The 143,696-nt window shown below is 44.0% G+C and overlaps 3 protein-coding genes and 1 non-coding gene across 4 annotated transcripts; 3 read left to right on the forward strand and 1 right to left on the reverse strand.

Moving 5' to 3' along the window:
* The first annotated feature begins 63,553 nt into the window (after positions 1-63,553).
* trnaa-ugc (transfer RNA alanine (anticodon UGC)) lies at positions 63,554-63,629 on the forward strand. Its single transcript has one exon. It is a non-coding gene; the product is annotated as a tRNA-Ala (tRNA).
* Positions 63,630-63,795: 166 nt separating this feature from the next.
* On the forward strand, positions 63,796-89,659 carry LOC106575015 (ADP-ribosylation factor-like protein 6). The gene is made up of 8 exons (XM_082963189.1): positions 63,796-63,993; positions 66,229-66,381; positions 71,371-71,432; positions 73,098-73,166; positions 73,308-73,402; positions 79,190-79,319; positions 79,649-79,704; positions 86,626-89,659. The coding sequence occupies exons 2-8, from the start codon at positions 66,259-66,261 to the stop codon at positions 86,649-86,651; spliced, it is 561 nt and encodes a 186-aa protein (XP_082819315.1). The 5' UTR covers positions 63,796-63,993; positions 66,229-66,258; the 3' UTR covers positions 86,652-89,659.
* A 5,582-nt stretch (positions 89,660-95,241) lies between these two features.
* On the reverse strand, positions 95,242-100,494 carry LOC106575020 (high affinity choline transporter 1). Its single transcript, XM_082963190.1, has 3 exons — positions 100,341-100,494; positions 96,265-96,482; positions 95,242-95,903 (listed from the first exon to the last, which is right to left on the reverse strand). The coding sequence occupies exons 1-3, from the start codon at positions 100,492-100,494 to the stop codon at positions 95,247-95,249; spliced, it is 1,029 nt and encodes a 342-aa protein (XP_082819316.1). The 3' UTR covers positions 95,242-95,246.
* Positions 100,495-118,656: 18,162 nt separating this feature from the next.
* LOC123727920 (BTB/POZ domain-containing protein KCTD12-like) lies at positions 118,657-121,631 on the forward strand. The gene has a single exon (XM_082963191.1). It carries the CDS (start codon positions 118,789-118,791, stop codon positions 119,623-119,625), a length of 837 nt encoding a protein of 278 aa, XP_082819317.1. The 5' UTR covers positions 118,657-118,788; the 3' UTR covers positions 119,626-121,631.
* The last annotated feature ends 22,065 nt before the right edge of the window (positions 121,632-143,696 follow it).

Consider the following 143,696-nt stretch of genomic DNA (forward strand, 5'->3'; position numbering starts at 1 on the left):
TACCAGGAAGAACTGAGAACTACCAGGAAGAACAGGTAACTTCCACCATAATGGATCTACCAGGAAGAACTGAGAACTTCCACCATAATGGATCTACCAGGAAGAACTGAGAACTTCCACCATAATGGATCTACCAGGAAGAACAGAGAACTACCAGGAAGAACAGGTAACTTCCACCATAATGGATCTACCAGGAAGAACAGAGAACTTCCACCATAATGGATCTACCAGGAAGAACAGAGAACTTCCACCATAATGGATCTACCAGGAAGAACAGAGAACTTCCACCATAATGGATCTACCAGGAAGAACAGAGAACTTCCACCATAATGGATCTACCAGGAAGAACAGAGAACTTCCACCATAATGGATCTACCAGGAAGAACAGAGAACTTCCACCATGATGGATCTACCAGGAAGAACAGAGAACTTCCACCATAATGGATCTACCAGGAAGAACAGAGAACTTCCACCATAATGGATCTACCAGGAAGAACAGAGAACTTCCACCATAATGGATCTACCAGGAAGAACTGAGAACTTCCACCATAATGGATCTACCAGGAAGAACTGAGAACTTCCACCATAATGGATCTACCAGGAAGAACTGAGAACTTCCACCATAATGGATCTACCAGGAAGAACAGAGAACTTCCACCATAATGGAAGAACTGAGAACTTCCACCATAATGGATCTACCAGGAAGAACAGAGAACTTCCACCATATTGGATCTACCAGGAAGAACAGAGAACTTCCACCATATTGGATCTACCTGGAAGAACAGAGAACTTCCACCATAATGGATCTACCAGGAAGAACAGAGAACTTCCACCATAATGGATCTACCAGGAAGAACTGAGAACTTCCACCATAATGGATCTACCAGGAAGAACTGAGAACTTCCACCATAATGGATCTACCAGGAAGAACAGAGAACTTCCACCATAATGGATCTACCAGGAAGAACAGAGAACTTCCACCATAATGGATCTACCAGGAAGAACAGAGAACTTCCACCATAATGGATCTACCAGGAAGAACTGAGAACTTCCACCATAATGGATCTACCAGGAAGAACTGAGAACTTCCACCATGATGGATCTACCAGGAAGAACTGAGAACTTCCACCATAATGGATCTACCAGGAAGAACTGAGAACTTCCACCATAATGGATCTACCAGGAAGAACAGAGAACTTCCAGCATAATGGATCTACCAGGAAGAACAGAGAACTTCCACCATAATGGATCTACCAGGAAGAACAGAGAACTACCAGGAAGAACTGAGAACTTCCACCATAATGGATCTACCAGGAAGAACTGAGAACTTCCACCATAATGGATCTACCAGGAAGAACAGAGAACTTCCACCATAATGGATCTACCAGGAAGAACAGAGAACTACCAGGAAGAACTGAGAACTTCCACCATAATGGATCTACCAGGAAGAACAGAGAACTTCCACCATAATGGATCTACCAGGAAGAACTGAGAACTTCCACCATAATGGATCTACCAGGAAGAACAGAGAACTTCCACCATAATGGATCTACCAGGAAGAACAGAGAACTTCCACCATAATGGATCTACCAGGAAGAACAGAGAACTTCCACCATAATGGATCTACCAGGAAGAACAGAGAACTTCCACCATGATGGATCTACCAGGAAGAACAGAGAACTTCCACCATAATGGATCTACCAGGAAGAACAGAGAACTTCCACCATAATGGATCTACCAGGAAGAACAGAGAACTTCCACCATAATGGATCTACCAGGAAGAACTGAGAACTTCCACCATAATGGATCTACCAGGAAGAACTGAGAACTTCCACCATAATGGATCTACCAGGAAGAACTGAGAACTTCCACCATAATGGATCTACCAGGAAGAACAGAGAACTTCCACCATAATGGAAGAACTGAGAACTTCCACCATAATGGATCTACCAGGAAGAACAGAGAACTTCCACCATATTGGATCTACCAGGAAGAACAGAGAACTTCCACCATATTGGATCTACCTGGAAGAACAGAGAACTTCCACCATAATGGATCTACCAGGAAGAACAGAGAACTTCCACCATAATGGATCTACCAGGAAGAACTGAGAACTTCCACCATAATGGATCTACCAGGAAGAACTGAGAACTTCCACCATAATGGATCTACCAGGAAGAACAGAGAACTTCCACCATAATGGATCTACCAGGAAGAACAGAGAACTTCCACCATAATGGATCTACCAGGAAGAACAGAGAACTTCCACCATAATGGATCTACCAGGAAGAACTGAGAACTTCCACCATAATGGATCTACCAGGAAGAACTGAGAACTTCCACCATGATGGATCTACCAGGAAGAACTGAGAACTTCCACCATAATGGATCTACCAGGAAGAACTGAGAACTTCCACCATAATGGATCTACCAGGAAGAACAGAGAACTTCCAGCATAATGGATCTACCAGGAAGAACAGAGAACTTCCACCATAATGGATCTACCAGGAAGAACAGAGAACTACCAGGAAGAACTGAGAACTTCCACCATAATGGATCTACCAGGAAGAACTGAGAACTTCCACCATAATGGATCTACCAGGAAGAACAGAGAACTTCCACCATAATGGATCTACCAGGAAGAACAGAGAACTACCAGGAAGAACTGAGAACTTCCACCATAATGGATCTACCAGGAAGAACAGAGAACTTCCACCATAATGGATCTACCAGGAAGAACTGAGAACTTCCACCATAATGGATCTACCAGGAAGAACAGAGAACTTCCACCATAATGGATCTACCAGGAAGAACAGAGAACTTCCACCATAATGGATCTACCAGGAAGAACTGAGAACTTCCACCATAATGGATCTACCAGGAAGAACAGAGAACTTCCACCATAATGGATCTACCAGGAAGAACAGAGAACTTCCACCATAATGGATCTACCAGGAAGAACTGAGAACTTCCACCATAATGGATCTACCAGGAAGAACAGAGAACTACCAGGAAGATCTGAGAACTTCCACCATAATGGATCTACCAGGAAGAACTGAGAACTTCCACCATAATGGATCTACCAGGAAGAACAGAGAACTTCCACCATAATGGATCTACCAGGAAGAACTGAGAACTTCCACCATAATGGATCTACCAGGAAGAACAGAGAACTACCAGGAAGATCTGAGAACTTCCACCATAATGGATCTACCAGGAAGAACTGAGAACTTCCACCATAATGGATCTACCAGGAAGAACAGAGAACTACCAGGAAGAACTGAGAACTTCCACCATAATGGATCTACCAGGAAGATCTGAGAACTTCCACCATAATGGATCTACCAGGAAGAACTGAGAACTTCCACCATAATGGATCTACCAGGAAGAACTGAGAACTTCCACCATGATGGATCTACCAGGAAGAACAGAGAACTACCAGGAAGATCTGAGAACTTCCACCATAATGGATCTACCAGGAAGATCTGATATGTAGAAAAGTGGATTTGAAGGCCTCTTTCTCTCTGTCCGTTTTTCTTCTCTTCTGCATTGTCCTCCTCCTCTTCCTCCTCCTCTTCCTCCTCTTCCTCCTCCTCCTCTTCCTCCCCTTCCTCCTCTTCCTCCTCTTCCCCTTCCTCCTCCTCCTCCTCTTCTTCCTCTTCCTCTTCCTCCTCCTCCTCTTCCACTTCCTCTTCCTCCTCCTCTTCCTCTTTCTCCTCCTCTTCTTCTTCCTCCTCCTCCTCTTCCTCCTCCTCCTCTTCCTCCTCCTCCTACTCCTCTTCCTCTTCCACCTCCTCTTCCTCTTCTTCCTCCTCCTTTTCTTCCTCCTCCTCCTACTCCCCCTTCCTCCTCTTCCTCTTCCTTCTCCTCTTCCTCTTCCTCTGCCTCCTCCTCCGCCTCCTCTTCCTCCTCCTCCGCTTCCTCCTCTTCCTCCTGCTCCTCCTCCTCCCTCTCTCTCCTCCTCCTCCTCCTACTCCTCTTCCTCCACCTCCTCCTCCTTTTCCTCCTCCTCCTCCTCCTCTTCCTCTTCCACCTCCTCTTCCTCCTCCTTTTCTTCCTCCTCCTCCTCCCCCTCTTCCTCCCCCTCTTCCTCTTCCTCCTCCTCTTCCTCCTCCTCCGCTTCCTCCTCTTCCTCCTCCTCCTCCTCCTCCCTCTTCCTCCTCCTCCTCCTCCTCCTCCTCTTCCTCTTCCACCTCCTCTTCCTCTTCTTCCTCCTCCCCCTCTTCCTCCTCCTCCTCTTCCTCTTCCACCTCCTCTTCCCCTTCTTCCTCCTCCCCCTCTTCCTCCTCCTCTTCTTCCTCCTCCTCCTCCCCCTCTTCCTCCCCCTCTTCCTCTTCCTCCTCCTCTTCCTCCGCTTCCTCCTCTTCCTCCTCCTCCTCCTCCCTCTCTCTCCTCCTCCTCCTCCTCTTCCTCCTCCTCCTCCCCCTCTTCCTCCCCCTCTTCCTCTTCCTCCTCCTCTTCCTCCTCTTCCTCCTCTTCCTCCTCTTCCTCCTTGTCCTCTTCCTCCTCTTCCTCCTCCTCCTCCTCCCTCTCTTCCTGTTAATGTCTCCACTGAAACCCGTCCTCTGCGGTGATGAATGTGACTGATTCCTCTGCCTACTGCTGGATCTGTTGTTATGATGTGCTGTATTTGTAGAGGAGAGAGTGAATATATCACTTTGACTGTTGAGACGGTGTCCCAAATAGCAACATATTCCCTATTTGCTCTGGAAATAAGTAGTGCACTATATAGGGAATAGGGCCCCATAGGGTTCTGGTCAAAAGTAGTGTACTATGTAGGGAATAGGGCCCCATAGGGTTCTGGTCAAAAGTAGTGTACTATGTAGGGAATAGGGCCCCATCGGGCTCTGGTCAAAATTAGTGTACTATGTAGGGAATAGGGCCCCATAGGGCTCTAGTCAAATTGGTGTACTATATAGGGAATAGGGTGCCATTTGGGATGCTGTCCTTGACAGGACGCTGTAAAGTAGAAATACTATCCCTCACTATCCTTTATAATGACTCATCTGAGTCCATCTGTCTATCTGTTACTACTATGACTCTCCTCCATCTCTCCTCTCCTCCATCCCTCCATCCCTCCACCCCTCCTCTCCTCCATCCCTCCTCTCCTCCATCCCTCCATCCCTCCATCCCTCCACCCCTCCTCTCCTCCATCCCTCCTCTCCTCCATCCCTCCATCCCTCCATCCCTCCACCCCTCCTCTCCTCCACCCCTCCTCTCCTCCTCTCCTCCATCCCTCCATCCCTCCTCTCCTCCATCCCTCCTCTCCTCCACCCCTCCTCTCCTCCTCTCCTCCATCCCTCCATCCCTCCTCTCCTCCATCCCTCCTCTCCTCCACCCCTCCTCTCCTCCTCTCCTCCACCCCTCCTCTACTCCATCCCTCCATCCCTGCTCTCCTCCATCCCTCCATCCCTCCTCTACTCCATCCCTCCACCCCTCCTCTCCTCCACCCCTCCTCTCCTCCATGCCTCCTCTAGCATAGCTGACTGCCTGGTGTTTTATCTAACATAGCTGACTGCCTGGTGTTTTATCTGACATAGCTGACTGCCTGGTGTTTTATCTAGCATAGCTGACTGCCTGGTGTTTTATCTAACATAGCTGACTGCCTGGTGTTTTATCTAGCATAGCTGACTGCCTGGTGTTTTATCTAGCATAGCTGACTGCCTGGTGTTTTATCTAACATAGCTGACTGCCTGGTGTTTTATCTAACATAGCTGACTGCCTGGTGTTTTATCTAGCATAGCTGACTGGCTGGTGTTTTATCTAACATAGCTGACTGCCTGGTGTTTTATCTAACATAGCTGACTGCCTGGTGTTTTATCTAACATAGCTGACTGCCTGGTGTTTTATCTAACATAGCTGACTGCCTGGTGTTTTATCTAGCATAGCTGACTGCCTGGTGTTTTATCTAACATAGCTGACTGCCTGGTGTTTTATCTAACATAGCTGACTGCCTGGTGTTTTATCTAACATAGCTGACTGCCTGGTGTTTTATCTAGCATAGCTGACTGCCTGGTGTTTTATCTAACATAGCTGACTGCCTGGTGTTTTATCTAACATAGCTGACTGCCTGGTGTTTTATCTAGCATAGCTGACTGCCTGGTGTTTTATCTAGCATAGCTGACTGCCTGGTGTTTTATCTAACATAGCTGACTGCCTGGTGTTTTATCTAGCATAGCTGACTGCCTGGTGTTTTATCTAACATAGCTGACTGCCTGGTGTTTTATCTAACATAGCTGACTGCCTGGTGTTTTATCTAACATAGCTGACTGCCTGGTGTTTTATCTAGCATAGCTGACTGCCTGGTGTTTTATCTAACATAGCTGACTGCCTGGTGTTTTATCTAGCATAGCTGACTGCCTGGTGTTTTATCTAACATAGCTGACTGCCTGGTGTTTTATCTAGCATAGCTGACTGCCTGGTGTTTTATCTAACATAGCTGACTGCCTGGTGTTTTATCTAGCATAGCTGACTGCCTGGTGTTTTATCTAACATAGCTGACTGCCTGGTGTTTTATCTAGCATAGCTGACTGCCTGGTGTTTTATCTAACATAGCTGACTGCCTGGTGTTTTATCTAACATAGCTGACTGCCTGGTGTTTTATCTAACATAGCTGACTGCCTGGTGTTTTATCTAGCATAGCTGACTGCCTGGTGTTTTATCTAGCATAGCTGACTGCCTGGTGTTTTATCTAACATAGCTGACTGCCTGGTGTTTTATCTAGCATAGCTGACTGCCTGGTGTTTTATCTAGCATAGCTGACTGCCTGGTGTTTTATCTAGCATAGCTGACTGCCTGGTGTTTTATCTAACATAGCTGACTGCCTGGTGTTTTATCTAACATAGCTGACTGCCTGGTGTTTTATCTAGCATAGCTGACTGCCTGGTGTTTTATCTAGCATAGCTGACTGCCTGGTGTTTTATCTAACATAGCTGACTGCCTGGTGTTTTATCTAGCATAGCTGACTGCCTGGTGTTTTATCTAACATAGCTGACTGCCTGGTGTTTTATCTAACATAGCTGACTGCCTGGTGTTTTATCTAACATAGCTGACTGCCTGGTGTTTTATCTAACATAGCTGACTGCCTGGTGTTTTATCTAACATAGCTGACTGCCTGGTGTTTTATCTAACATAGCTGACTGCCTGGTGTTTTATCTAACATAGCTGACTGCCTGGTGTTTTATCTAGCATAGCTGACTGCTTGGTGTTTTATCTAACATAGCTGACTGCCTGGTGTTTTATCTAACATAGCTGACTGCCTGGTGTTTTATCTAGCATAGCTGACTGCCTGGTGTTTTATCTAGCATAGCTGACTGCCTGGTGTTTTATCTAACATAGCTGACTGCCTGGTGTTTTATCTAACATAGCTGACTGCCTGGTGTTTTATCTAACATAGCTGACTGCCTGGTGTTTTATCTAACATAGCTGACTGCCTGGTGTTTTATCTAACATAGCTGACTGCCTGGTGTTTTATCTAGCATAGCTGACTGCCTGGTGTTTTATCTAGCATAGCTGACTGCCTGGTGTTTTATCTAACATAGCTGACTGCCTGGTGTTTTATCTAGCATAGCTGACTGTCTGGTGTTTTATCTAACATAGCTGACTGCCTGGTGTTTTATCTAGCATAGCTGACTGCCTGGTGTTTTATCTAGCATAGCTGACTGTCTGGTGTTTTATCTAGCATAGCTGACTGCCTGGTGTTTTATCTAGCATAGCTGACTGCCTGGTGTTTTATCTAACATAGCTGACTGCCTGGTGTTTTATCTAGCATAGCTGACTGCCTGGTGTTTTATCTAACATAGCTGACTGCCTGGTGTTTTATCTAGCATAGCTGACTGCCTGGTGTTTTATCTAACATAGCTGACTGCCTGGTGTTTTATCTAGCATAGCTGACTGCCTGGTGTTTTATCTAGCATAGCTGACTGCCTGGTGTTTTATCTGACATAGCTGACTGCCTGGTGTTTTATCTAGCATAGCTGACTGTATTCGTTCTGGTAAATCTGCCTCCGTAGGAATGTCTGCACTTCCTTTAATACTGAAATACTAGTCTGAGTTAATACTGAAATACTAATCTTAGTGAATACTGAAGTACTAGTCTGAGTGAATACTGAAGTACTAGTCTGAGTTAATACTGAAGTACTAGTCTGAGTTAATACTGAAGTACTAGTCTGAGTTAATACTGAAATACTAGTCTGAGTGAATACTGAAATACTAGTCTGAGTGAATACTGAAGTACTAGTCTGAGTTAATACTGAAGTACTAGTCTGAATTAATACTGAAGTGCTAGTCTGAGTTAATACTGAAGTACTAGTCTGAGTTAATACTGAAGTACTAGTTAATACTGAAGTACTAGTTAATACTGAAGTACTAGTCTGGGTTAATACTGAAGTACTAGTCTGAGTTAATACTGAAGTACTATTCTGAGTTAATACTGAAGTACTAGTCTGAGTTAATCCTGAAGTATTAAATAGACCTACTCTCTGGGCTGGCTCGTGGGTTATATTAGCCTCTCTAGTGTAGCTAGCCTCCCACCTGGCCAACATCCAGTGAAATTGCAGAGCGCGAAATTCGAAAATACTCAATTCAAATATTTAAAAATATTTAAAAAATATACATCAAAATAAAGCTTAACTTCTTGTTAATCCAGCCGCTGTGTCAGATTTCAAAAAGGCTTTACCGCGAAACCAAACCATGCAAACCAAGCGCCCCGAAAACAAACACATGAAAAACATATTTCAACCAGGCAGGAGCGCCACAAAAGTCAGAAATAGCGATATAATTAATGCCTTACCTTTGAAGATCTTCTTCTGTTGGCACTCCAAAATGTCCCAGAAACATCACAAATGGTCCTTTTGTTCGATAATGTCCTTCTTTACGTCCCAAAAATGTCAATTTATTTGGCGCGTTTGATTCAGAAATACACCGGTTTCAACTCGCCCAACATGCCTACAAAGTTTCTAGTAAGTTACCTGTTGTCACATGTGTCGTAGTGGAGAGAAGACCAAGGCGCAGCAGGAATGTGGATACTCATATTTTTTATCAAAACACGAGAAAAGCATCCACAGGGAAAAAAACTATAAACATTAATCACGACGGCAACAGTGTAGCAGGCTAACAAACGCAGTGCTCACAAACAATTACCCACAAACACACAGACAAACACACCCTACTAATATAGGACTCCCAATCAAAGGCAACTCAACACACCTGCCTTCAATTGGGAGTCCCACCCCAATTAACTATACATAGAAAACCAAAGCTAGACAGAACGTAGACACACATACCAAAACACAAAAACCTCTGCCACGCCCTGACCAAAACTAATACAATTACTCCCTCTGCTGGTCAGGACGTGACAGTACCCCCCCTAAAGGTGCAGACCCTGGAATGCACCTTAAAAAAGAAAACACAAAAAATCCCCAACAAAACCAATAAACAATACCCCCTAAACAATAAGGGAGGGAAGGGAGGGTGGCTGCCGTCACCGACGGCACTGTGCTACACCCTCCCTCCCCAACCCACCTATCCTGGAGGTGGCTCAGGTGCGGGACGTGGACCTCGCTCCACCTTCGGCGTCGCCCACTTCGGTGGCGCCGATGGCTGCACCGGGCAGACGGGCCACTCGGGCTGACCCGGGCAGACGGACCACTCTGGCTGGGCCTGAAGACAGGCGGGCCACTCGGGCTGGGCCGGAGGACAGGCGGGCCACTCGGGCTGGGCCGGAGGACAGGCGGGCCACTCGGGCTGGGCCGGAGGGCAGTCGGGCCACTCGGGCTGGGCCGGAGGGCAGTTGGGCCACTCTGGCAGCTCCGGGCAGTCGGGCCACTCTGGCAGCTCCGGGCAGTCGGGCCACTCTGGCAGCTCCGGGCAGTCGGGCCACTCTGGCAGCTCCGGGCAGTCGGGCCATTCTGGCAGCTCCGGGCAGTCGGGCCATTCTGGCAGCTCCGGGCAGACGGGCCACTCTGGCAGCTCCTGACTAGCGGGCGGCTCTGGCGACTCATGACTGGCGGGCGGCTTTGGCGACTCATGACTAGCGGGCGGCTCTGGCGACTCATGACTGGCGGGCGGCTCTGGCGACTCATGACTGGCGGGCAGTTCTGGCGACACATGACTGGCGGGCAGCTCTGGCGACACATGACTGGCGGGCAGCTCTGGTGACTCTTGACTGGCGGGCAGCTCTGGCGGCTCCTGACTGGCGAGGCTGGGCTGACGCACTAGACGCCTGATGCGTGGGGCTGGTACTGGACGTGCCAGCCTGGAGACACGCACCTCCATGCTAGTGCGTATAGCGGGAAACACCGGACCGTAGAGGCGCACTGGCAGTCTTGAGCGCAGGGTTGGCATCACCACTTCAGGCTCGATGCTTACTTCGCCCTGGCACATGCGGGGCGCTGGTACTGTGCCTACCGGCCTGAAAATCCCAGGCCTCACCACAGCCCCAACCCCAAAGCACGGGACCTGTCCGTCTGTCTCTGCCCTACAAGGGTACGGGGAGCTGGCCTGGGGCTCCAATCTCGCCCCGCCAAACAGCCCTTGTGCCCCCCCAAAAAATTATTGGGGCTGCCTCTCGGGTTCCCTTAGCTCCCTTAACTTGTCCTCCCAGAATCTTCGCTCCTTCTGCCAAGTCCATCCATCCACGCTGTTCTCCTGTGGCTCCCTCCTCCTCCGCTGCTTGGTCCTTTTGTGGTGGGTAATTCTGTCATATGTGTCGTAGTGGAGAGAAGACCAAGGCGCAGCGGGAATGTGGATACTCATCTTTTTAATCAAAACACGAGAAAAGCATCCACAGGGAAAAAAACTATAAACATTAATCATGACGGCAACAGTGTAGCAGGCTAACAAACGCAGTGCTCACAAACAATTACCCACAAACACACAGACAAACACACCCTACTAATATAGGACTCCCAATCAAAGGCAACTCAACACACCTGCCTTCAATTGGGAGTCCCACCCCAATTAACTATACATAGAAATCCAAAGCTAGACAGAACGTAGACACACATACCAAAACACAAAAACCTCTGCCACGCCCTGACCAAAACTAATACAATTACTCCCTCTGCTGGTCAGGACGTGACACCTGTAAACTTGGTCCAAACATTTCAAACAACGTTCCTAATCCAACCTCAGGTACCCTAAAACGTAAATAATCGCTAAAATTTAAGACGGAATAAACTGTTTCTAATACCGGATAAAAACAACGTGAAACGCGCTCCAAAACAGTAGAGTCCACCTGGAGTGACACTTACAAAGAACAGCCCTACTTCTTCATTTCTCAAAAGAAAAACATCAACCAATTTCTAAAGACTGTTGACATCTAGTGGAAGCCATAGGAACTGCAATCAGGTTCCTATTAAATAGGGCTTCCCATAGAAACCTATTGGGAAATCCTATGACCTCAGTGTTTTTTTTCCCCTGGATGGTTTGTCCTCGGGGTTTCGCCTGCCAAATCAGTTCTGTTATACTCACAGACATTATTCTAACAGTTTTAGAAACTTTAGAGTGTTTTCGATACAAATCTACCAACTATATGCATATCCTAGCTTCTGGGCCTGAGTAACAGGCAGTTTACTTTGGGCACGCTTTTCATCCTAATGTCAAAATACTGCCCCCTACCCCAGAGAGGTTAACAGACTAGTATTTCAGTATTCACTCAGACTAGTATTTCAGTATTAACTCAGACTAGTACTTCAGTATTAACTCAGAATAGTACTTCAGTATTAACTCAGACTAGTACTTCAGTATTAACCCAGACTAGTACTTCAGTATTAACTAGTACTTCAGTATTAACTAGTACTTCAGTATTAACTCAGACTAGTACTTCAGTATTAACTCAGACTAGCACTTCAGTATTAACTCAGACTAGTACTTCAGTATTAACTAGTACTTCAGTATTAACTAGTACTTCAGTATTAACTCAGACTAGCACTTCAGTATTAACTCAGACTAGTACTTAATTCTCATAAAAACCTTTAGTAATACCAGCTCACCTTTCTGTTTGTTTATCAGAAAGAAAATGTCATATAGTTTCTATTCCCTATATAGTGTACCTATTCCCTATATAGTGCACCTATTCCCTATATAGTGTACCTATTCCCTATATAGTGTACCTATTCTCTATATAGTGCACCTATTCCCTATATAGTGCACCTATTCTCTATATAGTGTACCTATTCCCTATATAGTGTACCTATTCCCTAGCACCTATTCCCTATATAGTGCACCTATTCCCTATATAGTGTACCTATTCCCTATATAGTGCACCTATTCCCTATATAGTGTACCTATTCCCTATATAGTGCACCTATTCCCTATATAGTGCACCTATTCCCTATATAGTGCACCTATTCCATATATAGTGCACCTATTCCCTATATAGTGTACCTATTCCCTAGCACCTATTCCCTATATAGTGCACCTATTCCTTATATAGTGTACCTATTCCCTATATAGTGCACCTATTCCCTATATAGTGTACCTATTCCATATAGTGCACCTATTCCCTATATAGTGCACCTATTCCCTATATAGTGCACCTATTCCATATAGTGTACCTATTCCCTAGCACCTATTCCCTATATAGTGCACCTATTCCCTATAGAGTGTGCCTATTCCCTATATAGTGTACCTATTCCCTATATAGTGCACCTATTCCCTATATAGTGCACCTATTCCCTATATAGTGCACCTATTCCCTATATAGTGCACCTATTCCATATATAGTGCACCTATTCCCTATATAGTGTACCTATTCCCTATATAGTGCGCCTATTCCCTATATAGTGTACCTATTCCCTATATAGTGCACCTATTCCCTATATAGTGCACCTATTCCCTATATAGTGTACCTATTCCCTATATAGTGTACCTATTCCATATAGTGTACCTATTCCCTAGCACCTATTCCCTATATAGTGCACCTATTCCCTATAGAGTGTGCCTATTCCCTATATAGTGTACCTATTCCCTAGCACCTATTCCCTATATAGTGTACCTATTCCCTATATAGTGTACCTATTCCCTATATAGTGTACCTATTCCCTATATAGTGCACCTATTCCCTATATAGTGCACCTATTCCCTATATAGTGCACCTATTCCCTATATAGTGCACCTATTCCCTATATAGTGTACCTATTCCCTATATAGTGCACCTATTCCCTATATAGTGCACCTATTCCCTATATAGTGCACCTATTCCATATAGTGTACCTATTCCCTAGCACCTATTCCCTATATAGTGCACCTATTCCCTATATAGTGTACCTATTCCATATAGTGTACCTATTCCCTAGCACCTATTCCCTATATAGTGCACCTTTTCCCTATATAGTGTACCTATTCCATATAGTGTACCTATTCCCTAGCACCTATTCCCTATATAGTGCACCTATTCCCTATATAGTGCACCTATTCCCTATATAGTGCACCTATTCCCTATATAGTGCGCCTATTCCCTATATAGTGTACCTATTCCCTATATAGTGCACCTATTCCCTATATAGTGTACCTATTCCCTATATAGTGTACCTATTCCCTATATAGTGCACCTATTCCCTATATAGTGCACCTATTCCCTATATAGTGCACCTATTCCCTATATAGTGTACCTATTCCCTATATAGTGCACCTATTCCATATATAGTGCACCTATTCCCTATATAGTGCACCTATTCCCTATATAGTGCACCTATTCCCTATATAGTGTACCTATTCCCTATATAGTGCACCTATTCCCTATATAGTGCACCTATTCCCTATATAGTGTACCTATTCCCTATATAGTGTACCTATTCTCTATATAGTGCACCTATTCCCTATATAGTGTACCTATTCCCTATATAGTGCACCTATTCCCTATATAGTGCACCTATTCCCTATATAGTGCACCTATTCCCTATATAGTGTGCCTATTCCCTATATAGTGCACCTATTCCCTATATAGTGCACCTATTCCCTATATAGTCCACCTATTCCCTATATAGTGCACCTATTCCCTATATAGTGCACCTATTCCCTATATAGTGCACCTATTCCCTATATAGTGCACCTATTCCCTATATAGTGCACCTATTCCCTAGCACCTATTCCCTATATAGTGCACCTATTCCCTATATAGTGTACCTATTCCCTATATAATGCACCTATTCCCTATATAGTGTACCTATTCCCTATATAGTGCGCCTATTCCCTATATAGTGCACCTATTCCCTAGCACCTATTCCCTATATAGTGCACCTATTCCCTATATAGTGCACCTATTCCCTATATAGTGCACCTATTCCCTATATAGTGCACCTATTCCCTATATAGTGCACCTATTCCCTAGCACCTATTCCCTATATAGTGCACCTATTCCCTATATAGTGCAACTATTCCCTATATAGTGCACCTATTCCCTATATAGTGCACCTATTCCCTATATAGTGCACCTATTCCCTATATAGTGCACCTATTCCCTATATAGTGTACCTATTCCCTATATAGTGCACCTATTCCCTATATAGTGCGCCTATTCCCTATATAGTGCGCCTATTCCCTATATAGTGCACCTATTCCCTATATAGTGTACCTATTCCCTATATAGTGTACCTATTCCCTATATAGTGTACCTATTCCCTATATAGTGCACCTATTCCCTATATAGTGTACCTATTCCCTATATAGTGCACCTATTCCCTATATAGTGTACCTATTCCATATAGTGTACCTATTCCCTATATAGTGCACCTATTCTCTATATAGTGCACCCTTTCCATATAGTGTACCTATTCCCTAGCACCTATTCCCTATATAGTGCACCTATTCCCTATATAGTGCACCTATTCCCTATATAGTGCACCTATTCCCTATATAGTGCACCTATTCCCTATATAGTGTACCTATTCCCTATATAGTGCGCCTATTCCCTATATAGTGTACCTATTCCCTATATAGTGCACCTATTCCCCATATAGTGTACCTATTCCCTAGCACCTATTCCCTATATAGTGTACCTATTCCCTATATAGTGTACCTATTCCCTATATAGTGCACCTATTCCGTATATAGTGCACCTATTCCCTATATAGTGTACCTATTCCCTATATAGTGTACCTATTCCCTATATAGTGTACCTATTCCCTATATAGTGTACCTATTCCCTAGCACCTATGCCCTATATAGTGCACCTATTCCCTATATAGTGTACCTATTCCCTATATAGTGCGCCTATTCCCTATATAGTGCACCTATTCCCTATATAGTGCGCCTATTCCCTATATAGTGCGCCTATTCCCTATATAGTGCACCTATTCCCTATATAGTGTACCTATTCCCTATATAGTGTACCTATTACCTATATAGTGTACCTATTACCTATATAGTGCACCTATTCCCTATATAGTGTACCTATTCCCTATATAGTGTACCTATTCACTATATAGTGCACCTATTCCCTATATAGTGTACCTATTCCATATAGTGTACCTATTCCCTATATAGTGCACCTATTCTCTATATAGTGCACCTATTCCATATAGTGTACCTATTCCCTAGCACCTATTCCCTATATAGTGCACCTATTCCCTATATAGTGCACCTATTCCCTATATAGTGCACCTATTCCCTATATAGTGCACCTATTCCCTATATAGTGCACCTATTCCCTATATAGTGTACCTATTCCCTATATAGTGCGCCTATTCCCTATATAGTGTACCTATTCCCTATATAGTGCACCTATTCCCTATATAGTGTACCTATTCCCTAGCACCTATTCCCTATATAGTGTACCTATTCCCTATATAGTGTACCTATTCCCTATATAGTGCACCTATTCCGTATATAGTGCACCTAGTCCCTATATAGTGTACCTATTCCCTATATAGTGTACCTATTCCCTATATAGTGTACCTATTCCCTATATAGTGTACCTATTCCCTAGCACCTATTCCCTATATAGTGCACCTATTCCCTATATAGTGTACCTATTCCCTATATAGTGCGCCTATTCCCTATATAGTGCGCCTATATTCCCTATATAGTGTACCTATTCCCTATATAATGCACCTATTCCCTATATAGTGCACCTATTCCCTATACAGTGCACCTATTCCCTATACAGTGCACCTATTCCGTATATAGTGCACCTATTCCCTATATAGTGCACCTATTCCCTATATAGTGCACCTATTCCCTATATAGTGTACCTATTCCCTATATAGTGCACCTATTCCCTATATAGTGCACCTATTCCCTATTTAGTGTACCTATTCCCTATATAGTGTACCTATTCCCTATATAGTGCACCTATTATCTATATAGTGTACCTATTCCATATAGTGTACCTATTCCCTAGCACCTATTCCCTATATAGTGCACCTATTCCCTATATAGTGCACCTATTCCCTATATTGTGTACCTATTCCCTATATAGTGCTCCTATTCCCTATATAGTGCGCCTATTCCCTATATAGTGTACCTATTCTCTATATTGTGTACCTATTCCCTATATAGTGTACCTATTCCCTATATAGTGCACCTATTCTCTATATAGTGTACCTATTCCATATAGTGTACCTATTCCCTAGCACCTATTCCCTATATAGTGCACCTATTCCCTTTATAGTGCACCTATTCCCTATATAGTGTACCTATTCCCTATATAGTGCGCCTATTCCCTATATAGTGCGCCTATTCCCTATATAGTGTACCTATTCCCTATATAATGCACCTATTCCCTATATAGTGCACCTATTCCCTATATAGTGCACCTATTCCCTATATAGTGCACCTATTCCCTATATATATCAATCCCTATATAGTGCACCTATTCCCTATATAGTGCGCCTATTCCCTAAATAGTGTACCTATTCCCTATATAGTGCGCCTATTCCCTATATAGTGTGCCTATTCCCTATATAGTGCACCTATTCCCTATATAGTGTACCTATTCCCTATATAGTGCACCTATTCCCTATATAGTGTACCTATTCTCTATATAGTGCACCTATTCCCTATATAGTGTACCTATTCTCTATATAGTGTACTTATTCCCTATATAGTGTACCTATTCCCTATATAGTGCACCTATTCCCTATATAGTGCACCTATTCCCTATATAGTGCACCTATTCCCTATATAGTGTACCTATTCCCTATATAGTGCACCTATTCCCTATATAGTGCACCTATTCTCTATATAGTGTACCTATTCCCTATATAGTGTACCTATTCTCTATATAGTGCACCTATTCCCTATATAGTGTACCTATTCTCTATATAGTGTACCTATTCCCTATATAGTGTACCTACCACAAGCCCATACACTGAGCATTACCCTATCAAGACCACAAGCCCATACACTGAGCATTACCCTATCAAGACCACAAGCCCATACACTGAGCATTACCCTGTCAAGACCACACACCCATACACTGAGCATTACCCTGTCAAGACCACAAGCCCATACACTGAGCATTAACCTGTCAAGACCACACACCCATACACTGAGCATTACCCTATCAAGACCACAAGCCCATACACTGAGCATTACCCTGTCAAGACCACACACCCATACACTGAGCATTACCCTGTCAAGACCACAAGCCCATACACTGAGCATTACCCTGTCAAGACCACAAGCCCATACACTGAGCATTACCCTGTCAAGACCACAAGCCCATACACTGAGCATTACCCTATCAAGACCACAAGCCCATACACTGAGCATTACCCTGTCAAGACCACACACCCATACACTGAGCATTACCCAATCAAGACCACAAGCCCATACACTGAGCATTACCCTGTCAAGACCACAAGCCCATACACTGAGCATTACCCTGTCAAGACCACAAGCCCATACACTGAGCATTACCCTGTCAAGACCACAAGCCCATACACTGAGCATTACCCTATCAAGACCACCAGCCCATACACTGAGCATTACCCTGTCAAGACCACACACCCATACACTGAGCATTACCCTGTCAAGACCACAAGCCCATACACTGAGCATTACCCTGTCAAGACCACACACCCATACACTGAGCATTACCCTGTCAAGACCACACACCCATACACTGAGCATTACCCTGTCAAGACCACAAGCCCATACACTGAGCATTACCCTGTCAAGACCACACACCCATACACTGAGCATTACCCTGTCAAGACCACAAGCCCATACACTGAGCATTACCCTGTCAAGACCACAAGCCCATACACTGAGCATTACCCTGTCAAGACCACATATTTTCATGAGAAATATTCATGGTTGAAATAACTCAAGATGGCCTTTACCCTGTAAATATACACCCATTAAACGCTGTAGGGGGAAACAGCTCCACTATGGTGGGAGATGGCCTTGATAAAGCCAAGCAGTGTGACACAGACAACAACACTGAGTTACACATGGAGTAAACAATAAACAAGCCAATGACACAGTAGAAAAAAAAAGAAAGTCTATATACAGTGTGTGCAAAAGGCATGAGGAGGTAAGCAGAGGAGAGGAGAGGAGAGGAGAGGAGAGGAGAGGAGAGGAGAGGAGAGGAGAGAAGAGGGGAGAGGAGAGGAGAGGAGAGGAGAGGAGAGGAGAGGAGAGGAGAGGAGAGGAGAGGAGAGGAGAGGAGAGGAGAGGAGGGGGGATGAGAGGAGAGGAGAGAAGAGGAGAGGAGAGGAGAGGAGAGGAGAGGAGAGGAGAGGAGAGGAGAGGAGAGGAGAGGAGAGGAGAGGGGAGAGGAGAGGAGAGGGGAGAGGAGAGAAGAGGGGAGAGGAGAGGGAGAGGAGAGGGAGAGGAGAGGGAGAGGAGAGGAGAGGGAGAGGAGAGGAGTAGAAAGGAGAGGAGTGGAAAGGAGAGTGTGTTAGCTGGGTAGCTGATGTAAGAGTTATGAAAACACCAGTAACCCACAGACAGTCAGCGTCAGGTCTGTCTCTCATGGACCATAAGAGGGTGGTCCAGCTGTCCTCCATGGCTCTACTGTTACCATGGTAATGTGATGTCTTTATAGATCATGATCCTGTCTTCTGTTTCATCCCTTTCTCCTGTCTTCCAACTTCTCCTCCCTCCCTCCCTCCCTCCCTCCCTCCCTCCCTCCCTCCCTCTCTCTCCAGTGGGATGCGATAACAGAGATGGATGAACAGAACCGACCTATCCACACCTTCCAGGTGTGTCATGTGATGGAGCCCAACCAGAACAACTGGTTACGGTCCAATTGGATCCAGCGCCAGGCAGCGCAGAAGGTAATATATACTAATATACAGTATAATACTACTAATAATATACACCAGGCAGCGCAGAAGGTAATATACACTAATATACAGTATAATACTACTAATAATATACACCCGGCAGCGCAGAAGGTAATATACACTAATATACAGTATAATACTACTAATAATATACACCAGGCAGCGCAGAAGGTAATATATACTAATATACAGTATAATACTACTAATAATATACACCCGGCAGCGCAGAAGGTAATATACACTAATATACAGTATAATACTACTAATAATATACACCAGGCAGCGCAGAAGGTAATATACACTAATATACAGTATAATACTACTAATAATATACACCCGGCAGCGCAGAAGGTAATATACACTAATATACAGTATAATACTACTAATAATATACACCCGGCAGCGCAGAAGGTAATATACACTAATATACAGTATAATACTACTAATAATATACACCCGGCAGCGCAGAAGGTAATATATACTAATATACAGTATAATACTACTAATAATATACACCCGGCAGCGCAGAAGGTAATATACACTAATATACAGTATAATACTACTAATAATATACACCCGGCAGCGCAGAAGGTAATATACACTAATATACAGTATAATACTACTAATAATATACACCCGGCAGCGCAGAAGGTAATATACACTAATATACAGTATAATACTACTAATAATATACACCCGGCAGCGCAGAAGGTAATATACACTAATATACAGTATAATACTACTAATAATATACACCCGGCAGCGCAGAAGGTAATATATACTAATATACAGTATAATACTACTAATAATATACACCAGGCAGCGCAGAAGGTAATATATACTAATATACAGTATAATACTACTAATAATATACACCAGGCAGCGCAGAAGGTAATATACACTAATATACAGTATAATACTACTAATAATATACACCCGGCAGCGCAGAAGGTAATATATACTAATATACAGTATAATACTACTAATAATATACACCAGGCAGCGCAGAAGGTAATATACACTAATATACAGTATAATACTAATAATAATATACACCAGGCAGCGCAGAAGGTAATATATACTAATATACAGTATAATACTACTAATAATATACACCAGGCAGCGCAGAAGGTAATATATACTAATATACAGTATAATACTACTAATAATATACACCAGGCAGCGCAGAAGGTAATATACACTAATATACAGTATAATACTACTAATAATATACACCCGGCAGCGCAGAAGGTAATATATACTAATATACAGTATAATACTACTAATAATATACACCAGGCAGCGCAGAAGGTAATATACACTAATATACAGTATAATACTACTAATAATATACACGCGGCAGCGCAGAAGGTAATATATACTAATATACAGTATAATACTACTAATAATATACACCCGGCAGCGCAGAAGGTAATATATACTAATATACAGTATAATACTACTAATAATATACACCAGGCTGCGCAGAAGGTAATATACACTAATATACAGTATAATACTACTAATAATATACACCAGGCAGCGCAGAAGGTAATATACACTAATATAAAGTATAATACTACTAATAATATACACCCGGCAGCGCAGAAGGTAATATACACTAATATACAGTATAATACTACTAATAATATACACCCGGCAGCGCAGAAGGTAATATATACTAATATACAGTATAATACTACTAATAATATACACCAGGCAGCGCAGAAGGTAATATACACTAATATACAGTATAATACTACTAATAATATACACCAGGCAGCGCAGAAGGTAATATATACTAATATACAGTATAATACTACTAATAATATACACCAGGCAGCGCAGAAGGTAATATATACTAATATACAGTATAATACTACTAATAATATACACCAGGCAGCGCAGAAGGTAATATATACTAATATACAGTATAATACTACTAATAATATACACCAGGCAGCGCAGAAGGTAATATATACTAATATACAGTATAATACTACTAATAATATACACCAGGCAGCGCAGAAGGTAATATATACTAATATACAGTATAATACTACTAATAATATACGCCAGGCAGCGCAGAAGGTAATATATACTAATATACAGTATAATACTACTAATAATATACACCCGGCAGCGCAGAAGGTTATATACACTAATATACAGTATAATACTAATAATAATATACACCAGGCAGCGCAGAAGGTAATATATACTAATATACAGTATAATACTACTAATAATATACACCAGGCAGCGCAGAAGGTAATATACACTAATATACAGTATAATACTACTAATAATATACACCCGGCAGCGCAGAAGGTAATATATACTAATATACAGTATAATACTACTAATAATATACACCCGGCAGCGCAGAAGGTAATATATACTAATATACAGTATAATACTACTAATAATATACACCCGGCAGCGCAGAAGGTAATATATACTAATATACAGTATAATACTACTAATAATATACACCCGGCAGCGCAGAAGGTAATATATACTAATATACAGTATAATACTACTAATAATATACACCCGGCAGCGCAGAAGGTAATATATACTAATATACAGTATAATACTACTAATAATATACACCAGGCAGCGCAGAAGGTAATATATACTAATATACAGTATAATACTACTAATAATATACACCCGGCAGCGCAGAAGGTAATATATACTAATATACAGTATAATACTACTAATAATATACACCCGGCAGCGCAGAAGGTAATATATACTAATATACAGTATAATACTACTAATAATATACACCCGGCAGCGCAGAAGGTAATATATACTAATATACAGTATAATACTACTAATAATATACACCTGGCAGCACAGAAGGTAATATATACTAATTTACAGTATAATACTACTAATAATATACACCCGGCAGCGCAGAAGGTAATATATACTAATATACAGTATAATACTACTAATAATATACACCCGGCAGCGCAGAAGGTAATATATACTAATATACAGTACAATACTACTAATAATATACACCCGGCAGCGCAGAAGGTAATATACACTAATATACAGTATAATACTACTAATAATATACACCCGGCAGCGCAGAAGGTAATATATACTAATATACAGTATAATACTACTAATAATATACACCCGGCAGCGCAGAAGGTAATATATACTAATATACAGTATAATACTACTAATAATATACACCCGGCAGCACAGAAGGTAATATATACTAATATACAGTATAATACTACTAATAATATACACCCGGCAGCACAGAAGGTAGTATATAATAACATATAGTATTTTTGTAATAGTAATATACGCCAGGCATCACAGAAGGTAATATATAAGAATATATAGTATAATATATAGTATTTTTGTAATAGTAATATACACCAGACATCACAGAAGGTAATATACACTAATATATAGTATAATATACAGTATTTTTGTAATAGTAATATACGCCAGACATCACAGAAGGTAATATATAATAATATATAGTATAATATATAGTATTTTTGTAATAGTAATATACACCAGACATCACAGAAGGTAATATACACTAATATATAGTATAATATACAGTATTTTGGAAATAGTAATATACGCCAGACATCACAGAAGGTAATATATAATAATATATAGTATAATATATAGTATTTTTGTAATAGTAATATACACCAGACATCACAGAAGGTAATATACACTAATATATAGTATAATATACAGTATTTTTGAAATTGTAATATACGCCAGACATCACAGAAGGTAATATATAATAATATATAGTATAATATATAGTATTTTTGTAATAGTAATATACACCAGACATCACAGAAGGTAATATATAATAATATATAGTATAATATATAGTATTTTTGTAATAGTAATATACACCAGACATCACAGAAGGTAATATATAATAATATATAGTATATTATATAGTATTTTTGTAATAGTAATAAACGCCAGACATCGCAGAAGGTAATATATAATAATATATAGTATAATATATAGTATTTTTGTAATAGTAATATACGCCAGGCATCGCAGAAGGTAATATATAATAATATATAGTATAATATATAGTATTTTTGTAATAGTAATAAACGCCAGACATCGCAGAAGGTAATATATAATAATATATAGTATAATATATAGTATTTTTGTAATAGTAATATACGCCAGGCATCGCAGAAGGTAATATATAATAATATATAGTATAATATATAGTATTTTTGTAATAGTAATATACGCCAGGCATCGCAGAAGGTAATATATAATAATATAAAGTATAATATATAGTATTTTTGTAATAGTAATATACGCCAGGCATCGCAGAAGGTAATATATAACCCAGTTGTGTTACTTCTGCAGGTAATAAAAGGTGTATTTTCTGTTACCTTCAGGTGTACGTGGAGCTGCGGTTCACCCTGAGAGACTGTAACTCCATCCCTTGGGTGTCCGGTACCTGCAAGGAGACCTTTAACCTCTTCTCCCTCCAGACAGACGAACCGCATCCCGCCGCCACGCACTTCAGACCTGCCGACTACGCCAAGGTTTAGTTTTATACAATCCTATTGGTTTTCTTTTTTTTACTTTTTAGTCCATTTTTGTTTTAAAACTCTTATTTGAACACGTTCTCATTTACAGCAACGACCTGGGGGATAGTTACAGGGGATGAATGAGCTAATTGGATGCTGGGGATTATTAGGTGGCCGTGATGGTATGAGGGCCAGATTGGGAATTTTAACCAGGACACCAGGGGGTTAACACCCCTTTACTCTTACGATAAATACAATGGGATCTTTAATGACCTCAGAGAGTCTGGACACCCGTTTAACGTCACGAACGAAAGATCCCACCCTACTACGTAGGAACAATGTCCCCAGTCACTGCCCTGGAACATTGTGGATCTCCTTAGACCAGAGGGAAGAGCGCCCCCTACTGGCCCTCCAGCACCCCTTCCACCAGCACCTGGTCTCCCATCCAGGGACCGACCAGGACCAACCCTGCTTAGCTTCTGAGTCAAGCCAGCGGTGGGATGCTGCTGGCTTTTTTTTTTAACTTATTGGACTTTTTGACTCGTTATGTATTTGACGTAGAGTTCTTCCCTTTCATATACGTTCTTATTAGACAGTTTTTATAGTTGTTACGGTTTAAGAGGAGAGCTTGTAAGCGTTTAATTGTACTGTGACAGTACTACGCAGGTGTATATCCTGTGACGAAAAACATATTGGATATGATTTGATTTTGAAGGTGGACACCATTGCTGCCGATGAGAGCTTCACACAGACGGACCTGGGCGACCGCGTTCTCCGCCTCAACACGGAGGTCAGTTTGGTTGAATGTTATATTCGTTTCATTCTTATACCTCTTTTGTCTCCTTGTTTTTCTCTCGCGATATTTATAACTACTTTTTTTAAATTTTTTATTATATTTTCATTAGAATTGTATTTATTTTTTTTCTTCTTTGATCAGGGTTTACACAAACAATAAAACAATGTGTACTAGACAGACTGAGTACAGGGAATCAGGAAATACAGTGAAAATGATGACCTGAAAGGAGGAGTCATGCAATTAAAAGACAGCAGTATGTGGGAGTCTTTCTACGTACGGCCACAGCAGGGACCAGATTCTCATTTATATGGCGTATTTATGGGAGTCTTTCTACATACGACCACATATTTAACAAGGCAAGTCACTTAAGAACAAATTCTTATTTACAATGACGGCCGAGGAACACTGGGTTAACTGCCTTGTTCAGGGGCAGAACGATGGATTTTTGCCTTGTCAGCTCGGGGATTCGATCTAACAACCTTTCGGTTACTAGTCCAACGCTCTAACCACTAGGCTACCTACCCCCTCTACACTCTAACCACTAGGCTACCTGCCTCTACACTCTAACCACTAGGCTACCTGCCTCCTCTACACTCTAACCACTAGGCTACCTGCCTCCTCTACACTCTAACCACTAGGCTACCTACCCCCTCTACACTCTAACCACTAGGCTACCTGCCTCTACACTCTAACCACTAGGCTACCTGCCTCCTCTCCACTCTAACCACTAGGCTACCTGCCGCCTCTACACTCTAACCACTAGGCTACCTGCCTCCTCTACACTCTAACCACTAGGCTACCTACCCCCTCTACACTCTAACCACTAGGCTACCTGCCTCTACACTCTAACCACTAGGCTACCTGCCTCCTCTCCACTCTAACCACTAGGCTACCTGCCGCCTCTACACTCTAACCACTAGGCTACCTGCCGCCTCTACACTCTAACCACTAGGCTACCTGCCTCCTCTACACTCTAACCACTAGGCTACCTGCCTCCTCAACACTCTAACCACTAGGATACCTGCCGCCTCTACACTCTAACCACTAGGCTACCTGCCTCCTCTCCACTCTAACCACTAGGCTACCTGCCGCCTCTACACTCTAACCACTAGGCTACCTGCCTCCTCTACACTCTAACCACTAGGCTACCTGCCTCCTCTACACTCTAACCACTAGGCTACCTGCCTCATCTACACTCTAACCACTAGGCTACCTGCCGCCTCTACACTCTAACCACTAGGCTACCTGCCTCTACACTCTAACCACTAGGCTACCTGCCTCTACACTCTAACCACTAGGCTACCTGCCTCTACACTCTAACCACTAGGCTACCTGCCTCCTCTACACTCTAACCACTAGGCTACCTGCCTCCTCTCCACTCTAACCACTAGGCTACCTGCCTCCTCTACACTCTAACCACTAGGCTACCTGCCGCCTCTACACTCTAACCACTAGGCTACCTGCCTCCTCTACACTCTAACCACTAGGCTACCTGCCTCCTCTACACTCTAACCACTAGGCTACCTGCCGCCTCTACACTCTAACCACTAGGCTACCTGCCTCCTCTACACTCTAACCACTAGGCTACCTGCCGCCTCTACACTCTAACCACTAGGCTACCTGCCTCCTCTACACTCTAACCACTAGGCTACCTGCCTCCTCTACACTCTAACCACTAGGCTACCTGCCTCATCTACACTCTAACCACTAGGCTACCTGCCTCTACACTCTAACCACTAGGCTACCTGCCGCTACACTCTAACCACTAGGCTACCTGCCTCTACACTCTAACCACTAGGCTACCTACCCCCTCTACACTCTAACCACTAGGCTACCTGCCTCCTCTACACTCTAACCACTAGGCTACCTGCCTCCTCTACACTCTAACCACTAGGCTACCTGCCGCTACACTCTAACCACTAGGCTACCTGCCGCCTCTACACTCTAACTGTGTAGAGGCACAGCCACGACCCAGACATACTGTAACACAACACAGCCACGTCTCTGACATAAGTGTAAAAACGTTTATTACTACAAAACTCTTTCAGAAAATGAAAATGTTTTCAAAATATGGACTCTTAGGGTAGAGGCCTCAGCCACCATCTTTACGGAGCCATGTTGAATCTGTGCTCCCTATTACTACCGTTATAATAGATGCTGTTTGAGAGGAGAGATCATGTCATTGTGTAGCCTTCGCTCTACTGTAAGCATATGACAAATGAAACGTTCATTTGATTTGAGGTAAGAGAGGTCGGCCCCGTGACCCGGAAGGGCTTCTACCTGGCGTTCCAGGATGTGGGGGCGTGCATCGCTCTGGTATCCGTCAAGGTGTTCTATAAGGTATTGTGATGTTTATGTATTATATCTATCTATCTATCTATCCATATATATCTGTCTGTCTGTCTGTCTGTCTGTCTGTCTGTCTGTCTGTCTGTCTGTCTGTCTGTCTGTCTGTCTGTCTGTCTGTCTGTCTGTCTGTCTGTCTGTCTGTCTGTCTGTCTGCAGTGGCTTGCGAAAGTATTCATCCCCTTGGCATTTGTCCTATTTTGTTGCCTTACAACCTGTAATTCAAATTGATTTTTGAGGGGTTTGTGTTACGACCTTCGCCGAAGTCGGTCCCTCTCCTTGTTCGGGCGACGTTCGGCGGTCGACGTCACCGGCCTTCTAGCCATCGCCGATCCACTTTTCATTTTCCATTTGTTTTGTCTTAGTCTTACACAAACCTGGTTTCAATCCCCCAATTACTTGTTCATTATTTAACCCTCTGTTCCCCCATGTTTGTTTGTGAGTGATTGTTTATTGTATTGCGGTCCGTTATTGTGGCCTTGGATTTATTTGACGTGTATTGTGATTCTTGTTTGAGTACAATTGCGTACATTACTCATATCTGCTGTCCTGCGCCTGACTCATCTACATCAGCTGCACACAGACGCGTTACAGTTTGTATAATTTGATTTGCACAACATGCCTACCACTTTGAAAATGCTAAATATTTTTTCTTGTGAAACAAACAAGAAATATAACTTTTCACCCCCCCCCCCAAAGTTAATACTTTGTAGAGCTACCTTTTGCAGCAATATTTAAGTCATACTACAGATTCTCAATTGGATTGAGGTCTGGGCTTTGACTAGGCCATTCCAAGACATTTAAATGTTTCCCCTTAAACCACTCGAGTGTTGCTTTAGCAGTATGCTTAGGGTCATTGTCCTGCTGGGAGGTGAACCTCCGTCCCAGTCTCAAATCTCTGGAAGACTGAAACAGGTTTCCCTAAAAAATGTTCCTGTATTTAGCGCCATTATTATTCCTTCAGTTTCTGACCAGTTTCCCAGTCCCTGCCGATGAAAAACATCCCCACAGCATGATGTGGGATGGTGTTCTCGGGGTGATGAGAGGTGTTGGGTTTGCGCCAGACATAATGTTTTCCTTGATGGCCAAAAAGCTGACCAGAGTACCTTCTTCCATATGTTTGGGGAGTCTCCCACGTGCCTTTTGGCGAACGCCAAACGTGTTTGCTTATTTTTTTCTTTAAGCAATGGCTTTTTTCTGGCCACTCCTCCGTAAAGCCCAGCTCTGTGGATTATACGGCTTAAAGTGGTCCTATGGACAGATACTCCAATCTCCACCGTGGAGCTTTGCAGCTCCTTCAGGGTTATCTTTGGTCTCTTTGTTGCCTCTCTGATTAATGCCCTCCTTGCCTGGTCCGTGAGTTTTGGTAGGCGGCCCTCTCTTTAATGGTGCTCCGTGGGATGTTCAAAGTTTCTGATATTGTTTTATAACCCAACCCTGATCTGTACTTCTCCACAACTTTGTCCTTGACCTGTTTGGAGAGCTCCTTGGTCTTCATAGTGCTGCTTGCTTGGTGTTGCCCCTTGCTTAGTGGTGTTGCAGACTCTGGGGCCTTTCAGAACAGGTGTATATATATACTGAGATCGTGTGACACTTAGATTGCACACAGGTGGACTTTATTTAACTAAATATGTGACTTCTGAAGGTAATTGGTTGCACCAGATCTTATTTAGGGGCTTCATAGCAAAGGGGTGAATACATATAAACACACCACTTTAACATTTAAAAAAAAGACATTTTAAACAAGTCATTTTTTTCAGTTCACTTCACCAATTTGGACTATTTTGTGTTTTTGTCCATTACACGAAATCCAAATAAAAAGCTATTTAAATTGCAGGTTGTAATGCAACAAAATAGTAAAAACGCCAAAGGGGGGGGATGAATACTTTTACAAGGCACTGTACTGACTTTCTATCTCTCTCCTTATCTAAGCGTTGTCCATCCACTCTGAGGAACCTGGCAGCGTTCCCAGACACGGTGCCAAGGGTTGACTCCTCCTCGCTGGTGGAGGTGCGGGGAGCGTGCGTGGAGAACGCGGAGGAGAGGGACACGCCCAAACTGTACTGTGGGGCGGACGGAGACTGGCTGGTTCCTCTGGGGCGATGCGTCTGTAGTCTGGGACATGAGGAGATTGACGGATTCTGCCAGGGTGAGTTGTGGCTAACAATTCCCCTCCCGCTGGGCACAGATATCAGTTCAACGTTTAGCTTTGATTTAAATTTTGGTTGAGTTGTCAAACATACGTGAATTCAAACGTATTTTAGGTTAAAAAGTAGGGTGTGAAAAAAAAATAATAATACTACATTGTAAAATCCAATGAGTTTTACACATTGATTCAACATCATCACATTGAATTGTTTTGTTGAAATGACATGAAAACACCGTTGATCGAACCAGTTTCTGCCCAGCGGGTTCATTGTGCTTTATATTGTTGTGTGCTTATTCGGGCTGACCCCAATTAGTCGACTGGGCGATTGTTTGGTCCATAGGAAGGTTGGTCTATGTTTTTGGGTCGAGCAGTAGCAAACACATATATATATATTTTATTTATGGCACACGAGACTCCTGTCTTATTCGCGCCCATTTTAGTGAACTAATCCATTGCAGAAGGCCGAGACTAATCCATTGTGAAGGCTGAGACTAATCCATTGTGAAGGCTGAGACTAATCCATTGCGAAGGCCGAGACTAATCCATTGTGAAGGCCGAGACTAATCCATTTTGAAGGCCGAGACTAATCCATTGCGAAGGCCGAGACTAATCCATTGCTGAGACTAATCCATTGTGAAGGCCGAGACTAATCCATTGTGGAGGCCGAGACTAATCCATTGTGAAGGCCGAGACTAATCCATTGTGGAGGCCAAGCCTAACCCATTGTGAAGGCCGAGACTAATCCATTGTGAAGGCCGAGACTAATCCATTGTGAAGGCCGAGACTAATCCATTGTGAAGGCCGAGACTAATCCATTGTGAAGGCCGAGACTAATCCATTGTGAAGGCCGAGACTAATCCATTGTGAAGGCCGAGACTAATCCATTGTGAAGGCCGAGACTAATCCATTGTGAAGGCCGAGACTAATCCATTGCGAAGGCCGAAACTAATCCATTTTGAAGGCCGAGACTAATCCATTGCAGAAGGCTGAGACTAATCCATTGTGAAGGCTGAGACTAATCCATTGTGAAGGCTGAGACTAATCCATTGTGAAGGCTGAGACTAATCCATTGTGAAGGCCGAGACTAATCCATTGCGAAGGCCGAGACTAATCCATTGCGAAGGCCGAGACTAATCCATTGCGAAGGCCGAGACTAATCCATTTTGAAGGCCGAGACTAATCCATTTTGAAGGCCGAGACTAATCCATTGCGAAGGCCGAGACTAATCCATTTTGAAGGCCGAGACTAATCCATTGCAGAAGGCCGAGACTAATCCATTGTGAAGGCTGAGACTAATCCATTGTGAAGGCCGAGACTAATCCATTGCGAAGGCCGAGACTAATCCATTGTGAAGGCCGAGACTAATCCATTGCGAAGGCCGAGACTAATCCATTTTGAAGGCCGAAACTAATCCATTGTGAAGGCTGAGACTAATCCATTGTGAAGGCCGAGACTAATCCATTGCGAAGGCCGAGACTAATCCATTGTGAAGTCCGAGACTAATCCATTGTGGAGGCCGAGACTAATCCATTGTGAAGGCTGAGACTAATCCATTGTGAAGGCTGAGACTAATCCATTGTGAAGGCTGAGACTAATCCATTGTGAAGGCTGAGACTAATCCATTGTGAAGGCTGAGACTAATCCATTGTGAAGGCTGAGACTAATCCATTGTGAAGGCCGAGACTAATCCATTGTGAAGGCCGAGACTAATCCATTGTGAAGGCCGAGACTAATCCATTGTGAAGGCCGAGACTAATCCATTGTGAAGGCCGAGACTAATCCATTGCGAAGGCCGAGACTAATCCATTGCGAAGGCCGAGACTAATCCATTGCGGAGGCCGCTGGGGAGAGTGGCTAACTTGCACAATGCATGTCTCTCTCCAGAATGGACTCTCTCACGCCAATTTGTGCACATTCATTGTTTCATTGTGTGAATTGTTTGATTTTGATTGTTAATGTCTATCAATTCATTACATATATCACCAGTAGTATATTTACTGTTAATTCCTATAATTTATCATCAATTATGTTGTTTTATTTCTGTTCATTCATTCAATATGTTACTATTGGTCTTTTACCGTTCTCATTGTCGGAGTGGAGGTGTTGTTTGCTCACTCTCACTCACTCACTCACTCACTCACTCACTCACTCACTCACTCACTCACTCACTCACTCACTCACTCACTCACTCACTCACTCACTCACTCACTCACTCACCAGAAACACGTTTTGTTTTATTTCATTTCATTTTTCACGTTTTGCAACATTTTGTCATTGTCAATTTTCTGAGTAGGCCTATAGTCTACCTGGCCTGCGCGCAAAACGCAGGCATATAAACGCACACCACCACTAATAAGCTGTGGCGCATCTCAAAGTAATGTTTTCTTCACCTCAAACAGCAAGCAAATAAAGTCTTTTTTTTTTTTATTTATTTTTTTACATCCGTTGAGAAATGACAATAGTTTCAGCAATGCATCTGAAAAAAATCTTTCCGGCTCTTTCCTCTTTTCGATAACCACTCAGCGTTGAAAAGGGGGAGAAATGTCATGCTCTGATCCCAGTGGAAATGTCATTAAATAAGCCTACCTGATTACTGATTTATACCTGGCTTAATTAACCTGAAGCTGTGTCCGTCCCGAGCTCACTGGAGCAGAAGGGCCCAGAATATTTTAAACAACGTTGCAAGTTTGCTAGTTCTCCAAGTTAATAGTTGGTACAATGTTTCTAGTTCCATTGCAGACAGGCCATATGTAGATAATGTGATTTATAGGAGAGGTTTTTTAAAATCAGGTTATTTTCTACCTGTGGGCTGTAACGTTTTTATTTGTTGGTTTCATGTAGGCTATTTTTACATAGTTGGTCATGGAATAGAAGTTACTTTTTAGGTTTGTATCATTTTCATTTAGATTTGGAAAATAATTTTGATTAACCACACGACACTGATATTGAAAGGTTGTGAAAGGTTGTGAAAGGTTGTGAAAGGTTGAGAAAGGCTGAGAAAGGTTGTGAAAGGTTGAGAAAGTTTGAGAAAGGTTGAGAAAGGTTGAGAAAGGTTGAGAAAGGTTGTGAAAGGTTGAGAAAGGTTGTGAAAGGTTGAGAAAGGTTGAGAAAGTTTGTGAAAGGTTGTGAAAGGTTGTGAAAGGTTGAGAAAGGTTGAGAAAGGTTGAGAAAGGTTGAGAAAGGTTGAGAAAGGTTGTGAAAGGTTGAGAAAGGTTGTGAAAGGTTGAGAAAGGTTGAGAAAGTTTGTGAAAGGTTGTGAAAGGTTGAGAAAGGTTGTGAAAGGTTGAGAAAGGTTGTGAAAGGTTGAGAAAGTTTGAGAAAGGTTGTGAAAGGTTGTGAAAGGTTGTGAAAGGTTGAGAAAGGTTGTGAAAGGTTGAGAAAGGTTGTGAAAGGTTGAGAAAGGTTGAGAAAGGTTGTGAAAGGTTGTGAAAGGTTGTGAAAGGTCGCCAATTCCTCATCTAGCCTATTACCGGCAACTTCTGGAGAATAACGGCAGAATCTGCAAAAGCCAGCAGGAGAGAGAGGAGGTTGGGCCAGGTTACGTTTTTTCTTCTTCTGGTTATCTTGGATCTCTGGCTCCCTCTTGAGTCCTTTGTGTCTTATTTTCATCAAACGGTACGCTTAAAGCATCAGACAAGCTCAATGCATATAGCTGTTTTTATTTAAACACATCGGCTGTGTCTATATATGGGAAAATGTGACCCACCACCTGGTTTTGGTCCTATGTAGCAACATTTTAAATTGTGTTTTTTTTAAAATAATTTTTTTACATTAGATAAAAAGTAGAGACTCAAAGCTAGAAAATTGCACCTGCAGTTGAGGAAACAATGAGAAAGTAATTCTGCTTTGAAAGTTGATAAACTTGTAACCCCACTTTTGAGAAAAAGGCCTGTGAATGTGTTGGTACACCTACTGGAGGGCTCTTCATGTCTTCGTCCATTCAGCATCGTCCACACCCTCTTAAGCCTTAGCCCCACCCATCTCTTTAAGGATTCACAATGTAGTAAAAAACCCTGAAGATTTCAAGACTAAAAGGGTAGTAGTAAAACTACATTATCTCGTCCTCGGCCTGTATCCAAATCTGACTTTGGTGCAGGTCATGTTTTTCTTCACATTACCGTCTCTGGTAAACACACACTTTATCAAATAAAATCTAAGTTTTGGGGCGGCAGGGTAGCCTTGTGGTTAGAGTGTTGGGCTAGTAACCGAAAGGTTGCAAGTTTGAATCCCCGAGCTGACAAGGTACAAATCTGTCGTTCTGCCCCCTGAACAAGGCAGTTAACCCACTGTTCCCCGGTAGGCCGTCATTGAAAATAAGAATTTGTTCTTAACTGACTTGCCTCGTTAAATAAAGGTTAAATAAAACATGTATCACAGGATACAGAAGGTGTAAACGGTACCCGTGAAATGGTTACTTGCATAATGGAGTTTTTTGTTTAAACATGTAGCTAGCTAGCTAGGTTAAAAAATGAACCGTAAGTCCAACTCTAATGAGTTAAATCCAACTGGGGAACTCATGCCTCTTTCTAGAGCTCCTTCACAGACGATACCGCGTAACGTTAGCTAACTAGCTAAGAGTTCACCTCAACTTGCAATGAAAACAATTATCTGACAAAATTAAAAACGTATAATATCTGAAAATGTAGTTAGACTTTTACCCGTATACATTGGCTTTAGCTCACAGGGCTAACACAGTCTGGTGTGTTTAATTCAGGCTTTAGCTCACAGGGCTAACACAGTCTGGTGTGTTTAACTCAGGCTTTAGCACACAGGGCTAACACAGTCTGGTGTGTTTAATTCAGGCTTTAGCTCACAGGGCTAACACAGTCTGGTGTGTTTAATTCAGGCTTTAGCTCATAGGGCTAACACAGTCTGGTGTGTTTAACTCAGGCTTTAGCTCACAGGGCTAACACAGTCTGGTGTGTTTAATTCAGGCTTTAGCTCATAGGGCTAACACAGTCTGGTGTGTTTGTGTGTAACAAAGGTGGTTCGGTGAAATCGCTCATGTGATTAAGCAACCTTGTGTGAAATTTGAAGACATGGGTTAGCTCCTCGAGACAATCCCTTGGCTTTAGCTCAAAGGGCTAACACAGTTTTGTGGCTTTCAATAGACAGGAGACATGGGTGTGACTGAGAGAGGGATCTAGCTGCTAGGGTGGGGCTGATCTAGGAGGACAGGGACAGGCAGCGATACTTTAAGGGGATGTGGATGGATGAACATGTGATCACTGCACTTGGAAATTCTGGCCCCTCTGGTCTACTCTTGGCGACTTCACTTGGCCCCTCTTGTCTTCTCTTGGCGACTTCACTTGGCCCCTCTTGTCTTCTCTTGGCGACTGCACTTGGCCCATCTTGTCTTCTCTTGGCGACTTTTCTTGGCCCCTCTTGTCTACTCTTGGCGACTTCACTTGGCCCCTCTTGTCTTCTCTTGGCGACTGCACTTGGCCCATCTTGTCTTCTCTTGGCGACTTTTCTTGGCCCCTCTTGTCTACTCTTGGCGACTTCACTTGGCCCCTCTTGTCCTTCTCTTGGCGACTTCACTTGGCCCCTCTTGTCTACTCTTGGCGACTGCACTTGGCCCCTCTTGTCTACTCTTGGCGACTTCACTTGGCCCCTCTTGTCTTCTCTTGGCGACTGCACTTTGGCCCCTCTTGTCTACTCTTGGCGACTGCACTTGGCCCCTCTTGTCTTCTCTTGGCGACTGCACTTGGCAGGTGGTGCAGAGCTAGCCTCACGCCAGGTGGTGCAGAGCTAGCCTCACGCCAGGTGGTGCAGAGCTAGCCTCACGCCAGGTGGTGCAGAGCTAGCCTCACGCCAGGTGGTGCAGAGTTAGCTTCATTGCAGGTGGTGCAGAGCTAGCCTCATGGCAGGTGGTGCAGAGTTAGCCTCATGGCAGGTGGTGCAGAGTTAGCCTCATGGCAAGTGGGTGCAGAGTTAGTATCATGGCAGGTGGTGCAGAGCTAGCCTCATGGCAGGTGGTGCAGAGCTAGCCTCATGGCAGGTGGTGCAGAGCTAGCCTCACGGCAGGTGGTATAGAGCTAGCCTCATGGCAGGTGGTATAGAGCTAGCCTCATGGCAGGTGGTTATAGAGCTAGCCTCATGGCAGGTGGTGCAGAGCTAGCCTCATGGCAGGTGGTATAGAGCTAGCCTCATGGCAGGTGATAAAGAGCTAGCCTCATGGCAGGTGGTATAGAGCTAGCCTCATGCCAGGTGGTGCAGAGCTAGCCTCACGCCAGGTGGTGCAGAGCTAGCCTCACGCCAGGTGGTGCAGAGCTAGTCTCACGCCAGGTGGTGCAGAGCTAGCCTCACGCCAGGTGGTGCACAGCTATCAGGTTCGGGTTTGGGTAGCGTCTCCTTCTCAAACGCCTGTCAGAGTTACTGTAGAGAGATGCACAGTGTACCCCAGTAGGATCTGAGGCTAATGCCCTCACACACACACACACACACACACACACACACACACACACACACACACACACACACACACACACACACACACACACACACACACACACACACACACACAGCCTCCGCAGCAGCAGAGTGAATGAATAAGTAGATGCTAAAGCATTCTAACTGAAGGAGAAGCGGGAGGGAGGGAGGGAGGGAGGGAGGGAGGGAAGGAAGGAGGGAGGGAGGGAGGGAGGGAGGGAGGGAGGGAGGGAAGGAGGGAGGGAGGGAGGGAGGGAGGGAGGGAGGGAGGGAGGGAGGGAGAGAAGAAAAGGGAGGAGGAGGGAGGGAGGGAGGGGAGGGAGGGAGGGAGGGAGGGAGAAAAGGAAGGGAGGGAGGTAGGGAGGGAGGGAGGGAGGGAGGGGAGAAAGAAAAGGGAGGGAGGGAGGGAGGGAGGGAGGGAGGGAGGGGAGGGAGGGAGGGAGGGAGGGGAGGGAGGGAGGGAGGGAGGAGGCATTGCATCAGATAGACAGAGGTCTCTGGGGCCTGCCAAGTCATCTACAGAGCTTGAGATATCACTTCCCTCTCCTTCCTCTCCTCCCCTCATCCTCCCATCACCCTCCTCCCGTCTACCCCTCCTTTCCTCACCTCCCCTCATCCTCCCCTCTCCCCTCCTTTCCTCCCTTCCCTCCTCATCCTCCCCCTCTCACCCTCCTTTCCTCCCTCCCCTCATCCTCCCCTCTCCCCTCCTTTCCTCCCTCCCCTCATCCTCCCCTCTCCCCTCCTTTCCTCCCTCCCCTCATCCTCCCATTTCCTCTCCTCCCCTCATCCTCCCCTCTCCCCTCCTTTCCTCCCTCCCCTCATCCTCTCCCCTCCTTTCCTCCCTCCCTCCCCTCTGTTCAGATGTTCAGGACAGCAGTATGAGACGTCCCTGTCCGCTGGAGAAGTCTCTGTCTCTTCCCTGTCAGCTGGAGAAGTCTCTGTCTCGTCCCTGTCCGCTGGAGAAGTCTCTGTCTCGTCCCTGTCCGCTAGAGAAGTCTCTGTCTCGTCCCTGTCCGCTGGAGAAGTCTCTGTCTCGTCCCTGTCCGCTGGAGAAGTCTCTGTCTCGTCCCTGTCCGCTGGAGAAGTCTCTGTCTCGTCCCTGTCCCGCTGGAGAAGTCTCTGTCTCTTCCCTGTCCGCTAGAGAAGTCTCTGTCTCGTCCCTGTCCGCTGGAGAAGTCTCTGTCTCGTCCCTGTCCGCTGGAGAAGTCTCTGTCTCGTCCCTGTCCGCTGGAGAAGTCTCTGTCTCGTCCCTGTCCCGCTGGAGAAGTCTCTGTCTCTTCCCTGTCCGCTAGAGAAGTCTCTATCTCGTCCCTGTCCGCTAGAGAAGTCTCTGTCTCGTCCCTGTCAGCTGGAGAAGTCTCTGTCTCGTCCCTGTCCGCTAGAGAAGTCTCTGTCTCGTCCCTGTCCGCTGGAGAAGTCTCTGTCTCGTCCCTGTCAGCTGGAGAAGTCTGTCTCGTCCCTGTCCCGCTGGAGCGTCGTGACTCATCACCTTCCTTATCGGCGCGGTCACAATACACTTCCTGAATTCTCCTTCAAGCCTGTTCTCTCTCAGAAGTTAAAGTGTCAGGACGGAAAAAGGCTTGTTGAACTATTGATCCTTTTGTAATATCAACGTAGTTGTATTAGATTGGGTCATCTCTGAAGCAGCTAGCTGGTTTGTCTGTTGCTGAACACCGGTCTGTTACTGAACACCGGTCTGTTACTGAACACCGGTCTGTTACTGAACACCAGTCTGTTACCGTTCTCTCCTGCTGGTTTGTCTGTTACTGAACACCGGTCTGTTACTGAACACCAGTCTGTTACTGAACACCGGTCTGTTACTGAACACCAGTCTGTTACTGAATACCAGTCTGTTGCTGAACACCAGTCTGTTACTGAACACCGGTCTGTTACTGAACACCAGTCTGTTACTGAACACCAGTCTGTTACCGTTCTCTTCTGCTGGTTTGTCTGTTACTGAACACCAGTCTGTTACTGAATACCAGTCTGTTGCTGAACACCGGTCTGTTACTGAACACCAGTCTGTTACTGAATACCAGTCTGTTGCTGAACACCGGTCTGTTACTGAACACCAGTCTGTTACCGTTCTCTTCTGCTGGTTTTCTGTTACTGAACACCAGTCTGTTACTGAACACCAGTCTGTTACTGAACACCAGTCTGTTACCGTTCTCTTCTGCTGGTTTTCTGTTACTGAACACCAGTCTGTTACTGAACACCAGTCTGTTACTGAACACCGGTCTGTTACTGAACACCAGTCTGTTACTGAACACCAGTCTGCTACTGAACACCAGTCTGTTACCGTTCTCTTCTGCTGGTTTGTCTGTTACTGAACACCGGTCTGTTGCTGAACACCGGTCTGTTGCTGAACACCGGTCTGTTACTGAACACCGGTCTGTTACTGAACACCAGTCTGTTACCGTTCTCTTCTGCTGGTTTTCTGTTACTGAACACCAGTCTGTTACTGAACACCGGTCTGTTACTGAACACCAGTCTGCTACTGAACACCAGTCTGCTACTGAACACCAGTCTGTTACCGTTCTCTTCTGCTGGTTTGTCTGTTACTGAACACCAGTCTGTTACTGAACACCAGTCTGTTACTGAACACCAGTCTGTTACTGAACACCGGTCTGTTACTGAACACCAGTCTGTTACTGAACACCAGTCTGTTACTGAACACCGGTCTGTTAATGAACACCAGTCTGTTACCGTTCTCTTCTGCTGGTTTTCTGTTGCTGAACACCAGTCTGTTACCGTTCTCTTCTGCTGGTTTGTCTGTTACTGAACACCAGTCTGTTACTGAACACCAGTCTGTTACTGAACACCGGTCTGTTACTGAACACCAGTCTGTTACCGTTCTCTTCTGCTGGTTTTCTGTTACTGAACACCAGTCTGTTACTGAACACCAGTCTGCTACTGAACACCAGTCTGTTACTGATCACCAGTCTGTTACTGAACACCAGTCTGTTACTGAACACCAGTCTGTTGCTGAACACCAGTCTGTTGCTGAACACCAGTCTGTTACTGAACACCAGTCTGTTACCGTTCTCTTCTGCTGGTTTGTCTGTTACTGAACACCAGTCTGTTACTGAACACCAGTCTGTTACTGAACACCAGTCTGTTACCGTTCTCTTCTGCTGGTTTGTCTGTTACTGAACACCAGTCTGTTACTGAACACCAGTCTGTTACTGTTATCTTTCTTTACTGAAACATTCTCATTTCATTTAAAACTCACCACCCAACCTCCCCCTTAAAAATAAAACCAAAAATACATCCTGTAATGCATACATGTACCATACTCACCTTTCCAGCAACCAACATCACAATACTCAAGACAATACCCACTCCTACAACCGTATATCCAAAACATCTTCCCCAGCTATACAGACAGCCCCCCCAACACACCATATCTCCTGAAACATCTCCACACTTTTTATCATTTTATAGAACTCAAACTCAACCCTAAGGCGCGCAGAGACCATCCCATTAAACAATAATAAAGGGTCTGTTATCCCCCCACCTTTGACCCTGTTCCTCCTTGTTAGCCAAATAGCTAACTTTGCCTGAGCAAACAGAAAATTCAACAAAACACATTTTTCCTTCTCCTTACTTGAATACCTGTATCCCATTATGAACACCCCAACAGTAAAGACCACCCCCAACCTCTCACACAGACATTCCAACAGAGACATTAATGGCATTAATCTGGTGCACACAGAAAACACATGAATCACAGTTTCTTTCATTTTACAGAAATGACACTCCTGCCCGACTCCCGGTTCAACCCGTGCCAACCAGCTGTTAGTGGCCAGGGCTCCATGTAGAACCCTCCACTGGAGGTCCCCTGACCTCTTTGGTACTGGGGGTTTGTAGAGCCCCCTCCATCTAAAACCCACCATACTCTCCACCCCACATACCCCCTGCCACTGATGTGCCTTCACTCCTGTTAGGCTCCTAATGTTCCTCACCTTAACACAGAGGTTGTAGAGGGCTTTACCTCCCACCCCTTCAAACTCCCCCAGGCTCGGAGTGTTAAAATCTAACAAGTCCTCCAGACCCCCTTGCCAGTCTCCAGTCTCTGCCGTCACCTGCAGTGGCGGAAACATTGGTGGCCCCTCTCCCTTTGGCTGCTCAAACATCCCCCTTACCGGCTCAGACAGTGCCTCCTGGACCTCCTCCAGGAATCTCTCCAGCAGCCTAAGAGACGTTATTCCTGTTTGCTGTGCCAAGACTTCCGGGCTTTTCCACCCCTCCTCTCCCAGGAGTCTCAAGTCACCCAGCCTTTTTACACCCCCTGCCATCAGTTGCCTCTGCAGGGTGGCCGACTGGACCGATCTCAAAGGGATGGCTGGGTTGTGGAAGATAGGCTCCTCCCACACCCACAGCCCAGGCTCCACACCCCCTTCTCGTGTGTGCCTTAGCAGCTGCCAGGCCCTCAGCACCGCAGAGTAAAAATCGGAGAGACCTGCTGTACTCAGCCTCTCCAGCTTCATGAGGAACAGCTGCCGGTCCAACCCTAAATCTCCAGCTCTCCTCAGCAGCGCGCATGCTGGTTCCCTCCAGCCAACATCAGTATGGTACAGCAGTCTCTGTGCCGCCTTTAGCCGGAAAGCAGCCATCCTGCTCTCCAGTTCCACCAGGCCCTGTCCTCCTTCGTGGACGGTCATATACAACACCGCCGCCCTCAGCCAGTGATGGCCCGACCAGAAGAAGTCCACCAGCTTGCGTTGCAGGTCTGCGAGCAGACCGGCGGGGGGGTTGAGGACAGCCAGTTTATGCCACAGGGAGGATGCCACCAGGTTGTTAATTATCAGCACCCTCCCTCTATATGACACTTGGGACAGGAGCCACCTCCACCTGGCCAGTCTTGACACCACTGCCTGTGACAGCCCCTCCCAGTTCTTCCTGACCCACCTCTCCGAGCCCAGGTACACCCCCAACACTTTAAGCCCTTCACAACCCCACTGCAAACCCCCTGGAAGCAGAGGAGGAGCCCTATCCCCCCATGCCCCACATAACAGAGCTTTGCTCTTGCCCCAGTTTACCTTAGCTGATGAAGCTCCCTCGTACACCTTCAGACTGGTCTCCAGTGCCTGCATATCTTGACCATCCCTGACCATCACAGAGACATCATCTGCATATGCTGACACTGCTATGCCTGTCACCACACCCATACCTGTCCAGCACACTCCCTGCAGTCTCCTGCGTAGCAGGCCTAAAAAAGGCTCAATGGCTAATGTGTATAACTGCCCAGATAGAGGGCATCCTTGTCTAATGCCCCGTCTCACCCAGACTGGCCTACTGAGCCCCCCTCCCACCTTAACCATACATGATGCCCCAGCATACAACAGCTTCACACAGGTCAAAAAACTCCTCCCAAACCCAAACACAGACATCACATTAAACAGATATTCATGGTCCACTCTGTCAAAAGCCTTCTCTTGATCTAAAGAGACCAGTCCAAAGTTCACATTAGAACCTCTCGACAAGTCCAACATGTCCCTAATTAAGAACAGGTTGTCCGTGATTGAGCGTCCCGGTACACAATATGTTTGGTCCTTATGTACTATCGAGTCCAAGTGGGACTTCAGTCTGTTAGAGAGGACCTTGGCAAATATCTTGTAGTCCGCACAGAGCAATGCCACAGGCCTCCAGTTCTTAAGTTCACACAAGTCCCCTTTTTTGGGCAGGAGAGTCAGAGCCGCCCGACGGCAGCTCATCGGCAACTCTCCTACCCCGATGCATTCACGCAACACGCAAAAGAAGTCCTGTCCAATTATTCCCCAGAATTTTTTATAAAACTCCACTGGGAGTCCATCGACCCCCGGTGCACGACCGGGGGACATCTGGGTTACGGCCTCTGCCAGTTCATGGGACAACAGAGGAACGTCCAAATCGTCCCTCTGTGCCAGAGAGAGTTTAGGGAGTTCTGTGAACAAGACCTGAGCACACAAAGGATCACACTCTTCTGCCCTATACAATTCAGTATAAAACTCCACAGTCCGCTCCCGCATCTCACCCACCACAGAGGTCACCCGCCCATCAGACAGCCGTAGACAATGCATACCCTTGGCTTCACTGCTCTGTCTTTCCAAACCAAAGAAGAAGGAGCTGGGAGCATCCATCTCCTTGAGCATGGAGAATCTAGCTCTTACAAGTGCTCCCTTTGCTTTAACCTGGAAAAAACTGCCCAGGTCCCTGCGTAATTCAGCTAAATTAGCCTGGAGGCCTACATTGCCTTGCCCCACCATCTCTACCTCCATCTCACTAATACACCGCTCTAGTTCCCCCAATACTCTCCTAGCCTCTGAGGATGAGAGAGCTGTGTATTGTTGACAGAAAAGCCGAATTTGGATTTTCCCCACATCCCACCATTGGCTCAGAGACTCATACTCCTCTATTTGCTGCCTCCACCTTTCCCAGAAGGTCTGGAAACCTGCGCAAAAAGTGGCATCTTGTAAGAGCTTTACATTGAATTTCCAATAGGATGCCTGCCGGGGCCCTGGTGAAATAGACAGCCGAGCCATGGTTATGTGATGATCGGAAAACCCCACCGGGAGAATGGTAGCGCCCAACAGCCTATTGCTCCGATTCCTAGACATATAAAACCGATCAAGTCGGGCTGCACTCACCCTAGCCCCAAAAACCTTCACCCATGTGTACTGTCTTGTGTTCGGATGTTTAGTTCTCCAAACATCCACTAAGTCGAACTGATTAATAATGTCCCTTAACACTCCCACTGACACTGAATGAGGCTCTTCCCCATTTCTGTCTTTTGTAAAATCCATTGTGCAGTTCCAGTCCCCTCCGACCACCAGTGTCTCCTCAGGCGCTACCTGTGAGAGTTCCTGTCTAAGACTCCCAAATAGAACCCCTCTTTCTCTCCCTGTGTTAGGCGCATACACATTTATAAAGACAAAACCCATGTTGTTAATTTCTGCTTTAACAACAAGGAGCCTACCCCTACACACCTCCTTTGAGGAGCACATTTTTACAGACAGACCCGGTGCAAAAAGGACTGCCACTCCTGCACTAAGATTTGTCCCATGGCTCAACACACTTGCCCCTTTCCACCAGAGCCCCCAATCGACTTCATTCAACACATCACTATGTGTCTCCTGCAGAAACAACACCTGTACTTTTTTTTGTTTTACATATTCACCCAACACACTCATCTTTCCCGCATCTCTGGCGCCATTTATATTGAGCGAGCCTACCCGTAGAGTCTCCATAAGAAGTGGGAGAAAAGCCAGCAGAGAAAAAAGACCAATAGCAAAGCTCAAAAGTCCCAGTGTCAGAAAGAAAGTATACATCTAAACAGTGTCCGAAGGTAAACCCTTACGCACTGTTGTGACCCACTTCCTCAACCTAAACCGTTTCCTGGGTGAGAGGACACCATGCCCCTCATTTTTCACAGCATGTTGTACTGATCGTACAAACTTTCTTGAATCAGGGAAAAAAGCCTCAAGATTAACTTTTTTTCCCTTGGTCTCATTCAGGAACCTTGTCAGTTCTCTCAATGTGTACTTAGACCCCTCTGCTTGACTGGCTGTCAGCTCCGGGCCTATTGAAGAGGAGTCTGAAAAAAATATCTCCTCATCCTCTTCCTCAGACTCACTTTCCTCCTCATCTCTATCTCCCACCCTGACCACCTGCTCTTCCTCTCTGGTCATGGCATCTCCCACAGCAACAGGCAAAATTTCCATTGTGCCTTTAACCACACCCTTTTTCCTTTTCCGCTTGGCACCCTCCTCCTCCCCCCCTAGTCTCTTACACTTCCCCACTATACTCTCCTCATCCACTAGCATAACCTGACTAGACCTAGCATCCTCTACACCACCCTCCATAGCATGACTAGGCCCAGCATCATTCACACCATCCTCCATATCATAGCTAAGCCCAGCCTCAGCTACCCCACCATCTCTAGCCTGACTAGGCTTAGCCTCCACTACCCCACCATCTCTAGCCTGACTAGACCCAGCCTCCGCTACACCACCATCTCTAGCCTGACTAGACCCAGCCTCCACTACACCACCATCTCTAGTCTGACTAGACCCAGCCTCCTCTACCCCACCATCTCTAGTCTGACTAGACCCAGCCTCCGCTACCCCACCATCTCTAGCCTGACTATGCTTAGCCTCCACTACCCCACCATCTCTAGCCTGACTAGACCCAGCCTCCGCTACACCACCATCTCTAGCCTGACTAGACCCAGCCTCCACTACACCACCATCTCTAGTCTGACTAGACCCAGCCTCCTCTACCCCACCATCTCTTGCCTTACTAGACCCAGCCTCAGCTACCCCACCATCCCTGGTATGACTAGGCCCAGCCTCTGCTGTCTGCATCTCATTTCCCCCTGCACTTTGACCTCGATTTCCCCCACCGGCGCTTGTACCCTCACTTTGTCTACGGCCTTTATGTGGGCACGCAAAGCTCTTACTCCACCACTCCACCACTCCACCACTCCACCGATCCACCGCTCCACCGCTCCACCGCTCCACCGCTCCACCGCTCCACCGCTCCACCGCTCCACCGCTCAACCGCTCAACCACTCAACCACTCAACCACTCCACCACTCCACCACTCAACCAATCCACCACTCCACCAATCCACCACTCCACCAATCCACCAATCCACCAATCCACCACTCCACCAATCCACCAATCCACCAATCCACCAATCAACCACTCCACCGCTCCACCGATCCACCGATCCACCGCTCCACCGCTCCACCGCTCAACCGATCAACCGCTCAACCGCTCAACCACTCAACCAATCCACCAATTAACCATCTACATTTCAGTTTCCATGGATATTAAAGGGCTGTTGAATTGTATCTACTGCAGGGATGTTAACGGTTAACCGGTTAGACGCCGGAAATACGTTTGATTGGTCTATAGGTTAATTTGCATAATTACTGGAATATAATGTCTGTTAGGTGTCATGAAGAGAGGAACAGAATACAGTACATAGTCCAGTTAGAGGAACATAATACAGTACATAGTCTAGTTAGAGGAACAGAACAGGAACAGAATACAGTACATAGTCTAGTTAGAGGAACAGAATACAGTTCATAGTCTAGTTAGAGGAACAGAATACAGTACATAGTCTAGTTAGAGGAACAGAATACAGTACATAGTCTAGTTAGAGGAACAGAATACAGTACATAGTCTAGTTAGAGGAACAGAATACAGTTCATAGTCTAGTTAGAGGAACAGAATACAGTTCATAGTCTAGTTAGAGGAACAGAATACAGTTCATAGTCTAGTTAGAGGAACAGAATACAGTTCATAGTCTAGTTAGAGGAACAGAATACAGTTCATAGTCTAGTTAGAGGAACAGAACAGGAACAGAATACAGTACATAGTCTAGTTAGAGGAACAGAATACAGTTCATAGTCTAGTTAGAGGAACAGAATACAGTACATAGTCTAGTTAGAGGAACAGAATACAGTACATAGTCTAGTTAGAGGAACAGAACAGGAACAGAATACATTACATAGTCTAGTTAGAGGAACAGAATACAGTTCATAGTCTAGTTAGAGGAACAGAATACAGTACATAGTCTAGTTAGAGGAACAGAATACAGTTCATAGTCTAGTTAGAGGAACAGAATACAGTTCATAGTCTAGTTAGAGGAACAGAATACAGTTCATAGTCTAGTTAGAGGAACAGAATACAGTACATAGTCTAGTTAGAGGAACAGAATACAGTACATAGTCTAGTTAGAGGAACAGAACAGGAACAGAATACAGTACATAGTCTAGTTAGAGGAACAGAATACAGTACATAGTCTAGTTAGAGCCCAGTCATTGGTCAGCCCAGTCATTGGTCAGCTCAGTCATTGGTCAGCCCAGTCGTTGGTCAGCCCAGTCGCTGGTCAGCCCAGTCGCTGGTCAGCCCAGTCGTTGGTCAGCCCAGTCGTTGGTCAGCCCAGTCGCTGGTCAGCCCAGTCGCTGGTCAGCCCAGTCGCTGGTCAGCCCAGTCGCTGGTCAGCCCAGTCTCTGGTAAGCCCAGTCGTTGGTCAGCCCAGTCGTTGGTCAGCCCAGTCGCTGGTCAGCCCAGTCGTTGGTCAGCCCAGTCGTTGGTCAGCCCAGTCGTTGGTCAGCCCAGTCGTTGGTCAGCCCAGTCGCTGGTCAGCCCAGTCGCTGGTCAGCCCAGTCTCTGGTCAGCCCAGTCGTTGGTCAGCCCAGTCGCTGGTCAGCCCAGTCTCTGGTCAGCCCAGTCTCTGGTCAGCCCAGTCATTGGTCAGCCCAGTCGTTGGTCAGCCCAGTCGTTGGACAGCCCAGTCTCTGGTCATCTCAGTCATTGGTCAACCCAGTCGTTGGTCAGCCCAGTCGTTGGTCAGCCCAGTCGTTGGTCAGCCCAGTCGCTGGTCAGCCCAGTCGTGGTCAGCCCAGTCGCTGGTCAGCCCAGTCGCTGGTCAGCCCAGTCGTTGGTCAGCCCAGTCATTGGTCACCCAGTCTCTGGTCAGCCCAGTCATTGGTCAGCCCAGTCGTTGGTCAGCCCAGTCGTTGGTCAGCCCAGTCGTTGGTCAGCCCAGTCATTGGTCAGCCCAGTCATTGGTCAGCCCAGTCATTGGTCAGCCCAGTCATTGGTCAGCCCAGTTATTGGTCAGCCCAGTCATTGGTCAACAAATAACCTTTCTAAATACAACCGCGAGTTGAAAAGAGCCAGCATTTTTTTATTTCTCAACTGGGAATTAAAGCGCGTTTCCCATTCGCCATTCGTGTGCGTAGGCTGTAATGGGATCTTGAGGCAGTATAATTGTTTGAAACCTTGAAAAAACATTTATACTTCAGTTCAATTAATAAGGCATGTCTAGCTTCAGAGTAGCCTGGCCAATATCAATCCATGGAAACATAAGCGGTAGTTAATATGTAAAGACTTCCTCGTGGTATAAACCAGCATTTCTCTCCTGTTCTCGTCACGGTCGTGATGAAGGACGAAACGTGATTTTAACTGGCGCAACAAGCACATACACAAAACAATAGCCCACAAATGCAGGTGGGAGAAAGGGCTTCCTAAATATGATCCCCAATTAGAGGCAACGATTACCAGCTGCCTCTAATTGGGAACCATACAAAACCACCAACATAGAAATAGAATGATTAGAACACCCCCCTAGTCATGCTCTGACCTAAACACCATAGAGAACCAAGGGCGTGGCAGTTCTATTGGTTTTCATTTGTGGGGCGGCGACGTAGCCTGGTGGTAAGAGCGTTGGACTAGTAACCGCAAGGTTGTAAGTTCGAATCCCCGAGCTGATAAGGTAAAAATCTGTCGTTCTGCCCCTGAACAAGGCAGTTAACCCACTGTTCCTAGGCCGTCATTGAAAATAAGAATTTGTTCTTAACTGACTTGCCTAGTTAAATAAAGATAAAAAAATATAAACTTTCTTTTGTTGTCCAGAAGCCAAAGGCTCAATCCTGGTCGTATTATCAACCCATCCTGGTCGTATTATCAACCCATCCTGGTCATATTATCAACCCATCCTGGTCATATTATCAACCCATCCTGGTCATATTATCAACCCATCCTGGTTATTATCAACCCATCCTGGTCATATTATCAACCCATCCTGGTCATATTATCAACCCATCCTGGTCATATTAACAACCCATCCTGGTCATATTATCAACCCATCATGGTCATATTAACAACCCATCCTGGTCATATTATCAACCCATCCTGGTTATTATCAACCCATCCTGGTTATATTATCAACCCATCCTGGTTATATTATCAACCCATCCTGGTTATATTATCAACCCATCCTGGCCATAGTATCAACCCATCCTGGCCATAGTATCAACCCATCCTGGTCATAGTATCAACCCATCCTGGTTATAGTATCAACCCATCCTGGCCATAGTATCAAACCATCCTGGCCATAGTATCAACCCATCCTGGTCATAGTATCAACCCATCCTGGTTATATTAACAACCCATCCTGGTTATAGTATCAACCCATCCTGGTTATAGTATCAACCCATCCTGGTCATAGTATCAACCCATCCTGGTCATAGTATCAACCCATCCTGGTTATAGTATCAAACCATCCTGGTTATTATCAACCCATCCTGGTTATATTAACAACCCATCCTGGTCATATTATCAACCCATCCTGGTCATATTATCAACCCATCCTGGTTATATTATCAACCCATCCTGGTTATATTATCAACCCATCCTGGTTATATTATCAACCCATCCTGGTTATAGTATCAACCCATCCTGGTTATTATCAACCCATCCTGGTCATATTATCAACCCATCCTGGTTATAGTATCAACCCATCCTGGTTATTATCATTCCATCCTGGTTATATTATCAACCCATCCTGGTTATATTATCAACCCATCCTGGTTGTTGCTATCAGGTCCATTAGTTTGTAATGGAGATTTTAATCTCTGTCACGTCTGGAATCTCTCTCGTTATATGTGCTGTTTAGAACGATGTTTTCTCACTAATTGCATTTCGGAAAATGTTTGAAAATGACTTTTTTTCTTAGCTGCTTCATTAAAGGAGTTGATTGTTCATTAGTAGACTGTAGTCTTAAGACTGTTAGCCCATAATCTTGGTATTTTTTTTTCTTCATCTTTCCATTAAAACTCTTAGTGAAACATGGCTGTTCCATCTATAGTATTTTCTGTTATTCACTTCATTTTACTGTTTTGGAAAAATGTATTGACCGGTTTAATGGGCGTCAGTTAGTTGGTGTTACGAACCGGCTCAGAGTTCGCAAAGAAAAGGGAGACAACGTGGAGACAAGGAGTATCAAAATATATATTTATTAAATAAAGTAAACTAGGTAATTAACAATGGTGTGTGTGTGTAATCAGTAGTGTAAGTGAGTGCTTGCATGCATGCATAAATGTAATAATGTAATAATAAAACTAAAAAAACAATGTGTCTGCGTGGAGAGAGTCCCCCTTAATGACAGTGGAAGTGGTCTCTTTATCCTGGGACATTTCCCCATGTAGCTGACCACCCTCCCAGCTCCGCCCACCGGCATCCTAATAAGGACACAAGAGCAAAGAGAGAGAGAGAGAGAATACAGCAGACAGACCGGGAGGGTCGTCACAGTTGGCATCATCCCTAATCTAATTTTATGGGGTATGACAGTCCAGGACCCATTGTCCTGGTACTGCTTCTTCATGGACCGGTGTTGTTTTTAGGGCTAAGGGGCTAAGGGGCTAAGGGGTGTTGTTTTTAGGGCTAAGGGGCTAAGGGGCTAAGGGGCTAAGGGGTGTTGTTTTTAGGGCTAAGGGGCTAAGGGGCTAAGGGGTGTTGTTTTTAGGGCTAAGGGGCTAAGGGGCTAAGGGGCTAAGGGGTGTTGTTTTTAGGGCTAAGGGGCTAAGGGGCTAAGGGGTGTTGTTTTTAATGGTAAAATGGGTTGACAAGCTTCCCTTTGACTTGTAGAAGAAACGCGACTTGAAGGACTATGTTTGAGGGAGATTCTCCACTGGGCCCATATCCCATTCAAGATTTCTTGTTTTATAGTTTTTGATTATTATTATTTGTGTATTTTGTTTGCTGTTTTTGCTGCCCTGTTAGCAGCTAGTAACATAAGCATGTTGGCTGCCCTGTTAGGAGGTAGTAACACAAGCGTTTTGGCTTCACCAGCTCAGTCTCTCTCTCTCTCTCTCTCTCTCACATCTCCCTATTTACTTTCTCTCTGTAATCGACTCAGTTTTCCAGAATCACTGGAGGACATGCCAGACTACCCTCCGTTCATCTCCATCGGTGATTGGCTGGACTCCATCAAGATGAGCCAATACAAGAACCAGTTCCTGGCAGCAGGATTCACCACCCTGGACTCTGTCTCCACCATGAGTATAGAGTGAGTAGATCAGGAGATACCGGATGCTTCTCAAATAGCAACCTGGTCCCTATATTCTGATCAGAGATTATTTATTTAGTCAATATAACTTCAATCTACTGTGTATTACTGAGTTCATCTCATTTATTTATTTTGATTACATTTTTTTACAATATAAAGCCCCCCACATACTAATGACCCTCACCAACATCCACAACATCACCCTGCCCAGCCCCTCACCAACATCACCCTGCCCCTCACCAACATCACCCTGCCCCTCACCAACATCACCCTGCCCAGCCCCTCACCAACATCACCCTGCCCCTCACCAACAGTTCAGTTCACCTGACTCATATAGTGTTTGTATCTCCTCTAAACAGTTAACTCATATAGTGTCTGTATTCTCCTCTAAACAGTTAACCTGACTCATATAGTGTTTGTATCTCCTCTAAACAGTTAACTCATATAGTGTCTGTATCTCCTCTAAACAGTTAACCTGACTCATATAGTGTCTGTATCTCCTCTAAACAGTTAACCTGACTCATATAGTGTCTGTATCTCCTCTAAACAGTTAACTCATATAGTGTCTGTATTCTCCTCTAAACAGTTAACCTGACTCATATAGTGTCTGTATCTCCTCTAAACAGTTAACCTGACTCATATAGTGTCTGTACCTCCTCTAAACAGTTAACCTGACTCATATAGTGTCTGTATCTCCTCTAAACAGTTAACCTGACTCATATAGTGTCTGTACCTCCTCTAAACAGTTAACCTGACTCATATAGTGTCTGTATCTCCTCTAAACAGTTAACTCATATAGTGTCTGTATCTCCTCTAAACAGTTAACCTGACTCATATAGTGTCTGTATCTCCTCTAAACAGTTAACCTGACTCATATAGTGTCTGTATTCTCCTCTAAACAGTTAACCTGACTCATATAGTGGTCTGTATCTCCTCTAAACAGTTAACCTGACTCATATAGTGGTCTGTATCTCCTCTAAACAGTTAACTCATATAGTGTCTGTATCTCCTCTAAACAGTTAACCTGACTCATATAGTGTCTGTATCTCCTCTAAACAGTTAACCTGACTCATATAGTGGTCTGTATCTCCTCTAAACAGTTAACCTGACTCATATAGTGTGTGTATCTCCTCTAAACAGTTAACCTGACTCATATAGTGGTCTGTATCTCCTCTAAACAGTTAACCTGACTCATATAGTGTGTGTATCTCCTCTAAACAGTTAACCTGACTCATATAGTGTCTGTACCTCCTCTAAACAGTTAACTCATATAGTGTCTGTATCTCCTCTAAACAGTTAACCTGACTCATATAGTGTCTGTATCTCCTCTAAACAGTTAACTCATATAGTGTCTGTATTCTCCTCTAAACAGTTAACCTGACTCATATAGTGTCTGTATCTCCTCTAAACAGTTAACCTGACTCATATAGTGTCTGTATCTCCTCTAAACAGTTAACCTGACTCATATAGTGTCTGTACCTCCTCTAAACAGTTAACTCATATAGTGTCTGTATTCTCCTCTAAACAGTTAACCTGACTCATATAGTGTCTGTATCTCCTCTAAACAGTTAACTCATATAGTGTCTGTATTCTCCTCTAAACAGTTAACCTGACTCATATAGTGTCTGTATTCTCCTCTAAACAGTTAACCTGACTCATATAGTGTTTGTATCTCCTCTAAACAGTTAACTCATATAGTGTCTGTATCTCCTCTAAACAGTTAACCTGACTCATATAGTGTCTGTATCTCCTCTAAACAGTTAACCTGACTCATATAGTGTCTGTATCTCCTCTAAACAGTTAACCTGACTCATATAGTGTCTGTATCTCCTCTAAACAGTTAACTCATATAGTGTCTGTACCTCCTCTAAACAGTTAACCTGACTCATATAGTGTCTGTATCTCCTCTAAACAGTTAACTCATATAGTGTCTGTATCTCCTCTAAACAGTTAACCTGACTCATATAGTGTCTGTATCTCCTCTAAACAGTTAACCTGACTCATATAGTGTCTGTATCTCCTCTAAACAGTTAACCTGACTCATATAGTGACTGTATCTCCTCTAAACAGTTAACCTGACTCATATAGGGTCTGTATTCTCCTCTAAACAGTTAACCTGACTCATATAGTGTCTGTATCTCCTCTAAACAGTTAACCTGACTCATATAGTGTCTGTATCTCCTCTAAACAGTTAACCTGACTCATATAGTGTCTGTATCTCCTCTAAACAGTTAACCTGACTCATATAGTGGTCTGTATCTCCTCTAAACAGTTAACCTGACTCATATAGTGTCTGTACCTCCTCTAAACAGTTAACCTGACTCATATAGTGTCTGTATTCTCCTCTAAACAGTTAACCTGACTCATATAGTGTCTGTATTCTCCTCTAAACAGTTAACCTGACTCATATAGTGTCTGTATCTCCTCTAAACAGTTAACCTGACTCATATAGTGTCTGTATCTCCTCTAAACAGTTAACCTGACTCATATAGTGTCTGTACCTCCTCTAAACAGTTAACTCATATAGTGTCTGTATCTCCTCTAAACAGTTAACCTGACTCATATAGTGTCTGTATCTCCTCTAAACAGTTAACCTGACTCATATAGTGGTCTGTATCTCCTCTAAACAGTTAACCTGACTCATATAGTGTCTGTACCTCCTCTAAACAGTTAACCTGACTCATATAGTGTCTGTATCTCCTCTAAACAGTTAACCTGACTCATATAGTGTCTGTATCTCCTCTAAACAGTTAACCTGACTCATATAGTGTCTGTATTCTCCTCTAAACAGTTAACTCATATAGTGTCTGTATCTCCTCTAAACAGTTAACTCATATAGTGTCTGTATCTCCTCTAAACAGTTAACTCATATAGTGTCTGTATCTCCTCTAAACAGTTAACTCATATAGTGTCTGTATCTCCTCTAAACAGTTAACCTGACTCATATAGTGTCTGTATCTCCTCTAAACAGTTAACTCATATAGTGTCTGTATCTCCTCTAAACAGTTAACCTGACTCATATAGTGTCTGTATCTCCTCTAAACAGTTAACCTGACTCATATAGGGTCTGTATTCTCCTCTAAACAGTTAACCTGACTCATATAGTGTCTGTATCTCCTCTAAACAGTTAACCTGACTCATATAGTGTCTGTATCTCCTCTAAACAGTTAACCTGACTCATATAGTGTCTGTATCTCCTCTAAACAGTTAACCTGACTCATATAGTGGTCTGTATCTCCTCTAAACAGTTAACCTGACTCATATAGTGTCTGTACCTCCTCTAAACAGTTAACCTGACTCATATAGTGTCTGTATTCTCCTCTAAACAGTTAACCTGACTCATATAGTGTCTGTATTCTCCTCTAAACAGTTAACCTGACTCATATAGTGTCTGTATCTCCTCTAAACAGTTAACCTGACTCATATAGTGTCTGTATCTCCTCTAAACAGTTAACCTGACTCATATAGTGTCTGTACCTCCTCTAAACAGTTAACTCATATAGTGTCTGTATCTCCTCTAAACAGTTAACCTGACTCATATAGTGTCTGTATCTCCTCTAAACAGTTAACCTGACTCATATAGTGGTCTGTATCTCCTCTAAACAGTTAACCTGACTCATATAGTGTCTGTACCTCCTCTAAACAGTTAACCTGACTCATATAGTGTCTGTATCTCCTCTAAACAGTTAACCTGACTCATATAGTGTCTGTATCTCCTCTAAACAGTTAACCTGACTCATATAGTGTCTGTATCTCCTCTAAACAGTTAACCTGACTCATATAGTGTCTGTATCTCCTCTAAACAGTTAACCTGACTCATATAGTGTCTGTATCTCCTCTAAACAGTTAACCTGACTCATATAGTGTCTGTATCTCCTCTAAACAGTTAACTCATATAGTGTCTGTACCTCCTCTAAACAGTTAACCTGACTCATATAGTGTCTGTATCTCTTCTAAACAGTTAACTCATATAGTGTCTGTACCTCCTCTAAACAGTTAACCTGACTCATATAGTGTCTGTATCTCCTCTAAACAGTTAACCTGACTCATATAGTGTCTGTATCTCCTCTAAACAGTTAACCTGACTCATATAGTGTCTGTACCTCCTCTAAACAGTTAACCTGACTCATATAGTGTCTGTACCTCCTCTAAACAGTTAACCTGACTCATATAGTGTCTGTATCTCCTCTAAACAGTTAACCTGACTCATATAGTGTCTGTATCTCCTCTAAACAGTTAACCTGACTCATATAGTGTCTGTATCTCCTCTAAACAGTTAACCTGACTCATATAGTGTCTGTATCTCCTCTAAACAGTTAAACTGACTCATATAGTGTCTGTATCTCCTCTAAACAGTTAACCTGACTCATATAGTGTCTGTATCTCCTCTAAACAGTTAACCTGACTCATATAGTGGTCTGTATCTCCTCTAAACAGTTAACCTGACTCATATAGTGTCTGTATCTCCTCTAAACAGTTAACCTGACTCATATAGTGTCTGTACTTCCTCTAAACAGTTAACCTGACTCATATAGTGTCTGTATCTCCTCTAAACAGTTAACCTGACTCATATAGGGTCTGTACCTCCTCTAAACAGTTAACCTGACTCATATAGTGTCTGTATCTCCTCTAAACAGTTAACTCATATAGTGTCTGTATCTCCTCTAAACAGTTAACTCATATAGTGACTGTATCTCCTCTAAACAGTTAACCTGACTCATATAGTGTCTGTATCTCCTCTAAACAGTTAACCTGACTCATATAGTGTCTGTATCTCCTCTAAACAGTTAACCTGACTCATATAGTGTCTGTATCTCCTCTAAACAGTTAACCTGACTCATATAGTGTCTGTATCTCCTCTAAACAGTTAACCTGACTCATATAGTGTCTGTATCTCCTCTAAACAGTTAACTCATATAGTGTCTGTACCTCCTCTAAACAGTTAACCTGACTCATATAGTGTCTGTATCTCTTCTAAACAGTTAACTCATATAGTGTCTGTATCTCCTCTAAACAGTTAACCTGACTCATATAGTGTCTGTATCTCCTCTAAACAGTTAACCTGACTCATATAGTGTCTGTATCTCCTCTAAACAGTTAACCTGACTCATATAGTGTCTGTACCTCCTCTAAACAGTTAACCTGACTCATATAGTGTCTGTACCTCCTCTAAACAGTTAACCTGACTCATATAGTGTCTGTATCTCCTCTAAACAGTTAACCTGACTCATATAGTGTCTGTATCTCCTCTAAACAGTTAACCTGACTCATATAGTGTCTGTATCTCCTCTAAACAGTTAACCTGACTCATATAGTGTCTGTATCTCCTCTAAACAGTTAAACTGACTCATATAGTGTCTGTATCTCCTCTAAACAGTTAACCTGACTCATATAGTGTCTGTATCTCCTCTAAACAGTTAACCTGACTCATATAGTGGTCTGTATCTCCTCTAAACAGTTAACCTGACTCATATAGTGTCTGTATCTCCTCTAAACAGTTAACCTGACTCATATAGTGTCTGTACTTCCTCTAAACAGTTAACCTGACTCATATAGTGTCTGTATCTCCTCTAAACAGTTAACCTGACTCATATAGGGTCTGTACCTCCTCTAAACAGTTAACCTGACTCATATAGTGTCTGTATCTCCTCTAAACAGTTAACTCATATAGTGTCTGTATCTCCTCTAAACAGTTAACTCATATAGTGACTGTATCTCCTCTAAACAGTTAACCTGACTCATATAGTGTCTGTACTTCCTCTAAACAGTTAACCTGACTCATATAGTGTCTGTATCTCCTCTAAACAGTTCACCTGACTCATATAGTGTCTGTATCTCCTCTAAACAGTTAACTCATATAGTGTCTGTATCTCTTCTAAACAGTTAACCTGACTCATATAGTGTCTGTATCTCCTCTAAACAGTTAACCTGACTCATATAGTGTCTGTATCTCCTCTAAACAGTTAACCTGACTCATATAGTGTCTGTATCTCCTCTAAACAGTTAACTCATATAGTGTCTGTATTCTCCTCTAAACAGTTAACCTGACTCATATAGGGTCTGTATCTCCTCTAAACAGTTAACTCATATAGTGTCTGTATTCTCCTCTAAACAGTTAACCTGACTCATATAGTGTCTGTATCTCCTCTAAACAGTTAACCTGACTCATATAGTGTCTGTACCTCCTCTAAACAGTTAACCTGACTCATATAGTGTCTGTATTCTCCTCTAAACAGTTAACCTGACTCATATAGTGTCTGTACCTCCTCTAAACAGTTAACCTGACTCATATAGTGTCTGTATCTCCTCTAAACAGTTAACTCATATAGTGTCTGTATCTCCTCTAAACAGTTAACCTGACTCATATAGTGTCTGTATCTCCTCTAAACAGTTAACCTGACTCATATAGTGTCTGTACCTCCTCTAAACAGTTAACCTGACTCATATAGTGTCTGTATCTCCTCTAAACAGTTAACCTGACTCATATAGTGTCTGTATCTCCTCTAAACAGTTAACCTGACTCATATAGTGTCTGTACCTCCTCTAAACAGTTAACCTGACTCATATAGTGGTCTGTATCTCCTCTAAACAGTTAACCTGACTCATATAGTGTCTGTACCTCCTCTAAACAGTTAACCTGACTCATATAGTGGTCTGTATCTCCTCTAAACAGTTAACTCATATAGTGTCTGTACCTCCTCTAAACAGTTAACCTGACTCATATAGTGTCTGTACCTCCTCTAAACAGTTAACCTTACTCATATAGTGTCTGTATCTCCTCTAAACAGTTAACCTGACTCATATCGTGTCTGTACCTCCTCTAAACAGTTAACCTGACTCATATAGTGTCTGTATCTCTTCTAAACAGTTAACTCATATAGTGTCTGTATCTCCTCTAAACAGTTAACTCATATAGTGTCTGTATTCTCCTCTAAACAGTTAACCTGACTCATATCGTGTCTGTACCTCCTCTAAACAGTTAACCTGACTCATATCGTGTCTGTATTCTCCTCTAAACAGTTAACCTGACTCATATAGTGTCTGTATCTCCTCTAAACAGTTAACCTGACTCATATAGTGTCTGTATCTCCTCTAAACAGTTAACCTGACTCATATAGTGTCTGTATCTCCTCTAAACAGTTAACTCATATAGTGTCTGTATCTCCTCTAAACAGTTAACCTGACTCATATAGTGTCTGTATCTCCTCTAAACAGTTAACCTGACTCATATAGTGTCTGTATCTCCTCTAAACAGTTAACCTGACTCATATCGTGTCTGTATTCTCCTCTAAACAGTTAACCTGACTCATATAGTGTCTGTATCTCCTCTAAACAGTTAACCTGACTCATATAGTGTCTGTACCTCCTCTAAACAGTTAACCTGACTCATATAGTGTCTGTATCTCCTCTAAACAGTTAACCTGACTCATATAGGGTCTGTATCTCCTCTACACAGTTCACCTGACTCATATAGTGTCTGTATCTCCTCTAAACAGTTAACCTGACTCATATCGTGTCTGTATTCTCCTCTAAACAGTTAACCTGACTCATATAGTGTCTGTATTCTCCTCTAAACAGTTAACCTGACTCATATAGTGTCTGTACCTCCTCTAAACAGTTAACCTGACTCATATAGTGTCTGTATCTCCTCTAAACAGTTAACCTGACTCATATAGTGTCTGTATCTCCTCTAAACAGTTAACCTGACTCATATAGTGTCTGTACCTCCTCTAAACAGTTAACCTGACTCATATAGTGGTCTGTATCTCCTCTAAACAGTTAACCTGACTCATATAGTGTCTGTACCTCCTCTAAACAGTTAACCTGACTCATATAGTGGTCTGTATCTCCTCTAAACAGTTAACTCATATAGTGTCTGTACCTCCTCTAAACAGTTAACCTTACTCATATAGTGTCTGTATCTCCTCTAAACAGTTAACCTGACTCATATCGTGTCTGTACCTCCTCTAAACAGTTAACCTGACTCATATAGTGTCTGTATCTCTTCTAAACAGTTAACTCATATAGTGTCTGTATTCTCCTCTAAACAGTTAACCTGACTCATATCGTGTCTGTACCTCCTCTAAACAGTTAACCTGACTCATATCGTGTCTGTATTCTCCTCTAAACAGTTAACCTGACTCATATAGTGTCTGTATCTCCTCTAAACAGTTAACCTGACTCATATAGTGTCTGTATCTCCTCTAAACAGTTAACCTGACTCATATAGTGTCTGTATCTCCTCTAAACAGTTAACTCATATAGTGTCTGTATCTCCTCTAAACAGTTAACCTGACTCATATAGTGTCTGTATCTCCTCTAAACAGTTAACCTGACTCATATAGTGTCTGTATCTCCTCTAAACAGTTAACCTGACTCATATAGTGTCTGTATCTCCTCTCAACAGTTAACCTGACTCATATAGTGTCTGTATCTCCTCTAAACAGTTAACCTGACTCATATAGTGTCTGTATCTCCTCTAAACAGTTAACTCATATAGTGTCTCTATCTCCTCTAAACAGTTAACCTGACTCATATAGTGTCTGTATCTCCTCTAAACAGTTAACCTGACTCATATAGTGTCTGTATCTCCTCTAAACAGTTAACCTGACTCATATCGTGTCTGTATTCTCCTCTAAACAGTTAACCTGACTCATATAGTGTCTGTATCTCCTCTAAACAGTTAACCTGACTCATATAGTGTCTGTACCTCCTCTAAACAGTTAACCTGACTCATATAGTGTCTGTATCTTCTCTAAACAGTTAACCTGACTCATATAGGGTCTGTATCTCCTCTAAACAGTTCACCTGACTCATATAGTGTCTGTATCTCCTCTAAACAGTTAACCTGACTCATATCGTGTCTGTATTCTCCTCTAAACAGTTAACCTGACTCATATAGTGTCTGTATTCTCCTCTAAACAGTTAACCTGACTCATATAGTGTCTGTACCTCCTCTAAACAGTTAACCTGACTCATATAGTGTCTGTATCTCTTGTCCTCAGTGACATCAGGCGTATCGGTGTGTCTCTGATTGGCCACCAGAGGAGGATGGTGAGCAGCATTCAGAATCTTCGTCTTCAGTTCCTCACCGTCCAACACAACGGATTCCACAACTAAACCAACCCCCCCCCCCCCAAGAAAAAAACCCGTCTAGGAATGCTATAGACAGACAGAGAGGCCTGGGTGTGTTCATTCGGGACACACCAAACGGAAAGAAAACAAAACTGAAACAGAGAGCGATTACCCAGAAACGCTTGCTTCTGAACTTCTAGATATTCTCTCGGCGGACTGGTGAACTGTGTTACCTCGTGGTCTACTATCATGGCGTCTATCCCTGATCCAGAAGACTTGGGGATGGAAGTAGTTTCAGCCCACGTCCTAAACAGCACCCTATTTCCCTTATGGTGCAGCGTTTAGGACAGTCACATGCGGTATGAAGCACACGGCGAGACAAGTGTACTGATGGGTCTTCCTCTAATCAAGTGGACGCAGACCGACTGAAACGGGACTCTCAGTTTAGAGACCACTACTTTTGACAAAATGGGATGATAAAATGTGTCTTATTTATTTCAGATGTTTTTGTTTCCTTGTTCATTTATCAAGCAGCAGCTCACTGGAGATTCTGACCAACTGGAATAGAAAGGATAATGTGGAGGAGATTCTGACCAACTGGAATAGAAAGGATAATGTGGAGGAGATTCTGACCAACTGGAATAGAAAGGATAATGTGGAGGAGATTCTGACCAACTGGAAGATAAAGGACAATGTGGAGGAGATTCTGACCAACTGGAATAGAAAGGATAATGTGGAGGAGATTCTGACCAACTGGAAGATAAAGGACAATGTGGAGGAGATTCTGACCAACTGGAATAGAAAGGATAATGTGGAGGAGATTCTGATCAACTGACCAACTGGAATAGAAAGGACAATGTGGAGGAGATTCTGACCAACTGGAATAGAAAGGACAATGTGGAGGAGATTCTGACCAACTGGAATAGAAAGGACAATGCGGAGGAGATTCTGACCAACTGGAATAGAAAGGACAATGTGGAGGAGATTCTGACCAACTGGAATAGAAAGGACAATGCGGAGGAGATTCTGACCAACTGGAATAGAAAGGACAATGTGGAGGAGATTCTGACCAACTGGAATAGAAAGGACAATGCGGAGGAGATTCTGACCAACTGGAATAGAAAGGACAATGTGGAGGAGATTCTGATCAACTGGAATAGAAAGGACAATGTGGAGGAGATTCTGACCAACTGGAATAGAAAGGACAATGTGGAGGAGATTCTGACCAACTGGAATAGAAAGGACAATGTGGAGGAGATTCTGACCAACTGGAATAGAAAGGACAATGCGGAGGAGATTCTGACCAACTGGAATAGAAAGGACAATGTGGAGGAGATTCTGACCAACTGGAATAGAAAGGACAACGTGGAGGAGATTCTGACCAACTGGAATAGAAAGGACAATGTGGAGGAGATTCTGACCAACTGGAATAGAAAGGACAATGTGGAGGAGATTCTGACCAACTGGAATAGAAAGGACAATGTGGAGGAGATTCTGACCAACTGGAATAGAAAGGACAATGCGGAAGAGATTCTGACCAACTGGAATAGAAAGGACAATGTGGAGGAGATTCTGACCAACTGGAATAGAAAGGACAATGCGGAGGAGATTCTGACCAACTGGAATAGAAAGGACAATGCGGAGGAGATTCTGACCAACTGGAATAGAAAGGACAATGTGGAGGAGATTCTGACCAACTGGAATAGAAAGGACAATGTGGAGGAGATTCTGACGAACTGGAATAGAAAGGACAATGCGGAGGAGATTTTGGAGCAAAAAAGAAGACAAATGAATGTCATCTGATTTTATAAATGTATAGTCCATCATCAACCATAATATATATGAAGTATTTGTGCAAAAGTCATGTTCTGTGAAAAAAGCCTTGTTTAGTTTGATTATTCAGCCTTGTTTAGTTTGAATAGACAGCCTTGTTTAGTTTGAATAGACAGCCTTGTTTAGTTTGAATAGACAGCCTTGTTTAGTTTGAATAGACAGCCTTGTTTAGTTTGCATAGACAGCCTTGTTTAGTTTGATTATTCAGCCTTGTTTAGTTTGAATAGACAGCCTTGTTTAGTTTGAATAGACAGCCTTGTTTAGTTTGAATAGACAGCCTTGTTTAGTTTGAATAGACAGCCTTGTTTAGTTTGATTATTCAGCCTTGTTTAGTTTGAATAGACAGCCTTGTTTAGTTTGAATAGACAGCCTTGTTTAGTTTGAATAGACAGCCTTGTTTAGTTTGAATAGACAGCCTTGTTTAGTTTGAATAGACAGCCTTGTTTAGTTTGAATAGACAGCCTTGTTTAGTTTGAATAGACAGCCTTGTTTAGTTTGAATAGACAGCCTTGTTTAGTTTTCATCCACAATCTATATCTTCACTCAGCAATATGCAGTCTCCTTAGCTGACTGACTGACAGTCTGTTTCTGCTATGTCACGCTTCGTCACTCATTGCCCTGCCTTGTTTGGCTTGACAAGGACAAAGTAGTCAAGGGCACCAACAGATTTGGGACCAGGCTACAGTTTCCTCACTTTATAAAACACGAAGAAGAGTGCAGCTCAACTCCACAACAAATCACCAACCGAAAACAACCTCAAGACGTGTACCATAAGAAACACTTTACTTTGACTGCAGTACAATCCATAGTGCTTGAGCATCTAGATCAGGGATCTCCAGCCCTGTTCCTGGAGTACATACCTTCCTGTAGGTTTACACTCCAACCCTGTTCCTGGAGGTTTTAACTCTAACCCTGTTCCTGGAGGTTTTAACTCCAACCCTGTTCCTGGAGAGATACCCCTCCTGGAGGTTTTAACTCCAACCCTGTTCCTGGAGAGATACCCTCCTGGAGGTTTTAACTCCAACCCTGTTCCTGGAGAGTTACCCTCCTGGAGGTTTTAACTCCAACCCTGTTCCTGGAGAGATACCCCTCCTGTAGGTTTTAACTCCAACCCTGTTCCTGGAGAGATACCCTCCTGTAGGTTTTAACTCCAACCCTGTTCCTGGAGAGATACCCTCCTGTAGGTTTACACTCCAACCCTGTTCCTGGAGAGATACCCCTCCTGTAGGTTTTAACTCCAACCCTGTTCCTGGAGAGATACCCTCCTGTAGGTTTTAACTCCACCCTGTTCCTGGAGAGATACCCTCCTGTAGGTTTTAACTCCAGCCCTGTTCCTGGAGGTTTTAACTCCAACCCTGTTCCTGGAGAGATACCCTCCTGTAGGTTAAATAGACTCAGACAGATACATCAATATTCACACTGACAGGTTAAATAGACTCAGACAGATACATCAATATTCACACTGACAGGTTAAATAGACTCAGATAGATACATCACATCAATATTCACACTGACAGGTTAAATAGACTCAGACAGATACATCAATATTCACACTGACAGGTTAAATAGACTCAGATAGATACATCACATCAATATTCACACTGACAGGTTAAATAGACTCAGATAGATACATCACATCAATATTCACACTGACAGGTTAAATAGACTCAGATAGATACATCAATATTCACACTGACAGGTTAAATAGACTCAGATAGATACATCACATCAATATTCACACTGACAGGTTAAATAGACTCAGATAGATACATCACATCAATATTCACACTGACAGGTTAAATAGACTCAGACAGATACATCAATATTCACACTGACAGGTTAAATAGACTCAGATAGATACATCACATCAATATTCACACTGACAGGTTAAATAGACTCAGATAGATACATCAATATTCACACTGACAGGTTAAATAGACTCAGATAGATACATCACATCAATATTCACACTGACAGGTTAAATAGACTCAGATAGATACATCACATCAATATTCACACTGACAGGTTAAATAGACTCAGACAGATACATCACATCAATATTCACACTGACAGGTTAAATAGACTCAGATAGATACATCAATATTCACACTGACAGGTTAAATAGACTCAGATAGATACATCAATATTCACACTGACAGGTTAAATAGACTCAGATAGATACATCAATATTCACACTGACAGGTTAAATAGACTCAGATAGATACATCAATATTCACACTGACAGGTTAAATAGACTCAGATAGATACATCACATCAATATTCACACTGACAGGTTAAATAGACTCAGACAGATACATCAATATTCACACTGACAGGTTAAATAGACTCAGATAGATACATCACATCAATATTCACACTGACAGGTTAAATAGACTCAGATAGATACATCAATATTCACACTGACAGGTTAAATAGACTCAGATAGATACATCACATCAATATTCACACTGACAGGTTAAATAGACTCAGATAGATACATCAATATTCACACTGACAGGTTAAATAGACTCAGATAGATACATCACATCAATATTCACACTGACAGGTTAAATAGACTCAGATAGATACATCAATATTCACACTGACAGGTTAAATAGACTCAGATAGATACATCACATCAATATTCACACTGACAGGTTAAATAGACTCAGACAGATACATCAATATTCACACTGACAGGTTAAATAGACTCAGATAACACACTTGACTAGGGTGAATGATAAGAATGTCCTCTTTCTCTCTCCCCCTCCCACGCAAGCGCGCACACACACACACACACACCAATCATCGTCCTCATTCATCGCTGTCGCTGGACAGATCCTCACATATTATCCTGACATTGAGAGCTCTCATGGAGTGGATCTGTGCAACAGGTGCTCAGGACGGTTTGGGGGGGGGGGGGGGGGGGGGGTCGACATCACTTCCTCCCTCCCATCCCAGCAATGCACTCTGGGATCTGTAGTAGCATACATATACACATTACGAATGCTTTTTTTTTCTTCTTCTTCCTCCTTACAATTTTCAAATGTATTTTTGTATAATTTATTAAGGGACATTGTACGCCCTAACTGGTGATCAATAAAAGCCTTGTAGGCTGGGTGTTTGTAAAAATGTAATAAATGTACGTTCTACTGGGGGGGGGGGGGGGGTGACGTTGTTATATAGTATTGCCATCATTTTGACTCAACTATTAAGATATTCTTCCTATTGGTGTGATTTAGTCATTTTATGGTAAAAAAAAAAAAGGTGGTCTGTCATCATTGGTCCCGTGTGGCTCAGTTGGTAGAGCATGGTGTTTGCAACGCCAGGGTTGTGGGTTCGATTCCCACGGGGGACCAGTATGGGGGGGGAAAAAATGTAGGAAATCTATGCATTCACTATTTGTAAGTCGCTCTGGATAAGAGCGTCTGCTAAATGACTAAAATCTAAATTGGTTGTAATGCCCATGATATCCAGTGGATGGTGCACTTGAGCCAGATACATAAAGTCTTATGTACGTCGTGTCCGTCGTCCAGACAACGCCGTGTAAACTCCCAGTGCTTCCTGAGGACCAAAACACTGGCATGTTGTGACCAGAGAAATGACTGACAATATCAACATGTCATCGTTATGACTGGGAGGGTTTCGAAACGAAACGTTTGATATTTGAAGAAAGAAAGAAAAAAAAAAGTTAGAAGAATCGTACAAAAGATCTCTTACAAGGTAAAGAGAAGATACATTGCACATATGCTGCTGGAAGAAGATAGCTAACGTTTGCTAGGCTAGCTAGCTAGCTAGCTATCGTTTCTTTCAATGAGATTATAGGCACATTGAGTACATCCCATTAAACCCAGTTTAGTCAACTCAAAACTGGTCAAGCTACGTTTTGGTAAACTAGGTCCAAGGATGAAGGTTTATTAAAATAGCTAGCTAGTCACGCTGCTAACTATCTAACCAGATGGCTAGCTAACGTCAGTTTGCTAATGTATTATTAACAGTTAGCTAGCTATCCTAGCATGTTACGCTAACTAGTTAGCTAGCTAGCTACATCAGAAAGGGTGTCAACTTCATTCTCTTTCGTTGTTGCTGACGCATTAGCTACGAATCAAAACGAGACCCTAAACTACCCTAAATGTGATGATCTGGAAGAAGAAAAACATATTTCTACGTGTGGCGCTCGCTGTAACTATTGTAAATGCTAAGTTAGCCAGTCGGCTAGCTAGCGGCTAAACCCTCTTCTTCTTCTTCGTGTGAATTTCCGGTAGACTAGACGCTGTGTTGCGTATTGCTGCCTTTCGCAGGTCAAATCAAATGTATTTATAAAGCCCTTCTTACATCAGCTGATATCTCAAAGTGCTGTACAGAAACCCAGCCTAAAACCCCAAACAGCAAGCAATGCAGGTGTAGAAGCACGGTGGCTAGGAAAAACTCCCTAGAAAGGCCAGAACCTAGGAAGAAACCTAGAGAGGAACAGGTCAGAGTGTGGGTTGAACATTTTGGTTAAATGAAAAAGGGGGGAATGCGAAAATCATAAATTGCATCACCATCTAACTTTGCACCAGTGGAGGCTGCTCTCTTACCATGCTATGTGGATGTCTGTGGATACATACCTGCGGGGCGTACTCATTATGCCGAATTCTGTTGCAAAACGTTTTTATTGGTCGCGTACACATATTTAGCAGATGTTATTGCCAGTGTAGTGAAATGGTTTTGTTCCTAGCTCCAGCAGTGCAGTACTATCTAACAATATACACTAATCTAAAAAGTACAAGAATGGAATTATGAAATATAGAAGTATTAGGACGAACAATGTCGGAGTCCTACCTGAATTTGTCCGATAGAAACTCGTTTTGCAACTGTTTGGACTAATGATTAGGCCCTACGCCCCGGGTTGTTTGGACTAATGATTAGGCCCTACGCCCCGGGTTGTTTGGACTAATGATTAGGCCCTACGCCCCGGGTTGTTTGGACTAATGATTAGACCCTACGCCCCGGGTTGTTTGGACTACTGATTAGACCCTACGCCCCGGGTTGTTTGGACTAATGATTAGACCCTACGCCCCGGGTTGTTTGGACTAATGATTAGACCCTACGCCCCGGGTTGTTTGGACTAATGATTAGGCCCTACGCCCCGGGTTGTTTGGACTAATGATTAGACCCTACGCCCCGGGTTGTTTGGACTAATGATTAGGCCCTACGCCCCGGGTTGTTTGGACTAATGATTAGACCCTACGCCCCGGGTTGTTTGGACTACTGATTAGACCCTACGCCCCGGGTTGTTTGGACTAATGATTAGACCCTACGCCCCGGGTTGTTTGGACTAATGATTAGACCCTACGCCCCGGGTTGTTTGGACTAATGATTAGGCCCTACGCCCCGGGTTGTTTGGACTAATGATTAGACCCTACGCCCCGGGTTGTTTGGACTAATGATTAGACCCTACGCCCCGGGTTGTTTGGACTAATGATTAGACCCTACGCCCCGGGTTGTTTGGACTAATGATTAGACCCTACGCCCCGGGTTGTTTGGACTAATGATTAGACCCTACGCCCCGGGTTGTTTGGACTAATGATTAGACCCTACGCCCCGGGTTGTTTGGACTAATGATTAGACCCTACGCCCCGGGTTGTTTGGACTAATGATTAGGCCCTACGCCCCGGGTTGTTTGGACTAATGATTAGGCCCTACGCCCCGGGTTGTTTGGACTAATGATTAGGCCCTACGCCCCGGGTTGTTTGGACTAATGATTAGACCCTACGCCCCGGGTTGTTTGGACTAATGATTGGACCCTATGCCCCGGGTTGTTTGGACTAATGATTAGACCCTACGCCCCGGGTTGTTTGGACTAATGATTAGGCCCTACGCCCCGGATTTGCAGTTGTCACACGTTTATGTCTTTGTGAAGGTCTTAGCTGCTATAATATAATATATATATATATGTATATTTTTATTCAACAGAGACCCCACCGGGAATAAGACGGAATAACAATGGGTTTGTTTGATAAACTAGCCGGCTGGCTGGGGCTGAAGAAGAAGGAAGTGAATGTTCTGTGTCTGGGATTGGACAACAGCGGCAAGACCACCATCATCAACCAACTCAAACCGTTCAATGTAAGTCTACGCTAGTAGCCTGGATCGATCAGGCCTGCTTACTTCATGGCCGACATGAGAATGAGTTAGTGGTTTGCTGTGATATAGTATGACTATATATATATACAGGTGTAAAAAATGAAGACACTTTAGGATTAGAGTAAGTCAGTATAGTTACTGGTTTTCAGAGGGTACAGATTCCATGTCCTCCTGAAGAGGGATGGTGGAGAGAGGAACAAGGAGACACTGCAGGGAGAGAGGAGGAGATGGGGGGAGAGAGAGAGAGAGAGAGGAGGAGATGGAGGGAGAGAGGAGGAGATGGAGAGAGGAGGAGATGGAGAGAGAGATTTGGGAGAGAGAGGAAGAGATGGAGAGAGAGGAGGAGATGGAGAAAGAGAGGAGGAGATGGAGGGAGAGAGGAGGAGATGAGAGAGAGCAGGAGATAGGAGATGAGAGAGAGGAGGAGATGAGAGAGAGGAGGAGATGGAGAGAGAGAGAGAGGAGGAGATGAGAGAGAGGAGGAGATGGAGAGAGAGAGAGGAGGAGATGGAGGGAGAGAGAGAGAGAGAGAGAGAGAGGAGGAGATGGAGGATCTGTAATGTGTAGAATAGAGAAGTGTTGCTACAGGAAGAGAGGAGGAGATGGAGGATCTGTAATGTGTAGAATAGAGATGTCCTGCAACAGGAAGTGAGGTCATGGATGGAGGATCTGTAAGAGGCCATGCAACAACGACCCAAACGAACACACAACTTTCAATTCATTATTGAATGTTGATTCACATGCTCTTCTTGTTAATTAGTTCAACTTGTCTTCCTAAAGCCTGTCTGAAGACAGTTTCAAATGGCCTTCTCTACTGTTGTATTACAAAGGTACAGGTGGTGGACCAATTAACAGAATCACCTGGATGAATGAAGGTCAACAGTAGGACAATGCCCCGGCCCTAACTGCATGAGGAGTCGCACAATAGTCATCTTCAAGTCCCTAACTTGTTAGCATGTTTATCCACCCCTGGAGGTCATCTATCCCTGATTTCCTTCACCCCTGGTCTTCTTCTCTCTCTCTCTCATCAACCACTTCCTGTCCACTCCAAACGTCTTGGAGGTCATCTATCCCTGATTTCCCCCACCCCTGGTCTTCTTCTCTCTCTCTCTGCATCAACCACTTCCTGTCCACTCCAAACGCCTTGGAGGTCATCTATCCCTGATTTCCTTCACCCCTGGTCTTCTCTCTCTCATCAACCACTTCCTGTCCACTCCAAACATCTTGGAGGTCATCTATCCCTGATTTCCTTCACCCCTGGTCTTCTTCTCTCTCTCTCTCTGCATCAACCACTTCCTGTCCACTCCAAACGTCTTGGAGGTCATCTATCCCTGATTTCCTTCACCCCTGGTCTTCTTCTCTCTCTCTCTCTGCATCAACCACTTCCTGTCCACTCCAAACGTCTTGGAGGTCATCTATCCCTGATATCCTTCACCCCTGGTCTTCTTCTTCTCTCTCTCTCATCAATCACTTCCTGTCCACTCCAAACGTCTTGGAGGTCATCTATCCCTGATTTCCCCCACCCCTGGTCTTCTTCTCTCTCTCTCTGCATCAACCACTTCCTGTCCACTCCAAACGCCTTGGAGGTCATCTATCCCTGATTTCCTTCACCCCTGGTCTTCTTCTCTCTCTCTCTCTGCATCAACCACTTCCTGTCCCCTCCAAACGTCTTGGAGGTCATCTATCCCTGATTTCCTTCACCCCTGGTCTTCTTCTCTCTCTCTCTCTCTCTCTCTCTCATCAACCACTTCCTGTCCACTCCAAACGCCTTGGAGGTCATCTATCCCTGATTTCCTTCACCCCTGGTCTTCTTCTCTCTCTCTCTCTGCATCAACCACTTCCTGTCCACTCCAAACATCTTGGAGGTCATCTATCCCTGATTTCCTTCACCCCTGGTCTTCTTCTTCTCTCTCTCTCTGCATCAACCACTTCCTGTCCCCTCCAAACGTCTTGGAGACAGTCCAGAGGTTTCTAGTTGTTCCTGATGGTTTCTGGTCTTGGTAAAGGCTTCATGTCCTGATGGTTTCTGGTCTTGGTAAAGGCTTCATGTCCTGATGGTTTCTGGTCTTTGGTAAAGGCTTCATGTCCTGATGGTTTCTGGTCTTGGTAAAGGCTTCATGTCCTGATGGTTTCTGGTCTTGGTAAAGGCTTCATGTCCTGATGGTTTCTGGTCTTTGGTAAAGGCTTCATGTCCTGATGGTTTCTGGTCTTTGGTAAAGGCTTCATGTCCTGATGGTTTCTGGTCTTGGTAAAGGCTTCATGTCCTGATGGTTTCTGGTCTTTGGTAAAGGCTTCATGTCCTGATGGTTTCTGGTCTTGGTAAAGGCTTAATGTCCTGATGGTTTCTGGTCTTTGGTAAAGGCTTCATGTCCTGATGGTTTCTGGTCTTTGGTAAAGGCTTCATGTCCTGATGGTTTCTGGTCTTTGGTAAAGGCTTCATGTCCTGATGGTTTCTGGTCTTTGGTAAAGGCTTCATGTCCTGATGGTTTCTGGTCTTGGTAAAGGCTTCATGTCCTGATGGTTTCTGGTCTTTGGTAAAGGCTTCATGTCCTGATGGTTTCTGGTCTTTGGTAAAGGCTTCATGTCCTGATGGTTTCTGGTCTTTGGTAAAGGCTTCATGTCCTGATGGTTTCTGGTCTTTGGTAAAGGCTTCATGTCCTGATGGTTTCTGGTCTTTGGTAAAGGCTTCATGTCCTGATGGTTTCTGGTCTTGGTAAAGGCTTCATGTCCTGATGGTTTCTGGTCTTTGGTAAAGGCTTCATGTCCTGATGGTTTCTGGTCTTTGGTAAAGGCTTCATGTCCTGATGGTTTCTGGTCTTTGGTAAAGGCTTCATGTCCTGATGGTTTCTGGTCTTGGTAAAGGCTTCATGTCCTGATGGTTTCTGGTCTTTGGTAAAGGCTTCATGTCCTGATGGTTTCTGGTCTTTGGTAAAGGCTTCATGTCCTGATGGTTTCTGGTCTTTGGTAAAGGCTTCATGTCCTGATGGTTTCTGGTCTTTGGTAAAGGCTTCATGTCCTGATGGTTTCTGGTCTTTGGTAAAGGCTTCATGTCTAGATGCACAACTCTAGTTTTTAAATCTGAACCAAAATAACTCGATGTAACAATGGAAGGTTAATTTAACAGTAAAACGAGACATTTCTTTAATAATTCCTGAAATCTATTATCTTGTTGTAGGTCACTAAATGATGTTGGCACTTTGGGAATTGGCCACTGGTGGGAACTTACACATAATTGTCAAAAACTTAACAATACTTAACACTTAACCGTAATGGTTTAGTGTACAATCAGCTCTGGATTGAACGGCCAGATTAATTCATAGAAACATTAAACAGCAGAAATAGTTTTGTTCCCTCCCTTGAATTCAAATGGCCTTAATCAGTACGGTTCCCCTAATCTGTTCCTGTTTAATTAACCATTACTAATCTATTCCTGTTTAATTAACCACTACTAATCTATTCCTGTTTAATTAACCACTACTAATCTGTTCCTGTTTAATGAACCACTACTAATCTATTCCTGTTTAATCTATTCCTGTGTAATTAACCATTACTAATCTATTCCTGTTTAATTAACCACTACTAATCTATTCCTGTTTAATCTATTCCTGTGTAATTAACCACTACTAATCTATTCCTGTTTAATCTATTCCTGTTTAATTAACCATTACTAATCTATTCCTGTTTAATTAACCATTACTAATCTATTCCTGTTTAATTAACCATTACTAATCTATTCCTGTTTAATTAACCACTACTAATCTATTCCTGTTTAATTAACCACTACTAATCGATTCCTGTTTAATTAACCACTACTAATCTATTCCTGTTTAATGAACCACTACTAATCTATTCCTGTTTAATTAACCACTACTAATCTATTCCTGTTTAATTAACCACTACTAATCTATTCCTGTTTAATGAACCACTACTAATCTATTCCTGTTTAATCTATTCCTGTTTAATTAACCACTACTAATCTATTCCTGTTTAATGAACCACTACTAATCTATTCCTGTTTAATGAACCACTACTAATCTATTCCTGTTTAATCTATTCCTGTTTAATTAACCACTACTAATCTATTCCTGTTTAATTAACCACTACTAATCTATTCCTGTTTAATTAACCACTACTAATCTATTCCTGTTTAATTAACCACTACTAATCTATTCCTGTTTAATTAACCACTACTAATCTATTCCTGTTTAATTAACCACTACTAATCTGTTCCTGTTTAATTAACCACTACTAATCTATTCCTGTTTAATTAACCACTACTAATCTATTCCTGTTTAATCTATTCCTGTTTAATTAACCACTACTAATCTATTCCTGTTTAATTAACCACTACTAATCTATTCCTGTTTAATTAACCACTACTAATCTATTCCTGTTTAATTAACCACTACTAATCTATTCCTGTTTAATCTATTCCTGTTTAATTAACCACTACTAATCTATTCCTGTTTAATTAACCACTACTAATCTATTCCTGTTTAATTAACCACTACTAATCTATTCCTGTTTAATTAACCACTACTAATCTATTCCTGTTTAATTAACCACTACTAATCTATTCCTGTTTAATTAACCACTACTAATCTATTCCTGTTTAATTAACCACTACTAATCTATTCCTGTTTAATCTATTCCTGTTTAATCTATTCCTGTTTAATTAACCACTACTAATCTATTCCTGTTTAATTAACCACTACTAATCTATTCCTGTTTAATCTATTCCTGTTTAATTAACCACTACTAATCTATTCCTGTTTAATTAACCACTACTAATCTATTCCTGTTTAATTAACCACTACTAATCTATTCCTGTTTAATTAACCATTACTAATCTATTCCTGTTTAATTAACCACTACTAATCTATTCCTGTTTAATTAACCATTACTAATGTATTCCTGTTTAATCTATTCCTGTTTAATTAACCAATACTAATGCGTTCCTGTGTCATGCAGGCCCAGACACAAGACATCGTCCCGACCATTGGCTTCAGCATAGAGAAGTTCAAGACATCAAGGTAATCAATGAATCCTCCTCTTCTCTCCAGTCTTCTAAATCCACCTCTTCTCTCCAGTCTTCTAAATCCTCCTCTTCTCTCCAGTCTAAATCCTCCTCTTCTCTCCAGTCTAAATCCTCCTCTTCTCTCCAGTCTAAATCCTCCTCTTCTCCCCAGTCTTCTAAATCCTCCTCTTCTCTCCAGTCTTCTAAATCCTCCTCTTCTCTCCAGTCTAAAAGCTCCTCTTCTCTCCAGTCTTCTAAATCCTCCTCTTCTCTCCAGTCTTCTAAATCCTCCTCTTCTCTCCAGTCTTCTAAATCCTCCTCTTCTCTCCAGTCTAAATCCTCCTCTTCTCTCCAGTCTAAATCCTCCTCTTCTCTCCAGTCTTCTAAATCCTCCTCTTCTCTCCAGTCTAAATCCTCCTCTTCTCTCCAGTCTAAAAGCTCCTCTTCTCTCCAGTCTTCTAAATCCTCCTCTTCTCTCCAGTCTTCTAAATCCTCCTCTTCTCTCCAGTCTTCTAAATCCTCCTCTTCTCTCCAGTCTTCTAAATCCTCCTCTTCTCTCCAGTCTTCTAAATCCTTCTCTTCTCTCCAGTCTTCTAAATCCTCCTCTTCTCTCCAGTCTTCTAAATCCTCCTCTTCTCTCCAGTCTAAATCCTCCTCTTCTCTCCAGTCTAAATCCTCCTCTTCTCTCCAGTCTAAAAGCTCCTCTTCTCTCCAGTCTAAATCCTCCTCTTCTCTCCAGTCTAAAACCTTCTCTTCTCTCCAGTCTAAATCCTCCTCTTCTCTCCAGTCTTCTATATTCTCCTCTTCTCTCCAGTCTAAATCCTCCTCTTCTCTCCAGTCTAAATCCTCCTCTTCTCTCCAGTCTAAATCCTCCTCTTCTCTCCAGTCTAAATCCTCCTCTTCTCTCCAGTCTAAAACCTTCTCTTCTCTCCAGTCTAAATCCTCCTCTTCTCTCCAGTCTTCTATATTCTCCTCTTCTCTCCAGTCTTCTATATTCTCCTCTTCTCTCCAGTCTTCTAAATCCTTCTCTTCTCTCCAGTCTTCTAAATCCTTCTCTTCTCTCCAGTCTTCTAAATCCTCCTCTTCTCTCCAGTCTTCTAAATCCTCCTCTTCTCTCCAGTCTTCTAAATCCTCCACTTCTCTCCAGTCTTCTAAATCCTCCACTTCTCTCCAGTCTAAATCCTTCTCTTCTCTCCAGTCTTCTATATTCTCCTCTTCTCTCCAGTCTAAATCCTCCTCTTCTCTCCAGTCTAAATCCTCCTCTTCTCTCCAGTCTAAAACCTTCTCTTCTCTCCAGTCTAAATCCTCCTCTTCTCTCCAGTCTTCTATATTCTCCTCTTCTCTCCAGTCTTCTATATTCTCCTCTTCTCTCCAGTCTTCTAAATCCTTCTCTTCTCTCCAGTCTTCTAAATCCTCCTCTTCTCTCCAGTCTTCTAAATCCTCCACTTCTCTCCAGTCTTCTAAATCCTCCACTTCTCTCCAGTCTTCTAAATCCTCCACTTCTCTCCAGTCTAAATCCTTCTCTTCTCTCCAGTCTTCTATATTCTCCTCTTCTCTCCAGTCTAAATCCTCCTCTTCTCTCCAGTCTAAAACCTTCTCTTCTCTCCAGTCTAAATCCTCCTCTTCTCTCCAGTCTAAATCCTCCTCTTCTCTCCAGTCTAAATCCTCCTCTTCTCTCCAGTCTCTCCTTCACAGTGTTCGACATGTCTGGCCAAGGGCGATACAGAAACCTCTGGGAACATTACTACAAGTGAGTCTGTTCAGACACACACACACAGTGATAAACACACAGACACACACACACACACACACACACACACACACACACACACACACACACACACGGTAGGTAGTACTGACAGTGAGTCGTGTTGACCTCTCTCCCCCCCAGGGAGGGTCAAGCCATCATCTTTGTGGTGGACAGTGGAGACAAGTTGAGGATGGTGGTCGCTAAAGAAGAACTGGATACACTGCTCAACCACCCAGGTGAATCATCCTCCTCATTATACACTCCTCAACCACCCAGGTGAATCATCCTCCTCATTATACACTCCTCAACCACCCAGGTGAATCATCCTCCTCATTATACACTCCTCAACCACCCAGGTGAATCATCCTCCTCATTATACACTCCTCAACCACCCAGGTGAATCATCCTCCTCATTATACACTCCTCAACCACCCAGGTGAATCATCCTCCTCATTATACACTCCTCAACCACCCAGGTGAATCATCCTCCTCATTATACACTCCTCAACCACCCAGGTGAATCATCCTCCTCATTATACACTCCTCAACCACCCAGGTGAATCATCCTCCTCATTATACACTCCTCAACCACCCAGGTGAATCATCCTCCTCATTATACACTCCTCAACCACCCAGGTGAATCATCCTCCTCATTATACACTCCTCAACCACCCAGGTGAATCATCCTCCTCATTATACACTCCTCAACCACCCAGGTGAATCATCCAACACATTATACACTCCTCAACCACCCAGGTGAATCATCCTCCTCATTATACACTCCTCAACCACCCAGGTGAATCATCCTCCTCATTATACACTCCTCAACCACCCAGGTGAATCATCCTCCTCATTATACACTCCTCAACCACCCAGGTGAATCATCATCATTATACACTCCTCAACCACCCAGGTGAATCATCCTCATTATACACTCCTCAACCACCCAGGTCAATCATCCTCCTCATTATACACTCCTCAACCACCCAGGTGAATCATCCTCCTCATTATACACTCCTCAACCACCCAGGTGAATCATCCTCCTCATTATACACTCCTCAACCACCCAGGTGAATCATCCTCCTCATTATACACTCCTCAACCACCCAGGTGAATCATCCTCCTCATTATACACTCCTCAACCACCCAGGTGAATCATCCAACACATTATACACTCCTCAGCCACCCAGGTGAATCACCCTCCTCATTATACACTCCTCAGCCACCCAGGTGAATCATCCTCCTCATTATACACTCCTCAACCACCCAGGTGAATCATCCTCCTCATTATACACTCCTCAACCACCCAGGTGAATCATCCTCCTCATTATACACTCCTCAACCACCCAGGTGAATCATCCTCCTCATTATACACTCCTCAACCACCCAGGTGAATCATCCTCCTCATTATACACTCCTCAACCACCCAGGTGAATCATCCTCCTCATTATACACTCCTCAACCACCCAGGTGAATCATCCTCCTCATTATACACTCCTCAACCACCCAGGTGAATCATCCTCCTCATTATACACTCCTCAACCACCCAGGTGAATCACCCTCCTCATTATACACTCCTCAACCACCCAGGTGAATCATCCAACACATTATTCACTCCTCAACCACCCAGGTGAATCACCCTCCTCATTATACACTCCTCAACCACCCAGGTGAATCATCATCCTCATTATACACTCCTCAACCACCCAGGTGAATCATCCTCCTCATTATACACTCCTCAACCACCCAGGTGAATCATCCTCCTCATTATACACTCCTCAACCACCCAGGTGAATCATCCTCCTCATTATACACTCCTCAACCACCCAGGTGAATCATCCTCCTCATTATACACTCCTCAACCACCCAGGTGAATCATCCTCCTCATTATACACTCCTCAACCACCCAGGTGAATCATCCTCCTCATTATACACTCCTCAACCACCCAGGTGAATCATCCTCCTCATTATACACTCCTCAACCACCCAGGTGAATCATCCTCCTCATTATACACTCCTCAACCACCCAGGTGAATCATCCTCCTCATTATACACTCCTCAACCACCCAGGTGAATCATCCTCCTCATTATACACTCCTCAACCACCCAGGTGAATCATCCTCCTCATTATACACTCCTCAACCACCCAGGTGAATCATCCTCCTCATTATACACTCCTCAACCACCCAGGTGAATCATCCTCCTCATTATACACTCCTCAACCACCCAGGTGAATCACCCTCCTCATTATACACTCCTCAACCACCCAGGTGAATCATCCAACACATTATACACTCCTCAACCACCCAGGTGAATCACCCTCCTCATTATACACTCCTCAACCACCCAGGTGAATCATCATCCTCATTATACACTCCTCAACCACCCAGGTGAATCATCCTCCTCATTATACACTCCTCAACCACCCAGGTGAATCATCTTCCTCATTATACACTCCTCAACCACCCAGGTGAATCATCCTCCTCATTATACACTCCTCAACCACCCAGGTGAATCATCCTCCTCATTATACACTCCTCAACCACCCAGGTGAATCATCCTCCTCATTATACACTCCTCAACCACCCAGGTGAATCATCCTCCTCATTATACACTCCTCAACCACCCAGGTGAATCATCCTCCTCATTATACACTCCTCAACCACCCAGGTGAATCATCCTCCTCATTATACACTCCTCAACCACCCAGGTGAAACATCCTCCTCATTATACACTCCTCAACCACCCAGGTGAATCATCCTCCTCATTATACACTCCTCAACCACCCAGGTGAATCATCCTCCTCATTTTACACTCCTCAGCCACCCAGGTGAATCACCCTCCTCATTATACACTCCTCAACCACCCAGGTGAATCATCCACACATTATACACTCCTCAACCACCCAGGTGAATCATCCTCCTCATTATACACTCCTCAACCACCCAGGTGAATCATCCACACATTATACACTCCTCAACCACCCAGGTGAATCATCCACACATTATACACTCCTCAACCACCCAGGTGAATCATCCTCCTCATTATACACTCCTCAACCACCCAGGTGAATCACCCTCCTCATTATACACTCCTCAACCACCCAGGTGAATCATCCTCCTCATTATACACTCCTCAACCACCCAGGTGAATCACCCTCCTCATTATACACTCCTCAGCCACCCAGGTGAATCACCCTCCTCATTATACACTCCTCAACCACCCAGGTGAATCATCCTCCTCATTATACACTCCTCAACCACCCAGGTGAATCATCCTCCTCATTTTACACTCCTCAGCCACCCAGGTGAATCACCCTCCTCATTATACACTCCTCAACCACCCAGGTGAATCATCCACACATTATACACTCCTCAACCACCCAGGTGAATCATCCACACATTATACACTCCTCAACCACCCAGGTGAATCATCCACACATTATACACTCCTCAACCACCCAGGTGAATCATCCTCCTCATTATACACTCCTCAACCACCCAGGTGAATCACCCTCCTCATTATACACTCCTCAACCACCCAGGTGAATCATCCTCCTCATTATACACTCCTCAACCACCCAGGTGAATCATCCTCCTCATTATACACTCCTCAACCACCCAGGTGAATCACCCTCCTCATTATACACTCCTCAACCACCCAGGTGAATCATCCTCCTCATTTTACACTCCTCAGCCACCCAGGTGAATCACCCTCCTCATTATACACTCCTCAACCACCCAGGTGAATCATCCACACATTATACACTCCTCAACCACCCAGGTGAATCATCCTCCTCATTATACACTCCTCAACCACCCAGGTGAATCATCCACACATTATACACTCCTCAACCACCCAGGTGAATCATCCACACATTATACACTCCTCAACCACCCAGGTGAATCATCCTCCTCATTATACACTCCTCAACCACCCAGGTGAATCACCCTCCTCATTATACACTCCTCAACCACCCAGGTGAATCATCCTCCTCATTATACACTCCTCAACCACCCAGGTGAATCACCCTCCTCATTATACACTCCTCAGCCACCCAGGTGAATCACCCTCCTCATTATACACTCCTCAACCACCCAGGTGAATCATCCTCCTCATTATACACTCCTCAACCACCCAGGTGAATCATCCTCCTCATTTTACACTCCTCAGCCACCCAGGTGAATCACCCTCCTCATTATACACTCCTCAACCACCCAGGTGAATCATCCACACATTATACACTCCTCAACCACCCAGGTGAATCATCCTCCTCATTATACACTCCTCAACCACCCAGGTGAATCATCCACACATTATACACTCCTCAACCACCCAGGTGAATCATCCACACATTATACACTCCTCAACCACCCAGGTGAATCATCCTCCTCATTATACACTCCTCAACCACCCAGGTGAATCACCCTCCTCATTATACACTCCTCAACCACCCAGGTGAATCATCCTCCTCATTATACACTCCTCAACCACCCAGGTGAATCATCCTCCTCATTATACACTCCTCAACCACCCAGGTGAATCACCCTCCTCATTATACACTCCTCAGCCACCCAGGTGAATCACCCTCCTCATTATACACTCCTCAACCACCCAGGTGAATCATCCTCCTCATTATACACTCCTCAACCACCCAGGTGAATCACCCTCCTCATTATACACTCCTCAGCCACCCAGGTGAATCACCCTCCTCATTATACACTCCTCAACCACCCAGGTGAATCACCCTCCTCATTATACACTCCTCAACCACCCAGGTGAATCATCCTCCTCATTATACACTCCTCAACCACCCAGGTGAATCATCCTCCTCATTATACACTCCTCAACCACCCAGGTGAATCACCCTCCTCATTATACACTCCTCAACCACCCAGGTGAATCATCCTCCTCATTATACACTCCTCAACCACCCAGGTGAATCATCCTCCTCATTATACACTCCTCAACCACCCAGGTGAATCATCCTCCTCATTATGCACTCCTCAGCCACCCAGGTGAATCACCCTCCTCATTATACACTCCTCAACCACCCAGGTGAATCATCCTCCTCATTATACACTCCTCAACCACCCAGGTGAATCATCCAACACATTATACACTCCTCAACCACCCAGGTGAATCACCCTCCTCATTATACACTCCTCAACCACCCAGGTGAATCATCCTCCTCATTATACACTCCTCAACCACCCAGGTGAATCATCCTCCTCATTATACACTCCTCAACCACCCAGGTGAATCATCCTCCTCATTATGCACTCCTCAGCCACCCAGGTGAATCACCCTCCTCATTATACACTCCTCAACCACCCAGGTGAATCATCCTCCTCATTATACACTCCTCAACCACCCAGGTGAATCATCCAACACATTATACACTCCTCAACCACCCAGGTGAATCATCCTCCTCATTATACACTCCTCAACCACCCAGGTGAATCATCCAACACATTATACACTCCTCAACCACCCAGGTGAATCATCCTCCTCATTATACACTCCTCAACCACCCAGGTGAATCATCCTCCTCATTATACACTCCTCAACCACCCAGGTGAATCACCCTCCTCATTATACACTCCTCAACCACCCAGGTGAATCATCCTCCTCATTATACACTCCTCAACCACCCAGGTGAATCACCCTCCTCATTATACACTCCTCAACCACCCAGGTGAATCATCCTCCTCATTATACACTCCTCAACCACCCAGGTGAATCATCCTCCTCATTATGCACTCCTCAGCCACCCAGGTGAATCACCCTCCTCATTATACACTCCTCAACCACCCAGGTGAATCATCCTCCTCATTATACACTCCTCAGCCACCCAGGTGAATCATCCTCCTCATTATACACTCCTCAACCACCCAGGTGAATCATCCTCCTCATTATACACTCCTCAACCACCACATTATGGGGTAATTGTGTGTAGACCGGTGACACTACATCCCGCCTGTTGTTTGTGTCCCTGATGCTAACGTTCTCCGTGTGTTTAGACATAAAGCACCGGCGAATCCCCTTGCTGTTCTTTGCCAACAAGATGGACGTGAGAGACGCCCTTTCTTCAGTCAAGGTCTCCCAGCTCCTCTGTCTGGAGAAAATCAAGGACAAGCCCTGGCACATCTGGTAGATGGACTCGTTGTAAAAACACCCAGAATCCCATTGTTGGCACACATTTCACGTTTCTCGACCAGGTTCCACGATTCAGTTAGTTACAGTACATTTAGATTTAACACCGTCTGGTTTTTTGTTGTCCAACTTCCAGAACAGGCCTTTTATTTATATATATATATATATATATATATATATATATATATATATATATATATATATATATATATATATATATATATATATATATATATAATAATATATATATGACAAAACGCTGCCTTATCTAATTGTTGTTGAAGCGTTGGTTTTTCACTGACTTGCTCTCTTTGTGTCTGTTCCAGTGCCAGTGACGCCGTGAAAGGAGAGGGTTTACTAGAAGGTGTTGATTGGCTGCAAGGTATTAGCAGACATTCCACACTCTCTCTCTGTCATGGTTTCAGCTCACTGAATGGGAAACGATAGCTTCATTTAAATCATGGTTTATTTCCATTTTGACTTCCATCTGTAGATGAAATGACCCTGTGAGTATTTTACGTCCATTTAGTGTTTAGTGTAGCGGACTGGCAGTAGAACCCCCATTATGGTCCTTTAGTCCACATCATTAGTGTTTAGTGTAGCGGACTGGCAGTAGAACCCCATAATGGTCCTTTAGTCCACATCATTAGTGTAGCAGACTGGTAGTAGAACCCCCATTATGGTCCTTTAGTCCACATCATTAGTGTTTAGTGTAGCGGACTGGCAGTAGAACCCCCATAATGGTCCTTTAGTCCATGTCATTAGTGTAGTAGACTGGCAGTAGAACCCCATAATGGTCCTTTAGTCCACATCATTAGTGTTTAGTGTAGCGGACTGGCAGTAGAACCCCATAATGGACCTTTAGTCCACATCATTAGTGTTTAGTGTAGCGGACTGGCAGTAGAACCCCATAATGGACCTTTAGTCCACATCATTAGTGTTTAGTGTAGTGGACTGGCAGTAGAACCCCATAATGGTCCTTTAGTCCACATCATTAGTGTTTAGTGTAGTAGACTGGCAGTAGAACCCCATAATGGTCCTTTAGTCCACATCATTAGTGTTTAGTGTAGCGGACTGGCAGTAGAACCCCATAATGGACCTTTAGTCCACATCATTAGTGTTTAGTGTAGCGGACTGGCAGTAGAACCCCATAATGGACCTTTAGTCCACATCATTAGTGTTTAGTGTAGTGGACTGGCAGTAGAACCCCATAATGGTCCTTTAGTCCACATCATTAGTGTTTAGTGTAGTAGACTGGCAGTAGAACCCCATAATGGTCCTTTAGTCCACATCATTAGTGTTTAGTGTAGTGGACTGGCAGTAGAACCCCATAATGGTCCTTTAGTCCACATCATTAGTGTAGCAGACTGGCAGTAGAACCCCCATAATGGTCCTTTAGTCCACATCATTAGTGTTTAGTGTAGTGGACTGGCAGTAGAACCCCATAATGGTCCTTTAGTCCACATCATTAGTGTAGCAGACTGGCAGTAGAACCCCCATAATGGTCCTTTAGTCCACATCATTAGTGTTTAGTGTAGCGGACTGGCAGTAGAACCCCCATAATGGTCCTTTAGTCCACATCATTAGTGTAGCAGACTGGCAGTAGAACCCCCATAATGGTCCTTTAGTCCACATCATTAGTGTTTAGTGTAGTGGACTGGCAGTAGAACCCCATAATGGTCCTTTAGTCCACATCATTAGTGTAGTAGACTGGCAGTAGAACCCCCATAATGGTCCTTTAGTCCACATCATTAGTGTTTAGTGTAGCAGACTGGCAGTAGAACCCCCATAATGGTCCTTTAGTCCACATCATTAGTGTAGCGGACTGGCAGTAGAACCCCATAATGGTCCTTTAGTCCACATCATTAGTGTTTAGTGTAGTAGACTGGCAGTAGAACCCCCATAATGGTCCTTTAGTCCACATCATTAGTGTAGCAGACTGGCAGTAGAACCCCCATAATGGTCCTTTAGTCCACATCATTAGTGTTTAGTGTAGCAGACTGGCAGTAGAACCCCATAATTGTCCTTTAGTCCACATCATTAGTGTTTAGTGTAGTAGACTGGCAGTAGAACCCCATAATGGTCCTTTAGTCCATGTCATTAGTGTTTAGTGTAGCAGACTGGCAGTAGAACCCCATAATGGTCCCTTAGTCCACGTCATTACTGTAGTAGACTGGCAGTAGAACCCCATAATGGACCTTTAGTCCACATCATTAGTGTTTAGTGTAGTAGACTGGCAGTAGAACCCCATAATGGTCCTTTAGTCCACATCATTAGTGTTTAGTGTAGTAGACTGGCAGTAGAACCCCATAATGGTCCTTTAGTCCACATCATTAGTGTTTAGTGTAGTAGACTGGCAGTAGAACCCCATAATGGTCCTTTAGTCCACATCATTAGTGTTTAGTGTAGTGGACTGGCAGTAGAACCCCATAATGGTCCTTTAGTCCACATCATTAGTGTAGCAGACTGGCAGTAGAACCCCCATAATGGTCCTTTAGTCCACATCATTAGTGTTTAGTGTAGCGGACTGGCAGTAGAACCCCATAATTGTCCTTTAGTCCACCTCATTAGTGTTTAGTGTAGCGGACTGGCAGTAGAACCCCATAATTGTCCTTTAGTCCACCTCATTAGTGTTTAGTGTAGCGGACTGGCAGTAGAACCCCATAATGGTCCTTTAGTCCACATCATTAGTGTAGCGGACTGGCAGTAGAACCCCATAATGGTCCTTTAGTCCACATCATTAGTGTTTAGTGTAGTAGACTGGCAGTAGAACCCCATAATGGTCCTTTAGTCCACATCATTAGTGTAGCAGACTGGCAGTAGAACCCCATAATTGTCCTTTAGTCCACATCATTAGTGTTTAGTGTAGTAGACTGGCAGTAGAACCCCATAATGGTCCTTTAGTCCACATCATTAGTGTAGCAGACTGGCAGTAGAACCCCATAATTGTCCTTTAGTCCACATCATTAGTGTTTAGTGTAGTAGACTGGCAGTAGAACCCCATAATGGTTCTTTAGTCCACATCATTAGTGTTTAGTGTAGCGGACTGGCAGTAGAACCCCATAATGGTCCTTTAGTCCACATCATTAGTGTTTAGTGTAGTAGACTGGCAGTAGAACCCCATAATGGTCCTTTAGTCCACATCATTAGTGGAGTAGACTGGCAGTAGAACCCCATAATGGTCCTTTAGTCCACATCATTAGTGTTTAGTGTAGCGGACTGGCAGTAGAACCCCATAATGGACCTATAGTCCACATCATTAGTGTTTAGTGTAGCAGACTGGCAGTAGAACCCCATAATGGTCCTTTAGTCCACATCATTAGTGTAGCAGACTGGCAGTAGAACCCCATAATGGTCCTTTAGTCCACGTCATTAGTGTTTAGTGTAGTAGACTGGCAGTAGAACCCCATAATGGTCCTTTAGTCCACATCATTAGTGTAGCAGACTGGCAGTAGAACCCCATAATGGTCCTATAGTCCACATCATTAGTGTAGCAGACTGGCAGTAGAACCCCATAATGGTCCTATAGTCCACATCATTAGTGTTTAGTGTAGCAGACTGGCAGTAGAACCCCATAATGGTCCTTTAGTCCACATCATTAGTGTAGCAGACTGGCAGTAGAACCCCATAATGGTCCTATAGTCCACATCATTAGTGTTTAGTGTAGCGGACTGGCAGTAGAACCCCCATAATGGTCCTTTAGTCCACATCATTAGTGTTTAGTGTAGTAGACTGGCAGTAGAACCCCATAATGGTCCTTTAGTCCACATCATTAGTGTTTAGTGTAGTAGACTGGCAGTAGAACCCCATAATGGTCCTTTAGTCCACATCATTAGTGTTTAGTGTAGTGGACTGGCAGTAGAACCCCATAATGGTCCTTTAGTCCACATCATTAGTGTAGCAGACTGGCAGTAGAACCCCATAATGGTCCTTTAGTCCACATCATTAGTGTTTAGTGTAGTAGACTGGCAGTAGAACCCCATAATGGTCCTTTAGTCCACATCATTAGTGTTTAGTGTAGTGGACTGGCAGTAGAACCCCATAATGGTCCTTTAGTCCACATCATTAGTGTTTAGTGTAGTAGACTGGCAGTAGAACCCCATAATGGTCCTTTAGTCCACATCATTAGTGTTTAGTGTAGTAGACTGGCAGTAGAACCCCATAATGGTCCTTTAGTCCACATCATTAGTGTAGTAGACTGGCAGTAGAACCCCATAATGGTCCTTTAGTCCACATCATTAGTGTTTAGTGTAGTAGACTGGCAGTAGAACCCCATAATGGTCCTTTGGTCCACATCATTAGTGTTTAGTGTAGTAGACTGGCAGTAGAACCCCATAATAGTCCTTTAGTCCACATCATTAGTGTTTAGTGTAGCGGACTGGCAGTAGAACCCCATAATGGTCCTTTAGTCCACATCATTAGTGTTTAGTGTAGTAGACTGGCAGTAGAACCCCATAATGGTCCTTTAGTCCACGTCATTAGTGTAGCAGACTGGCAGTAGAACCCCATAATGGTCCTTTAGTCCACATCATTAGTGTATTAGACTGGCAGTAGAACCCCATAATGGTCCTTTAGTCCACATCATTAGTGTAGTAGACTGGCAGTAGAACCCCATAATGGTCCTTTAGTCCACATCATTAGTGTAGTAGACTGGCAGTAGAACCCCATAATGGTCCTTTAGTCCACATCATTAGTGTAGCAGACTGGCAGTAGAACCCCATAATGGTCCTTTAGTCCACATCATTAGTGTAGTAGACTGGCAGTAGAACCCCATAACGGAACTTTAGTCCACGTCATTAGTGTAGAAGACTGGCAGTAGAACCCCATAATGGTCCTTTAGTCCACGTCATTAGTGTTTAGTGTAGTAGACTGGCAGTAGAACCCCATAATGGTCCTTTAGTCCACATCATTAGTGTAGTAGACTGGCAGTAGAACCCCATAATGGTCCTTTAGTCCACATCATTAGTGTTTAGTGTAGTAGACTGGCAGTAGAACCCCATAATGGTCCTTTAGTCCACATCATTAGTGTTTAGTGTAGTGGACTGGCAGTAGAACCCCATAATGGTCCTTTAGTCCACATCATTAGTGTAGCAGACTGGCAGTAGAACCCCATAATGGTCCTTTAGTCCACATCATTAGTGTAGCAGACTGGCAGTAGAACCCCATAATGGTCCTTTAGTCCACATCATTAGTGTTTAGTGTAGTAGACTGGCAGTAGAACCCCATAATGGTCCTTTAGTCCACATCATTAGTGTAGTGGACTGGCAGTAGAACCCCATAATGGTCCTTTAGTCCACGTCATTAGTGTTTAGTGTAGTAGACTGGCAGTAGAACCCCATAATGGTCCTTTAGTCCACATCATTAGTGTAGTAGACTGGCAGTAGAACCCCATAATGGTCCTTTAGTCCACATCATTAGTGTAGCAGACTGGCAGTAGAACCCCATAATTGTCCTTTAGTCCACATCATTAGTGTTTAGTGTAGTAGACTGGCAGTAGAACCCCATAATGGTCCTTTAGTCCACATCATTAGTGTTTAGTGTAGTAGACTGGCAGTAGAACCCCATAATGGACCTTTAGTCCACATCATTAGTGTAGTAGACTGGCAGTAGAACCCCATAATGGTCCTTTAGTCCACATCATTAGTGTTTAGTGTAGTAGACTGGCAGTAGAACCCCATAATGGTCCTTTAGTCCACATCATTAGTGTTTAGTGTAGTAGACTGGCAGTAGAACCCCATAATGGTCCTTTAGTCCACGTCATTAGTGTAGCAGACTGGCAGTAGAACCCCATAATGGTCCTTTAGTCCACATCATTAGTGTATTAGACTGGCAGTAGAACCCCATAATGGTCCTTTAGTCCACATCATTAGTGTAGTAGACTGGCAGTAGAACCCCATAATGGTCCTTTAGTCCACATCATTAGTGTAGTAGACTGGCAGTAGAACCCCATAATGGTCCTTTAGTCCACATCATTAGTGTAGCAGACTGGCAGTAGAACCCCATAATGGTCCTTTAGTCCACATCATTAGTGTAGTAGACTGGCAGTAGAACCCCATAACGGAACTTTAGTCCACGTCATTAGTGTAGAAGACTGGCAGTAGAACCCCATAATGGTCCTTTAGTCCACGTCATTAGTGTTTAGTGTAGTAGACTGGCAGTAGAACCCCATAATGGTCCTTTAGTCCACATCATTAGTGTAGTAGACTGGCAGTAGAACCCCATAATGGTCCTTTAGTCCACATCATTAGTGTTTAGTGTAGTAGACTGGCAGTAGAACCCCATAATGGTCCTTTGGTCCACATCATTAGTGTTTAGTGTAGTAGACTGGCAGTAGAACCCCATAATAGTCCTTTAGTCCACATCATTAGTGTTTAGTGTAGCGGACTGGCAGTAGAACCCCATAATGGTCCTTTAGTCCACATCATTAGTGTTTAGTGTAACGGACTGGCAGTAGAACCCCATAATGGACCTATAGTCCACATCATTAGTGTAACGGACTGGCAGTAGAACCCCATAATGGTCCTTTAGTCCACATCATTAGTGTAGTAGACTGGCAGTAGAACCCCATAACGGAACTTTAGTCCACGTCATTAGTGTAGCAGACTGGCAGTAGAACCCCATAATGGTCCTTTAGTCCACGTCATTAGTGTTTAGTGTAGTAGACTGGCAGTAGAACCCCATAATGGTCCTTTAGTCCACATCATTAGTGTAGTAGACTGGCAGTAGAACCCCATAATGGTCCTTTAGTCCACATCATTAGTGTTTAGTGTAGTAGACTGGCAGTAGAACCCCCATAATGGTCCTTTAGTCCACATCATTAGTGTAGTAGACTGGCAGTAGAACCCCATAATGGTCCTTTAGTCCACATCATTAGTGTTTAGTGTAGTAGACTGGCAGTAGAACCCCATAATAGTCCTTTAGTCCACATCATTAGTGTTTAGTGTAGCGGACTGGCAGTAGAACCCCATAATGGTCCTTTAGTCCACATCATTAGTGTTTAGTGTAGTAGACTGGCAGTAGAACCCCATAATGGTCCTATAGTCCACATCATTAGTGTAGTAGACTGGCAGTAGAACCCCATAATGGTCCTTTAGTCCACATCATTAGTGTTTAGTGTAACGGACTGGCAGTAGAACCCCATAATGGACCTATAGTCCACCGGACTGGCAGTAGAACCCCATAATAGTGTCTCTAGATCCCTGTAAACCCTCCGCTGTTCATAACTCCTCTTATGACCTCTTATAACCCTCCTGTCTTGGAGAACAATTTGAGATCTGATTATTTTTTTGTTTGTTTTATCCAGATCAAATCAAAACGATGAGAACGTGAGAGGTTGAGAGAACGACGCGACGGAGGGGGGGGGGGGGGGGGGGGGGAAATGCCATCGTCTGGGTGGCGTCATGGCAACACTGGAGTCCCTCGGGGATTGACCCCAATGGTGTAAATTCTCAACATGACTCCCACCAACCATGCACACACACACACACACACACACACACGCCTCAGAAGAGTTGGAGCCAGCTATGACCTTTGACCTTTAAACATCAACCAGTCTGGATGAAGGACTAGCCTTACCGACGGCCCCTGGAAATAGATATTATTTCTTCCAGTAATTCACACATCTTTGCCACCAATTTGTCTTTTTTACCCTCATTTCAAATGACCCACTCTGAATAAACCAGTTTTAAATGGAGTTTTGTTTTGTTTTGACTGATATTCTACAGTAATGTTTTGGACTGATATATTACAGTAATGTTTTGGACTGATATTACAGTAATGTTTTGGACTGATATATTACAGTAATGTTTTGGACTGATATAACAGTAATGTTTTGGACTGATATATTACAGTAATGTTTTGGACTGATATATTACAGTAATGTTTTGGACTGATATATTACAGTAATGTTTTGGACTGATATAATACAGTAATGTTTTGGACTGATATATTACAGTAATGTTTTGGACTGATATATTACAGTAATGTTTTGGACTGATATATTACAGTAATGTTTTTGACTGATATTCTACAGTAATGTTTTGGACTGATATATTACAGTAATGTTTTCGATTGATATATTACAGTAATGTTTTGGACTGATATAATACAGTAATGTTTTGTACTGATATTCTACAGTAATGTTTTGACTGATATAATACAGTAATGTTTTGTACTGATATTCTACAGTAATGTTTTGGACTGATATAATACAGTAATGTTTTGACTGATATTCTACAGTAATGTTTTGGACTGATATATTACAGTAATGTTTTGGACTGATATATTACAGTAATGTTTTGGACTGATATATTACAGTAATGTTTTGGACTGATATATTACAGTAATGTTTTGGACTGATATATTACAGTAATGTTTTGGACTGATATATTACAGTAATGTTTTGGACTGATATATTACAGTAATGTTTTGGACTGATATATTACAGTAATGTTTTGGACTGATATATTACAGTAATGTTTTGGACTGATATATTACAGTAATGTTTTGACTGATATAATACAGTAATGTTTTGGACTGATATAATACAGTAATGTTTTGGACTGATATAATACAGTAATGTTTTGGACTGATATATTACAGTAATGTTTTGACTGATATTCTACAGTAATGTTTTGTACTGATATTCTACAGTAATGTTTTGGACTGATATTCTACAGTAATGTTTTGGACTGATATATTACAGTAATGTTTGGACTGATATAATACAGTAATGTTTTGGACTGATATAATACAGTAATGTTTTGGACTGATATAATACAGTAATGTTTTGGACTGATATATTACAGTAATGTTTTGACTGATATATTACAGTAATGTTTTGTACTGATATAATACAGTAATGTTTTGGACTGATATATTACAGTAATGTTTTGACTGATATATTACAGTAATGTTTTGGACTGATATAATACAGTAATGTTTTGGACTGATAATACAGTAATGTTTTGGACTGATATATTACAGTAATGTTTTGGACTGATATTCTACAGTAATGTTTTGTACTGATATTCTACAGTAATGTTTTGACTGATATTCTACAGTAATGTTTGGACTGATATAATACAGTAATGTTTTGGACTGATATAATACAGTAATGTTTTGGACTGATATAATACAGTAATGTTTTGGACTGATATAATACAGTAATGTTTTGGACTGATATACTACAGTAATGTTTTGGACTGATATACTACAGTAATGTTTTGGACTGATATAATACAGTAATGTTTTGGACTGATATATTACAGTAATGTTTTTTTTACTTAAATTTTACAGTAATGCCTACTTGGTACTCTCAAAGCACTAGTTTAATGTCATTTTCATGTTGGATTCTCCTGGTAAAGAACTGTAAACAACTAGCGGGGAAAATATCTATTGTATAACACCGATTGTATACTGTAAATGTTTGTGTGTTTAAATATACAGGGTGGTTTTTGTTTGCCGTAGCCTAGCGTGCCAGGCTCACAGCATGACAACAGGAATTATATGATTTGTTTAATTCTTTTTTTTAATCACACCTATGAATTAGTCGTTATTATATTTATCTTAATGTGGATGTAGAGTTTCTCTTCTCCAACTGAGTCTTAACGTAGTGTTTCCAACGGCTCTGAGACGTCCATTTATTTGCGTTGTGCTGTTGAAGGTATTAGCAGAATGGCTACTGTGTTGTGTATATCTTGTGAGAGACAGACGGTATGTTGTTAAGAGTGTTAGTCCTCCACACGGTTGTAAACAAGAATGTAACATGTTATGTTTTATTTTGATCTACCTTCCGTGATACATGGGAGAATGATAGATTAAAGAAATGTATTCTCTCTGTCTGTCTCTCTCTCTTTCTCCCTCTCTCTCTCTCTGTCTGTCTCTCAATTCCATTCAATTGACATGGCAAGTTCATTATTACTTACATTGTCAAAGTATACATATAGAAAAATAAAATAATATATATATTTAGATATTTTTTAAATATATATAAATAAATGGTGTGACCAACAGCAGTAATAATAGTAGTAGTGAACATGGGATTACCATTAACAACAACAACAACAACAACAATATTAATCAGAACAACAATACATTAAAGCGACGGTAGTAGACCAGTGTCAACATGACTGAGAAGACACATGACCTGGTATGAAAGACTAAACAAAACTACATGGGAAATATTATCCACATTACATTGCACTTTTCACCAGCTGTCCCTCAGGTTGTGGAAGGACACATATCTGTCTGTCCCTCAGGTTGTGGCAGGAGGACACATATTTGGCTGCCAAAAACTGCACATTTTGGCTTTTCACCCAATAAATATTTGATTTTCATCTTTTATAGTTTGAAATTCTTTGTATGAATTATAATTTTGGGAAAGAAATGTTCTCTTAGGTCTGAGTATTTGTCACAGTGTAACAGGAAATGCAGCTCTGTCTCTACCTCTCCCCTGGAGCAGAGTGAGCACAGCCTGTCCTCTCTGTCTCTCTTTCTCTCTCTGTCTCTCTCTGTCTCCGTCTCTCTCTGTCTCTCTGTAAACTCTCACAGTACTCCATCCCTAGGTGACCTCGGGCCTGTAACTCCTTCCTCCCTCCTCTCCTCCCTCCTCCTCCTCTCTCTCTCTCTCTTCTCTCAGGGTTATGTCTTCACCTTTGTGCTCCTCAATCAGTTCTAATGGATCCTCTGGCTCCGTCTCATATCAGTCCTCCCTCCTCTGGCTCCGTCTCAGATCAGTCCTCCCTCCTCTGGCTCCGTCTCAGACCAGTCCTCCCTCCCTCCTCTGGCTCCGTCTCATATCAGTCCTCCCTCCTCTGGCTCCGTCTCAGATCAGTCCTCCCTCCTCTGGCTCCGTCTCAGATCAGTCCTCCCTCCTCTGGCTCCGTCTCAGATCAGTCCTCCCTCCTCTGGCTCCGTCTCAGATCAGTCCTCCCTCCTCTGGCTCCGTCTCAGATCAGTCCTCCCTCCCTCTGGCTCCATCTCAGATCAGTCCTCCCTCCCTCCTCTGGCTCCGTCTCAGATCAGTCCTCCCTCCCTCCTCTGGCTCCGTCTCATATCAGTCCTCCCTCCTCTGGCTCCGTCTCAGACCAGTCCTCCCTCCTCTGGCTCCGTCTCATATCAGTCCTCCCTCCTCTGGCTCCGTCTCAGATCAGTCCTCCCTCCTCTGGCTCCGTCTCAGATCAGTCCTCCCTCCCTCTGGCTCCATCTCAGATCAGTCCTCCCTCCCTCCTCTGGCTCCGTCTCAGATCAGTCCTCCCTCCCTCCTCTGGCTCCGTCTCATATCAGTCCTCCTCCTCCTCTGGCTCCGTCTCAGATCAGTCCTCCCTCCTCTGGCTCCGTCTCATATCAGTCCTCCCTCCCTCTGGCTCCATCTCAGATCAGTCCTCCCTCCCTCCTCTGGCTCCGTCTCAGATCAGTCCTCCCTCCCTCCTCTGGCTCCGTCTCATATCAGTCCTCCCTCCTCTGGCTCCGTCTCAGATCAGTCCTCCCTCCTCTGGCTCCGTCTCAGATCAGTCCTCCCTCCCTCCTCTGGCTCCGTCTCAGATCAGTCCTCCCTCCCTCCTCTGGCTCCGTCTCAGACCAGTCCTCCCTCCTCTGGCTCCGTCTCAGACCAGTCCTCCCTCCCTGTTAGAGAGGTTAAAGACACTGCTATCCTCACACACTGAGACACTTCCGGGGAGAGAAGAGAGAGGAAAGGAGAGAGTGGGGAGAGAGGGAAGGGGAGAGGGCGAGGGGGGAGGGAAGGAGAGGGGCGAGGGGGAAGAGAGGGAAGGAGAGAGTGAGGGGGGGAGAGGGGAAGGAGAGAGCGAGAGCGAGAGAGAGGGAAGGAGAGGGCGAGGGGGGGGAAGAGAGGGAAGGGAGAGAGCGAGGGGGGGAGAGAGGAAGGAGAGAGCGAGAGCAAAGAGAGGGAAGGAGAGGGCGAGGGGGAGAGAGGGAAGGAGAGGGCGAGGGGGGGGAAGAGGGAAGGAGAGGGCGAGAGCGAAGGAGAGAGCGGGGGGAGAGGGGAAGGAGAGGGCGGAGGGAGAGAGGGAAGGAGAGAGAAAAATGAGGATGACATGCATTTTGATGAAGTAGGTACAACGACCCTCGTAATGTTGTCTTCCTGACGTCATCGTCCTCAGTTTCCTGTCTCTGCGTTCCCTACCGCCGTCCAATCAAACTGAAACTTCTATTGTGGGGTTGGTTTTCAGACAGACCTTCAGTAATAACCCAGTAAGGCTGTATACAGACAGACCTTCAGTAATAACCCAGTAAGGCTGTATACAGACAGACCTTCAGTAATAACCCAGTAAGGCTGTATACAGACAGACCTTCAGTAATAACCCAGTAAGGCTGTATACAGACAGACCTTCAGGAATAACCCAGTAAGGCTGTATACAGACAGACCTTCAGTAATAACCCAGTAAGGCTGTATACAGACAGACCTTCAGTAATAACCCAGTAAGGCTGTATACAGACAGACCTTCAGTAATAACCCAGTAAGGCTGTATACAGACAGACCTTCAGTAATAACCCAGTAAGGCTGTATACAGACAGACCTTCAGTAATAACCCAGTAAGGCTGTATACAGACAGACCTTCAGGAATAACCCAGTAAGGCTGTATACAGACAGACCTTCAGTAATAACCCAGTAAGGCTGTATATAGACAGACCTTCAGTAATAACCCAGTAAGGCTGTATACAGACAGACCTTCAGTAATAACCCAGTAAGGCTGTATACAGACAGACCTTCAGGAATAACCCAGTAAGGCTGTATACAGACAGACCTTCAGGAATAACCCAGTAAGGCTGTATACAGACAGACCTTCAGTAATAACCCAGTAAGGCTGTATACAGACAGACCTTCAGTAATAACCCAGTAAGGCTGTATACAGACAGACCTTCAGTAATAACCCAGTAAGGCTGTATACAGACAGACCTTCAGTAATAACCCAGTAAGGCTGTATACAGACAGACCTTCAGTAATAACCCAGTAAGGCTGTAGACGTTATGACATAAGTCACCATTTAAAACCAAAAGCGTGTAATTAAAGCCATTACATTACTACATTTTTACAATAAATACTTTGCTGTGTATATTCCTTCCATGTAGATTTTATATCATACATTGTTTTTTTTTTTTTAAATCAGGTTTTTTATACCCAACATTGAATGAAATCAAAATGAGCCTGTATTGTACAGCGCTGTAAATCGACTACCTATTTCTAAATGTTAATGTTTTCTACTCAACATGGTATTAAGAGTATTGTGTGTTTTTGAAAGGTTATTAAAATGTTTGAAATGACCTTTATGATAAAGCTGCTGTCTATACTAGGATATAACTCACAGTAACAGCGTTGTGGGGAAAAGCCGCATCCCAAAACGTTTCTCTACGTGTTCGTCCGTGGAGGAAGTGGTCAGAAAGTAGTTTGGCCGTTCAGGAGATAAAAGGTGCTGAAAGTTGAACCATTTTTTAGGGGTGTTTCCCCCCCCCCCACATGTATATCTTCATCACTGGAAAATACGAATTGTTGAGTTTGATATCATTTTTTTTTTAAAAGCTTACAATAAGGGTTGTCAAACAATTGTAATAATTTCTGTAAAATATGAAGACATTTTTTGTGTGTTTTGCCTGACATAGTTTTGTTGTTGTTGAAATTATTAAATAGTTTGACAGCCCTGTTGGTAAACTTTTAAATGACATAAGGCGGGATATCTCAGCCGTTTTGTATTTTCCAGTCTCATGGTACGGTAAGGCGGGATATCTCAGCCGTTTTGTCTTTTCCAGTCTCATGGTACGGTAAGGCGGGATATCTCAGCCGTTTTGTCTTTTCCAGTCTCATGGTACGGTAAGGCGGGATATCTCAGCCGTTTTGTCTTTTCCAGTCTCATGGTACGGTAAGGCGGGATATCTCAGCCGTTTTGTATTTTCCAGTCTCATGGTACGGTAAGGCGGGATATCTCAGCCGTTTTGTCTTTTCCAGTCTCATGGTACGGTAAGGCGGGATATCTCAGCCGTTTTGTCTTTTCCAGTCTCATGGTACGGTAAGGCGGGATATCTCAGCCGTTTTGTCTTTTCCAGTCTCATGGTACGGTAAGGCGGGATATCTCAGCCGTTTTGTCTTTTCCAGTCTCATGGTACGGTAAGGCGGGATATCTCAGCCGTTTTGTCTTTTCCAGTCTCATGGTACGGTAAGGCGGGATATCTCAGCCGTTTTGTCTTTTCCAGTCTCATGGTACGGTAAGGCGGGATATCTCAGCCGTTTTGTCTTTTCCAGTCTCATGGTACGGTAAGGCGGGATATCTCAGCCGTTTTGTCTTTTCCAGTCTCATGGTACGGTAAGGCGGGATATCTCAGCCGTTTAGTATTTTCCAGTCTCATGGTACGGTAAGGCGGGATATCTCAGCCGTTTTGTCTTTTCCAGTCTCATGGTACGGTAAGGCGGGATATCTCAGCCGTTTAGTATTTTCCAGTCTCATGGTACGGTAAGGCGGGATATCTCAGCCGTTTTGTATTTTCCAGTCTCATGGTACGGGTAGGGAAAGTAGGTCAATTTTATCTCTTTTGGTATTCAAGTCCAAAAAGTCACTTTCTGACCACTTCTACAATAGAATGTTTTGTTCAAATCAAAAGGGATCAGTACAGTGGACTTCCCCTTTATCCATCATCCTGAACCAATCAGTACAGTGGACTTCCCCTTTATCCATCATCCTGAACCAATCAGTACAGTGGACTTCCCCTTTATCCATCATCCTGAACCAATCAGTACAGTGGACTTCCCCTTTATCCATCATCCTGAACCAATCAGTACAGTGGACTTCCCCTTTATCCATCATCCTGAACCAATCAGTACAGTGGACTTCCCCTTTATCCATCATCCTGAACCAATCAGTACAGTGGACTTCCCCTTTATCCATCATCCTGAACCAATCAGTACAGTGGACTTCCCCTTTATCCATCATCCTGAACCAATCATATACCAGGTACAGTGGATTGAACACAGGAATATGCAATGTCACAAAAATATCCCAAAAATCCAGATTTGATAATTGATCAATTATTGTCCGTCTGATTATTTGATATTTATCTTTCTACAATACGACTCAGAACATTACACTTCCCATTCAGACCAAAACTTAATTCATCAGTCAAATAAAAAAAAAAAAAATGAACTGTTGCTGTTTGTATCTAAAATAACAGTGACAAATTATTTTAATTATTTTAATCTTTATACTCGGAACTATTTATCTTTCATTATTACATCTGTAAGCTTGTCTGTCCATTTTGGCTCAATACAATTTCTATTGGATCAAAACTAGGTATTTAAAGTCTCTGTACATGTCCAATAGTTTATAAACTGCTTTATCCCGTTATGACCCGCTGTCATTTCATCCCAGACTGAGACCGGGTAGAGTTCAGGTCTGATACATACCAACATGGCGGTCCGTTCTCCACTGGTCACTCACATTCAGCAAGCAACATTAATCTTGTCTCGTTGCCAATGATGTCCTCTTATCTCTATCTTCTATTCTGTGCCATCTTTCTCTTATATTTAACCTTTATTTAACTAGTCAGTTAAAATAAAAACAATCTTATTTTCAACGACGGCCTACAGGAGAACAGTGGGTTAATGAACTGCTTTGTTCAGGGGGCAGAACGATAGATTTTATACCTTGGCAGCTCGGGGATTCGATCTTGCAACCTTTCGGTTACTAGTCCAACTCTCTAACCACTAGGCTACCCTGCCTCCCCCAATAGATGGCATTATCTCCATCTATATCTGTTTCATCTTCGTAACTCACTTGGCCATGATCAAATCAAATCAAAGCGGTTAAATATCAAACTAGTAAAAATGTGTATTTCAGTCTCCGTCACTTCAGTCCTCTTTACGTTCCCCAAATGTTCCCGTTTAAAGGTCCCCGGGGGGGGGGGGGGGGGGGGGGTTTAGTCCAGGGTCTTGTGGTTGGGGCTGTCTTCAGGACTAGAGTCCTCCTCGGCCAGAGTGTCTCTACGGGTGAATGTAGCGGCCAGTTGAACGCTGAGCCGCGGTTTGACAGGCGCCATCTCAGACAACGCCATGTCGTTACCATTGACCAACGTGGTCTTGTCCATGTTCTCTATGCTGTGCTGGGCCAACACCGCGTCCAAGAAGTCGTACTTGGCCGACAACTTGCCGCTCTCAAACAGATACTTGGCCAGGTAGGAGAAAGCCACGTTGCCTAAGAACGAGGCTAACATGGAGACGGTTTTAAACGGGAACTTCTGCACCACTATGTGTTCCACCTCTCCGGTCAGATGATGAATCCGGTCCTCCAGCTGCCAACCTGGGTAGTAGATGAAAGGGGGTAGTGAGAGGTAAGGTTCCCCTCCTCCGATCCTCAGGAACAGACCGAAGGCGTAAGCTGCGACGGAACCGTATGTGTTGGTTCCCTTGACGAAGAGGACGGAGATGAGCTGAGGGAAGATAATAACGTAGACCAGGTCGGAGCTCAGGTACCACAACCCGTACACCGTCCCCGTTAGCAGCGCCATCGCCGTGGCCAGGCCGCCGAACACAAAGATGGTGACGCGCATCACCCACACGATCTCCGTGTCCGATGCCTGAGGGGGAGGAGGAGGAGGGGTGTACAACGTTACACACACACACAACAACAACACAGAGAACAACAACAACAACACAGAGAACAACACACACAACAACAACAACAACAACACACACACCAACAACACACACACCAACAACACACACACCAACAACACACACACCAACAACAACAACACACAGAACAACACAGAGAACAACACACACAACAACACACAGAACAACAACACACACAACAATAACACAGAGAACAGCGTCTCAACTGCTTCTATGAAGTTTAGATATTTTGTGAACAGGAAGTAGTAAGTGGTGGTTTTTAGTCCCGCCCCCCCCCCCCCCTCCCCCTTCCTTCCAACTCACCGATTGGCGGAAGGCCAGCTGGTAGATGTTCCGAGCGAACATGGAGCTAGCCGATAGGATGGAGGAGTCGGCGGATGACATCACAGCAGCAGAGACCGCCCCCAGGCCGAAGAAGGAGACGAAGGGAGGACAGAGGTACTGGAGGACTATGGGTAATATCATGTCTGCCTGGTCCCTCTCCTTGGGAGGTACAGGTCCATACGCAGTCTGGTTCCAGTCTGAAGAACACGAGGAACACAACATGTCGTTTGGAACCTGGAACCACAGCTGAATCTAAAGGACTCCCCTTTCTCTGGTTCTAGTCTGAGGAACATGAGGATCAGTACACACAACTGTCAAGAACCCAGAACCCAGAACTTAGAACCAGAAAAAACAGGTAGACAGTGGTCAAACTAAGGAACCTACTAAAGAACTACAACTGTGGAAGAACAGAGGTCAAAGGAACCTATTAAAGAACTACAACTGTGGAAGAACAGAGGTCAAAGGAACCTATTAAAGAACTACAACTGTGGAAGAACAGAGGTCAAAGGAACCTATTAAAGAACTACAACTGTGGAAGAACAGAGGTCAAAGGAACCTACTAAAGAACTACAACTGTGGAAGAACAGAGGTCAAAGGAACCTATTAAAGAACTACAACTGTGGAAGAACAGAGGTCAAAGGAACCTATTAAAGAACTACAACTGTGGAAGAACAGAGGTCAAAGGAACCTACTAAAGAACTACAACTGTGGAAGAACAGAGGTCAAAGGAACCTACTAAAGAACTACAACTGTGGAAGAACAGAGGTCAAAGGAACCTACTAAAGAACTACAACTGTGGAAGAACAGAGGTCAAAGGAACCTATTAAAGAACTACAACTGTGGAAGAACAGAGGTCAAAGGAACCTACTAAAGAACTACAACTGTGGAAGAACAGAGGTCAAAGGAACCTATTAAAGAACTACAACTGTGGAAGAACAGAGGTCAAAGGAACCTACTAAAGAACTACAACTGTGGAAGAACAGCGGTCAAAGGAACCTATTAAAGAACTACAACTGTGGAAGAACAGAGGTCAAAGGAACCTACTAAAGAACTACAACTGTGGAAGAACAGAGGTCAAAGGAACCTACTAAAGAACTACAACTGTGGAAGAACAGAGGTCAAAGGAACCTATTAAAGAACTACAACTGTGGAAGAACAGAGGTCAAAGGAACCTATTAAAGAACTACAACTGTGGAAGAACAGAGGTCAAAGGAACCTATTAAAGAACTACAACTGTGGAAGAACAGCGGTCAAAGGAACCTACTAAAGAACTACAACTGTGGAAGAACAGAGGTCAAAGGAACCTATTAAAGAACTACAACTGTGGAAGAACAGAGGTCAAAGGAACCTACTAAAGAACTACAACTGTGGAAGAACAGAGGTCAAAGGAACCTATTAAAGAACTACAACTGTGGAAGAACAGAGGTCAAAGGAACCTACTAAAGAACTACAACTGTGGAAGAACAGAGGTCAAAGGAACCTACTAAAGAACTACAAATGTGGAAGAACAGAGGTCAAAGGAACCTACTAAAGAACTACAACTGTGGAAGAACAGAGGTCAAAGGAACCTATTAAAGAACTACAACTGTGGAAGAACAGAGGTCAAAGGAACCTATTAAAGAACTACAACTGTGGAAGAACAGAGGTCAAAGGAACCTATTAAAGAACTACAACTGTGGAAGAACAGAGGTCAAAGGAACCTACTAAAGAACTACAACTGTGGAAGAACAGAGGTCAAAGGAACCTATTAAAGAACTACAACTGTGGAAGAACAGCGGTCAAAGGAACCTACTAAAGAACTCCAACTGTGGAAGAACAGAGGTCAAAGGAACCTATTAAAGAACTACAACTGTGGAAGAACAGAGGTCAAAGGAACCTACTAAAGAACTACAACTGTGGAAGAACTCGTGTGTCAGGTTAGAAAGACCAATGTGGAACCTCCTTAACAGTACAACCCTACTACAGCTTTATACATGATGATAAACAGTCATGTCAGATTGTCTGTTCTACTGTAACTATATATCATCCCTTAAACGTAGCATTTCACCTCCCGTCACTGGACGTAGTCCTACTGTAACTATATATCATCCCTTAAACGTAGCATTTCACCTCCCAACACTGGTTTAGTCCTACTGTAACTATATATCATCCCTTAAACGTAGCATTTCACCTCCCGTCACTGGGCGTAGTCCTACTGTAACTATATATCATCCCTTAAACGTAGCATTTCACCTCCCAACACTGGTTTAGTCCTACTGTAACTATATATCATCCCTTAAACGTAGCATTTCACCTCCCGTCACTGGGCGTAGTCCTACTGTAACTATATATCATCCCTTAAACGTAGCATTTCACCTCCCAACACTGGTTTAGTCCTACTGTAACTATATATCATCCCTTAACGTAGCATTTCACCTCCCAACACTGGTTTAGTCCTACTGTAACTATATATCATCCCTTAAACGTAGCATTTCACCTCCCGTCACTGGACGTAGTCCTACTGTAACTATATATCATCCCTTAAACGTAGCATTTCACCTCCCAACACTGGTTTAGTCCTACTGTAACTATATATCATCCCTTAAACGTAGCATTTCACCTCCCATTCCTGACTCAGTAACTGAGTGTACAGACAGTGATTCAGCAGGACTTTGATGGTGGAGTTAAACCCTGGAGATCAAACCTTCTGCTTCTCCTCAGATGTAATATTTACAAAGTTCACAGTAGTAAACGGAGAGAGAGACGGATAGAGAGAGGTTGAGAGAGAGAGAGACGGAGAGAGAGAGAGAGAGAGAGAGATTGAGAGGGAGAGAGACGGATAGAGAGAGGTTGAGAGAGAGAGAGACGGATAGAGAGAGAGAGAGATTGAGAGGGAGAGAGACGGAGAGAGAGAGGTTGAGAGAGAGAGAGACAGAGAGAGAGAGGTTGAGAGAGAGAGAGACGGATAGAGAGAGAGAGAGATTGAGAGATTGAGAGGGAGAGAGACGGAGAGAGACGGATAGAGAGAGAGAGAGATTGAGAGGGAGAGAGGGAGAGATTGAGAGGGAGAGAGGGAGAGAGACGGAGAGAGAGAGAGAGATTGAGAGGGAGAGAGACGGAGAGAGACGGAGAGAGACGGATAGAGAGAGAGAGATTGAGAGGGAGAGAGGGAGAGAGACGGAGAGAGAGAGAGAGAGATTGAGAGGGAGAGAGACGGAGAGAGAGAGAGAGAGAGAGAGATAGAGGGAGAGAGGGAGAGAGACGGAGAGAACGATCCTCCATAATGGATGAAGGGACCAGCTGATGATGTTTTTTTTTTTAGCTTTTCCAGAGATCTGAGGGAAACACGGTTACACCCTGAGGTGTGTCCCCGTCCCCCCCCCCCCCCCGGACCCCGTCCCCCCCGGACCCCCCCCCGGACCCCCCCCGGACCCCCCCCGGACCCCCTTCCCTCCCCCCCCGGACCCCGTCCCCCCAGACCCCCTCCCCCCCAACGCCCAGCAGGGGGACAGACCTCTGGAATATGTATCATCATTAGGCTACCAGATGAGGAACTCTCAATCAGACGTTTGGGAATGTTAGGATAACAACTAACAGATATAGATCAAGCAACGCGACAGAACGAGATGTCCCAGGTAGAACCGCTCAGACATAAAGTAACTGTAGCCCAGCTGTGTGTAGGTCTGTGTGTAGGTGTGTGTGTGTGTAGGTGTGTGTGTGTGTAGGTGTGTGTGTAGGTGTGTGTGTGTAGGTGTAGGTGTGTGTGTGTAGGTGTAGGTGTGTGTGTGTGTGTGTAGGTGTGTGTGTAGGTGTGTGTAGGTGTGTGTGTAGGTGTGTGTGTGTGTAGGTGTGTGTGTAGGTGTGTGTAGGTGTGTGTGTAGGTGTGTGTGTGTGTAGGTGTGTGTGTAGGTGTGTGTGTGTAGGTGTGTGTGTAGGTGTGTGTGTGTAGGTGTAGGTGTGTGTGTGTAGGTGTGTGTGTGTGTGTAGGTGTGTGTGTGTGTGTAGGTGTGTGTGTGTGTGTGTGTGTGTGTGTGTGTGTAGGTGTGTGTGTGTGTAGGTGTGTCTGCATGTCTCACCTGTGGAAGCCCCTATAGCCCCGATCATTACTGAGGGCACAGCCATGACCAGGCACCCTGCAGCAGCGATGAACGAGAGCACCTGGGCGTACGAAGCTGAAGAGGCAGAGAGAACTCGTTGAAAATACACCTGCCAGGGAATCCCCCCCAACATCTAAAATACAGAGAGGAGACAGTGAATTCATCAACACAGAGAGGAGACAGTGAATTCATCCAGAACACAGAGAGGAGACAGTGAATTCATCAACACAGAGAGGAGACAGTGAATTCATCCAGAACACAGAGAGGAGACAGTGAATTCATCAACACAGAGAGGAGACAGTGAATTCATCAACACAGAGAGGAGACAGTGAATTCATCCAGAACACAGAGAGGAGACAGTGAATTCATCAACACAGAGAGGAGACAGTGAATTCATCCAGAACACAGAGAGGAGACAGTGAATTCATCCAGAACACAGAGAGGAGACAGTGAATTCATCCAGAACACAGAGAGGAGACAGTGAATTCATCAACACAGAGAGGAGACAGTGAATTCATCCAGAACACAGAGAGGAGACCGTGAATTCATCCAGAACACAGAGAGGAGACAGTGAATTCATCTAGAACACAGAGAGGAGACAGTGAATTCATCCAGAACACAGAGAGGAGACAGTGAATTCATCAACACAGAGAGGAGACAGTGAATTCATCAACACAGAGAGGAGACAGTGAATTCATCAACACAGAGAGGAGACAGTGAATTCATCAACACAGAGAGGAGACAGTGAATTCATCCAGAACACAGAGAGGAGACAGTGAATTCATCCAGAACACAGAGAGGAGACAGTGACTTCATCCAGAACACAGAGAGGAGACAGTGAATTCATCCAGAACACAGAGAGGAGACAGTGACTTCATCCAGAACACAGAGAGGAGACAGTGACTTCATCCAGAACACAGAGAGGAGACAGTGAATTCATCCAGAACACAGAGAGGAGACAGTGAATTCATCCAGAACACAGAGAGGAGACAGTGAATTCATCAACACAGAGAGGAGACAGTGAATTCATCAACACAGAGAGGAGACAGTGACTTCATCCAGAACACAGAAAGGAGACAGTGAATTCATCTAGAACACAGAGAGGAGACAGTGAATTCATCCAGAACACAGAAAGGAGACAGTGAATTCATCCAGAACACAGAGAGGAGACAGTGAATTCATCCAGAACACAGAGAGGAGACAGTGAATTCATCCAGAACACAGAGAGGAGACAGTGAATTCATCAACACAGAGAGGAGACAGTGAATTCATCAACACAGAGAGGAGACAGTGACTTCATCCAGAACACAGAGAGGAGACAGTGAATTCATCCAGAACACAGAGAGGAGACAGTGAATTCATCCAGAACACAGAGAGGAGACAGTGAATTCATCCAGAACACAGAGAGGAGACAGTGAATTCATCCAGAACACAGAGAGGAGACAGTGACTTCATCCAGAACACAGAGAGGAGACAGTGAATTCATCCAGAACACAGAGAGGAGACAGTGAATTCATCAACACAGAGAGGAGACAGTGAATTCATCAACACAGAGAGGAGACAGTGACTTCATCCAGAACACAGAAAGGAGACAGTGAATTCATCTAGAACACAGAGAGGAGACAGTGAATTCATCCAGAACACAGAGAGGAGACAGTGAATTCATCCAGAACACAGAGAGGAGACAGTGAATTCATCCAGAACACAGAGAGGAGACAGTGACTTCATCCAGAACACAGAGAGGAGACAGTGAATATTCTGTCTGCTGGAGTACCAGACCCAGTCTTATCCAGACCCAGTCCTATCCAGACCCAGTCCTATCCAGACCCATCCAGACCCAATCCTATCCAGACCCAGTCTTATCCAGAACCAGTCCTATCCAGACCCAGTCCTATCCAGACCCAATCTTATCCAGACCCAATCTTATCCAGACCCAGTCCTATCCAGAACCAGTCCTATCCAGAACCAGTCCTATCCAGACCCAGTATTATCCAGACCCAGTCCTATTCAGAACCAGTCCTATCCAGAACCAGTATTATCCAGACCCAATCCTATCCAGAACCAGTCCTATCCAGAACCAGTCCTATTCAGAACCAGTCCTATCCAGAACCAGTATTATCCAGAACCAGTCCTATCAAGACCCAATCCTATCCAGAACCAGTATTATCCAGACCCAATCCTATCCAGCACCAGTATTATCCAGAACCAGTCCTATCCAGACCCAATCCTATCCAGAACCAGTCCTATCCAGACCCAGTCCTATCCAGACCCAGTCCTATCCAGAACCAGTCCTATCCAGAACCAGTCCTATCCAGAACTGTACGTACCAGCAGACAGAAGTTGTCTATCCAGACCCAGTCCTATCCAGACCCAGTCCTATCCAGAACTGTACGTACCAGCAGACAGAAGTTGTCTATCCAGACCCAGTCCTATCCAGACCCAGTCCTATCCAGAACTGTACGTACCAGCAGACAGAAGTTGTCTATCCAGACCCAGGTGTCTTCTCTCTTGATGTTTCCCTTCCAGGGAGCTTGGTAGATCTCCTTCACTGCACTGATCTTGATGTCAGACACGGCTGGGTTGTTCAGAGCGAACGGTACTGAAACCCACTGACACAGAGGCAGAGACACACGGGAACACGTCAAACCCGGGTCAAACACACACCGCTACAGCCAGAATGTCACGTTTTAAATAGTTGTAGAAATATAGTATAATGTATTAGATAGTTGTAGAAATATAGTATAATGTATTAGATAGTTGTAGAAATATAGTATAATGTATTAAATAGTTGTAGAAATATAGTATAATGTATTAAATAGTTGTAGAAATATAGTATAATGTATTAAATAGTTGTAGAAATATAGTATAATGTATTAAATAGTTGTATAAATATAGTATAAGGTTTTTAATAGTTGTAGAAATATAGTATAATGTATTAAATAGTGAGAGTCGTCCCTACTCCTTCTCAAATTCTTTCAAATGTTTCAGCTACAATGGAACCCAACGGAATTGGTCCCCAAAGTACAAACTCCCAAGCGAAAGTGAAGTCCAGCTGAAGTAAGTATTTGGTACGGGCCGAGTGTCTCACCAGTCCCAGGAAGATACAGAAGAGTTGCACCACGTCGGTGTACGCTACAGAATACAGACCTCCAACTAACGTGTAGAAGATGGCAATACAGGCAGAGATCACCACAGACATCTTGATGTTTATGTCTATGATCACACTCAGCGTGGCTCCTAGAGAAACCGACAGACAGGGACCTGATCAGAGATAGTAACAACACAGACGAGAGATCACACTGTGCTGTAATATATCATTCATAATGACTTGCCCAGAGCAGATAAAATGGCCGCAGACCAGAAGATCTCTCCCATTAGAGCAGGTATGAAGAGCAGACCACCCATTCTCTTCCCATACTTCTGCTGGAAAGGGTCCAGCATGGTGACATAACCTCGAGAACGCATGGGCTTGGCGAAGAACAGGCCTCCTGCACACGGGAGGAATGTTGGCAGGTTTAAACGCACAGAATATTGGGGATTTTCAGAAGAATGTAAAATATATTTTGATTATTTCACAAGTAAGTCTACATTGTTAATTTATATATTCCAAACTGTAGTCTACTACTCAGTGGCATTCTGAAAGTATTCAGACCCCTTGACTTTTTTCCACATTTTGTTATGTTACAGTCTTATTCTAAAATGGATTAAATTAAATGTTTTCCTCATCAATCTACACACAATACCCCATAATGACATCACAATACCCCATGATGCCATCACAATACCCCATGATGACATCACAATACCCCATAATGACATCACAATACCCCATAATGACATCACAATACCCCATGATGACATCACAATACCCCATGATGACATCACAATACCCCATGATGACAAAGCGAAAACAGGTTGAGAAATGTTTGCAAATGTATTAACAACGAAAAACAGAAATACCTGATTTACATAAGTATTCAGACCCTTTGCTATGAGACTTGAAATTGAGCTCAGGTGCATCCTGTTTCCATTGATCATCCTTGAGATGTTTCTACAACTTGATTGGAGTCCACCTGTGATAAATTCAATTGATTGGACATGGTTTGGAAAGGCACACACCTGTCTATATAAGGTCCCACAGTTGACAGTGCATGTCAGAGCAAAAACCAAGCCATGAGGTCGAAGGAATTGTCCGTAGAGCTCAGAGACAAGATTGTGTCGAGGCACAGATCTGGGGAAGGGTACCAAAACATTTCTGCTGCATTGAAGATCCCCAAAAACACAGTGGCCTCCATCATTCTTAAATGGAAGAAGTTTGGAACCACCAAGACTCATCCTAGAGCTGGCCGCCCGGCCAAACTGAGCAATCAGGGGAAGAAGGGCCTTGGTCAGGGAGGTGACCAAGAACCCGATGGTCACTCTGACAGAGCTCCAGAGTTCCTCTGTGGAGATGGGAGAACCTTCCAGAAGGACAACCATCTCTGCAGCACTCAAACAATCTGGCCTTTATGGTAGAGTGGCCAGACGGAAGCCACTCCTCAGTAAAAGACACATGACAGCCCACTTGGAGTTTGCCAAAAGGCATCTAAAGACTCGCAGAGCACGAGAAACAAGATTCTCTGATCTTGAGTGGCCCAGCCAGGGTCCAGACTTCAACCCGATCGAACATCTCAGGAGAGACCTGAAAATAGCTGTGCAGCAACACTCCCCATCCAACCTGACAGAGCTTGAGAGGATCTGCAGAGAAGAATGGGACAAACTCTCCAAATACAGGTGTGCCAAACATGTAGCTTTATACCCAAGAAGAATCTAGGCTGTAATCGCTGCCAAAGGTGCTTCAACAAAGTACTGCTTAAAGGGTCTGAATACTTATGTAAATGTGATTTTTACGTTTTCTATTTTAATTTATTTTGTAACATTTTCTAAAAACCTGTTTTTGCTTTGTCATTATGGGGTATTGTGATGTCATTATGGGGTATTGTGATGTCATTATGGGGTATTGTGATGTCATTATGGGGTATTGTGATGTCATTATGGGGTATTGTGTGTAGATTAATGAGGGGGGGGGGACAATTTAATCAATTTTAGAATAAGGCTGTAAGGTAACACAATTTGGAGAAATTGAAGGGGTCTGAATACTTTCCGAACACACCGTTTATATTGAGATGACTCACCTACGACTAGACTTAGCGCATATCCAAAAGGCGCTTGTGCCCAAGCCAAGCCATACCCAGGAAGATAGACGTACTCCGCTGTTCCGTTGATATATCCACCACCAACCCAGGTCGCTGCAATGACGACAACAACTAAATGGAAATGTTCAGCCGACAGTAATTCAGAGAGTAAAATCACGATAACCCGACGCGCGTAAAACCAAACGACAAGGTTACAACATTGCGCTTATTTTTGAATTGTGCTTGAAAATGAACGCTTGGTCCGATTATGAGTTTCTTCACGGAAAAATGTATTTAAAAAAATAAAAAAATCTGTAAACTAAAGATGTTCAATGTTGCATTTCAAACATGTTAGTTAGTGGCTTTAGTTAAAGCATTTCTCCTAACCATCGAGCATGAGTTATCAAATTGAATCAGCCTTTATATGTTTTTACAACCGGTTTTTATATCAATCAAGTAAAACATTAAAACATTTTAAAAAGTCTATCGTCCTACAACATTCTGTTAGTAAACTTCTAGAATCCAGAATCACCTTTATTTAGAAATCAACTTACAAATAGGAAATCGACTAACCTATCGCAATCATCCACACACAACGAAACTCACCGGTCATGGTAAAACCCCCTACAAATAAACCAATGTCTCTGCCACCGACCATGATGGTTTCACTGCGGTCTGTACCCTCCGCTTCCCCGGCGTGTTTGTTCTTCCACGCTGCCCAGATCCCCACCGCGAGGATTAGAACGTAGAAGAGGGCGATCGCCGCCAGTCCCTCCACGTGGATGCCGGTCATCTTGTCTTGTTTGTTTTTTAGCTCGTAGCTGAGCCGTGTGTCCTCGCTAGAAACCGGATGGCATTCAGACCTGCGTGGTGGGGTGCGGAGAGAAAGTGGACATTGAATTGAGTGGCAGTGAAGGATGGACGAATAGCCTAAAAGATCAAATAAAGACAAAAACATTATACTTGTAATTATCTTTTGTTATGTTATTTCCTTAGATTTATTATGTTACTATTTTATAACATCAGAAATAAGACAACAATCTTCTTTTTTTTTTTAAATCCCCAGACTAGTTTCCAAAATCTCTATGTATGTGCGCAAAAAGCCCATTACGCACAACCCTCAGACAGTCCGTAGAGCTGTTGACGCGTTAAAACGGACTTCATCTTCTGACGGGAGAAATGTAATATCACTGCGAAAAACATCTATTTAAAATATCAAACGTGTCCTTTTTAAACACAGCCCTCCTCAAATCGGAAAATTATTATATAGGCAATATCTGGAACAATGGTATATATTTTTTTTAAATAATAATAATAATAATACAGACTGATTTACTTTACAATGATGTAGAGATTCCTTTACATGGTCTAACATGTCTTCAGCAACAGCAACAACAAAAATGAGTAAATAGACAAGTTACCTGAAATGTCTCTTGGCTCTACCGGAAACTTGAGGTTTAAAGCCGCTTCTCAACGAACTGGGTGTAGAGATAAACACTGGCCCCAGTGCGTTATTCTCCGGTAACCCTGCTTGAAAACTAAGTAATGATCAACTCAAGAGCTCGTGCTAGGATCGTCCCTCCCGGTGACTTTTATAAGAGTGGCGTCAGACGTCCGGTGTTCACGCGCGGTCAGAGAGAGAAAAGTGAACATCCTTTTTGATGAGAATAATGAGCACGAGAAACGTCACTGGGTTTTTCCTACCGTTACTAGTGGTGTACGCAAGTGTGTGTGTGTGTGTGTGTGTGTGTGTGTGTGTGTGTGTGTGTGTGTGTGTGAGAGAGAGAGAGAGAGAGAGAGAGACCACTGTGACTGACCCCAAATTAAGGAAATCTTAGACTATGTACAGACTCAGTGAGCATAGTCTTGCTACTGAGAAAGGTCGCAGTAGGCAGACCTGGCTCTCAAGAGAAGACAGGCTATGTGCAACACTGCCCACAAAATGAGGTGGAAACTGAGCTGCACTTCCTAACCTCCTCCCAAATGTATGACCATATTAGAGACACATATTTCCCTCAGATTACACAGATACACAAAGAATTAGAAAACAAATCAAATCATTATAAACTCACATATCTATTGGGTGAATGGTCACTGTCCATGGTTCTGAACTGGGTACAATTTTATTTTAACTAACTTAATCAGTTAAGAACAAATTCTTATTTACAATGACAGCCTACCGGGGAACAGGAGGAGAACGACAGATTAGCACCTTGTCAGCTCGGGGAATCGATCCAGCAACCTTTCGGTTACTGGCCCAACGCTCTAACCACTAGGCTACCTGCTGGTTACTGGCCCAACGCTCTAACCACTAGGCTACCTGCTGGTTACTGGCCCAACGCTCTAACCACTAGGCTACCTGCCGGTTACTGGCCCAACGCTCTAACCACTAGGCTACCTGCCGGTTACTGGCCCAACGCTCTAACCACTAGGCTACCTGCCGGTTACTGGCCCAACGCTCTAACCACTAGGCTACCTACCCCCTGTACACTCTAACCACTAGGCTACCTGCCTCCTCTACACTCTAACCACTACGCTACCTGCCTCCTCTACACTCTAACCACTAGGATACCTGCCTCCTCTACACTCTAACCACTAGGCTACCTACCCCATCTACACTCTAACCACTAGGCTACCTGCCTCCTCTACACTCTAACCACTAGGATACCTGCTGGTTACTGGCCTAACGCTCTAACTACCAGGTTACCTGCCGTAATTGATACACATTCTAACCGAAAGTGTCGAGTTGCCTCTGTGAACAGCCAGGTCTGGTAACGATAACTCCTTGCACGGAGTTCAAACCCTAATTGACGGATTCGGACGTGGTTGTTTTCTGAATAAAGAAAAACAACAATTTAAATAGAGAAAAGAGAGGCCTTGGTTTCAGAAAAAAAAATCCCAATGAAGAGAGAACTGACAGACAGTCCAATGAAGAGAGAACTGACAGACAGTCCAATGAAGATAGAACTGACAGACAGTCCAATGAAGATAGAACTGACAGACAGTCCAATGAAGATAGAAGAACTGACAGACAGCCCAATGAAGATAGAACTGACAGACAGTCCAATGAAGATAGAAGAACTGACAGACAGTCCAATGAAGAGAGAAGAACTGACAGACAGTCCAATGAAGATAGAACTGACAGACAGTCCAATGAAGATAGAACTGACAGACAGTCCAATGAAGAGAGAACTGACAGACAGTCCAATGAAGATAGAACTGACAGACAGTCCAATGAAGAGAGAAGAACTGACAGACAGTCCAATGAAGATAGAACTGACAGACAGTCCAATGAAGATAGAACTGACAGACAGTCCAATGAAGATAGAACTGACAGACAGTCCAATGAAGATAGAACTGACAGACAGTCCAATGAAGATAGAACTGACAGACAGTCCAATGAAGATAGAACTGACAGACAGTCCAATGAAGATAGAACTGACAGACAGTCCAATGAAGATAGAACTGACAGACAGTCCAATGAAGATAGAACTGACAGACAGTCCAATGAAGATAGAACTGACAGACAGTCCAATGAAGATAGAACTGACAGACAGTCCAATGAAGATAGAACTGACAGACAGCCCAATGAAGATAGAACTGACAGACAGCCCAATGAAGATAGAACTGACAGACAGTCCAATGAAGATAGAACTGACAGACAGTCCAATGAAGAGAGAAGAACTGACAGACAGCCCAATGAAGATAGATAGAACTGACAGACAGCCCAATGAAGATAGAAGAACTGACAGACAGTCCAATGAAGATAGAACTGACAGACAGTCCAATGAAGATAGAACTGACAGACAGTCCAATGAAGATAGAACTGACAGACAGTCCAATGAAGATAGAACTGACAGACAGTCCAATGAAGATAGAACTGACAGACAGTCCAATGAAGATAGAACTGACAGACAGTCCAATGAAGATAGAACTGACAGACAGTCCAATGAAGATAGAACTGACAGACAGTCCAATGAAGATAGAACTGACAGACAGCCCAATGAAGATAGAACTGACAGACAGTCCAATGAAGAGAGAAGAACTGACAGGACAGTCCAATGAAGATAGAACTGACAGACAGTCCAATGAAGATAGAAGAACTGACAGACAGCCCAATGAAGATAGAACTGACAGACAGTCCAATGAAGATAGAACTGACAGACAGCCCAATGAAGATAGAACTGACAGACAGCCCAATGAAGATAGAACTGACAGACAGTCCAATGAAGATAGAACTGACAGTAGATCCATACAGAAGTTGTGTTTCCAGAGTGAAGAAACATCGTTTAGATCCAACAGACAAGCCTAAAAAGCTTTTTATGTCTCCACAGTATTTATCCCGTCTTGTCCATCAAGTTGTCTTTGAGCTTTTCTGATATGAACATACATATATATTTTTTTTTATGCTTAAAATGACAAAATAGCTTTTGCATAATACTACACACATAATGTAACTGTATCCCATGAATGGAGGTGACAGCTTCTTCACATCCCAAACCTTCTTGGCACCAGTCTGGAAGGCAGCATCGTGCAGGCAGACTGCTCATGTTCCCCCCAGTCCCAGTCTCCTGCTCCAGCAGAGAGAGGTAAAAGAGAGAGAGAGACAGAGAGAGAGAGAGAGACAGAGAGAGAGAGAGAGACAGAGAGCGAGAGGTAAGAGAGAGACAGAGACAGAGAGAGAGACAGACAGACAAGACAGACAGACAGACAGACAGACAGACAGACAGACAGACAGACAGACAGACAGACAGACAGAGAGAGAGAGAGAGACAGAGACAGAGAGACAGAGAGAGGTAAGAGAGAGAGGACAGAGGGAGAGAGAGAAAGAGAATGAGGTCAGTGAGAAGAGGACAGGTTAGGGGACTAGGAGTGGTTGGTAGGGAACTACTTCCTCCCTGAGGAGCCGTCGTTAGGGAACTACTTCCTCCCTGAGGAGCCGTCGTTAGGGAACTACTTCCTCCCTGAGGAGCCGTCGTTAGGGAACTACTTCCTCCCTGAGGAGCCGTCGTTAGGGAACTACTTCCTCCCTGAGGAGCCGTCGTTAGGGAACTACTTCCTCCCTGAGGATCCGTCTTTAGGGAACTACTTCCTCCCTGAGGAGCCGTCGTTAGGGAACTACTTCCTCCCTGAGGAGCCGTCGTTAGGGAACTACTTCCTCCCTGAGGATCCGTCTTTAGGGAACTACTTCCTCCCTGAGGAGCCGTCGTTAGGGAACTACTTCCTCCAGTCAGTCTGTCTTGGAGACACAGCAACGAGGCCAGCTGTGGAATATCTCATTAGAATACTGTTCAAATCACCAGCCAGAGGAATCTCTCTCTCTCTCTCTCTATCTCCCCCCCACCCTCTGTCTCTCTCCCTATCTTCCCCCCCACCCTCTTGTCTCTCCCCCCATCTCCCCCCCACCCTCTGTCTCTCTCCCTATCTCCCCCCCACCCTCTGTCTCGCTCTGTCCCCCCCCCCCCCCCCCCCGATGTAGCAGCTGATTGGTTAGTAACAGGTGCTGTCTGGTCTGATGTAGCAGCTGATTGGTTAGTAACAGGTGCTGTCTGGTCTGGTGTAGCAGCTGATTGGTTAGTAGAGAGAGAGAGAGAGAGAAGAGAGACAGAGAGAGAGACAGAGAGAGACAGAGAGAGACAGGGAGAGAGAGAGAGACAGAGAGAGACAGAGAGAGAGACAGAGACAGAGAGAGACGGAGAGAGAGAGAGAGAGAGAGACAGAAAGAGACAGAGAGACAGAGAGACAGAGAGAGACACAGAGAGAGAGAGACAGAGAGAGAGAGAGAGAGATATTAAGAGGAGAAAAGGATTTCATCATTGCTTTAAACAACTCCAGTGGCTCCCTTCGCTCTACCTGTCTCTACCTGTATATACCTGTCTCTACCTGTCTCTACCTGTCTCTACCTGTATATACCTGTCTCTACCTGTATACCTGTCTCTACCTGTATACCTGTCTCTACCTGTATACCTGTCTATGCTGACAGTGTGTGTGTCTGGGTGTGCGTGGGGGTAGAGTGGGTAGTAGAGGCAGAGCAGTAACCCTCCTAACCTCTCCCTTCCTGATTGGCAGGCTCTGCCCGGTGTGTGTGTCTCTCGCGCGCACACACACACACACCACACACACACACACACACACACACACACACACACACACACACACACACACACACACACACACACACACACAGCCCCGCGTCGTCTCTGGGTCACATAACAACAATCTGACTGGTGAGTGAAGAGAGGGAGAGTAAACAAACACAGTTTAAACTCAAGTAAAAACCCGACAAAACTTTATTTTTGTCTTGTCAGAAAGAAGAAATACATTTGATTTCAAAAAACGTTATATTCAAGAACTTAGGAAATATGTTTTTTTTTTTCTTCTCACAAACAAACATTTTTCTGTTTGTAGCTCATTCTGTGTGTCCGTGTCAGAGACCTGCTGTTCTCGCACTGAGAAACAGAAACCTGGGAAAAAGCTCCTTTTCACCCAAAACATAATTATAAATGAATTAATAGTAAAAAAAACACGTGTTTATTTTGGACCTGTGCAAAAAAATATCTGTACACATGAAAACCTCCGGGTCAGAATGACCTACAGCAATTACATTTTTTTTTTTACATTTTAGTCATTTAACAGACGCTCTTATCCAGAGCGACTTACAGTAGTGAAATACATACATTTCATAAATTCTTTCTCCGTACTGGTCCCCCCCGTGGGAATCGAACCCACAACCCTGGCGTTGCAAACACCATGCTCTGCCAACTGAGCCACACGGGAACCCAGCATCATGTCCGTATACAAAATCTACACCGACATTCCACAACACATCAGTGTGTCCAACATTATGAAGTTAGGTTCACGACCCTGAACGAGGAAAAGTTATTTAATGGAGAAAACCGAGAGGTTAACTAGTATTTTAGACAATTCAGAAGTGGAAAATAGGTGCAATTGACCCGCAACATAATAGGAGGGTTATTAAACAGGGTAGAGGGAGAGATGCATTATATTGTCCTCTTATTCAGCAGGGTAGAGGGAGAGATGCATTATATTGTCCTCTTATTCAGCAGGGTAGAGGGAGATGCATTATATTGTCCTCTTATTCAGCAGGGTAGAGGGAGATTCATTATATTGTCCTCTTATTAAACAGGGTAGAGTGAGAGATGCATTATATTGTCCTCTTATTCAGCAGGGTAGAGTGAGAGATGCATTATAGATTGTCCTCTTATTCAGCAGGGTAGAGGGAGATGCATTATATTGTCCTCTTATTCAGCAGGGTAGAAGGAGATTCATTATATTGTCCTCTTATTAAACAGGGTAGAGTGAGAGATGCATTATATTGTCCTCTTATTCAGCAGGGTAGAGAGAGATGCATTATATTGTCCTCTTATTCAGCAGAGTAGAGGGAGATTCATTGTATTGTCCTCTTATTCAGCAGGGTAGAGTGAGAGATGCATTATATTGTCCTCTTATTCAGCAGGGTAGAGTGAGAGATGCATTATATTGTCCTCTTATTCAGCAGGGTAGAGTGAGAGATGCATTATATTGTCCTCTTATTCAGCAGGGTAGAGGGAGATTCATTATATTGTCCTCTTATTCAGCAGGGTAGAGGGAGATGCATTATATTGTCCTCTTATTCAGCAGGGTAGAGGGAGATTCATTATATTGTCCTCTTATTCAGCAGGGTAGAGGGAGATGCATTATATTGTCCTCTTATTCAGCAGGGTAGAGGGAGAGATGCATTATATTGTCCTCTTATTCAGCAGGGTAGAGGGAGAGATGCATTATATTGTCCTCTTATTCAGCAGGGTAGAGTGAGAGATGCATTATATTGTCCTCTTATTCAGCAGGGTAGAGTGAGAGATGCATTATATTGTCTTCTTATTCAGCAGGGTAGAGGGAGATGCATTATATTGTCCTCTTATTCAGCAGGGTAGAGGGAGATGCATTATATTGTCCTCTTATTCAGCAGGGTAGAGGGAGATCCATTATATTGTCCTCTTATTCAGCAGGGTAGAGGGAGATCCATTATATTGTCCTCTTATTCCAGTCCCTTACTGTAGATAGCCTGCTCTCAGACCACTATCAGGACTGTCTAGTAGTCCCTGGTCAGTCCCTTACTGTAGATGGCCTGTGTTACTGCTCTCAGACCACTATCGGGACTGTCTAGTAGTCCCTGGTCAGTCCCTTACTGTAGATAGCCTGTGTTACTGCTCTCAGACCACTATCAGGACTGTCTAGTAGTCCCTGGTCAGTCCCTTACTGTAGATAGCCTGTGTTACTGCTCTCAGACCACTATCAGGACTGTCTAGTAGTCCCTGTTCAGTCCCTTACTGTAGATAGCCTGCTCTCAGACCACTATCAGGACTGTCTAGGAGTCCCTGGTCAGTCCCTTACTGTAGATAGCCTGTGTTACTGCTCTCAGACCACTATCAGGACTGTCTAGTAGTCCCTGGTCAGTCCCTTACTGTAGATAGCCTGTGTTACTGCTCTCTCCACTGGTGATACGTGATAAGAATGAAGATGTGCTCAAGTCATGTTCCGATCTGCATTTTTCTACATTGGACACTAGATGTCACTCTTGTTCAATTATCTGGAGGGTCTCTGTCTATTGGCTTGGAGGGTCTCTGTCTATTGGCTTGGAGGGTCTCTGTCTATTGAGAACCACTGAAGGCTTGGAGGGTCTCTGTCTATTGAGAACCACTGAAGGCTTGGAGGGTCTCTGTCTATTGGCTTGGAGGGTCTCTGTCTATTGAGTACCACTGAAGGCTTGGAGGGTCTCTGTCTATTGACTTGGAGGGTCTCTGTCTATTGGCTTGGAGGGTCTCTGTCTATTGGCATGGAGGGTCTCTGTCTATTGGCATGGAGGGTCTCTGTCTATCGAGAACCACTGAAGGCTTGGAGGGTCTCTGTCTATTGGCTTGGAGGGTCTCTGTCTATTGGCATGGAGGGTCTCTGTCTATTGAGAACCACTGAAGGCTTGGAGGGTCTCTGTCTATTGAGAACCACTGAAGGCTTGGAGGGTCTCTGTCTATTGGCATGGAGGGTCTCTGTCTATTGAGAACCACTGAAGGCTTGGAGGGTCTCTGTCTATTGAGAACCCCTGAAGGCTTGGAGGGTCTCTGTCTATTGAGAACCCCTGAAGGCTTGGAGGGTCTCTGTCTATTGAGAACCCCTGAAGGCTTGGAGGGTCTCTGTCTATTGGCTTGGAGGGTCTCTGTCTATTGAGAACCCCTGAAGGCTTGGAGGGTCTCTGTCTATTGGCTTGGAGGGTCTCTGTCTATTGAGAACCCCTGAAGGCTTGGAGGGTCTCTGTCTATTGAGAACCCCTGAAGGCTTGGAGGGTCTCTGTCTATTGAGAACCCCTGAAGGCTTGGAGGGTCTCTGTCTATTGAGAACCCCTGAAGGCTTGGAGGGTCTCTGTCTATTGAGAACCCCTGAAGGCTTGGAGGGTCTCTGTCTATTGGCTTGGAGGGTCTCTGTCTATTGAGAACCCCTGAAGGCTTGGAGGGTCTCTGTCTATTGGCTTGGAGGGTCTCTGTCTATTGAGAACCCCTGAAGGCTTGGAGGGTCTCTGTCTATTGAGAACCCCTGAAGGCTTGGAGGGTCTCTGTCTATTGAGAACCCCTGAAGGCTTGGAGGGTCTCTGTCTATTGAGAACCCCTGAAGGCTTGGAGGGTCTCTGTCTATTGAGAACCCCTGAAGGCTTGGAGGGTCTCTGTCTATTGGCTTGGAGGGTCTCTGTCTATTGAGAACCCCTGAAGGCTTGGAGGGTCTCTGTCTATTGAGAACCACTGAAGGCTTGGAGGGTCTCTGTCAATTGAGAACCCCTGAAGGCTTGGAGGGTCTCTGTCTATTGAGAACCCCTGAAGGCTTGGAGGGTCTCTGTCTATTGAGAACCCCTGAAGGCTTGGAGGGTCTCTGTCTATTGGCTTGGAGGGTCTCTGTCTATTGAGAACCCCTGAAGGCTTGGAGGGTCTCTGTCTATTGAGAACCCCTGAAGGCTTGGAGGGTCTCTGTCAATTGAGAACCCCCTGAAGGCTTGGAGGGTCTCTGTCTATTGAGAACCCCTGAAGGCTTGGAGGGTCTCTGTCTATTGAGAACCACTGAAGGCTTGGAGGGTCTCTGTCTATTGAGAACCACTGAAGGCTTGGAGGGTCTCTGTCTATTGAGAACCCCTGAAGGCTTGGAGGGTCTCTGTCTATTGAGAACCCCTGAAGGCTTGGAGGGTCTCTGTCTATTGAGAACCCCTGAAGGCTTGGAGGGTCTCTGTCTATTGAGAACCCCTGAAGGCTTGGAGGGTCTCTGTCTATTGAGAACCACTGAAGGCTTGGAGGGTCTCTGTCTATTGAGAACCCCTGAAGGCTTGGAGGGTCTCTGTCTATTGAGAACCCCTGAAGGCTTGGAGGGTCTCTGTCTATTGAGAACCCCTGAAGGCTTGGAGGGTCTCTGTCTATTGAGAACCCCTGAAGGCTTGGAGGGTCTCTGTCTATTGAGAACCCCTGAAGGCTTGGAGGGTCTCTGTCTATTGAGAACCCCTGAAGGCTTGGAGGGTCTCTGTCTATTGAGAACCCCTGAAGGCTTGGAGGGTCTCTGTCTATTGAGAACCCCTGAAGGCTTGGAGGGTCTCTGTCTATTGAGAACCCCTGAAGGCTTGGAGGGTCTCTGTCTATTGGCTTGGAGGGTCTCTGTCTATTGGCTTGGAGGGTCTCTGTCTATTGAGAACCCCTGAAGGCTTGGAGGGTCTCTGTCTATTGAGAACCCCTGAAGGCTTGGAGGGTCTCTGTCTATTGAGAACCCCTGAAGGCTTGGAGGGTCTCTGTCTATTGAGAACCCTGAAGGCTTGGAGGGTCTCTGTCTATTGAGAACCACTGAAGGCTTGGAGGGTCTCTGTCTATTGGGAACCCCTGGAGGCTTGGAGGGTCTCTGTCTATTGGGCTTGGAGGGTCTCTGTCTATTGGGAACCCCTGAAGGCTTGGAGGGTCTCTGTCTATTGGCTTGGAGGGTCTCTGTCTATTGGAACCCCTGAAGGCTTGGAGGGTCTCTGTCTATTGGGAACCCCTGAAGGCTTGGAGGGTCTCTGTCTATTGAGAACCCCTGAAGGCTTGGAGGGTCTCTGTCTATTGAGAACCCCTGAAGGCTTGGAGGGTCTCTGTCTATTGGCTTGGAGGGTCTCTGTCTATTGAGAACCCCTGAAGGCTTGGAGGGTCTCTGTCTATTGAGAACCCCTGAAGGCTTGGAGGGTCTCTGTCTATTGAGAACCCCTGAAGGCTTGGAGGGTCTCTGTCTATTGGGAACCCCTGAAGGCTTGGAGGGTCTCTGTCTATTGAGAACCCCTGAAGGCTTGGAGGGTCTCTGTCTATTGAGAACCCCTGAAGGCTTGGAGGGTCTCTGTCTATTGAGAACCCCTGAAGGCTTGGAGGGTCTCTGTCTATTGAGAACCCCTGAAGGCTTGGAGGGTCTCTGTCTATTGGCTTGGAGGGTCTCTGTCTATTGAGAACCCCTGAAGGCTTGGAGGGTCTCTGTCTATTGAGAACCACTGAAGGCTTGGAGGGTCTCTGTCTATTGAGAACCCCTGAAGGCTTGGAGGGTCTCTGTCTATTGAGAACCCCTGAAGGCTTGGAGGGTCTCTGTCTATTGAGAACCCCTGAAGGCTTGGAGGGTCTCTGTCTATTGAGAACCCCTGAAGGCTTGGAGGGTCTCTGTCTATTGAGAACCACTGAAGGCTTGGAGGGTCTCTGTCTATTGAGAACCACTGAAGGCTTGGAGGGTCTCTGTCTATTGGGAACCCCTGGAGGCTTGGAGGGTCTCTGTCTATTGGCTTGGAGGGTCTCTGTCTATTGGGAACCCCTGAAGGCTTGGAGGGTCTCTGTCTATTGGCTTGGAGGGTCTCTGTCTATTGGGAACCCCTGAAGGCTTGGAGGGTCTCTGTCTATTGAGAACCACTGAAGGCTTGGAGGGTCTCTGTCTATTGAGAACCACTGAAGGCTTGGAGGGTCTCTGTCTATTGGGAACCCCTGAAGGCTTGGAGGGTCTCTGTCTATTGGGAACCCCTGAAGGCTTGGAGGGTCTCTGTCTATTGAGAACCACTGAAGGCTTGGAGGGTCTCTGTCTATTGGCTTGGAGGGTCTCTGTCTATTGAGAACCCCTGAAGGCTTGGAGGGTCTCTGTCTATTGAGAACCACTGAAGGCTTGGAGGGTCTCTGTCTATTGAGAACCCCTGAAGGCTTGGAGGGTCTCTGTCTATTGAGAACCCCTGTTTATACAGGCAGCCCAATTCTGACCATTTTTTCCCCAGTTATTGGCAAAAGATCTGATCAGATTGGTCAAAAATAAGAATTAGTGGGAAAATATGAGAATTGGGCTTCCTGTGTAAACGTGGCCTTATATGCACTCATCATCCCCACTAGATGTCAGTCTCTTCCTGTCTTGACCAACGGTGGAAAAAATAGTCAATTCTCATACTTGAGTAAAAGTAAAGATACCTTAATAGAAAATGACTCAAGTAAAAGTGAAAGTCCGCCAGTGAAAAACTACGTGAGTAAAAGTCTAAAAGTAGTTGGTTTTAAATATACTTCAGTATCAAAAGTAAAAGTATAAATAATTTCACATTCTTTATATTATTAAGCAAACCAGACGGCACCATTTTTCTTTTTTTCAGGATATCCAGAAGCCACACTCCAACACTCATTTACAAACGAAGCATTTGTGTTTTAGTGAATCTGTCAGATCAGAGGCAGTAGGGACGACTCTTGAGAAGTGTGTGAATTGGACAATTGTCCAGTCCTGCTGAGCATTCGAAATGGAACGAGTACTTTAGGGTGTCAAGGAAAATGTACGGAGTAAAAAAGTACATTATTTTCTTTAGGAATATAGTGAAGTAAAAGTAAAAGTAGTCAAAAATATAAATAGTAAAGTACAGATACCGTAAAAAAAAACTACTTAAGTAGTACTTGAAAGTATTTTTTACTTAATTACTTTACACCACTAGTCTTGAGTGGATTCATAGCTTTACTTGTAATAAAAGAGTAGTCTTCCATACTGACTGAAGGGGAAGTCAAAAACTCTGTCCATGAAGAGTTAACTTTTCAGCAATATTCTGCTGCGTCCCCAGTCCGTCTCCTCCTCTCTCCTCCCACACAACTCCAGCCATATAAACAAAACCCGTTACATTTGTACTGTTGTTATTTTTTTGTCCGTTTCCTGGATTCTCCAAGTCGGTTGGAGTTCTACCCAGCCAGGCGCGCAGGAGAGACATGGCACACAGCGAGAACCAACAGTCGTCCTTTTCTGATATAATAGAATTAAACGTCGGCGGGCAAGTGTATGTAACTCGACACGCAACTTTAGTCTCCGTCCCAAACTCTCTCCTGTGGACTATGTTCAGACAGAAGAACCCTACAGAACTACCGAAAGATCGCAAAGGACGATACTTCTTTGACCGGGATGGATTTCTGTTCAGGTATATTCTGGATTATCTGCGGGAAAGGGACATCGTTTTACCGGACTTCTTCAAAGAGAGAGGTCGGTTACAGAAGGAGGCAGAGTTCTTCCAGCTGCATGAGCTCTCACAGCGTCTCAGACGGACAGTGAGTAAAGACGTCTCTCCCGGGGACGAGCTGGGCGCGCACGGGGACCCGGAAGAGGCTTCGCTTGCGTGCGCTCTGAGTAGTAGCAGTATCACGGCGACGGCCGTGAGCAGCCCGACACCGAGCCTTCCTTCCCCGTTCCAGAAGCATGGCTTTATTACCATTGGTTACCGGGGCTCCTACACCATCGGGAGGGATATTCAAACGGACGCCAAGTTCAGACGAGTGGCCAGAATAACGGTTTGCGGAAAGACGTCCCTGGCCAAAGAAGTTTTCGGAGAGACTCTGAACGAGAGCAGAGACCCGGACAAACCACCTGAGAGGTACACCTCCCGGTATTATCTGAAGTATAATTTTCTCGAGCAGGCGTTCGACAGGCTCGCGGAGGTCGGTTTCCACATGGTGGCTTGCAGCTCCACGGGGACGTGCGCGTACGCGAGCAGCGACCCGAACGAGGACAAAATCTGGACCAGCTACACCGAATACGTGTTCTCCCGGGACTGACCAACCCGTTCCGTTACCCGGCCGTTAGGTAGCCTTACTACCCGACGGTACTGGGACAGTGACGTCATGTGACGCTCACCTGTACGGTAGAGAGACTACCTGCGGAAATGTGAAAACTCCTCTGTCTTCTTTATATTGTCCCCATGTGATTGTGGGAAAGGTTAAAGGTTACTGAGGATTATTCTGAAAGTATGGACGTGGTTGGTTGTTGATTTTCCGAGGCCTATATAAGTCTAACGGAGGTATATTTCCTGTTGCAGACCAGTCTATATTATACAGTTATACTGACTGCTGTTCTCAATGTTGTTCTACTAACATGCCAACACACACACACACACACACACACACACACACACACACACACACACACACACACACACACCACATAAACATTTACACACACACACCACATAAACATTTACACACACACACACACACACACACACACACACACACACACACACACACACATTTACACACACACACACACACATTTACACACACACACACACACACACCACACAAACATTTACACACACACACACACGCCGCAAAAACATTTACACACACACCGCAAAAACATTTACACACACACACCACATAAACATTTACACACACACACACACGCCGCAAAAACATTTACACACACACACACACACACACACCACACAAACATTTACACACACACACACACACACACACCACACAAACATTTACACACACACACCACATAAACATTTACACACACACACCACATAAACATTTACACACACACACACCACATAAACATTTACACACACACACACACACACACACGCCGCAAAAACATTTACACACACACCGCAAAAACATGTACACACACACCGCAAAAACATTTACACACACACCACACAAACATTTACACACACACACACACCACACAAACATTTACACACACACACACCGCAAAAACATTTACACACACACACACCGCAAAAACATTTACACACACACACACCACACAAACATTTACACACACACACCACATAAACATTTACACACACACACCACATAAACATTTACACACACACACACACGCCGCAAAAACATGTACACACACACCGCAAAAACATGTACACACACACCGCAAAAACATTTACACACACACCGCAAAAACATTTACACACACACCACACAAACATTTACACACACACACCACACAAACATTTACACACACACACCACACAAACACCACACAAACATTTACACACACACACACACACACCGCAAAAACATTTACACACACACACACCGCAAAAACATTTACACACACACACACCGCAAAAACATTTACACACACACACACACACACACACCACACACAAACATTTACACACACACACCACACAAACATTTACACAGAACAAGCACAAGGCGTGTGAGGGTTGACATGCTGTTGAACCTAACTCCCTCTGGGCTGTTGAACCTAACTCCCTCTGGGCTGTTGAACCTAACTCCCTCTGGGCTGTTGAACCTAACTCCCTCTGGGCTGTTGAACCTAACTCCCTCTGGGCTGTTGAACCTAACTCCCTCTGGGCTGTTGAACCTAACTCTCTCTGGGCTGTTGAACCTAACTCCCTCTGGGCTGTTGAACCTAACTCCCTCCTGTCTTTGTCTTGGGTTGACATGCTGTTGAACCTAACTCCCTCTGGGCTGTTGAACCTAACTCCCTCTGGGCTGTTGAACCTAACTCTCTCTGGGCTGTTGAACCTAACTCCCTCTTGGCTTTGTCTTGGGTTGACATGCTGTTGAACCTAACTCCCTCTGGGCTGTTGAACCTAACTCCCTCTGGGCTGTTGAACCTAACTCCCTCTGGGCTGTTGAACCTAACTCCCTCTGGGCTGTTGAACCTAACTCCCTCTTGGCTTTGTCTTGGGTTGACAGGCCTCTACTGGATAAGTTGCGTTATTTGTGTTTCAACATCTAAAGCTGTATTTTCAATTTTAAAATAAATCATATCAAAGTAATATTTGGATTTATGTGTTCCTGAATTTGTTTGTATCATGTCTAGAACAGACCAAAACATCTGGGCTAAAGATTATGATGACAAAGTCATTCTAGGATTTAATCGAGCAGCCGAGAGATATTTTTCAGTAGGGGGAAAAAGAGCCATATTCCCAACACTCTGCAGTCACTATGAAAGTTATACATTGTTTCACACCCTTGTTAATCTCATGTGGACAGACTAACCAAACTACATGAGATTTAACTTCTGGGTAAACAGAGAATACACCCTCAGAAATGTTTATTTTATGTTGGTGTCAAGCATTGAAAGAGGATGGAATCCACTCCGACAGGAAAGTGTTCTGCAGAATCCACTCTGACAGGAAAGTGTTCTGCAGAATCCACTCTGACAGGAAAGTGTTCTATAGAATCCACTCTGACAGGAAAGTGTTCTATCGAATCCACTCTGACAGGAAAGTGTTATATAGAATCCACTCTGACAGGAAAGAGTTCTATAGAATCCACTGACAGGAAAGTGTTCTATAGAATCCACTCTGACAGGAAAGTGTTCTATAGAATCCACTCTGACAGGAAAGTGTTCTATAGAATCCACTCTGACAGGAAAGTGTTCTATAGAATCCACTCTGACAGGAAAGTGTTCTATAGAATCCACTCTGACAGGAAAGTGTTCTATAGAATCCACTCTGACAGGAAAGTGTTCTATAGAATCCACTCTGACAGGAAAGTGTTCTATAGAATCCACTCTGACAGGAAAGTGTTCTGCAGAATCCACTCTGACAGGAAAGTGTTCTGCAGAATCCACTCTGACAGGAAAGTGTTCTATAGAATCCACTCTGACAGGAAAGTGTTCTGTAGAATCCACTCTGACAGGAAAGTGTTCTATAGAATCCACTCTGACAGGAAAGTGTTCTATAGAATCCACTATGACTGGAAAGTGTTCTATAGAATCCACTATGACTGGAAAGTGTTCTATAGAATCCACTATGACTGGAAAGTGTTCTATAGAATCCACTCCGACAGGAAAGTGTTCTATAGAATCCACTCTGACAGGAAAGTGTTCTAAACTTCCTCTCACAGAGCTCAACAGCAACACTGTATGGAGTTAATGTCTGTCTCTGATAAGGTTCCTGATGTCTCACACACACACACACACACACACACACACACACACACACACACACACACACACACACACACACACACACACACACACACACACACAGCAGATTGTGTACTGTGCGGTCTGTGGAAACAGATGTAGAGACGCCACAGAAGGAAAGAGGATCAAGACTTTAACCCAGATGATGAAAGACTATGGTCAATGCTTCTCTATAGCTCTACCGTTGTATTTACATGTGGGTTGTGGCAATCCTGCAGATACAGGCTTCATTTAGACATTTTTGCTACACGTTTCCTCCCCCAGCCTGTTCATACAAACAAACACACATTTGTTTTTCTATCCTTGTTAGGACCAAACAATGGATTCCCACTCAAATCCTATTTCCCCTAAACCTAAACCAACCTTAACCTCAAATCTAACCTGAATTCTAATTCTAACCCTAACCTCAAATCTAACCTGAATTCTAATTCTTACCCTAACCCTTAACCTAACTCTAACCTCAAATCTAACCTGAATTCTAATTCTAACCCTAACCTCAAATCTAACCTGAATTCTAATTCTTACCCTAACCCTTAACCTAACTCTAACCTCAAATCTAACCTGAATTCTAATTCTAACCCTAACCTCAAATCTAACCTGAATTCTAATTCTAACCCTAACCTCAAATCTAACCTGAATTCTAATTCTAACCCTTAACCTAACTCTAACCTAACCTCAAATCTAACCTGAATTCTAATTCTAACCCTAACCTCAAATCTAACCTGAATTCTAATTCTAACCCTTAACCTAACTCTAACCTAACCTCAAATCTAACCTGAATTCTAATTCTAACCCTAACCTCAAATCTAACCTGAATTCTAATTCTAACCCTTAACCTAACTCTAACCTAACCTCAAATCTAACCTGAATTCTAATTCTTACCCTAACCCTTAACCTAACTCTAACCTAACCTCAAATCTAACCCTAACTCTAATTCTGACCCTTAACCTAACTCTAACCTTAACCTCAAATCTAACCCTGACTCTTAACCTAGCTCTAACCTTAACCTACCTCTAACCCTAACCTCAAATCTAACCCTAAATGTAAACCTAACTCTGAACCTAACCCCTAACCCCTAACCCTAGATGTAACCCCTAACCCTAACCCTAGATGTAACCCTAACCCTAGATGTAACCCTAACCCTAACCCTAGATGTAACCCCTAACCCTAAATGTAACCCTAACCCTAGATGTAACCCTAACCCTAGATGTAACCCTAACCCTAGATGTAACCCCTAACCCCTAACCCTACCTTTTTCCTTTTGGGAACCGACGAAATGTCCCCACATTGTCCTTATTAAACTGTCCTTTTGAGGACTTCTGGTCCAGGATAGTAAAACCAAAAACACACAAACATAGCCGAGCTGCTTTGAATCCATTTCCCTGTCTAGAGTCAGCTGATGTCCCCATCAACCATCTGTACAGGAATCCATTTCCCTGTCTAGAGTCAGCTGATGTCCCCATCAACCATCTGTACAGGAATCCATTTCCCTGTCTAGAGTCAGCTGATTTCCCATCAACCATCTGTACAGGAATCCATTTCCCTGTCTAGAGTCAGTTGATTTCCCATCAACCATCTGTACAGGAATCCATGTCCCTGTCTAGAGTCAGCTGATTTCCCCATCAACCATCTGTACAGGAATCCATTTCCCTGTCTAGAGTCAGCTGATTTCCCATCAACCATCTGTACAGGAATCCATTTCCCTGTCTAGAGTCAGCTGATGTCCCCATCAACCATCTGTACAGGAATCCATTTCCCTGTCTAGAGTCAGCTGATTTCCCATCAACCATCTGTACAGGAATCCATTTCCCTGTCTAGAGTCAGTTGATTTCCCATCAACCATCTGTACAGGAATCCATGTCCCTGTCTAGAGTCAGCTGATTTCCCATCAACCATCTGTACAGGAATCCATTTCCCTGTCTAGAGTCAGTTGATTTCCCATCAACCATCTGTACAGGAATCCATGTCCCTGTCTAGAGTCAGCTGATGTCCCATCAACCATCTGTACAGGAATCCATTTCCCTGTCTAGAGTCAGCTGATGCCCCCATCAACCATCTGTACAGGAATCCATTTCCCTGTCTAGAGTCAGCTGATGTCCCCATCAACCATCTGTACAGGAATCCATTTCCCTGTCTAGAGTCAGCTGATTTCCCATCAACCATCTGTACAGGAATCCATGTCCCTGTCTAGAGTCAGCTGATGTCCCCATCAACCATCTGTACATGAATCCATTTCCCTGTCTAGAGTCAGCTGATTTCCCATCAACCATCTGTACAGGAATCCATTTCCCTGTCTAGAGTCAGCTGATTTCCCATCAACCATCTGTACAGGAATCCATTTCCCTGTCTAGAGTCAGCTGATGTCCCATCTGTACAGGAATCCATTTCCCTGTCTAGAGTCAGCTGATGTCCCATCTGTACAGGAATCCATTTCCCTGTCTAGAGTCAGCTGATGTCCCATCTGTACAGGAATCCATTTCCCTGTCTAGAGTCAGCTGATTACCCATCTGTACAGGAATCCATTTCCCTGTCTAGAGTCAGCTGATGTCCCATCTGTACAGGAATCCATTTCCCTGTCTAGAGTCAGCTGATGCCCCCATCAACCATCTGTACAGGAATCCATTTCCCTGTCTAGAGTCAGCTGATGTCCCCATCAACCATCTGTACAGGAATCCATTTCCCTGTCTAGAGTCAGCTGATTTCCCATCAACCATCTGTACAGGAATCCATTTCCCTGTCTAGAGTCAGCTGATTTCCCATCAACCATCTGTACAGGAATCCATTTCCCTGTCTAGAGTCAGCTGATGTCCCATCTGTACAGGAATCCATTTCCCTGTCTAGAGTCAGCTGATGTCCCATCTGTACAGGAATCCATTTCCCTGTCTAGAGTCAGCTGATGTCCCATCTGTACAGGAACAGGAAACTCTTTTCTTCGTTCCTCTTGGTGTCTGGTGAACACAGGAAGAGCCGTTGTCAGCTTCTCTCCCTGGTGGATAAAAGGAGACGGACAGTCTGTCTCCCAAATGGCTCCCTATTCCCTATGTAGTGCACTACTTTTGACCAGGGCCCACAGGGTAGTGCGCTATGTAGGGACAAAGGGACAGGGTTAGAGCCTTTCTCTCTCCACAACAAAACACTCAGTCCTGTGTACCAACTTGCCCCTGGTTAAAATTAGTGCACTACATAGGGAATAGGGTGCTTCACAGTCCAGCTTCTATTCATGTAGTCCAGTCCTCTGGGTAATCTGTATTCCCTTCTATTCATGTAGTCCAGTCCTCTGGGTAATCTGTAATCCCTTCTATTCATTTAGGACGAAGCAGAGGATTTTGCGCAACATAAGACAGCCAATGAGAGATGTCCTGTATTAGTGCTGGAGCAACTTTCACACAATAAATACAGGAAAATAGATTTTCAGGAATTCTACATCTTTTAAATAGAAATATCCTCAGGGACATTGTGATTACTAGGAATTTTCCTACAGTACATGGACATGTCATTGGGGATGTCTTGAGAACAAGGAATCCTCCAACGTGGAAATGTCCTTGAGATCAGACATGTTCAATCTCTCCATGACTTAGTCTGTAATACCAACATGTTTCAGGTAGACCACCATAGTACCTGAACCCAGGAAACGCCAAGGTAACCGGTCTAAATGTCCGGTTACCTTGGTCTCACATCTGTAGCCATGAAATACTTTGAAAGGCTGGTCATGGCTCACATCAACACCATTATCCCTGGACTGGTACCTCAGACTCTGGTCTGACTGAACAGTGGCCATTCCACCCCAGATAACTCAGTTTCACCTTCTAGACTGGTCTGACTAACCTCAACCCCAGGCTTCAGCTTCACCTTCTAGACTGGTCTGACTAACCTTCAACCCCAGGCTTCAGTTTCACCTTCTAGACTGGTCTGACTAACCTCAACCCCAGGCTTCAGCTTCACCTTCTAGACTGGTCTGACTAACCTCAACCCCAGGCTTCAGTTTCCCCTTCTAGACTGGTCAGACTAACCTTCAACCCCAGGCTTCAGTTTCACCTTCTAGACTGGTCTGACTAACCTCAACCCCAGGCTTCAGCTTCACCTTCTAGACTGGTCTGACCGACCTCAACCCCAGGCTTCAGCTTCCCCTTCTAGACTGGTCAGACTAACCTTCAACCCCAGGCTTCAGTTTCACCTTCTAGACTGGTCTGACTAACCTCAACCCCAGGCTTCAGCTTCACCTTCTAGACTGGCCTGACTAACCTCAACCCCAGGCTTCAGCTTCACCTTCTAGACTGGTCTGACTAACCTCAGCCCCAGGCTTCAGCTTCACCTTCTAGACTGGTCTGACTAACCTCAACCCCAGGCTTCAGCTTCCTCTTCTAGACTGGTCTGACTAACCTCAGCCCCAGGCTTCAGCTTCCCCTTCTAGACTGGTCAGGACTTCTGCCCGCTCATTTCTATTCTGCTTGTTTACAGGGATATTAGCCAGTGCCACAGACTACCAAATAGACATCTAGGTTGATACCCACCACAAGACAATTTGAGTTCACCATCGACTTAAAGCCACAATGTGTAATTTTACTGTGGCTGTTTCCCACTGATGTAACAGTATGTCCTTGTTCCTGTTTCCAGACTGTATGCTGCTGTGTGTGTTTAACAGTCCCAGTGTTTACTGTGATACCAGGCAGAGGAGGAATGTGGAGTGGTTGTGGCTGGCTAGGGGCTGTTTAGACCATCTGGGCATGTATTCATCCTTGTCTTGTTGGACTGCTGATCTGGGATCAGTTCTGCCCTTTAAATCACACTGTATCAGATGGATATATGAACAGGAAGGACCTGATCCCAGCTCAGTACTGCTACTCTAAGACTTCCACATATTTGGTTTCTTGTTTATCCATTTCTGGGAACATTACGTCTGTGACTAAATCACAGCTTCAAGAGCATTAAGTTTAACTTCAGTTCATTTCTCATTCTTCTGTTTTCCATGGTGTGAAACTAACACGGGTTTGGACTTTCATGGACGGATGACGAGTTCAAAGATTCTCACAAACACAATTGGGAGAAAAAAAACCATCCTTTGTCTTTAAAAAAGGGGAACTTTAGCATGATGATAAAAAACATGCAGGAAAAAAAATTAAAGTAAAAAATAGTAACACCAGGAATAAATCCACAATGAGTAAAAATAGCTTGGCTTTATACACGGGTTACCAGGACCTAGCCAATGATAGCTTGGCTTTATACACGGGTTACCAGGACCTAGCCAATGATAACTTGGCTTTATACACGGGTTACCAGGACCTAGCCAATGATAGCTTGGCTTTATACACGGGTTACCAGGACCTAGCCAATGATAGCTTGGCTTTATACACGGGTTACCAGGACCTAGCCAATGATAGCTTGGCTTTATACACGGGTTACCAGGACCTAGCCAATGATAGCTTGGCTTTATACACGGGTTACCAGGACCTAGCCAATGATAGCTTGGCTTTATACACGGGTTACCAGGACCTAGCCAATGATAGCTTGGCTTTATACACGGGTTACCAGGACCTAGCCAATGATAGCTTGGCTTTATACACGGGTTACCAGGACCTAGCCAATGATAACTTGGCTATATACACGGGTTACCAGGACCTAGCCAATGATAACTTGGCTATATACACGGGTTACCAGGACCTAGCCAATGATAGCTTGGCTTTATACACGGGTTACCAGGACCTAGCCAATGATAACTTGGCTATATACACGGGTTACCAGGACCTAGCCAATGATAGCTTGGCTTTATACACGGGTTACCAGGACCTAGCCAATGATAGCTTGGCTTTATACACGGGTTACCAGGACCTAGTCAATGATAGCTTGGCTTTATACACGGGTTACCAGGACCTAGCCAATGATAGCTTGGCTTTATACACGGGTTACCAGGACCTAGCCAATGATAGCTTGGCTTTATACACGGGTTACCAGGACCTAGCCAATGATAACTTGGCTATATACACGGGTTACCAGGACCTAGCCAATGATAACTTGGCTATATACACGGGTTACCAGGACCTAGCCAATGATAACTTGGCTATATACACGGGTTACCAGGACCTAGCCAATGATAACTTGGCTATATACACGGGTTACCAGGACCTAGCCAATGATAGCTTGGCTTTATACACGGGTTACCAGGACCTAGTCAATGATAACTTGGCTATATACACGGGTTACCAGGACCTAGCCAATGATAGCTTGGCTTTATACACGGGTTACCATTAACTAGTCAATGATAGCTTGGCTTTATACACGGGTTACCAGGACCTAGCCAATGATAGCTTGGCTTTATACACGGGTTACCAGGACCTAGCCAATGATAACTTGGCTATATACACGGGTTACCATTAACTAGTCAATGATAGCTTGGCTTTATACACGGGTTACCAGTAACTAGTCAATGATAAGTCCAAACCCGTGTTAGTTTCACATCATGGAAAACAGAAGAATGAGAAATGAACTGAAGCTAAACGTAATGCTCTTGAAGCTGTGATTTAGTCACAGACGTAATGTTCCCAGAAATGGATAAACAAGAAACCAAATATGTGAAAGTCTTAGAGTAGCAGTACTGAGCTGGGATCAGGTCCTTCCTGTTCATATATCCATCTGATACAGTGTGATTTAAAGGGCAGAACTGATCCCAGATCAGCAGTCCAACAAGACAAGGATGAATACATGTCCAGATGGTCTAAACAGCCCCTAGCCAGCCACAACCACTCCACATTCCTCCTCTGCCTGGTATCACAGTAAACACTGGGACTGTTAAACACACACAGCAGCATACAGTCTGGAAACAGGAACAAGGACATACTGTTACATCAGTGGGAAACAGCCACAGTAAAATTACACATTGTGGCTTTAAGTCGATGGTGAACTCAAATTGTCTTGTGGTGGGTATCAACCTAGATGTCTATTTGGTAGTCTGTGGCACTGGCTAATATCCCTGTAAACAAGCAGAATAGAAATGAGCGGGCAGAAGTCCTGACCAGTCTAGAAGGTGAAGCTGAAGCCTGGGGTTGAGGTTAGTCAGACCAGTCTAGAAGGTGAAGCTGAAGCCTGGGGTTGAGGTTAGTCAGACCAGTCTAGAAGGTGAAGCTGAAGTCTGGGGTTGAGGTTAGTCAGACCAGTCTAGAAGGTGAAGCTGAAGCCTGGGGTTGAGGTTAGTCAGACCAGTCTAGAAGGTGAAGCTGAAGCCTGGGGTTGAAGGTTAGTCTGACCAGTCTAGAAGGTGAAGCTGAAGCCTGGGGTTGAGGTTAGTCAGACCAGTCTAGAAGGTGAAGCTGAAGCCTGGGGTTGAGGTTAGTCAGACCAGTCTAGAAGGTGAAGCTGAAGCCTGGGGTTGAGGTTAGTCAGACCAGTCTAGAAGGGGAAGCTGAAGCCTGGGGTTGAGGTTAGTCAGACCAGTCTAGAAGGTGAAGCTGAAGCCTGGGGTTGAGGTTAGTCAGACCAGTCTAGAAGGGGAAGCTGATGCCTGGGGTTGAGGTTAGTCAGACCAGTCTAGAAGGTGAAGCTGAAGCCTGGGGTTGAGGTTAGTCAAAGCTTGTATATTATACCAACATTCAGCTGTACAGCAGCATCTCTGATCTACAGCAGCATCTCTACTCTACAACAGCATCTCTGATCTACAGCAGCATCTCTGTTCTACAGCAGCATCTCATCTCTACAGCAGCATCTCATCTCTACAGCAGCATCTCTGCAACAGCATCTCTACTCTACAGCAGCATCTCTACAACAGCATCTCTACTCTACAGCAGCATCTCTACTCTACAGCAGCATCTCTACTCTACAGCAACATCTCTGTTCTACAGCAGCATCTCTTCTCTACAGCAGCATCTCCGTTCTACAGCAGCATCTCCGTTCTACAGCAGCATCTCCGATCTACAGCAGCATCTCCGATCTACAGCAGCATCTCCGATCTACAGCAGCATCTCTACTCTACAGCAGCATCTCTGATCTACAACAGCATCTCTGATCTACAACAGCATCTCTGATCTACAACAGCATCTCTGATCTACAACAGCATCTCTGATCTACAGCAGCATCTCTACTCTACAGCAGCATCTCTACTCTACAGCAGCATCTCTACTCTACAGCAGCATCTCTACTCTACAGCAGCATCTCTACTCTACAGCAGCATCTCTACTCTACAGCAGCATCTCTGTTCTACAGCAGCATCTCTACTACAGCATCTCGGCTCTACAGCAGCATCTCTGCTCTACAGCAGCATCTCTGATCTACAACAGCATCTCTGATCTACAGCAGCATCTCTGATCTACAGCAGCATCTCTGATCTACAGCAGCATCTCTGCTCTACAGCAGCATCTCTGCTCTACAGCAGCATCTCTGATCTACAGCAGCATCTCTGATCTACAGCAGCATCTCTGATCTACAGCAGCATCTCTGATCTACAGCAGCATCTCTGATCTACAGCAGCATCTCTGATCTACAGCAGCATCTCTGATCTACAGCAGCATCTCTGATCTACAGCAGCATCTCTGATCTACAGCAGCATCTCTGATCTCATGAACCCCTCTGTGTAAACTGATGGTAGCACCGGTTAGTCGAGGGCACCGGTTAGTTGGGGGGCACCGGTTAGTCAGGGGGCACCGGTTAGTCGAGGTAATTGAGGTAATATGTAGATGTAGGTAGAGTTATTAAAGTGACTATGCATAGATAATAACAGAGAGTAGCAGTGGTGTAAAAGGGGGGGGGGGGGGCAGTGTAAATAGTCTGGGTAGCCATTTGATCAGATGTTCAGCAGTCTGATGGCTTGGGGGTAGAAGCTGTTCAGCAGTCTGATGGCTTGGGGGTAGAAGCTGTTCAGCAGTCTGATGGCTTGGGGGTAGAAGCTGTTCAGCAGTCTGATGGCTTGGGGGTAGAAGCTGTTCAGCAGTCTGATGGCTTGGGGGTAGAAGCTGTTCAGCAGTCTGATGGCTTGGGGGATAGAAGCTGTTTAGAAGCCTCTTGGATCCAGACTTGGTGCTCAGGTACCGCTTGCCATGCGGCAGCAAAGAGAACAGTCTATGACTAGGGTGGCTGGAATCTTTGAATTTTTAGGGCCTTCCTCTGACACCGCCTGGTATAGAGGTCCTGGATGGCAGGAAGCTTGGCCTCAGTGATGTACTGGGCCGTACCCACTACCCTCTGTAGTGCCTTGCGGGTCGGAGGCCGAGCAGTTGCCATACCAGACAGTGATGCAACCGGTCAGGATGCTCTCGATGGTGCAGCTGTAGAACCTTGTGACCATCTAAGGACCCATGCCAAATCTTTTCAGTCTCCTGAGGGGGAATAGGTTTTGTCGTGCCCTCTTCACGACGGTCTTGGTGTGCTTGGACCATGTTAGTTTGTTGGTGATGTGGACACCAAGGAACTTGAAGCTCTCAACCTGCTCCACTACAGCCCCATCGATGAGAATGGGGGCGTGCTAGAAGCTGTTTATCACTCTAATGGCCTGGAGATAGAAGCTGTTTATCAGTCTGATGGTCTGGAGATAGAAGCTGTTTATCAGTCTGATGGCCTGGAGATAGAAGCTGTTTATCAGTCTGATGGCCTGGAGATAGAAGCTGTTTATCAGTCTGATGGCCTGGAGATAGAAGCTGTTATATCAGTCTGATGGCCTGGAGATAGAAGCTGTTTATCAGTCTGATGGCCTGGAGATAGAAGCTGTTTACCAGTCTGGAGATAGAAGCTGTTTACCAGTCTGGAGATAGAAGCTGTTTACCAGTCTGATGGTCTGGAGATAGAATGTTGTTTACCAGTCTGATGGTCTGGAGATAAAAGCTGTTTATCAGTCTGATGGTCTGGAGATAGAAGCTGTTTATCAGTCTGATGGCCTGGAGATAGAAGCTGGTTTAACAGTCTGATGGCCTGGAGATAGAAGCTGTTTATCAGTCTGATGGTCTGGAGATAGAAGCTGTTTATCAGTCTGATGGCCTGGAGATAGAAGCTGTTTATCAAGTCTGATGGTCTGGAGATAGAAGCTGTCTCATGGCCTGGAGAGTAGAAGCTGTTTATCAGTCTGATGGCCTGGAGATAGAAGCTGTTTATCAGTCTGATGGCCTGGAGATAGAAGCTGTTTATCAGTCTGATGGCCTGGAGATAGAAGCTGTTTATCAGTCTGATGGCCTGGAGATAGAAGCTGTTTACCCAGTCTGATGGCCTGGAGATAGAAGCTGTTTAACAGTCTGATGGTCTGGAAGATAGAAGCTGTTTTAACAGTCTGATGGCCTGGAGATAGAAGCTGTTTATCAGTCTGACGGTCTGGAGATAGAAGCAGTCTGATGGTCTGGAGATAGAAGCTGTTTATCAGTCTGATGGTCTGGAGATAGAAGCTGTTTGTCAGTCTGATGGTCTGGAGATAGAAGCTGTTTATCAGTCTGATGGCCTTGGAGATAGAAGCTGTTTATCAGTCTGATGGCCTGGAGATAGAAAGCTGTTTATCAGTCTGATGGTCTGGAGATAGAAGCTGTTTGTCAGTCTGATGGTCTGGAGATAGAAGGCTGTTTTATCAGTCTGATGGCCTGGAGAGTAGAAGCTGTTTATCAGGTCTGATGGCCTGGAGATAGAAGCTGTTTTTCAGTCTGATGGTCTGGAGATAGAAGCTGTTTAACAGTCTGATGGTCTGGAGATAGAAGCTGTTTCTCTCGTTCCCTGTTTTGTCTGCATTATCAAACCAGAAGCATCATATCCTCTTTCACATGTAGTTCCTCAACGAAGAATAATTTCATCTCTCTCTCTCTCTCTCTCTCTCTCTCTCTCTCTCATCTATCTCTCTCTTCTCTCTCTCTCTCTCTCTCTCTCTCTCTCTCTCTCTCTCTCTCATCTCTCTCTCTCTCACTCTCTCTCTCTCTCTCTCTCTCTCTCTCTCTCGCTCTACTCTCTCTCTCTCTCTCCTCTCTCTCATCTCTCTCTCTCTCTCTCTCTCTCTCTGCTCTCTCTCCACATTGTTTAATACACAAGCCATCTTTGTTCTGCAAACTTGCCCTGGAAGAAGGAAAAAACACATTTAGCAATTACTGTTCTGCTGTGTAATACACAAGCTGATCTGAAACTCAAATGGCTCCCTATTCCCCATGTAGTGACCAGATGAGCACGAGGACAAAAGTAGTGAACATTTTGTCCCCCCCCTAAAAAAACCAAAATAAGTTGTTCACTACGTCCCATTTCCCCACACAACCTCGTTGATCAGAAGGAGGAAGTGAAGGTAATAAAGTTGAGATTTGGTTTAGACACGCAGTTCTACCCCGGCAACAGTGACCTCATCCAGAGCGGTAGCCAACCAATGACCTCTGTGAATTTCCCGCAGGGTTTCATTTGCTAATACCACATCATGTCCACATCCCCAATGGCACCTTATTCAGTCTATAGTACACAGGGTTTTTTTTTTTGGGGGGGGGGGGGACCAGGGCTCATAGGGAATGGGGTTGTCATTTGGGACGCAGACGTAACAGAGGCCAGTTTCATATGGAAAACATCAATAATATATACAGCTGTTATCATCTCTGTTCCCTATAGATCAATAATATATACAGCCGCTGTTATCATCTCTGTTCCCTATAGATCAATAATATATACAGCCACTGTTATCATCTCTGTTCCCTATAGATCAATAATATATACAGCCACTGTTATCATCTCTGTTCCCTATAGATCAATAATATATACAGCCACTGTTATCATCTCTGTTCCCTATAGATCAATAATATATACAGCCACTGTTATCATCTCTGTTCCCTATAGATCAATAATATATACAGCCACTGTTATCATCTCTGTTCCCTATAGATCAATAATATATACAGCTGTTATCGTCTCTGTTCCCTATAGATCAATAATATATACAGTTGTTATCGTCTCTGTTCCCTATAGATCAATAATATATACAGCCACTGTTATCGTCTCTGTTCCTTATAGATCAATAATATATACAGCTGTTATCATCTCTGTTCCCTATAGATCAATAATATATACAGCTGTTATCATCTCTGTTCCCTATAGATCAATAATATATACAGCTGTTATCATCTCTGTTCCCTATAGATCAATAATATATACAGCTGTTATCATCTCTGTTCCCTATAGATCAATAATATATACAGCTGTTATCATCTCTGTTCCCTATAGATCAATAATATATACAGCTGTTATCATCTCTGTTCCCTATAGATCAATAATATATACAGCCACTGTTATCATCTCTGTTCCCTATAGATCAATAATATATACAGCCACTGTTATCATCTCTGTTCCCTATAGATCAATAATATATACAGCCACTGTTATCATCTCTGTTCCCTATAGATCAATAATATATACAGCCACTGTTATCATCTCTGTTCCCTATAGATCAATAATATATACAGCTGTTATCATCTCTGTTCCCTATAGATCAATAATATATACAGCCACTGTTATCATCTCTGTTCCCTATAGATCAATAATATATACAGCCACTGTTATCATCTCTGTTCCCTATAGATCAATAATATATACAGCTGTTATCGTCTCTGTTCCCTATAGATCAATAATATATACAGCTGTTATCGTCTCTGTTCCCTATAGATCGATAATATATATAGCTGTAATCATCTCTTCCCTATAGATCAATAATATATACAGCTGTTATCATCTCTGTTCCCTATAGATCAATAATATATACAGCTGTTATCATCTTTGTTCCCTATAGATCAATAATATATACAGGTACTGTTATCATCTCTGTTCCCTATAGATCAATAATATATACAGGTACTGTTATCATCTGTTCCCTATAGATCAATAATATATACAGGTACTGTTATCGTCTCTGTTCCCTATAGATCAATAATATATACAGGTACTGTTATCGTCTCTGTTCCCTATAGATCAATAATATATACAGGTACTGTTATCGTCTCTGTTCCCTATAGATCAATAATATATACAGGTACTGTTATCGTCTCTGTTCCCTATAGATCAATAATATATACAGGTACTGTTATCGTCTCTGTTCCCTATAGATCAATAATATATACAGGTACTGTTATTGTCTCTGTTCCCTATAGATCAATAATATATACAGGTACTGTTATCGTCTCTGTTCCCTATAGATCAATAATATATACAGGTACTGTTATCATCTCTGTTCCCTATAGATCAATAATATATACAGGTACTGTTATCATCTCTGTTCCCTATAGATCAATAATATATACAGGTACTGTTATCATCTCTGTTCCCTATAGATCAATAATATATACAGCCACTGTTATCATCTCTGTTCCCTATAGATCAATAATATATACAGCCACTGTTATCATCTCTGTTCCCTATAGATCAATAATATATACAGCTGTTATCATCTCTGTTGTTTACAGATCACGAATATATACAGCTGTTATCATCTCTGTTCCCTATAGATCAATAATATATACAGCTGTTACCATCTCTGTTCCCTATAGATCAATAATATATACAGCTGTTATCATCTGTGTTCCCTATAGATCAATAATATATACAGCTGTTATCATCTGTTCCCTATAGATCAATAATATATACAGCTGTTATCATCTCTGTTCCCTATAGATCAATAATATATACAGCTGTTATCATCTCTGTTCCCTATAGATCAATAATATATACAGCTGTTATCATCTCTGTTCCCTATAGATCAATAATATATACAGCCACTGTTATCATCTCTGTTCCCTATAGATCAATAATATATACAGCCACTGTTATCATCTCTGTTCCCTATAGATCAATAATATATACAGCTGTTATCGTCTCTGTTCCCTATAGATCAATAATATATACAGCTGTTATCGTCTCTGTTCCCTATAGATCGATAATATATATAGCTGTAATCATCTCTTCCCTATAGATCAATAATATATACAGCTGTTATCATCTCTGTTCCCTATAGATCAATAATATATACAGCTGTTATCATCTCTGTTCCCTATAGATCAATAATATATACAGGTACTGTTATCATCTCTGTTCCCTATAGATCAATAATATATACAGGTACTGTTATCATCTCTGTTCCCTATAAGATCAATAATATATACAGGTACTGTTATCATCTCTGTTCCCTATAGATCAATAATATATACAGCTGTTATCACTCTCTGTTCCCTATAGATCAATAATATATACAGCTGTTATCATCTCTGTTCCCTATAGATCAATAATATATACATGCTGTTATCATCTCTGTTCCCTATAGATCAATAATATATACAGGTACTGTTATCATACTCTGTTCCCTATAGATCAATAATATATACAGCTGTTTATCATCTCTGTTCCCTATAGATCAATAATATATACAGCTGTTCTCATCTCTGTTCCCTATAGATCAATAATATATACAGGTACTGTTATCATCTCTGTTCCCTATAGATCAATAATATATACAGGTACTGTTATCATCTCTGTTCCCTTATAGATCAATAATATATACAGGTACTGTTATCATCTCTGTTCCCTATAGATCAATAATATATACAGGTACTGTTATCTGTCTTTGTTCCCTATAGATCAATAATATATACAGGTACTGTTATCGTCTCTGTTCTCTATAGATCAATAATATATATACAGGTACTGTTATCATCTCTGTTCCCTATAGATCAATAATATATACAGCTGTTATCATCTCTGTTCCCTATAGATCAATAATATATACAGTCTGTTATCATCTCTGTTCCCTATAGATCAATAATATATACAGCTGTTATCATCTCTGTTCCCTATAGATCAATAATATATACAGCCACTGTTATCTCTCTGTTCCCTATAGATCAATAATATATACAGGTACTGTTAACATCTCTGTCTCCCTATAGATCAATAATATATACAGGTACACTGTTTATCATCTCTTGTTCCCTATAGATCAATAATATATACAGCTGTTATCATCTCTGTTCCCTATAGATCAATAATATATACAGCTGTTATCATCTCTGTTCCCTATAGATCAATAATATATCAGCTGTTATCATCTTCTGTTCCTTATAGATCAATAATATATACAGCTGTTATATCTCTGTTCCCTATAGATCAATAATATATACAGCTGTTATCATCTTTGTTCCCTATAGATCAATAATATATACAGCTGTTATCATCTCTGTTCCCTATAGATCAATAATATATACAGCTGTTATCATCTTTGTTCCCTATAGATCAATAATATATACAGCTGTTATCATCTTTGTTCCCTATAGATCAATAATATATACAGGTACTGTTATCATCTCTGTTCCCTATAGATCAATAATATATACAGGTACTGTTATCATCTCTGTTCCCTATAGATCAATAATATATACAGGTACTGTTATCATCTCTGTTCCCTATAGATCAATAATATATACAGGTACAGTTATCATCTCTGTTCCCTATAGATCAATAATATATACAGCTGTAATCACTCTCTTCCCTAATAGATCAATAATATATACAGCTGTTATCAATCTATCTGTTCCCTATAGATCAATATATATATACAGCTGTTATCTCTGTTCCCTATAGATCAATAATATATATAGCTGTTATCATCTCTGTTCCCTATAGATCAATAATATATACAGGTACTGTTATCATCTTTGTTTCTCTATAGATCAATAATATATACAGGTACTGTTATCATCTCTGTTCCCTATAGATCAATTAATATATACAGCTGTTATCATCTCTGTTCCCTATAGATCAATAATATACTACAGGGTACTGTTATCATCTTTCTGTTCCCTATAGACTCAAATAATATATACAGGTACTGTTATCATCTTTGTTCTCTATAGATCAATAATATACTACAGCTGTTATCATCTTATGTTCCCTATAGATCAATAATATATACAGCTGTTATCATCTTTGTTTCACCTATAGATCAATAATATATACAGGGTAACTGTTATCATCTCTGTTCCCTATAGATCAATAATATATACAGGTACTGTTATCATCTCTGTTCCCTATAGATCAATAATATATACAGCTGTTATCATCTCTGTTCCCTATAGATCTAATAATATATACATGGTACTGTTATCAGTCTCTGTTCCCTATAGATCAATAATATATACTGGTACTGTTATCATCTCTGTTCCCTATAGATCTAATAATATATACAGCTGTTATCATTCTCTGTTCCCTATAGATCAATAATATATACAGGTACTGTTATCATCTCTCTGTTTCTCCTATAGATCAATAATATATACAGGTACTGTTATCATCATCTGTTCCCTATAGATCAATAATATATACAGGTACTGTTATCATCTCTGTTCCCTATAGATCAATAATATATACAGCTGTTATCATCTCTGTTCCCTATAGATCAATAATATATACTGCTGTTATCATCTTTGTTCTCTATAATATATTCTTCACTTCCCTTCCTCCCCTTTAACTCTCTCCCTCTCCAACTCTCCTCCTCTCCCTCTCCTCCTCTCCCTCTCCTCCTCTCCCTCTCCTCCTCTCCCCCTCCTCCTCCTCTCCCTCTCCTCCTCTCCCTCTCCTCCTCTCCCTCTCCTCCTCTCCCTCTCCTCCTCTCCCTCCCTCCTCTCCCTCTCCCCCCTCTCCTCCTCCCTCTCCTCTCCCCCTCTCCTCTCCCCCTCTCCTCTCCTCCTCTCCCTCTCCTCCATAGTAAATCTCTCTAAGAGAGAGAGGTTATATCCAGTGTAAACGTTGCCTGGCTCTCTGCCATGTCAGTTTCCTACCCAGACTCACTAGGAGACCGGTACTGATGTCTGTGAGGCAGCTGAGTCTGGAAAGCTGAAGAGCTTCAATAAGCCACAGGAAACAGGGGGATGAGAGCACAGGGGAGGAGAAGGAACAGAGGGATGAGAAAGAACAGGGGGAGGAGAAGGAACAGAGGGATGAGAGCACAGGGGAGGAGAAGGAACAGAGGGATGAGAGCACAGGGGAGGAGAAGGAACAGAGGGATGAGAGCACAGGGGAGGAGAAGGAACAGAGGGATGAGAGCACAGGGGAGGAGAAGGAACAGAGGGATGAGAGCACAGGGGAGGAGAAGGAACAGAGGGATGAGAGCACAGGGGAGGAGAAGGAACAGAGGGATGAGAGCACAGGGGAGGAGAAGGAACAGAGGGATGAGAGCACAGGGGAGGAGAAGGAACAGAGGGATGAGAGCACAGGGGAGGAGAAGGAACAGAGGGATGAGAGCACAGGGGAGGAGAAGGAACAGAGGGATGAGAGCACAGGGGAGGAGAAGGAACAGAGGGATGAGAGAGTGAGTGAGTGAGTGAGTGAGTGAGTGTGTAGCCTAGTGATCGTATGGGTCCAGTGAGTGGTTGGGCTGGCTGGGGACACGGCGATTCAGACAGTTAGCAGGCCGGGGCTAGCAAGCTAGCAGTTAGCAGGCCGGGGATAGCAAGCTAGCAGTTAGCTGACCGGGGATAGCAAGCTAGCAGTTAGAAGGCCGGTGATAGCAAGCTAGCAGTTAGCAGGCCGGGGATAGCAAGCTAGCAGTGGCAAAATGGGTATAGTGGTCCAAGAAACTGGCCGGTGGATCAGCTAACAGCCCAATATGCTCTAGATAGCTAGCAGGCCCGCGGTTAGCAGAATGGGCCTTCAGGGGACGTCGCGCCTGAGGGGCCTGTTGGGATCCTCGGGCAGATTATGTCGGTATTCCAGTCGTAGAGGATCGGCGGGGTTCCATGCCCCGTACCGCCAGTAGAAGGGGGGGGTCGGTCCCCCGCCCCGGCCCCCGATCCCCCGGCCCGGCCCGGCCGCGGGGATATTGTAGCCCAGGAGCCCTAGCCGGGAGATGGGTCTAGCATGGGCTAGCTCCAGGCTAGTTGGTGCTTTCTCCGGGACGGAAACGTTAGCCAGGAGTAGCCCAGGAGCCCTAGCCAGGAGATGGGTCTAGCATGGGCTAGCCCCAGGCTAGTTGGTGCTTTCTCCGGGACGGAAACGTTAGCCAGGAGTAGCCCAGGAGCCCTAGCCAGGAGATGGGCCTAGCATGGGCTAGCCCCTGGGTAGTTGGTGCTTTCTCCGGGACGGAAACGTTAGCCAGGAGTAGCCCAGGAGCCCTAGCCAGGAGATGGGCCTAGCATGGGCTAGCTCCAGGCTAGTTGGTGCTTTCTCCGGGACGGAAACGTTAGCCAGGAGTAGCCCAGGAGCCCTAGCCAGGAGATGGGCCTAGCATGGGCTAGCTCCAGGCTAGTTGGTGCTTTCTCCGGGACGGAAACGTTAGCCAGGAGTAGCCCAGGAGCCCTAGCCAGGAGATGGGCCTAGCATGGGCTAGCCCCAGGCTAGTTGGTGCTTTCTCCGGGACGGAAACGTTAGCCAGCAGTAGTCAACCCGGGTTGCGGTTAGCTAGCTGCCATGATCCAGATGAAAAGGGTTCAGAGTTTGCGGTAGGAATCCGGGGATATGGAGAGAGAAATAGGTCCGGTATTCTCTGGTTTGAAAAGCGTTGTACGAACTGGCGAGAGCTTTCCCGAGCTAAAGGTTAGCTGATGACCGCTAGCAGTGGTTAGCTGATGACCGCTAGCAGTGGTTAGCTGATGACCGCTAGCAGTGGTTAGCTGATGACCGCTAGCAGTGGTTAGCTGATGACCGCTAGCAGTGGTTAGCTGATGACTGCTAGCAGTGGTTAGCTGATGACCGCTAGCAGTGGTTAGCTGATGACCGCTAGCAGTGGTTAGCTGATGACCGCTAGCAGTGGTTAGCTGATGACCGCTAGCAGTGGTTAGCTGATGACCGCTAGCAGTGGTTAGCTGATGACCGCTAGCAGGGGTTAGCTGATGACCGCTAGCAGGGGTTAGCTGATGACCGCTAGCAGCGGTTAGCTGATGACCGCTAGCAGCGGTTAGCTGACTGATAGCTGGTAGCTATAGTTAGCTTCAGTTGAGGTATTCCAGTTCGGAGGTAAATAGAAATACTTTAGAAGAAGAAAGAAAAACAGATCCACACCACATTGAGGGTGAGGCGGGTTGCAGGAGAGTATTTAGAAGTTGAGGTTTAGGAAAAAATATAAAAAAGATATGAGAAGAAAAAGATATGTAAAGATATATACATGGGACAAGACCAAGAAGTCTGACTGCTACGCCATCTTGGAAGTAATGGTGATGGTAATCTACTACTAGTCTTAGTGATGTTGGTCCCACCATATTGTTGTTATATGTATACTTTGACAGTATAAGGGATTTAACTCTCCGTGTCAATAAAGTGTACTGTATTGAATTGAATTGAGAGAGAGAGACAGAGACACACAGACAGAGAGAGGAGAGAGAGAGAGAGGAGACAGAGCAAGGAGGCGAGAGAGAAGAGAGAGCGAGAGAGACACAGACAGAGGCGAGAGACAGAGAGAAGAGAGAGAAGAGAGAGACAGAGAGACAGAGAGCAGAGAGCAGAGAGGAGAGACAGAGAGCAGAGAGGAGAGACAGAGAGCAGAGAGGAGAGACAGAGAGAGAGACAGAGACAGAGAGACAGAGGCTCACAGCACCACACACTGACGCCTGTGTTAGTAAAGGTCATGTCCCTCCCAGCAGTAAATGTAATTAAAAGTCTCCCAAAAGAAATCAGAGTGAAAGCACCAGCAGTATGGTCCCAGTTAGTAAACAAACACAGCAGCTCTCTTCTCTGTTAATTACAGCGAAATGAATGAAACTCCTGATTGGAGGGACACAAAGTGGTTGTCCACGTCACTCGACCTGCGTCACAGCAGATCACCAAGGAGATACGACTGGCTGGGGCTCTGTCTCAATTTGTCTCTCCTTGATTCCTCGATTGTGTCCTCTTAGATATTCGGTATTTTACTAGGATCCGGATTAGGTGTGTCAAAACCAGCAGCTCCATCTTCCTGCGGTCAACAATAGCCTCTCTCCCAGCCTCCTCCTCAACCCCCCCCCCCCCTTGCCCTCAGCTCTAGCCCCTTCCAACTGTGTGAGGAAAGGTGGTGGTGGGGGGGGGGGGGAGGAATGAGGACGCAAGGAACCAAGGAATTGAGAAAGAACCCACCCACAGACCAGGTCAAGAACACAGCTAAACTCTGCCTGCTCCCTGCCCGACGACAGCTCAGCGATGGACTGAGAAATGACATGAATCTGATCTTCTATGTTTTCTGGAGGCAGGAAGCAGTGGAGAGGATGGATGGAAGGAAGAGAGGAGGAGAGGAGAGGAGGAGAGGAGGAGGAGGTCTGTGGAGAGGATGGATGGAAGAGAGGAGGAGAGGAGAGGAGAGGATGGATGGAAGGAAGAGGGGAGAAGAGGAGAGGAGGAGAGGAGAGGATAGATGGAAGGAAGAGAGGCGGAGAGGAGAAGAGGAGGCAGTGGAGAGGATGGAAGGAAGAGAGGAGAAGAGGAGGAGAGGAGAGGATGGATGGAAGGAAGAGAGGAGGAGAGGAGAGGAGAGGAGGAGATGATGGATGGAAGGAAGAGAGGAGGAGAGGAGGAGAGGAGAGGAGAGGAGAGGAGGAGAGGATGGAAGGAAGGAAGAGAGGAGGAGAGGAGAGGAGGAGAGGAGAGGATGGATGGAAGGAAGAGAGCAGAGGAGGAGAGGAGAGGAGAGGATGGATGGAAGGAAGAGAGGAGAAGAGGAGGAGAGGAGAGGATGGATGGAAGGAAGAGAGGAGAAGAGGAGGAGAGGAGAGGATGGATGGAAGGAAGAGAGGAGGAGGAGAGGAGGGAGGAGGCAGTGGAGGATGGATGGAAGGAAGAGAGGAGGAGAGGAGAGGAGGAGAGGAGGAGAGGAGACAGGAGGCAGTGGAGAGGATGGATGGAAGGAAGAGAGGAGAAGAGGAGAGGAGGAGAGGAGGCAGGAAGCAGTGGAGAGGATGGATGAAAGGAAGAGAGGAGGAGAGGAGAGGAGGAGAGGATGGATGGAAGGAAGAGAGGAGAGGAGGAGAGGAGGCAGTGGAGAGGA

This window comes from Salmo salar, chromosome 16 (genome assembly GCF_965601325.2).
Source record: "Salmo salar chromosome 16, fSalSal1, whole genome shotgun sequence".
NCBI lineage: Eukaryota > Metazoa > Chordata > Actinopteri > Salmoniformes > Salmonidae > Salmo > Salmo salar.

Bases quoted from the DNA above. Each gene is read 5' to 3' on its own strand.
- LOC106575020 (XM_082963190.1), bottom strand. From the start codon at position 100,494: ATGTTGGGGGGGATTCCCTGGCAGGTGTATTTTCAACGAGTTCTCTCT. The intron at 96,483-100,340 runs GTGAGACATGCA...CGTGTTCTTCAG, and splicing joins GGCTATAGGGGCTTCCACAG to ACTGGAACCAGACTGCGTAT. The intron at 95,904-96,264 runs GTGAGTTGGAAG...CCTCCCCCTCAG, and splicing joins AGCTGGCCTTCCGCCAATCG to GCATCGGACACGGAGATCGT.
- LOC123727920 (XM_082963191.1), top strand. From the start codon at position 118,789: ATGGCACACAGCGAGAACCAACAGTCGTCCTTTTCTGATATAATAGAA.
- LOC106575015 (XM_082963189.1), top strand. From the start codon at position 66,259: ATGGGTTTGTTTGATAAACTAGCCGGCTGGCTGGGGCTGAAGAAGAAG. The intron at 73,403-79,189 runs GTGAATCATCCT...CCGTGTGTTTAG, and splicing joins TACACTGCTCAACCACCCAG to ACATAAAGCACCGGCGAATC. The intron at 79,705-86,625 runs GTATTAGCAGAC...TGTTTTATCCAG, and splicing joins AGGTGTTGATTGGCTGCAAG to ATCAAATCAAAACGATGAGA.